The sequence below is a fragment of the Saccopteryx leptura genome, chromosome 3 (assembly GCF_036850995.1).
Source record: "Saccopteryx leptura isolate mSacLep1 chromosome 3, mSacLep1_pri_phased_curated, whole genome shotgun sequence".
NCBI classification, from domain to species: Eukaryota; Metazoa; Chordata; class Mammalia; order Chiroptera; family Emballonuridae; genus Saccopteryx; species Saccopteryx leptura.
The window spans coordinates 67,911,692-68,013,969 of record NC_089505.1 but is presented as its reverse complement, the minus strand read 5'-3'; the positions used below and the strand labels follow the sequence as shown (position 1 = coordinate 68,013,969).

The 102,278-nt window shown below is 47.0% G+C and overlaps 3 protein-coding genes, 1 long non-coding RNA gene, 1 other non-coding gene and 1 pseudogene across 11 annotated transcripts; 2 read left to right on the top strand and 4 right to left on the bottom strand.

The window, feature by feature from the left end:
- Nucleotides 1-8,732: 8,732 nt before the first annotated feature.
- On the bottom strand, nucleotides 8,733-8,896 carry LOC136401702 (U1 spliceosomal RNA). Its single transcript, XR_010750709.1, has one exon. It is a non-coding gene; the product is annotated as a U1 spliceosomal RNA (small nuclear RNA).
- Nucleotides 8,897-15,870: 6,974 nt separating this feature from the next.
- IZUMO2 (IZUMO family member 2) lies at nucleotides 15,871-35,006 on the top strand. Its single transcript, XM_066374079.1, is given in 8 exon segments — nucleotides 15,871-16,031; nucleotides 16,033-16,100; nucleotides 16,272-16,346; nucleotides 19,878-19,964; nucleotides 20,199-20,219; nucleotides 21,264-21,344; nucleotides 31,979-32,105; nucleotides 34,935-35,006. Coding segments are annotated over 8 exon segments (663 nt in total). The 3' UTR covers nucleotides 34,978-35,006.
- Nucleotides 35,007-37,365: 2,359 nt separating this feature from the next.
- Nucleotides 37,366-42,414, bottom strand: LOC136398189 (zinc finger protein 473-like; annotated as a pseudogene).
- On the bottom strand, nucleotides 42,412-53,570 carry ZNF473 (zinc finger protein 473). The gene is given in 6 exon segments (XM_066374078.1): nucleotides 42,412-42,529; nucleotides 42,532-42,920; nucleotides 42,922-43,663; nucleotides 44,825-44,914; nucleotides 47,019-47,145; nucleotides 53,417-53,570. Coding segments are annotated over 5 exon segments (1,425 nt in total). The 5' UTR covers nucleotides 47,119-47,145; nucleotides 53,417-53,570; the 3' UTR covers nucleotides 42,412-42,425.
- A 511-nt stretch (nucleotides 53,571-54,081) lies between these two features.
- VRK3 (VRK serine/threonine kinase 3) lies at nucleotides 54,082-98,419 on the top strand. Of its 7 annotated transcripts, none has more exons than XM_066374077.1 (15): nucleotides 54,086-54,206; nucleotides 56,723-56,783; nucleotides 62,126-62,300; nucleotides 64,972-65,121; nucleotides 67,648-67,923; nucleotides 73,306-73,364; nucleotides 74,876-74,942; nucleotides 76,307-76,391; nucleotides 76,667-76,772; nucleotides 78,712-78,804; nucleotides 82,718-82,850; nucleotides 83,991-84,111; nucleotides 92,902-92,960; nucleotides 95,628-95,776; nucleotides 98,295-98,419. In XM_066374077.1, the coding sequence occupies exons 3-14, from the start codon at nucleotides 62,162-62,164 to the stop codon at nucleotides 95,774-95,776; spliced, it is 1,437 nt and encodes a 478-aa protein (XP_066230174.1). In that variant the 5' UTR covers nucleotides 54,086-54,206; nucleotides 56,723-56,783; nucleotides 62,126-62,161; the 3' UTR covers nucleotides 98,295-98,419. The 7 variants fall into 7 exon arrangements, with proteins under 7 accessions (XP_066230173.1, XP_066230174.1, XP_066230168.1 ...); XM_066374071.1 differs by having other exon boundaries at nucleotides 74,876-74,969; nucleotides 98,298-98,419; XM_066374069.1 differs by having other exon boundaries at nucleotides 74,876-74,969.
- LOC136399156 (uncharacterized) lies at nucleotides 68,880-80,939 on the bottom strand. The gene is made up of 4 exons (XR_010750101.1): nucleotides 80,731-80,939; nucleotides 79,362-79,436; nucleotides 74,450-74,647; nucleotides 68,880-69,550 (listed from the first exon to the last, which is right to left on the bottom strand). It is a non-coding gene; the product is annotated as an uncharacterized lncRNA (long non-coding RNA).
- Nucleotides 98,420-102,278: the final 3,859 nt, after the last annotated feature.

Here is a 102,278-nt window from a genome sequence, read left to right as displayed (position 1 = left end):
AATCACTAGGACACATCAGGCTCATGTTTCTCATAAACACAAGAATGAAAAAACTTAACACATTCGTGCCGAGACCTGCCAAATTTGCTAAATCTTACTAAGAATATATCTATATATATAAAAACATAATTTTTTGTCATTTTTTAATTATTTAATGCCTCTTTTTTTACAAATTCTAAAAAGCATAACTCAAAAAATGTAACATAAAAATGTTTTTTAATGTCAGAATAAATTTAATTTTGTTATATTTATTTTGTTTAATTACCATAAAAGCACATTTGGATTTTATATTTTTTTCTTTAATATTTGACTTAATTATTATAACATATTTCTCAGAAATTTGTATATAGTGCGCCTACAATTATTTGTAGGATTTTAAATGTGCCCTGACTTCAAAAGGTTTGAGAGCCACTGAACTAAGGTGCTGCAACTATGAGTTGATGCTTCTCATCTCTGTCCCTTCTTGTCTGTCCGTCCCTGTCTGTCTGTCTCTCTCACAAAAAGGAGGGCTAGAGTGAGGAATTGAGTTTGACGATCTGGAAAGAGCTGAGACAGAAGGAGGATAAGGAGAGTGGGCAGCTTGTCATAGAGGAGGAAGCAGCTGTTTGTCCCCAGGGGCAGCCTCAAGCTGAGGTCAGAGCCGAGATGGGGGAGTGCCCTTAGGGCAGGTGACAGAGTCCAGGGGAAGCTGACAAGTGGGTGTGACAGCATTTGGAGCCCCACCCCATGGGTCTAAAAGTCACTGAACTAGGGGAGAAGTGCCCCAGGAGACAAGTCATGGGCCCAACCTCTGTCTTGGGGTAGACACCCAGGCACAGGCCAGGGTTGTGTCTTTGTGTGTGTGTGTGTGTGTGTGTGTGTGTGTGCACACATGCGCGCACACACCCAGAAAAGGACATAGCACATTATGTGCAAGCAACCAAAGCATCCATCAGTGAATGAACAGATAAATACAATGTGATCCATCCATCCAATGAAATATCACTCAGCTCTAAGAAGAAAGGAGGTTCTAGCATGTGCTACAATGTGGATAAACCTTGAGGACATTGTGCTGAGTGAAATCAGTCACTCACGATTTCACATATAAAAGGTACTTAGAGCCCTGGCTGGTTGGCTCAGTGGTAGAGTGTTGGCCTGGTGTGTGGAAGTCCTGGATTCAATTCTCAGCCAGAGCACACAAGAGAAGCGCCCATCTGCTTCTCTACCCCTCCCCCTCTCTTTTCTCTCTATCTCTCTCTACCCCTCCCACAGCCAAGGCTCCATTGGAGCAAAGCTGGCCCAGGTGCTGAGGATGGCTCCATGGCCTCCACCTCAGGTGCTAGAATGGCTCTGGTTGCAATGGAGCAATCCTCCAGGTGGACAGAGTATCACCCCCTAGTGCGTTTGCCGAGTGGATCCAATCGGATGCATGCAAGAGTCTGTCTCTCTGCCTCCCCGCTTTTTACTTCAGAAAAATACAAAAAATAAAAAAGGAAAAGAAAAGAGAAGGTACTTACAGAAGTTAAGTTCATAGCAACAGAAAGTAGAATATTGGCCTGACCAGGTGGTGGCTCAGTGGATAGAGCGTCTGACTGGGATGTGGACCCAGTTTTGAGACCCCGAGACCCGGGATCTTTTTTTTTTTTTTTTTAACAAATAGGTCGACTTGACATTATAATGTGCTGAGGTCGCCAGCTTGAGCACGAGCTCATCTGGTTTGAGCAAGGCTCACCAGCTTGAGCCCAAGGTCACTGGCTCAAGCAAGGGGTCACTTGGTCTGCTGTAGCCCCCCAGTCAAGGCACATATGAGAAATCAATCAATGAACAACTAAGGAACCACAACGAAGAATTGATATTTGTCATCTCTCTCCGTTCCTGTCTGTCTGTCCCTATCTGTCCCTCTCTCTGACTCTCATCTCTCCTACAAAAAAAAAAAAAAAAGAAAAAATATTGAATGCCAGGAGTTAAGGGAAGAGGGAATGGGGAGTTGGTGTTTAATAGGGACTGAGTTTTAGTTTTGCAAGGTGAAAACATTTTGGAGATGAATGCTAGTGTTGGTTGCACAACAGTGTGAATACACTTAATGCCACTGCACTGTACACTTAAAAATGGTCAAATGATAGCCTTGGCCAGGTAGTTCAGTTGGTTAGAGCATAGTCCCCATATGCCAAGGTTTTGAGTTCAATTCCTGGTCAGGGTACATAAATGAATCAACCAATGAATGCATGGATAAATAGAACAACCAACCGATGTTTCCCTGTCTCTCTTTCTCTCACTCTCCCTTCTTCTCTCTCTACAATCAATAATCTTCATTGTGGCATCTGAGTTATTCATTGATTGCTTTCTCATATGTGCCTTGACGGGGGCTATAGCAGAACGAGTGACCCCTTGCTCAAGCCAGCGACCTTGGGCTCAAGCCAGCGACCCCGTGCTCAAGCTGGTGAACCTGCGCTGCAAGCCAGCGACCTCAGGTTTGGAACCTGAGCTCTCCACCTCCCAGTCCTACTCCCTATCCACTGTGCCACCATCTGGTCAGGGTATAAATAATTTTTTTAAATTGTAGTTTGATGGCTATTTAATTGATGGCCAGGAAATAAAGCCCTTGTAGTTGCCTGGTACCAGGTCGGGACATTCGCTCAGCCCCTCCGTCACAACCCCTCCCCCTCACCATTCCATCATCACTTCCCCATTTTTTCATCTGTCTATCAGCTGAGCAGTCCGGCTGGACCCTGTTTGCTTGTGGCTCCTGTTTACTGTCCTGTACAAGAGATGCAGCCGGGTCAGTGTGTGCATCATGAGCTCATTTGGACCGAGGCTGTGTGCAATTCTGTCAGATGAATGTTCCATGCTGGGAGTTTGTTTGTTTTTTAATGATTCAAGGATTTATTAAGCTATACATATAACATGAAGTGCTAGTTGCATTAGCAAAAGATCAGTGTAAAAACACTCCATATTTCTGCACTGTCAATTTAAAAGAATTTTGTTCTGTCTTGGCCAGTGGTGCAGTGGGGTACAGCGTCATCCCTGAGCAGCAAGGTCGCCAGTTCGATCCCAAGGGCTCCGTCTCCACCCCACAATTGCCGGTTGGAACCCCCGTCAGGGTACGTATGAGAAACAATCAGTGGGTGTGCAACTAAGTGAAATAACAAGTTGAGGATTCTCTCTCTCCTATCTTCTCTCTCAAATCAATGGAAAAAAGAAAAAGAATTCTATTCTATTATTACAATTACTATGAACTTACTGGATACTTTAGGCTCCTGCTACTAAAGAAATATATCACATTTTCTTTTAATTTGCCTCACTTGTTTGCACATAGAAATAATTCAAAGGGTGATCATGGAAATTGTGGGGGGGAGGGACCCAGTCCTCAAATACAAGAGCTCTTCTTTGAAGACATCAATTGTGCTTCTTATCCAACTCTAAAGCCCAAGGGTTAGCTCAGACCCTGTCACAAAGAACTCGCCATCAAAGAGGGAAGCCAGACCCCGAAGTACATGCCGGAATCATCCAAGAGCAAAGTTTGCTGGGAAGATGGAAGTGATCTCTCCCTCCCCTTTGCTCCTGTGACATTGCATTTGACTGAAAGGACCAGTCAGGTTCCTTTCTGGACTCCAACCTTCTCATTTCATCCCAACAACCCTCAACTTGTCTGCACAGAGTATGCACCTACTGTTTGTTAAATATATTAATATTTGTCCACTAGTCTATTCAGTAAGCAAATAGAGGAATTAAATGGTCTTGAATGTTTAAATTTTTGTTGTTTGTTCGTTCTAGTGGTTGAAAGGTACAGACTTGTATTCTCGCCAACAGGTAAGAAGCACAGAGCGGCCTGACCTGTGGTGGCGCAGTGGATAAAACATCGACCTGGAAATGCTGAGGTCGCTGGTTCGAAACCCTGGGCTTGCCTGGTCAAGGCACATATGGGAGTTGATGCTTCCAGCTCCTCCCCCCTTCTCTCTCTCTCTCTCTGTCTCTCTCCCTCTCTCTGTCCTTTCTAAAAATGAATAAATAAATTTTAAAAAAATTAAAAAAAAAAAAAAAAAAAAAAAAAAAAGAAGCACGGAGCTCTGTTAGCTGGAAGGCGGGTTTACAGGATGTCCGGACCCCACGGAGCAGCATCCAGCGGAGCAAAGGCAGGAAGCGTGTGGTCCGGTGGGGGGCGTGAAAGGGGAGGTCAGCGTCTGTCCAGGTGCAGGGGGTGGGGGAGGGGGGCTGGCACCACAGTGATATTAAGAAAGGTGATCGTTTAAGCATATCTAAAATATATGCTTGCCTGACCAGGCAGTGGCACAGTGGATAGAGCCTCGACTGGGTCGTGGAGGACCCAGGTTTGAGACCCCAAAGTCACCAGCTTGAGTGTGGGCTCATCCGGTTTGAACAAGGCTCACCAGCTTGAGCCCAAGGTCGCTGGCTCAAGCAAGGGGTCAATCGGTCTGCTGTAGCCCCCTCCCCCCCAAGGCATATATGAGAAATCAATCAATGAACAACTAAGGAACCGCAACGAAGAATTGATGTTTCTCATCTCTCTCCCTTCCTGTCTATCTGTCCCTCTTTCTGACTCTCTCTGTCTCTGCCACAAAATAAATAAATAAAATAATATATATATATTTTTTTGTTTGTTTGTTTGTTTGTTTTTTTTAAAACTGTAAAGCTGGCGCCTGACCTGTGGTGACACAGTGGATCAAGCATTGACCTGGAATGCTGAGGTCACCGGTTCAAAACCCTGGGCTTGCCCAGTCAAGGCACATATGGGAGTTGATGCGTCCTGCTCCCTCCCCACTTCTCTCTCTCTCTCTCTCTCTCTCTCTCTTCTCTAAAATGAATAAATAAAAATAAAAAAATTTAAAAAAAAAACTGTAAAGCTGCAACACATAATTTTTACACCCAGTGACAATAAAATAATGAAAAGTGCCTACTAGCGTTCAGTAAAGAAGCAGCCCTGGCCAGGCAGCTCAGGTGGCTAGAGTCGTCCCCAAGCACCAAGGTTGTGGGTATGAGCTCTAGTCAGGACAAATACAAGAATCAACCAATGAATGCATGAATGGATGGAGCAACAAATGAACAAATGGATGTTTCTGTCTTTCCCCACACCGTCTCTAAAATCCATTTAAAAAAAATAAAGAAACATGAAAAGAGAAATGTGTTTTTACTAACCTTAAAACAAAACAAAACCCAGAGTCTATCTAATGGGTCGCCAATAGATGGGTGTTTGAATTGTTTCCAGCTGGGGCTCATTACAAGGAGCGCAGCAGTGAGCACTGGTCCCGCGTCCCCTGGCAAACGTGTGCACCCATTTCTGCTGGGCACAGAGAAGGGGGTGTGCACATGGCCATCTTTCTTAGATTCTGCCAACCGTTTCCCAAAGGGGTTGTCCCAGCATATCCTCCCACAACAGTGCAGGAGGACAGGTCGCTGTTTCTGCCCCACAAAGGGTGGCCTGGGGAGAGGGCTGGGCTGTGGGAAAACGCCTCCATCTGTCCCCACAGGGCCGGGGAACTGCCTCCTCCAACCCTGCCTCCTCCGCTGGGCTCAAAGCCAAATCTCTCCCATCGTTTCCCTGGCCTTCTTCCCACCTACGTCACACCAACGCCAACCGGCCAAATCCGGCCCATCGTGTCGCCCAGCAGGGCTCCTGGTGTGACCTCTTCCTAGCTGTCCGGCCAAGCCTCAGTTTCTGCATCTGTCAAATGGGGATAAAAAAGAAAAGAGGCCTTGGCTGATTGGCTCAGTGGTAGAGCGTCGACCCGGTGTGTGGAGGTCCAGGGTTTGATTCCTGGCCAGGGCACAAAGGAGAAGCACCCATCTGCTTCTCCACCCTTCCCCTCTCCTCTCTCACTCTCTCTTTCTTCTCCTCCCGCAGCCATGGCTCCATTGGAGCAAAGTTGGCCCAGGCGCTAGGATGGCTCAGTTGCAGCAGAGCAATGCCCCAGATGGCAGAGCATCACCCCTTAGTGGGCTTGCCGGGTGGATCCTAGTCAAGTGCATGCAGGAATCTGCCTCTCTGCTTACCTGCTTCTCACTTCAGAAAAATACAAAAAAAAGAAAAGAAAAAAGCTGTGTGCCCATTAAATGTGTTCAGGCATGCCTCCATTCAGGAGATGCATGTTTTTATGTCAATGACTTTGCAAGATTCATGGAGCCCAATGAACCCTCTAAAAATATTTCAGCAGCAGGCACACATTTTTACAGTCGTGATATGTGCATAAAGCATAACATCTTTTCTTTATAGCAGGGGTCGGGAACTCACGAGCCAGATGTGGCTCTTTTGTTGGCTGCATCTGGCTCACAGACAAACCTTTAATAAAAAAAATAATAATGTTAAAAATATAAAACATTCTCATGTATTACAGTCCATTCATTTCCTACTGCTCATGTTTATGGTTGTGGGTGGCTGGAACCAATCACAGCTGTCCTCTGAGACAACACCAGTTTTTATTGGATAATGCGTAATGTACACAGGTTGTTGTATGGCTCTCACGGAATTACATTTTAAAATATGTGGCATTCATGGCTCTCTCAGCCAAAAGGGTCCCGACCTCTCCTTTATAGCATAGGTCAAGAGCATGGACCCTGCAACCAGACTGCCTGGATTCAAATCCTAGCTCTCCAATTAACCAAATGTGCCACCTTTAAAAAATATTATTGAATGATTTTAGAGAGAAAGGGAGAAGTGAGAAACATTAATTTGTTGTTCTACTTATTTATGCATTCATTGGTTGATTCTCTTATGTGCCCCAACCAGGGATTGAACCCACAACCCTGGCACATTGGGATGAATCTCCAACCAGGGGCCAGTTGTGTCACCTTAGAGGTTACTTAACCTCTCTGGTCCAGTTTCCCCATTTATCAAAGTGGATCAAACAGTACCTGTCTCAATGAGTAGTGAGATTAAATGAGCTGATACATATAAAGCACTTATGATATGTCATAAGTGCTGAATAAATATTAGGTGTTGCTGTTTTATTATATTATGTGGTTGCCATAAGGTTTACTTGAATTCACACACATGAGTACCTAGAATAGTGTATGGAACTTAGTACATGTTGCAGGGAAGACAAGATCTTGGTGGCAACTGGCAGTCTCTACCATACTTCCCATAATGCCTCTGAGACATTTGTGGAGCCTTCTCACAGCCAAACACACATACCACCATTCCACCCTATGTATATGTCCACAAATTCTTTGACCATTCTCCCTTCGGGGGGGGGGTGTGATTAATTCTCCCATCCGTAGTGTGTGAGCCAGACTTCATGGATTGCTCCTAACACATAGAATATGGTTGGTGTGATGGTGTTTGACTTCTGAGGCTAGGTCAGAGGAGACATGGCTCCTCTCTCCCGGCTTTCTCTGGCATGTTTGCTCCAGGGGAAGCCAGCCACTGTATCTTTGAGAAGCCTGTGAAGAGACCCATATGGCAAGGACTTGGGGCTTTCCGCCGACAGCCACAGTCTTGCCTTTGGATGACGGTAGCCCCGCTGACGTCATGAGACTGAGCCAGGACTATCCAGCTAAGTCACTTTCTAATTCCTGACTGAAACGGAAATAACAAACACTTATTGTTATTTTGGGGCACAGTGTTGGAGCAACTCATTGTGCAGCAATAGACGAAAAGAGGAAACCTCTCTGACATCTTGTGTTCTCCCTGAGCTAGCCCCAGACTTGAGGGACAAATTGTCTCAGCTCTCAGGTCCCTACTTACAGCTGGCTTCGAGCTGGTCATTTCAGTTACAGATTTTCCAGCTTTCAGTCTTTCTGGGCACATGGAAAAGCATTCTTCCTCACTCTTTTTTTTTTTTTTTTAAGAGAGAGCAGCATCAATTCATAGTTGCTTCATTTCAGTTGTGCATTGATTGCTTCTCATACGTGCCTTGACTGGGGTTTGGGCCTTGGGCTCAATTCAAGACAGCAACCCCTTGCTCAAGCCAGCAACCTTGGGATCCTGTTGATCATCCTGTGTTCAGGCCAGAGACCCCCATGCTCCAGCTGGCGAGCATGTGCTTCAGTCGGTGACCTCGGGCTTTCAAGTCAGCAACCTCAGCGTTCTGGGTTGATGCACTGCACCACCAGTCATCAGGCTTCCTTACTCTCTTGAAGTCATGTGGCCACGTGACTCAATTTGGCCAATGAGACAGGTGTTCCATGTGGGTGGAATCGTTGGCGAATGATTGTGGGTTTTCTCCTTTCTTTTTCTTTTCCTCTTCTAGACTCCTGACAAGCCAACCATAAAAACACAAGTGAAAAAAAAGTTTTTGTTTTAGGCCACTGATATGTGAGGATTGTCTGCTACAGCAACATAACCCAGCTCACCCTGACTAATACAGGCATCTTTCCTGCCCCCTCCCCCCTGCCTGGCTCAGCAGGCCTCAGCTTCACAACCAAATCTATCATTTTCTTTCTTTCTTCAGTCTCTCTCCCTACCCCAGTTCAGAGGCCCTCCCTTTCCCTCCCGTTTTTAATAACCTCAGGTACAGAAGAGTAAATAAAACATAATTTTCACATATAAAAACAGCCAGCCCTTACTTACTTTTTTGCTATGTGCTATTCTAAATTTGTTAGACATTTTACATTATTTAATCATTGGGACAACTCTGTAATGTCAGAACTCTTGTTATCCCATTTTATGGATGAAACGGCTGTGGCACAGAGAAGTTACCTGATTTGCCTGAGGTCTCCCAATTAAGTGACAGAGCCTGTTATAAAGTACCGCACCCCAGATTCTTTTTTTTTTTTTTTTTTTCTTTTCTTTCTTTTACCGGGGGAGAGCGCGAACGCAGTCCCCCACTACCACAAATTATGCAGTCGAGTTTCCCACATTTGGGGAAATCGCAGGGGTCAGCACACTCGGAGTGCAATGAGTGAGCCTCACCCTGGGGAAACCACCTTCGTGATCATGGTATCTCCCCTGCCAGGTAAGTATGCACCCCAGATTCTGAAAGGCACTGTACCTCATTTCATCGAGTTCACATAGAAACATCCAGTCCAGATAAATTTTGAGGAGTTTTATTAGAGGAGAAAATTTATTAATATGCTGGCCACATATGGCTGACACGGGGCATCTGCAAGCCCAAATTGTGCAGTGCCAAAAATAGTTCAGAAGCTGCTTATATACCCTTGATCACACACGGGCGGGGGAGAGCATGACGTCAAGGTAAAAGCTGGCAACATTTGTTTAGGGCAGGGGTCGGGAACCTTTTTGGCTGAGAGAACCATGAACGCCACATATTTTAAAATGTAATTCCATGAGAGCCATACAACGACCCGTGTACATTACTCATTATCCAATAAAAATTTGGTGTTATCCCAGAGGACAGCTGTGATTGGCTCCACCCACCCGCAACCATGAATATGAGCGGTAGGAAATGAATGGATTGTAATACATGAGAATGTTTTATATTTTTAACATTATTGTTTTTTTATTAAAGATTTGTCTGCAGGAGCCAGATGCAGCCATCAAAAGAGCCACATCTGGCTCGCCACATAGGTTCCCAACCCCTGGTTTAGGGGATACACAGAAACATTAAGACTCTTAAAGTAACACAATCAAAGACATTCACAAATCTTTCAGGTTCCTCTTCCCTCACTAACCTAGAGGCATTTTATACTCAAGATTCAAGAAGGAAAGAACTACAATCAATGCAAGGTGGTAGGTAAATTCTGCCTCCTATTGAAAGAGAAAAAGTTTCTAGGTTAACCTTTATTTTAGATTTAAAACTGAATGACCTATTGTTCTTGCAAACATTGTTCTACATTCTTCTTCCTCCCCTCCCCAAAGGAAGGACGAGACAAGAAAGCCTGATAGGAAAGCTTGAACTTTCCTCCCAGAATATCAATATCAATTTTCAATTTTTTGGTACCTTACAACAAGCCTAATGATTAACTAAATTGAAATGCAGGCAGTCTGACCACCTCAGTACCCTTAACCATCTGATTCATGATAAATATATGAATTTACCAGAAATTCCAACTGCCCTTTTTTTGTCCCACCTGGCTGCCTGACCTCACCCTTACTTACTGGACAATCGCCCCTGAGGCAGAAGAGTTCCAGGAAGCTGGTCAACCTGCCCCAAGAAGGAAACCATAAAACGGTAAAAGGGAACATACCAGAACTTCTGACTCAGTACCCCCTCAGGCTCTCCCAAACACTATAAAAAATTCGCCCCTTAGTCTGTACCAGTGCCCTTCTCCCCGGAGAAGTGCCCGGCAGGGTTTCTTTCTTCATTTCAATAAAGGCTGTTACTCTGGTCTTTTCGGACTCCCACGGATTCCAACAGTTCACACCAAAGGTGGTGTTAGTATTATTTATTTCTTACTCATTCCATTTGCCCTCACCAATTATTTTTTCCTTCCCTGCCTCGTGTTTCTTGCATTATTTTCTTTGTAGGTGTTCTTACACGTTGTGTATTTTTGTTTGGGATGTAAGAATTTGAAATTTATGTCAACAGTAAATTTGGGTTGTAGGTCTCAGTCTGTTCATACTTTTTCACTCAGATCCACTTTTTTTAAAAAAATTTATTTTTCGATTATAGTTGATGTACACTATTATATGTTTTGAGTATACAACATAGTGATTAGACATTTACATAACTTATGAAGTGCTCCCCCAGTAAGACTAGTACCCATCTAACACATAGTTATTACAATATTACTGACTATACTCCCTATGCTGTGCTTTACATTCCTGAGACTGTTTTGTAACTACAAATTTATACTTCTTAATCTCCCCCCCTTTTTTTTTGAGAAGGAGAGAGAGGTAGGGAGAGAGAAAGAGACAGGAACATCGAGCTGCTCCTCTATGTGCCCTGAATGGGGAATGGAACCGGCAACTTCCGCGCTCTAGGACAAACGCTCCCACCAACTGAGCTACCCGGCCAGGACTATCCCTTCCCCTTTTTTACCCACCCCACAAACCTCCTTCTATCTGGCAATCATCAAAATGTTCTCTGTATCTACGACTTTGTTTCTGTTTTGTTATTTTGTTTATTTATTTATTTATTTATTTATAGATTCCACACATAAGTGAAATTATATGGTATTTGTCTTTCTCTGTCTTTTTCACTTAGCATAGTACCCTCTAGGTCCATTCATGTTGTTGCAGATTACAAGATTTTATTCTTTTTTATGGCTGAGTAAATTTCATTTCTTCTTTATCCATTCATTGGCTCCATTCTTCTAGTGTGCACAGCCTAGTCGGTTGCCTTCCACAGCTGCAGAATCCTCACCAGGGAACACCCCCGGGCACCTCCCCCCCCATGATGGACAGCAGGGTGCTTTGGATGCCCCACCAAGGTCATAATCATAAACGACATTGTGATGAACATCCTTGACCCTAGGGGGCGATTGTGACTTCTTCAGCCTCTTCAACAAAGTGAGGGGAATTGACAGTCTATGAAATCTGCAGATACTTAATTTAACTAAGTTTTACTAAATTGCACTTAAGTGCGGGTGCTCATCAAAGAAATAAAACCGGTTCTGCTTCCTGATTCTTCCTGCCTCACACCTGGCCCTGAGGCTTTGGAGCTTAGAAGTTGAGGAATTTACAGCCTTTGTTTTTCCACCTTGGTTTCCCTCCCATCTGACAACTTCTGCTTAGGTCACCGCATTAGCTACTATTGTAAATAGCTAATTCTGGGAAAGATAAGTGAGGGCAGCAGGAAGCCAATGGTGAGATTTTCTCAGTTGGGAGAAAGAGAATCTCACTCGGGTGTATGCGCCCCCTTGTGGTCTACCCGTTACATCTTTTTTTATTTTTTAAGTTTTGGTTTTTTTAAGACTATTCATTCAATTTTCAGAGAGGACGGTGTGGGGGGGGGGGAGCAGAAAGCATCAACTCCCCTATGTGCCTTGACCAGGCAAGCCCAGGGTTTCGAACCAGGGACCTCAGTGTTCCAGGTCGACACTTTATCCCACTGCGCCACCACAGGTCAGGCCATCCCATTACATCTTAAGTGAGTCTTGCCCAACCCCCACAACTATTAACTGCCAGTTGATTTATTCACATCTAAATTCAAATGATATTTATTGGGCACTATCTACATACTAGACCAGCAACATCCAACTGAAATATATGTGCAAGCCCCACATGTAATTTTAATCTTTCTGCTAGTCACATTAAAAAACTAAAGGAGACCCTGGCCGGTTGTCCAGTGGTTTAAGAGTATCCTGTGGCCTGACCTGTGGTGGCGCAGTAGATAAAGCATCGCCCTGGAATGCTGAGGTCACCAGTTCAAAACCCTGGGCTTACCTGGTCAAGGCACATATGGGAGTTGATGCTTCCTGTTCCTCCCTCCCCCTTCTCTCTCTCTCTCTCTCTCTCTCTCTCTCTCTCTCTCTCACTCTCTCTCCTCTCTAAAAATTAATAAAAGTAAAATTAAAAAAAAAAAAAGAGCATCCTGTGGGTTCGATCTCCACAGTCAGGGCACAGACGGAAGGCAGCCATGGAATGTAATACAGAGTAGAACAACAAATGCTTCCCTTGCTCCCCTCTCTCTCCCTTTATCTATCTGTCTTTCTTTCTATTTTTTAATTAATTTTTTTCTTTCTTTTTTGTATCTTTCCGAAGTGAGAAGCAGGGAGGCAGAGAGACAGACTCCCGCATGCAACTGACTGGGATCTACCCGGCATGCCCACTAGGGGGCGATGCTTGGCCCCTCTGGGGCATTGCTCCACTGAAACTGGAGCCATTCTAGCCCCTGAGGCAGAGGCCATGGAGCCATCCTCAGCACCCGGGCCAACTTTGCTCCATTGGAGCCTTGGCTGCCAGAGGGGAAGAGAAAGAAAGAGAGAAAGGAGAGGGGGAAGAGTGGAGAAGCAGATGGGCATTTCTCCTGTGTGCCCTGGATGGGAATCAAACCTGGGACTTCCACACGCCGGGCCAACGCTCTACAGTTGAGCCAATCGACCAGGGCTTTCTCTCTCTGTATTTAAAAAAAAATCAATAAAAATTAAGTTCTGGCCAGGTAGCTGGGTTGAGTGTCGTCCTGGAGTGCAGAGGTTGCCAGTTCAATTCCCCAGTCAGGGCACATACAGGAGCAGCTCAACGTTCCTGTCTCTCTCCCTGCCTCTCTCAAAATAAAAATAAAATAAATGAAAATAAATAATAAAAAAGTAAAAGAAATTAGTGACATTAATTATAATAATATATTTTATTAAGTCAATATACCCAAAAATTATCATTTCAATATACAACCAACTTAAAAACTATTGAGATATGTTACTTTCTTTTGTACTAAGCCTTCAAAATGTTCTCAGGACAGCACATGTTATTGAGGACACTAAATTTTTATTTAAAATAATTGATCTCGCCCTGGCTAGGTAGTTCACTTGGTTAGATGTCCTCCGGATACACTAAGGTTGCAAGTTTGATCTCCGGTCAGGGCACATACAAGAATCAACCAATGAATGCAGAAGTTAAGTGGAACAACAAATTGATGTTTCTCTCTTTCTTTCTAGAAAGTATTTTTTTAAAAATATTTGATATTTGTTTAGATTTTATAACATTTATAGTTGAAGTATGTTGTCCCAAACATGTTTAAAAGTTTCCCAATACAGGCCCTGGCCGGTTGGCTCAGCGGTAGAGCATCGGCCTAGCATGCGGAGGACCCAGGTTCGATTCCCGGCCAGGGCACATAGGAGAAGCGCCCATTTGCTTCTCTACCCCTCCGCCGCGCCTTCCTCTCTGTCTCTCTCTTCCCCTCCCGCAGCCAAGGCTCCACTGGAGCAAAGATGGCCCGGGCGCTGGGGATGGCTCTGTGGCCTCTGCCCCAGGCGCTAGAGTGGCTCTGGTCGCAACATGGCGACGCCCAGGATGGTCGCAACATGGTGATGCCCAGGATGGGCAGAGCATCGCCCCCTGGTGGGCAGAGCGTCGCTCCATGGTGGGCGTGCCGGGTGGATCCCGGTCGGGCGCATGCAGGAGTCTGTCTGACTGTCTCTCCCTGTTTCCAGCTTCAGAAAAATGCAAAAAAAAAAAAAAAAGTTTCCCAATACAGTAACTAAATAGATTTTTTTCTTCTAGATTTTACTGTTATTATCAAGGCCACTCCTTTTTCTTTTCTTTTTTTTTAGAGAGAGAGAGAGAAGGGAAGAAGGGGGTAGGTGAGAGATGAGACATATCAACTCATAGTTGCTTCACTTTAGTTTTTTTTACTGATAGCTTCTCATCTGTGCTTTAACCGGGGCAGGTGGCGGGGGGTGGGGGGGGGGTGGGGGGGAAGCTCAGGACCAGCTGGTGATCCCTTGCTTAAGCCAGCGACCTTGGGATCATGTTGAAGAGCCCGGACTCTAGCCAGCGACCTTGTGGTTTCCAACCTGGGCCTTCAGCCTCCAGGGTAGAGGCTCAATCCACTGCACCACCACCAGTCAGGTGAGGATCTCTCTCTCTCTCTCTCTCTCTCTCTCTTTTTTAATCTAAGTTTAAGTAAATTACAATGAAATAAAATTTAAAATTCCATTTCTCAGTCACACCATATTTCAAGTGCTCAATAGCCACACATGACCAGTGGCTTCCATATTGGACAGTGGAAACATGAGTTTACACCAGTTCAACCTGGAATAAGATAGGTATATTACAATATCATCCCCATTTTGCAAAGGAAGAAACTAAGGCTCAGAAAGGGAAACTGACTTTTTTTTTTATTATTCAACAAATACTTATTGAATACCTATTTGTATGCCGGGTTCCTTCCTAGGGGCTGGGGACATAATGGTGAACAAGATGCTCACAGTGCCTGTCCTCATGGTGTTTATTGGATGATATGAAAGACCAAAATAAAATAAGAATTTTAAGTTGTAATTAGTGCTATGACAGAAACCAACAAAGGTGAGTTAGAGTTATTGGCAGACTATGGCTCCACAAGCTAAGAATGGCTTTTATATTTTTAAATGGCTGAAAAAAGTGAAAACAATATTTTGTGACATATTAAAATTATATAAGATTCAAATTTCAGTATCCATAAATAAAGTTTTACGGGACACAGCCCATTTATTTTCATATTGTCCATGGCTGCTTTTCTCCTTAGGAGGTGATATTGAAGTGAAAAGAAGTTAGGAGGTATTTCGGGAAGTCTGAGTATGGTTCAATAGATCAAATCTATTTTATTTTTTTATTTTTTAGTGAGCAAGAGAGAAAGAGAGACAGACACAGACAGGAAGGGAGAGAGATGAGAAGCATCAATTCTTTGTTGTGGCACCTTAGTTGTTCATTGATTGCTTTCTCATATGTGCCTTGACTTGAGCGGGGGGCTACAGCAGAGCTAGTGACCCCTTGCTCAAGCCAGCGACCCTGGGCTTCAAGCCAGCGACCATGGGGTCATGTCTATGATCCCACGCTTAAGCCAGCGACCCCGTGCTCAAGCTGGTGAACTAGCGCTCAAGCTGGTGACCTTGGAGTTCCGAACCTGGGTCCTCAGTATTCCAGGTGGATGCTCTAACCACTTTGCAATCATCTGATGAGGCAGTCAAATCAATGTTAAATATACTGAGTATAAATGTGACTTTCATAGGTAGTCAAAATATCTCATATGCGTAGAATCATACAGATATATCTCTTCTTGACTGGCTTATTTCACTTAGCACAATGACCTCAACCTCCATCCATTTTGTCACTTATGTCAGAATTTCCTCCATTTTTGAGACTAAAGAGTATCCCATTGTAGAGATTATACCACACCTTGTTTGACCATTCATTAGTCATTAGGACTCTGTCCAGCACATAGCACATAGTGGGTGCTCCACTGACATCTGTTGAATGAATGTATAGAAATGATAAGCTTAGAACAGAGAGTAATTGCCAGCAAACACCTGCCTGCACTCGGGAGTATTTCTCCCAGAGCCACCCTTACCTAGGGGGCGGAGCTGGCTGTGGTCTCTCTGTGACGTCACAAACAGCCTGCCATGCCTCTGGCCTTGGCCCTTCTGCTGCTCGTGGGCTTGAGCACCCACGGAGGCTGGGGTTGCCTGCAGTGTGACGGGTCTGTACAGGAGGCCCTGAGCCAGTTGCGCTTGGCCATCATCCCCAGCCGCTTCCATCTAGAGCAGCTGCAGGCCCGCGCAGGCCCTGCTGCTGGGCATGGAGGGGCCTTTCTTCCGGGACTACGCATTGAACGCGTTTGTGGGGAAAGTGGGTGCGTGCTGGGGAGGGGACAGTGAGGTCCAAGCCAAAGGCTGGGGTAGGAAACACTTTGGGGACCACGCCCTCTAGAGAGGGAGAGAGGGTACTATCCTGGAGAAAGAGGGGGAGGGGTCACTTGGCATTCTGAGGGACCCACTGGAATTTCCTTCTTTTTTGTCCACAGAGACAGATCACCTGGACCTTGTGGCGTCCTTTATCAAGAATCAAACGAACAATTTAACGGTTAATTCTCTGAGAGGTAGGAACTAAGGGAAAGCCTTATCCCAGCCCCCATCTCCCTCCCATTTTTTTTCTTTCTTTTTCTTTTTCTTTTCTTCTAGGTTTCATTTTATAAAGGTTTTGTTTTAGAATGGTTTTTAGATTTACTGGAAATGCCACGCTTCCTTTTTTTTAATTCTTTTTTAAAATTTTTATTATTCTGGGTTTTTTTTGTATTTTTCTGAAGTTGGAAACGGGGAGGTAGTCAGACAGACTCCCGCATGCACCCAACCGGGATCCACCCGGCATGCACACCAGGGAGCGATGTCTGCCCATCTGAGGTGTTGCTCTGTTGCAACCAGAGCCATTCTAGCACCTGAGGCAGAGGCCACAGAGCCATCCTCAACGCCCAGGCCAACTTTGCTCCAATGGAGCCTCAGCTGCGGGAGGGGAAGAGAGAGACAGAGAGGAAGGAGAGGGGGAGGGGTGGAGAAGTAGATGGGCACTTCTCCTGTGTGCCCTGGCTGGGAATCGAACCTGGGACTCCTGCACGCCAGGCCGACGCTCTACCACTGAGCCAACCGGCCAGGGCCTTCCTTTTTATTTTTTAATTCAGTGATAGTAGGGGAGGCAGAGAGACAGGCTCCTGCATGCGCTCCATGGGGGATCCACCTGGCAAGCCCACTAGGGGACGTTGCTCCATTGCTCAGCAACTGAGATCTTCTTAGCACCTGAGGAGAGGCCATGGAGCCATCCTCACAGCCTGAGGCCAACTTACTCCAATCAAGCCATGGTCGTGGGAGGAGGAGGAGAGAAAGAGAGAGAGAGAGAGAAACGATAAGGGGAGGGGTGGAGAAGCAAATGGGCGCTTCTCCTGTGTGCCCTGACTGGGAATCAAACCCAGGACATCCACACGCCCAGCCAACACTCTACCCCTGAGCCAACCAGCCAGGATCACCACGTGTCCTTTTGATTTAAAAATAAAAGGAAAAGCATACATAGCCTTACTGTGTGTTCACTAGGGTTCTAAGTGCTTCACTTACAAAAGTCTACCAGTTTATCATGGTGGACACTGCCCTTTACAGAGGGGAAGACTGAGGCTCAGACATGGCCAAAGGAAGAGAGATAAGGATTTGAACCTGGGAAATCCTGGCTCAGACATTGTGTTCCTAACCACTACTTGGAAAAAGGGGGCACCATTCACAGTCATTGGAGATTCACCTGGTCTTTTATGGCAGTTCTCCAGCAGACGGTAGTAAAGGTCCCTGTGAACTTGGGGAAGTTGGGATTGGGGGGAGGGCTAAGCCCCAAATCCGTGCCCCACGTTAAGGGATGGAGCAAGGAGGAGAACACTATAGAAAAGCCCATCAGTGTTTTAAAAGATATGAAGTGTTCCTGGCCTGTGGTGGTGCAGTGGATAGAGCGTCAACCTGGAATGCTGAGGTTGCCAGTTCAATACCCTGGGTTTATCTGGTCAAGGCACTTATCATATGACAAGCAATGAACAACTAATGTAAAGCAACAATGAGTTGATACTTCTCAATCCCCCCACTCTTCTCTCTATAAAATCAATAAATATAATCTTTAAAAGATACAAAGTGTGTCTGTGTATACCATGACAGTGACACTTCAACCCGATCTTCAACACTAAATTTCTTCAGTGGGTGACCTCCTAAGAACAAGGGAGGACGTTCTAATTTTCTTTCAATCCTTGATCTGTTCTTGGATCGCACATTGCACTTAGTTGTCTTTTACGACACTGAGGTTTTCGAAGAGCCCTGCCATCAGTCACTTTGTTAGCATAGACAAAGTGGGGTGGCCCAAGGCTCCCAAGTAAAGGACACTTTTACAGGCAGGAGAGTTCGAGGACTCAGAAATTACCTACCAGGAGCTGGGTAAGAGCCAAACCATTTTTTGGACTGTGCACACACAGTTTAGATAACCCAGGCCTGCTGAGTTAAGCCTTTACTGCATAATAAGTCGAAAGGGGACAAATACTATGGAGAAAACAATAACGCAAAGACCAGGGGCTAAGCAGCACAGGGAATAGGGGCCTTACAGTTTAAGCCAGGACAGTCAAGAAGGATGACATTGAAACATCAGCACGTGGAAAAGAGAGGAGAGGGACAGTAGCCGTGAGAGGGTCTAGGGTCAAGGACTGTGTGCAGAAGTTACAGTTAGTGCAGCCCCTGAGGTGGGTCTGTGTTTGGTATATTCACAGAACCTCAGGAGGCAGGGAGGCTGGAGTGGAGAGAGTGAAAGGGAAGATGAGGTCATGGAAGTAAGGGGGAGAGGAGTTCCAGTGGCACCTTCTGGGACATGGTAAGGACTTCTGGCTTGTATTCTGAGTCACATGGGAGGGTTCTGAGCTGAAGTGAGCAAGCTGACTGAAGTTTTCATAGGATCCCTGTGACTGTGGGAAACAGACGTTACCATGGTGAGGGGGAAGGAAGGCTGCAGATGAGTGAGAAGATGTAGCAATGGCCCAGGCAAGAGATGACAATGGCCAGAAGCAGGGTGGTAGCAGGGAAGGGGGTGCAAAGTGTCAGGATTCCTGGATCTATCTTGACTATTGAACAAACAGAGTCTGCTGACATGCATGTTGACAAATTGCATGTGGGACATGAGAAAAAGGAGTCAATGACAGCACCAAGGATTTTGGCCCGAGCAAGTAGAATCCTGGCACCTGCATCTACTAAGATGAAGACTGGGGCTTGGGAACAGGTTTGGAGGAGAATATTGAGATTAAATTTTGAACCCACTGAGTTTAAGATGCTTACTAGACATCGAAGTGGAGTTACTGAGTAGATAATTGGATATACACATCTGGACATCAGTGAGTGGTCCAGGCTAGGATATATACGAATGAGGGAGGCATCAGTGGGGCTAGAACAGTGCTTTCCAATGGAAATTTGATGTCAGGCACAAATAGGAATCACATTTGTAATTTTCAACTTTCTCGTAGTCACAGTAGACATATGCAGGTGAAATTAATTTTAATATATTTTATTTAACTCCACACCTAAAAGTATTGCCATTTCACCATGCAATCAACAGAAAAATGATTTTGATAGTTTACGATTTTTTTTCACACCATGTCTTCAAAATCCATCATGGGTTTTATACAGACTGCACATCTCAGTGCAGACTAATGCATTTTAAGTGCTCAGCAGCCATGCATGCCTAGTGGCTTAAATATTGGACAGTGCAGGTCTAAGTAATTAATACATAAAAGCCATGAGGCTGGATGAAATCATGAAGGAGTGAATGTAAATAAAAAAGAAGAGAGGAGAACAAATCAGAGGAAAGGTGAGGAGAGGTGATTGAGCCTACCCTTCTACCACTGACCAAATGAGGAAACTGAGGCCTAAGAAAGGTGGTTTAGCCTGGGGCTCCTCAGTGAATCAGAAGGTAGATGCAGAACCTCCCAGACCAGAGATGTGCCCAGTGGACCCCAACTAATACCTGGTCTGGGTTACTCCTGGTGAAGGAGAGCAGGTTCCTCATCCCTTCTCTTTGAAGCTGCAGATGGGGTGTTGAGGGCCTCACAAGCATCTCATTCTCTCCTCAGATGAGCCTCTACTGGAAGAGCTGGTGACTCTTAGGGAGAATGTGATCAGGAAGCTCAAGAAAGTTTTAATATCATATGAATTAAAAGGTACAGCGTCTCTCTCCATCAAGCTCCCTCCTCATTATCACTCCATCCCCTTCTCTCACTTTTTCTCCCAGACTCCTTCCTCATCTCCCCTGTGACTCATCCTTCTCTGCACCTCCCCAACGTTCCTTTCTCCTCTTTCCCAGACTCTTTCTTCCCTCCTTCTCCTGGTCCCTGCTCATTAAATTCTCAAATTGTTATCCCAAACTAACTCACCTCAGCTCTTTTCTCTTGCAGCCTGTGATCGCAAAACTTGCCGTGAGTCCTGGACTTATTGTCTATTACTCTCTTTTCTACCATTCTATCCCTCTCTACTCTGTCTCTCACAAATCAAGCCCCACTAGTCCATCTAGTGGGTCCTCCACCCCAAAGCTCTAGTACCTAAGGATATCTAATTTTTGAGGGCTTATAAAAGTTGCAACCTACAGAAAAGTACTTTGGGGAAAATGTCAAGCAGGGTAGGAAGCCTATGTCTTAGTAACAAATACTGAATTTCAGTGGTTTAACAAAAGAAAGGTTTTTGGTCCTGGCCAGGTTGCTCAGCAGATAAAGCATTGGCCTGGAGTAGCAGAGGTCACGGGTTCGACCCTCTGTGCACATGCGAGAACCAATCAATGAGTACACAACTAAATGGAATAACTAAGTGAAATGAGTTAATGCTTCTCTCTCTCTTTCTCTCTCTCTCTCTCTTCCCCATTTCTCTTCTTCTCTCTCAAATCAATGAAAAAAAAAACCTTTTGTTTTAAGGTTTATTTCGCTCTCACCCAAATTCCATTGAGAGTTGAGCAGTTCTTCCAAGTGGTAACTCGGGGATCCAGGCTGCACCCATGTTGTAGCTTCTAAGCAAACTTCAGAAGGGAGAAAGAATAGGGAATTCCACAAGGACTTTTGCAGCTAAGATCTGCATCCCTCCACCCACTTTCCATTGGCCAGAACTCAGTCACATGGTTGCAACCTACTGCAAAGAATGGTGGGAAATGTAGTCTCCCTGTGTGGCAGGAAGGAAAGGAAACAGATGAGTGAGCATCCAGCCAGTCTATGCCACAGATTTCAGCAAAATAGGAAAAGATTTTTCTACAAACAGAATGTTGGGTTACCTGGACAGCTGCAACTTAATTCAGCTCTTCAATGATTGTATAAAAACTATTTTTAATGTGAATCGTCAGTGCTCTGCTACACATAGGACCTCTAAATTCACAGGGGCAAAGGCACTCTGTATCCTCTTTCCCCTTCTGCCTTCCCACCCCTTGACAGTCCTCTGATTGCTGCCCTTATTCCACTTTTCCCTTTCCCCTTGTCCAGACTTTCTAAAAGAAGAGGTCTTGGATTGTTTAAATTGCGTGAAGATCCGTTCCAAATGCGTACAAAAGAAATATTGTCTTGGTAAGTTCTTGTGGGTGGTGGAAGACATGGGAAAGGTACATGAGAGATGAAGTCAGCTATGTCCCTGTGGATATGGGTTTTGAGGCTCCCATATTCAGCCTTGAATCTTGCCCTGAATGCTTGCTTACAGTGTGGCCCAGCAGGTGCTTCCACATTCTGAAATGCATTGTTCCCTGCTGTTAAATGGGAAGACTTTTTGGTAACTTTACAGTGCATCTAATGCCAGAATGACAGGTGCTAGAAAAATATTTTTTAAAGCTAGTGCTGTGCCTGGTAAGTCTAGAAGAAAATGCTAAATTTATTCATTTATTCAGAGATTTTAAAAAATACATATCCTTAGAGCAGAGAAAATAGTACAATGAACCCCCATATATACATCAAGATTACATAGTAATGCTGGGACTTTTCATATGCTGTTCTCTTTTTCTGTCACACTGTTTCTCTAATTCCACCACTTCAAAAAAGTCTCTAAGTTTACTTCCTCAGAGAGGACTCCTTGATCACACTCTAAAGTAGTACTTTCCATCAAATTGTCTTGACAATGAATGTTCCTCCAATTTGGTTCACTTATTTTTTTTATTTATTTTTACTTTTATTCATTTATTTTATTTTAGTGAGAGGAGGGGAGGCAGAGACAGACTCCCATATGCACCCTGACCAGGATCCACCCAGAAAACCCATTAGGGAGGAATGCTCTGCCCATCTGGGGCTGCTACTCCGTTGCAACTGGAGCCATTTTTAGAGCCGAAGGCAGAGCCTTCCCCATGGAGCCATGCCCAGCGCCCAAGGCCAACTCGCTTGAGCCAATTGAGCCATGGCTGCAGTTGAGGGAGGGGAGGGGGGGGAGAGTGAGAGAGAAGAGGAGGGGTGGTGACTTCCTTTGTGAGCCCTGACCAGGAATCGAACTGGAGACATCCACACACATGGCTGACACTCTACCACTGAGCCAACTGGCCAGAGCTGGTTCACTTATTTTTTACCACAGTTTTAAAAGAAATCAGGCATTATGAGATTTCACCCATTAATAGTGTGTACCTCTAAGAATAAGGACCTTTTCTACATAACCACAATGCTATGCCCCTTGCTAGTATTCAACAAACCTAATAACAATTCTTCAATATCAAATAATTCCAAGTCCCTTTCCAATTTCCCTAATATCCCTAGAATACCTTTCTCAGCCGATTTATTCAAACAGAAGTCTAATGAAAGGACTTCTCAGATCATTCAGTGGTTAGGTTTTTCACTTCCTTTTTAAGTCTAGAAGTGTTTTCTTTTCTCTCTCTCTCTCTCTCTCTCTGTTTAAGTGAGAAGAAGGGAGATAGTGAAACAGACTCTTGAATGTGCCCTGACTGGGATCTACCCAGCAACCCCCAGCTGAGGCTGATGCTCAGCCCATCTAGGTCCAATGCTCTGCAACTGAGGCGTAGGCCCACAGAGCCATCCTCAGTGCCTGGAGGCCATTGCACTGGAATCAGTCTAGCCATGGCTGTGGGAGAAGAAGAGAGAGTGGAGGGAGGAAAGGGGAGGAAAAGCAGATAGTCACTTCTTCTATGTGCCCTGACCAGAAATTGAACCCAGGACTTCCACATACTTGGTGGACACTCTACCACTGAGCCAACTGGCCAGGGACTAGAAGTATTTTTCTTTTTAATTTTTTAAAATTAAATTGTTTACATAGATTCTAGGGTCACCCCGAATGCATCCTCCCTCCCCGCTATTCCCCTCAACATTTCCCTTGCTCCCTCCCTACAGCGCCCTCCCCCTTTCCCCTCAGGTTCATCCCATCCTATCATCCCCTTTCCCTCTGTTCTCTTTTCCTCTGGTCCCTTTGATCCCTCCTCTGTCTCAATTCCGTTCCTCAGTTCTCATTATTCCTTGGATTCCTCAAATGAGTGAGGTCATATGATATTTTTCTTTCTCTGCCTGACTTATTTCACTCGACATAATAGTTTCCCGGTCCTTCCATATTGTTGCAAAAAGTAATATTTCCTTCTTTTTCATAGCCCCATAGTATTCCATTGTATATATGTACACAGCTTTTTAATCCACTCGTCCACTGCCGGACGCATGGGCTGTTTCCAGATCTTCGCTATTGTGAACAATGCTGGCATAAACATGGGGGTGCATTTCTTTTTTTCAGTTGGTGATATGGTGTCCTTGGGATATATTCCTATAAGTGGGGTGGCTGGGTCAAAGGGCAGTTCCATTTCTAATTTTTTGAGGAATCTCCATAGTGTTTTCCACAGTGGCTGCACCAGTCTGCATTCCCACCAGCAGTACAGGAGGGTTACCCTTTTCTCCACATCCTCACCAGCACCTATCGTGTGTTGTTTTGTCAATGAGCACCATTCTGACTGATGTGAGGTGGTATCTCATTGTGGTTTTAATTTGCATTTCTCTAATGATTAGTGATGTTGAACATTTTTTCATTTGTCTATTGGCCATCTGTATGTCCTCTTTGGAGAAGTGTCTATTCATTTCTTGTGCCCATTTTTTGATTGGATTGTTTGTCTTCCTGATGTTGATTTTTTTTTTTTTTTTTCATTTTTCTGAAGCTGGAAACAGGGAGAGACAGTCAGACAGACTCCCGCATGCGCCCGACCGGGATCCACCCGGCATGCCCACCAGGGGCGACGCTCTGCCCACCAGGGGGCGATGCTCTGCCCATCCTGGGCGTCGCCATGTTGCGACCAGAGCCACTCTAGCGCCTGGGGCAGAGGCCACAGAGCCATCCCCAGCGCCCGGGCCATCTTTGCTCCAATGGAGCCTTGGCTGCGGGAGGGGAAGAGAGAGACAGAGAGGGAAAGTGCGGCGGAGGGGTGGAGAAGCAAATGGGCGCTTCTCCTGTGTGCCCTGGCCGGGAATCGAACCCAGGTCCTCCGCACGCTAGGCCGACGCTCTACCGCTGAGCCAACCGGCCAGGGCCCTGATGTTGATTTCTACAAGTTCTTTATAAATTTTGGTTATTAATCCCTTATCAGATGTATTGTCGAATATGTTTCCCCATTGTGTGGTTTGTCTTTTTATTCTGTTCATATTGTCTTTAGCTGTGCAAAAGCTTTTTAGTTTGATATAGTCCCATTTGTTTATCCTGTCTTTTATTTCATTTGCCTGTGGAGATAATTCAGCAAAGATATTGCTGGGATAGATGTCGGTGAGCTTACTGCCTAAGTTTTCTTCTAGGATACTTATGGTTTCACGATTTACATTTAAGTCCTTTATCCATTTTGAGTTTATTTTTGTGCATGGTGTAAGTTGGTAGTCTAGTTTCATTTTTTTGCAAGTAGCTGTCTAGTTTTCCCAACACCATTTGTTAAAGAGACTGTATTTACTCCACTGTATGCTCTTACCTCCTTTGTCAAATATCAATTTTCCATAAAGATGTGGGTTTATTTCTGGGTTCTCTGTTCTGTTCCATTGATCTATATGCCTGTTCTTATGCCAGTACCAAGCTGGTTTGTTTTTTTTTTGTTTTTTTTTATTTATTTATTTATTTTACAGAGACAGTGAGTCAGAGAGAGGGATAGACAGGGACAGACAGACAGGAACGGAGAGAGATGAGAAGCATCAATCATCAGCCTTTTGTTGCGTGTTGCAACACCTTAGTTGTTCATTGATTGCCCTCTCACATGTGCCCTGACCGCGGGCATTCAGCAGACCAAGTAACCCCTTGCTGGGGCCAGCGACCTTGGGTCCAAGCTGGTGGGCTCTCGCTCAAACCAGATGAGCCCACGCTCAAGCTGGGGACCTCGAGGTCTCGAACCTGGGTCCTCCGCATCCCAGTCCGACGCTCCATCCACTGCGCCACCACCTGGTCAGGCCCAAGCTGTTTTGAGTACAATGGCCTTGTAGTATAACTTGGTATCAGCAAGTGTGATACCTCCCACTTTATTCTTCTTTTTCAAGATTGCTGAGGCTATTCATGTTCTCTTTTGGTTCCATATAAATTTTTGAAATAAGTGTTCTATATCTTTGAAGTATGTCATTGGTATTTTAATTGGTATTGTATTGAATTTATAAAGTGCTTTGGGTAGTATAGACATTTTAATTATGTTTATTCTTCCTAACCATGAGCACAGTATATGCTTCCACTTGTTTGTGTCTTCCTTGATTTCTTTTATCAATGTTTTATAATTTTCTGAGTACAAGTCTTTAACCTCCTTTGTTAAATTTACTCCTAAGTACTTTATGTTTTTGTTGTTGCAATAGTGAAGGGGATTGTTTCCTTAATTTCTCTTTCTGACAGTTCATTGTTCGTGTATAAAAATGCCTCTGATTTCTGTGTATTACTTTTGTATCCTGCCACCTTGCTGAATTCATTTATTAGGTTCAGTAGTTTTTTGACTGAGACTTTAGGGTTTTCTATATACAATATCCTATCATCTGCAAATAATGAGTTTTACTTCTTTTCCAATTTGGATGCCTTTTATTTCTTCTTCTTGTCTGATTGCTGTAGCTAGGACTTCCAGTACTATGTTGAATAAAAGTAATGAAAGGGGGCACCCCTGCCTTGTTCCTGATTTTAGGGGAATTGCTTTTAATTTTTGTCCATTAATTATAATGTTGGCTGTGGGTTTGTCATAGATGGCCTTTATCATGTTGAGGTATGTTCCCTGTATTCCCACTATGCTAAGAGTTTTTATCATAAATGGGTGCTGGATTTTATCAAATGCTTTTTCTGCATCTATTGAAATTATCATGTGGTTTTTCTCCTTCCTTTTGTTTATGTGGTGAATCACATTAATTGATTTACAAATGTTGTACCATCCTTGCCTCCCCAGAATAAATCCCACTTGATCATGCTGTATGATTTTTTTCATGTATTGCTGGATCCGGTTTGCTAATACTTTGTTGAGGATTTTAGCATCTAAATTCATCAGGGATATTGGCCTATAATTTTCTTTCTTTGTGTTGTCTTTGCCTGGTTTTGGAATCAGATTTATGCTCACCTCATAAAAGGAACTTGGAAGTGTTCCTTCCTCCTGAATTTTTTGAAATAGCTTGAGAAGGATAGAAGTTAGTTCTTCTTTGAATATTTGGTAGAATTCACCAGTGAAGGCATCGGGCCCAGGAGTTTTGTTTTTTGGGAGATTTTTGATAACTGTTTTGATCTCTTTTGTTGGAATCAGTCTGTTTAGGTTTTCTGATTCTTCCAGATTGATTTTTGGAAGATTATATTGTTTCAAGGAATTTGTCCATTTCACCTAGGTTGTTTAATTTTTTGGCATACAATTCTTCATAGTATTTTCTTACAATATTTTGTATTTCTGTTGTGTCAGTTGTTATCTCTCCACTCTCCTTTCTAATTTTATTTATTTGAGTCCTCTCCTTTTTTTGGTGAGTCTTGTTAAAGGTTTATCCATCCTGTTTACCCTTTCAAAGAACCAGCTTCTGGTTTCATTGATCCTCCGTATTGTTTCTTTAGCTTCTATGTCATTTATTTCCACTCTGATCTTTATTATTTCCTTCCTTCTACTACCTCTGGGCCTTACTTGCTGTTCTTTTTCTAGTTCTTTTAGATGAAGGGTTAGGTTGTTTATTTGAGCTTTTTCAAGCTTCTTAAGGAATGCCTGTAGTGCTATGAACTTCCTCTCAGGACTGCTTTTGCTGTGTCCCATAAATTTTGAGTTGTTGTTTGCTCATTGTCATTTGTTTCTAGAAATTTTTTTATTTCTTCTTTGATTTCATTGTTAACCAATTCGTTGTCGGGAGCCGATCCACAACTGCTGGCTGACAAGGTCACAGCAGGAGAAGACCCACAACTGCTGGCTGACAAGGTCACAGCAGAAGAAGACCAAAAACTGCTGATTGACAAAGTCACAGCAGAGAAGACCAATGGCTGCGGAGTGACAAAGTCACTGCAGAGAAGACCAATGGCTGCGGGGGGACAAAGTCACCACAAAGGATAGGCACAATGATACCCCCCCTTTGACTTTTTAAATTAATCTGGCCTTATATCCCCCCTTTTCTGAGTGTGTGCTATTATTTGTGGCACAGGGATAATAGTACCGCGCTTTCCCTGTAGATTCGTAGTGATTTCTTTGGAAATGAGACAGAGGGTGTGAGTTCCACAGAAAACCCTGTAAGCCCCTTGAACTGGGCTCATAGACATAAGAGGCTGGCTATGATATCCCTCGTAAAGGGTTAAAGTTTGTAGGAGAATTCCTTCTTAATCATGTTAAAAAGAATAGATTGTGACTTGTGAATGGGTAGGAAGCAGTGGCTGTGCACAGAGCACCCTTAGGCCTTCACTTAACATTTTTCTTCCCTAGCCTTTTCATGTGATAAGTAGAGAAACATTCCTTTCTTCTTTGATCTGCAAATAGTGGTATATTCTGAGAATAGAGTCAGAACTTAACTAGTGTTTAAATATAATAAGTAATATTTGATTAGACAATAGTATCTTAGATAAGGTATAGTAGAATGGCCCATTGTGTGCCCTAGGATGAGAGCGTAGTCAGCAAGAAAAGAATGTTTTACTAAGAGAATTGTCTTTTGACTAAAGGCAATTGCTAGGCTTTCTCAATGAGATGTTCTCATGAGATTTAAAAATGTAGGGAAATCCATGGAATGTCTTGTGTTGCTTCTGGGCTATCTTGCAAGTGCACTCTGCATATCTTTGGGTGAAAGCTATTCTTGATGTTATGTTAATTTCTTTAGAGGCAAGCCTTTTAGAACTAATACTCTAAAAGCTTTTACTGATGTTGTTATCGCTATTCAAGTTATTTTGTATTTTGAATGATTTGCTACCTGACTTGTGACTCATAGATGTAAATTAACTGTTATCCGGAAACATGAAAACATAGTGAAACAAAAGTAATAATTAACACCATGTGATTGTAACTCGGTGTGCGTGTATAAAAAGGGAGCTATACTAGCATTTGGTAGAGATGCCTGGCAGTAAATGCTAACCGGAGAATAAAGAGAAAGAAAAGAATTCGGCTCTCTCACTCCATTTTCGCCGACGCCGTCTCCTCCTGTGGGACCCCTGGATCCCCCCTGGGGCTGGACCCCGGCAATTCGTTATTTAATAACATGTTATTTAGTTTCCATGTGTTTGAGTATTTTTCAGTTTTTCTGTTGTGGTTAATCTCTAGTTTCATGCCATTGTGATCAGAGAAAATGCTTGATATAATTTCAATCTTCTTAAATTTGTTGAGACTGCTTTTGTGTCCTAACATGTGGTCTATCTTAGAGAATGTACCATGAGCACTTGAAAAGAATGTGTATTCTGCTGCCTTAGGGTGAAAGGTTCTAAAGATATCTATTAAATCAAGTTGATCTAGTGTGTCCTTTAAGTCTGCTGTTTCTTTGTTAATGTTCTTTCTTGAGGATCTATCTAGTGATGTTAGTGAGGTATTGAAATCTCCTACTATTATAGTATTGCTGTTGATCTCACCCTTTATATACATCAAAGTCTGCTTTATATATTTAGGTGCTCCTATATTAGGTGCGTAGTTCTTTATGATGGTAATATCTTCCTGTTGGATTGCTCCCTTTATCATTATGTAGTGACCTTCTTTATCTCTTACTATAGTCTTTGTTTTAAAGTCCATTTTGTCTGATATAAGTATTGCTACCCCAGCTTTTTTTTTTCATTTCCATTTGCATAAAATAGTTTTTTCCATCCTTTTACCTTCAGTCTATGTGCATCTTTTGTTTTAAGGTGTGTCTCTTATAGACAGCATATGTACGGGTCCTGTTTTCTTATCCAAGCAGCTACCCTATGTCGTTTGATTGGATCATTTAATCCATTTACATTGAAGGTTATTATTGATATGTAGTTGTTTATTGCCATTTTATTCTTTAAAGCTGTATTCCTCTTTTGCTATATTCTTTTCCCACTTTGATCTGTTTACAACAGGCCCCTTAACATTTCCTGCAGCATTGGTTTGGTTGTAATGAATTTCTTGAGGATTTTGTTTTTTGTGTTTTTTTTTTTTTGTCTGGGAAGCTTTTTATTTCTCCTTCAATTTTAAATGATAGCCTTGCTGGATAAAGTAGTCTTGGTTGTAGGCTCTTGTTCTGAGAGCATCCGGTAGTTTGGTTATTTCCATATCACTCAGTTCCTTTTCTGGAGGAATATTCTTTGAATATTTCTTGCCATTTCCTTCTGGCCTCAAGTGTTTCTGTTGAGAAGTTGGATGTCATCCTTATGGGGGCTCCTTTGTAGGTGATAGCCTTCTTTTCTCTAGCAGCTTTTAATATTTTCTCTTTATTGCTTAGCTTTGGTATTTTAATTATGATGTGTCTTGGTGTAGGTCTTTTTGGGTTTCTCTTTAATGGAGTTCTCTGTGCTTCTTGAACTTGTGAGACCCTTCCTTGCATCAATTTAGGGAAGTTTTCAGCTATGATTTGATGAATCAAGTTTCTATCCCTTGTTCTTTTCTTCTTCAGGAACCCCTATGATGCGGATGTTATTTCTCTTTATGTTGTCACAGAGCTCTCTCAGAGTTTCCTTAGACTTTTTTAGTCTCTTTTCTTTTTTCTGCTCTGCTTTCGAGCCTTTGTTCATCTTGTCCTCCAACTCGCTGATTCAATCTTCAGCTTCATCCATCCTGCTTTTAATTCCTTCCATTGTGGTCTTCATTTCTGATATTGTATTTGTCACCTCCGACTGATTCTTTTTTAATATTTCAATATCCTTTTTTATACTTGCTATCTCTTTATTTAGGTGTTCATAATGACCATCCATTGTTGTTCTAAGATCCCTTAGCATCCTAACAATCATTATTCTAAACTCTGCATCCAGTAGTTTGGTTATTTCCATATCACTCAGTTCCTTTTCTGGAGATTTCTCTTGTGGTTTTATTTGGATTGCACTTCTCTGTCTTCTCATTATGTCTGTGTGTTTGGGTGTGTTGTATGTAGGGCTGGTTGAGTCTAGGTTTGGTGTCCTAGAAGTATTTTTCTTAACATATTTTTCTCCAAGACACTGACCAAGTGAAAGGAAGGAATTAGTCTATTCCTTCCTTAAGGTGGTGTTTAACTATAACATATATTTTGAGCACCATATAATGCCCCAAACTGATGATTGGTAGAATAAGAGACAAAAGTCTCATAGAGTCCACATTTTGATGGGGTGAAATGCTAGACTAAATTTTCTCAACCTTATACTTCTGACCTTTGGGGCTGGATAATTCTTTGCTGTAAGGCTGTTCTGTATATTGTATCTCCCCTAGCCTCTACATACCAGTAGCACCTCACACACAAAAGTCCCCATGCTCATTGCCAGCCTCCAGACATTTCCAAATATCCCCTGAAGGACAAAATTTTCCCTAGCTGAGACCCACTGTTAGATGATAGTTATACATGAACAAACATATGGACTAATCCCAGATGGCAATAGTGCTTTCAATGAAAACAAAACAGAACAGTTTGACAGCAAGTCCCTAAGGGGAGGACAGTGCTACTTGAGAAAGTGCAAGTAAGGGAACCTCTCTGAAGAAGTGCAGGCATGAGGAACAGTGTGAAAGACAGAGGGAATAGTAGGTGCAAAGATCCAATGTGGTGCCTGACCAGGCAGTGGCACAGTGGATAGAGCGTCGAACTGGGATGCAGAGGACCCAGGTTCAAGATCCCGAGGTCGCCAGCTTGAGCGTGGGCTCATCTGGTTTGAACAAAGCTCACCAGCCTGGACCCAAGGTCACTGGCTTGAGCAAGAGGTTACTTGGTCTGCTGTGGCCCCTTGGTCAAGGCACATATGAGAAAGCAATCAATGAACAACTAAAGTGCCACAACAAAAAAAATGATGATTGGTGCTTCTCATCTCTCTCTCTGTTCCTGTCTGTATGTCCCTATCTATCCCTCTCTCTGACTCTGTCTCTGAAAAAATAAATAAATAAAATAGGATGTTTTTTTATATATATTAAAAAAGATCCAACGTGGTTAAACAACAGGAAGGAGGCTAATGTGGCATTGCAGAGTGAATAAAGACTGATCGTGCAGTGCTAGTAGAACATGATGAGGACTTGGGCTTTTATTTTGAGTGAGAGAAGAGCCACAAGAGGGCTGTGAGCAGAAGAGGGAATTGAGCGGATTTAGGTGTTAACTGGCATCCCTGGCAGCTACATGGGGAACTGTAGTGAGGAGAAACTGGGATTCCTTGAGAAGAGTGAGAATAAGGCTGGACCAAGTCAGGAGCCGAGAAAGTGATTCAGATTCTGGATGCATTTTGAAGGTCAGCCTAAGAGGTTTAGCTTAGTTTGAGGGAGGAGGCAAGTGGAAGACGCAGAATGGGACTCCCAGGGCCACCTTCAGAGTCGCCAGAGAAGATGCAGGTCGATTTTCATCTTATTGTGAGATTGTCAGCATTTTGCAGCCCCCTCTCCTGTTCCTGAGCAGACAAATGAACCAAGTCCTCCTCTCCACCCGCACCCCCTTCCAATGAGATGCATTTAGCGCTGGGCTCTTCGCCGGCACTGTCATGTGCTGTTGGGGGACAGGGGTGGGTCACAGTGGAACCTGAGCACCTAAAACAGTGCCTGGGACACAGAATTAGAGGAATGGATGGAGAGTGAGACCCCAAGAGAGGTGAGGGCCAAGTAGTCTGAAGAAGGCCCAGGTTGCTGAGTGGGCATTGGGTGTGGTCAAGGCCCAGGAAGGGTAGTAACGGAGGTCGCCTACCTGCCCAGCTGACCGGCAGCCCCGCATGGCCCTGCAGTACAATGAAAAGAGTGGATCCCTGTGGAACCAGGCCATGCTTAGCATCATCGTGTCTGTGTTGCTGGCTGTTCTCGCCTTGGGGGTCATCGTGGCTTCGTAAGTCGTCCCTGCCCTCTCCTAAGGCCCCCAAAGCCCCCATTGAGCCTTTCAAAAATGACACTGCCCTGGATGGGCCACTGTGTCATTCGGGAGTCTCCTCCCCAGTCATTTTACGTCTCTGTCTCTGTGTCCATCTGCCTTTTTTTCTCTCTCCCTTTTTTTTCTGTCTCTCCTTAGCTCTCTCCATCTCTTCCCTCTTGCTTATTTCTCTCACCCTCTCCCCTCATGCTCCTCCTCCTCCTCTTCCTCCTCTCTCTGACCTACGCCCACCCCTGGACCACATTATGTCTTTCCTGCATCCTCAGCACTTTTGCTTTTGTGGGTTTCTTCCTCCATTAAAATATATATATATGTATATATATATACATATAGTAAATAAATATATAAAGATATATATTTAGTATATACAAATATATATGTGTATACTAAAAAGTAAATTTTGTGAATGTGCTGGCTTAAAGACATATATTCTAAGTTGGATTTATTATTATACTATTATTATTCATTGTTATATTATTTTCTTCTGCTTTAAAAAGTATTTGAAATAACAACATTTCCATAGGTCCCAAGCACAGACTACACAATGCAGAGGGGAGAGAGAGTTGCCCTCACCATCCTCTCTCCACCTCCAGTGTTTCTTCCTCTCTGTCTGCTGATCCCCAGTTTGGTTCCCTCTCCAGTCACTCTCTCCCTCTTCCACCTGCCCCTCACCCTCCTTTTTCTAATGCCTCAGCTTCTTCACACAGTATTTCATTTCAGACGACCCTAGTGCCTCCTTCTCAGGGGTGGTGGTGAGAGTTTAATCAGTACTTAGTAAAATGAATGTCAGCCCTCGTGTGAGCTCTGCTGGTTTGTCCCCTTCTCTCTTCCCCTCTGAGATGCTCTCCATCTCTCTGCCTCTTCCACTGGGCTTTTTCGTCCTCTCCTCTGTCCCAGTCACAAATCTGCCACTCCCTCCTTCCCTCCCTTGCCATCAGGTAGAATCTGTCTCAGTTTCTTTCTGCCTCTCGCTGAAGGTCTCTCCCTGTCTCTGGGTCTGTTTCCGGTTCCCATTCCACATGTCCAGCACAGTCTGCCAGTCGGTCAGCCCCTCTCGATGCTTTAAATCTGTCTCCCTGTTACCACCTCCTTTCAGTCTTTCACCTCCCCTCTCTTCATCTGGCACCTTTCACCAGCTCTCTCCTCCTCCATGTCTGAACCACTCTCCCTGTCTTCAACTGGTCTTCATCACTGTCTTCTCCTCTCCCATCTCTAGGTGTCCCGGTCTTGAATTCTGCTTTTCTCTCCCTCAGTCTCTTAACCAAGTTCTGTCTTGCCTCTCAGTCTCCATTACAGAACTCTCCCTGCTCTCTCCCCACTCTTTCTCTGTGTATTAGTTCCCTGCTGCTGCTTTAACAGATGACTGCAAACGGGGTGGCTTAAGGAAATAAGTGTATTCTTTTAGAATTCTGGAGGTCAGAAGTACAAAATCAAGGAGTTAGCAGGGTTGTTAGTTCCTTCTGAAAGTTCTGAGAGAATCCCTTCCATAACTGCCCCTACCTTCTGAAGGCTGTTGGCATTCTTGGCACTCCTTGGCTCGTGGCTTCCCCCCAATCTCTGCCTCAGTCCTCACATGGCTTTTTCCTCTGTTTCTGTGTCTCACATCTCACCCCTCCCCTGCCTGGCTGTATGGCCAGTAGCCACAGCACCATCACAGCCGCCTGGCCCGTGCAGGTTCACATTTGATTCGGACAGACGGTAATGAAACAACAGAGCCAAGAACTGGTGGGCCATTAGCTTTAATCCTAGCTTGCACCCGGCGGGCAAGAAATACACACAGTGGGAAAACACTTCCTTTTTCACTCAGGGCTCCCAAAGCCACTGACTTATCCGAGTTTCCTAGAATCAAAGGTTTCTACCTTACCAGCCTTATTCACCTGTTTCCCATCTCCTTCTCCCTGCACAAACTGGCTTCTCCTTCAGCACTCTGCCATCTTGGCTGCTTCTCCTCTCCTCCATATGGCCTTTCTCTGCTCTACTTTCTAATGCTAATCTCAGGAATGAGAGAGAGCAAGCTCCCGGTCTGCCCCATTTTATAGTGTAGAAATCAAAACCTTTAATCCAATATATAAACAGGGCAGTCTTTAATACAAAGTCACTTAGGGTGGGAAAGGCTTAGTCTTAAAACTAAGCCTTAGGGTATAACAACCCTGCCTGCTTACAGCCTGTCCCCCACACCCAATGCAAACTATAAGCGAGCAAACATATATATTATATTTACAAACTTATTTGACCAACACCGCCCCAATGAGGACACCAGCTATTGAATGTAGGGTCCAGCCTAAATCCAGCATGATTTCATTTGACCTTAATTTAATTACATCTGCAAAGACCCTGTTTCCAAATAAGGTCACATGCACGAGTACTGGGGATTGGGGCTTGGATATATCTTTTGGGGGACACAGTTTCACCTATTACACCTGCTTCTCTCTTTCCTTATTTTTCTTTTTCAGTCTTTGCTTTCTCTTTGAGTCTCTTTCCCTGTGTCTGTGCCTCTCACTGTCCCTTCCTGTCTTCTCCCACTCTTCATTTCCACATTTTACCCTCATTCCCAGTCCCAACTTTTCACTCCTCCCTCCACATGAGCCAACACCGATTGGCTGAGAACCCTGGAAGTCTGCCCAGAGACCCATGATGTCACTGGCTAAGCCAAATAAGGCCAATGATTGGAGGGAAGTTTGTTTTGTTTTGTTTTGTTTTTTGTTTTTCGGTGATTTTGTTGGTGGTGGTGCCATAAAGGGGCCTGAAGTTCTCTTTCTAACCTCCAGGCTTTCTCTTTCTGACCAGGGCTATTACTTATAGACAAAATCGGAAACTCGTGCTACAGTAGGGCCGCGGATTTGGGGTTTGTAAGGGGAAAGGAAAAGAAATTTAATAAAATCTGTAACAGTTTCTCAATGTCTCCATCAGTTACTGGAGGACCCTCCCCCTAATTGGTTTAGCTCTGGACACCCAAATATCAAGAGGGATGGAAAACCCACAGTGAGGGCTTGAAGAGACAGCCATTTCTGTTTTGGGGGAAATGCATCCAAAATAAGATGACATCATAGTGGGACCATAAAGGACAGTCAGGCAGAGGAACAGAAGTGGTCAGTGTGGAGAACACAGGTTTCACTTGTTTTCCTGAATAGATTCAGATGACTTTCATGTAAATCTATTGCTGTCTGAACTCTTGCTATTGGCTAACTCAAAGCAGAAAGCAAATAGATTTGGATTACATGGTATCCTTCTATTTCTGAAACTGCTAGCAGAACTGTTGCTATCTCAGTCAGGATTTGGATAATGAGGATGTTTGGTGGGGGGCGGGGGTTGATAAGAAAGGTGGAATTTAGCCTAGCACAATGCTTGGCCCAAAGCAGGCAGTCAGTAAATATTTGTTGAATAAATAAGACTAGTAGTGTTGAGCAGGGATGGGAAACCAACAAAGAGGTATTGACTCATACACCCAAAGGGCTTTGATTTTCAGGGAAAGGAGCTTGGAAGGTCTCCCTAGGGTCTGAAATTGAAACCTCAAATATCTTCTGGTCCAAATAGGTGAAGCGAACAACTACAGGTCTCATTCATAGAGAGTGGAAAATGCCCAGTTCCATCATATGGCTGTCGCAGGGAAATAACGGCACCAGTGTTTTCAGATCTTCAGACTTTTCAACAGAACCCAGAAATTCAGATTTTTTAAATGTGAAATCTCTCCATTAAATTAGTGTGGGCAACTAATTTTTCCAAATACTGAAAACCAACTTAAGGCACATTTCGCTATCATTCTGAGCTTACGTGGAAAGATATACGGCTGGGTGTTGTTATATACTTTATTTTAGATATTAGCAAAGGAAGATCTAAATGTTGCTGAATCCCACTGGACTCCCTAATTTACTACACCTCCCAGAAACCTCTGCCTCCTGCAATCAATTCGTTGCCGTAGATACTATATCCCAGTCTAGTTAAAGGTAGAAGGTGTGTGCAGTAGAGCTGGACTTCCGATTGGTCAAACCCTTGACTTCCTTTGTTCAGCCACCTGTTTGCCAAGGTACCAGTTTTGTTATGGGCGGGATAAAGCACGCTTTGTGTGGAGGGGCTTTCTTTTTTTTTCAATTACGGTTTACATTTAATATTACTTCATATTAGTTTCAGATGTACAGCATAATGGTTAGACAATAATATGCTTTTAAAAGTGTTGTCGTCTCCACCCCCCTCCGCCCAATAGCTCAATTGGTTAGAGCAGTGGTCCCCAACCCCCAGCCGCGGACCAGTACCGGTCCGTGGGCCATTTGGTACCGGTCCACAGAGAAAGAATAAATAACTTACATTATTTCAGTTTTAATTATATTTAAGTCTGAACAATGTTTTATTTTTTAAAAATGGCCAAATTCCGGCCCTGGCCAGTTGGCTCAGTGGTAGAGTGTCGGTCTGGCGTGCAGGAGTCCCAGGTTTGATTCCCGACCAGGGCACACAGGAGAAGTGCCCATCTGCTTCTCCACCCCTCCCCCTCTCCTTCCTCTCTGTCTCTCTCTTCCCCTCCTGCAGCCAAGGCTCCATTGGAGCAAAGTTGGCCTGGGCGCTGAGGATGGCTCTGTGGCCTCTGCCTCAGGCGCTAGAATGGCTCTGGTTGCAACAGAGCATCGCCCTGGTGGGCATGCTGAGTGGATCCCGGTCGGGCGCATGCAGGAGTCTGCCTGCCTCCCCATTTCCAACTTCAGAGAAAAAAAAAAAAGGCCAGATTCCCTCTGTTACATCCATCTAAGACTCACTCTTGACGCTTGTCTCGTAAGTTCAACAATTATATCTTAAAAATACCACAGTTTTTAAGCCGGTCACATAATTTTATTTTGTGCATTTATCTGTCCCACCCTAAAGGCTGGTCTGTGAAAATATTTTCTGACATTAAACCGGTCCGTGGCCCAAAAAAGGTTGGGGACCACTGGGTTACCCATACACATCGTACCCATACACAGAAGTTGCCTGTCAGATCCCCGGTCACACATACAGAAACAGATAGATGTTTCTGTCCCTCCCTTCGATAAATAAAAGTTAAAAAGTGTTCCCTCCATATTTCTAGTAGCCCCATACATAGTTATTACAAATTGAATGTAGAAGTTTTGAAGAAGTGCAGAAGAGGCTCAAACCTCTTAAATAAACCCAACTCCAACCAAGAGGATGAGAGTAGTTTCCCACCTCTCCATCGTCTCCTGCCCCACCCCCTTCCTTCCCACAAGCAGGCACACTTCCCTGGAATGGCAGACGTTAGTCGCCTTGGCAATGTCTCTCTGGGCGAATAGCATATGACTTAAGCACCGTTACAGACGCCTGGCTGTGGACGGGGCTACTACTGACGCGTCAATGATGCTCGACTTCACGCTCACTTAAATTGATTGCCAAAAAACAGAAAAGAAGAAAAAAAAAGAAAAAGTTGGCCACATCGTTGCTCGCTCCAGGAAAGTTTCTGACTTGGAGTTCGCAAGCTGCTAGTTGCAAAGTGGCTTTTTTTTGCTTGGGTAGCAGTGTCGTTTTGGATTTTAAAATGTCTCAACGCTCCTGGTCCAGCCATTCTAACTTCTTGGGAATTTCCTGAAAGCAATGCACAACGCAGTAAACGGATAATTAAATTATGCATCAATTAAAGTGTGATGAGAACTCCCAGAGAATGGAGCAGGAGACAGTCACCAAATAATTACAATTATTGAACTGTCAGCACTAGGACTCTGGCACATTCCTGTGGGAACCCTGGGAGAGTTGCCGCCTCCAGCTGGGCAGGGTGGGAATAGGAGAGTTTCCTACAGGAATGGGTGTAAGGGCTTGTTCTTACTATCTGGGGGAACCAGTGGTAAAGTATATGATTGTCTGCCACTATGCTGTATAACCTAAATTAACACAAAATATTGAGTGTAACTGTAATTGAAAAATAAAATTTAAAGACAAAGATCTTGTACTTGCAAGAAAAGTAGTTTCCAAAAGAAGTTCAAGTGAAAGAACTTTACAGACAGATGGAACCACAAATATGAATGCCAAGAGACGAGAACTATTAATAGCCTCTTTTTAACAATATTGACAGAAAACACTGTTTTCTGCTACCTACTGTATTATGGTTTTACTTTTATCAACCTATTAAAATCTCAAAACCCCCTGAAGAGGGTATTTGTTTTCTCCCGGTGTACAATGAAGAAATGGAGGAACTAAGAGTTTAATGACTTTCAGTTTCACACACGAATAAGCAGGATTAACCGTTGTGCTATGCGGCTTTTGGTACAGGTCCTAGAGTAATTGAACACTTACCACCTGCAAAACACTGTTTACTGACTTGTGTACAACATCAAATTTAAGCCTCATCAAAGCTTTGAAAGATGGCTGTGTCAGTCAGGTTAGTTATGCTACCATACAATCCCCCCCAACATCTCAATGGCATACAGCAATGAAGGTTTACTGCTCATTAGTATGACGTGCCTATCACAGGACAGCTGAGACTCTGCTTTGTGCCACCTTGACTCCAGGGTTCCAGCCAACAGAGTAGCTTCTGTTTGGGGCATTAAAAGTCATCATGATACAAGGAAAAGAGACAGGGTGAATTTGGCAGCAGTGAAACAGTGGTTACACATATGGGCTGGACCGGGATTCAAACCCTCCATCTGTCATTTTTATTTTTTGTGACAGAGACAGAAACAAATAGGAAGAGACAGACAGGAAGGGAGAGAGATGAGAAGCATCAATTCTTTCTTACAGCATCTGTGCCTTGATAGGGGGTGGGGCTACAGCCAAGCAAGTGACCCCTTTGCTCAAGCCAGCAACCTTGGGCTCCAACCAGCGACCCCATGCTAAAGCTGGTGAGCCCCATCAAGCCACAACCTTAGGGTTTTGAACGTGGGTCCTCTGCATCCCAGGCCGACACTCTATCCACTGTGCCACCACCTGGTCAGGCTTAACTGCCCTCTAAAGGGATGGTTTTCACCAATGCAATCCCTCCCCCACTAGAACATGAAAACCAGAAGGCAGGGACTCTGAAAGCCCACTATCTGGCCAGGTGTGTGGCACCAGGCTGAGAGAAGGAACCAACACTTTTGGACTCAAAACTTTAATCAGAAAACCAACATATGCACAGGGCATTTCTACCCTGGCTCACAGCAACATGCCATTAGTTACAGAAACTGCCCCCACCTCCCACCGTGGCTACTGATTTTCCACAGGGTCTCTGCCCTGTTTGGTATCAAAATTTCCTCATTGAACACACTTCTCAATTTGACTTCCCACCTCTGCCCTACCCAACTTTGTTCTCCCCTTTGGTCTGCTGCCCAGACTGGGCAGAGTTTCAAAGGCAGGGACCACATACCGGAAGTTGAACGTTTTGGCCATTAGAAAACCAATAAACACACAGACACAGGCAACAGGATGGCAAAATCCAGAGGAAAAGGAAGGGCAGGGGTAGGTAGAGCGGGGCAAAGTGGGGGAAATGGGGATGGAAAGAGACTGCTTGAGGCGGAGGGTGCATGATGCAGTGTACAGATGATGTTGAGTTGTACATTTGAAACCTGTAGGGTTTTGAGAACCAATGCTATCCCAATAAAAGAAAACCAGTATGCTCCCCACTGTGCAGTAGGTCGTGATCCACCTTAATTCCCCAGTGTCAACAACAAAATCAACCAGCATAACTCAAGGTACAAAGTTTAAAAAGCCCAAGAGCACAGGACACATACTCCTAAACTTTGAGTGCCAATAATATGAAAGATATTGTGTCCAATGTCTTCATAAGATTCTGTTTGCACTTCAGCAAACGTATGACTTGTTCCTTCAGTGGTAGGGCACAAGAGCCCAGAGATGAGGGGCCATGAAGAGGCAGCAGGCTGTGATTCCACGTGAGTCTCTACTGTAGAACAGGCCCGGCCAACGCGAGCTGTTGACTAGACAGCTCCAACAGGCAGGCTCATTTCCTCACTGGGCTCTCCAACAATCCTCAGCGACTCCAGAATTTGATGACGTGACAGCACGTGGCATTTTAAGATGTCACCGGTCAACAGCACTCCCTGTGAAAATGGAACCGTCCATTTTCCTTGGATTCCAGAAGCTTTGAAGCAGGGGTGTGCCTTACCATATGAACATTCCCTGTCCTGGTGCCTAGCAAATCTCCTGGCGAGTGGCTAGCTTGGACAGAAGGTGCATGAACATCCCAGCCAGTCATTCACAATTTTCACCACCAAGCTCGTTCTCTGTAGTGTTAACTGAAACAATACCCAGTGCAGCTTTCCTAACTGAATTCTGCTGTTAACTCCCATGACAAATTGAGTTTCATATTGTATAACCCATTGGTTTTCAATTGCTGGTCCACGGACCAATGCCGGTCCTCCAGAAATTCCGTCCTGGTCCGCCAGAGTTGACTGCTCTTATACAACATCAGAGAGGTTAGCTTTCAGACAGGCACAAAACTTCTGGCAGACCAGCAGTTGAAAAATACTAGTATAGCCAACAACTTTAAACACAGGAAGATTATGGGAAAACGTGGCATGTGAATGTGTTTTTTAAAAAAAGGGAAAAAAAAGACTAATGTGTTGGGTTTAGGGAACCAAATTAAGCCAAAGGCATTTTGGAGAAAAGCTTGAAAAATTAAAGCCAGATAGAATATTAATAAGAATGTTAACTATAAAAAGAGATAGAAGGTTGCTATACCTTGTATGTGATACGTATGTAAAACTCACACTTGGTATTTACTATGTGCTGGGCACTTAGTTCTAAGTGCTTCACATCTATTTATCCTCACCTCAGCCCTCTGAGGTTGGTAGCTATTTTACCTGTTTACAGATGAGGATACTGAGGCCCTGAGAGATTCCGACTCTCTTTAGGTCACTTAGGTAGCAATGGCAGAGGTGAGATTTAACTCAGCAGACTGGCTCGAGTCTACTTCTGAATTTGGATGCTACACAGCTTTTGTGTTTTCATTGTTTTAATTGAACGTGTGTGCAGATTTTCTAATTGGCCTTTATTAATAAAAATATGTATCTATTTTGCCGGGGGAGGATGGACTTACAATACGATGATCTCAACTTTAGGCTTTAGATGTCCAGTCTTGCTGCCACATAACGCCCACAGGTAGTATTGTTACTTGTTACTTTTGAGTGTGAACCTGATGTCTGCAGAGACCTAAGTAGCAACGAAAGGCTTCTGACAGTGTTAACACTGATAGGTTTCTCTTGGGTGTGAACTCTCTGGTGCTGACTGAGGTGGGTGCTGCCGCCAAAGGCTTTCCCACACACATCACAGATATAAGGCTGCTCGCCTGTGTGAGTTCTCATGCTGCCTCATATTTGCTTTTTGGGAAAAGGCTTTCCCACATTCAGTGCACTGGTAGGGCTTTTCCCCGGTGTGAACTCTCTGGTGAACAGAAAGATATGAGCTCTGGCTGAAAGCTTTCCCACAGTCCCGACAAAAGTAAGGCTTTTCTCCAGTGTGAACTCTCTGATGTCGGATGAGAAGAGCATTCTGTCTGAAAGTTTTCCCAGTCACTACATTTATAGACTTTCTCACTTGTGTGAACTCTCTGATGCTTAGAAAGGCGCCAGCTGTGTCTGAATGTTTTCCCACATTCATTACACTCAAAGGATGTCTTTTCGGCATGAGTTCTCTGGTGTTGAATAAGGTAGTTACTGTGAGAAAAGACTTTGTCACACTGATTACATTTAAAGGACTTCTCTGCAGTGTGAATTAACTGATGTTCTGAGAAACAAGCACTTTGGCTGAAGATCTTTCCACATCTACTGCACTTAAAGGGGTGCTCATTCTTGTGGATGCCCCGATGTTTGATGAGGGAGGTTCTGCGGATAAAGGCCTTCCCACAGTCCATTTATATGGCTTCACTCCAGAGTGGATCACCTGGTGGTGAATGAGCTGTGTACTTTGGACAAAGGCTTTCCCACACTAGTTACACTCAAAGGGTTTCTCCCCAATGTGAAGCCTTATGCCGAGTCAAGTATTTGCTGCAGCTGAAGGTTTTCTTGCATTTGTAACACTTCAAGCTCTTCTTGCCAATACTTGGATGCTCTTTCTGTTATAGGTTCTGATTCAAGAGCTTCCCACTCTCATCAAGTCCTTGTTTTTCTTGGTTGTGAACACTCTGGTGGCAAGTCAGGGTCGAGCTGCAAGTGAAGCGCTCACCACAATCCTGACACTCATAGCGGGTTTCCATCACATGGACTTTTTGGTGTTGAGCGAGGCGTTCATTATGGCTGAAGGTTTCCTTGCATTCGGCACAGCTGTAGGGCTCTTCTTTTTTTTTTTTCCCTTGGAATGACCATCACCCTTTATTCACCCCCTGTAGGGCTCTTCTGACGCATAAACCGACTGGTGTGGAATCAGGTGGGAAGTCCAGCTGAAACTCTTGACGCATTTATTACATTTTTGGGGCCTGTGCCCGTATGAATCCTCTGATGTTCATTCAGGTGACTGTTCCGGTAGAAGGCTTTCCCACATTCACTACATTTATAAGATTTTTCTGTATTGTGAATCCTCTGGTGGTTCTTTAGGGTCAAGATATGGCTGAAGGGTTTCCCACACTCATCACACTTCTAAGGCTTTTCTCCAGTGTGAAGAGACTGATGTCTGTTGAGGGATGAGTTCTGCCTGAAAGTCTTCCTGCATTCCTGACACTGAGAGGTAGTTTTTGCAGCATGAATTTTCTGATGTTGGAGGAGGTATTTGTTAAAGCTGAAGGTGGCTTTGCATTTGGCATATTCATAGCGTTCCTGAGAGTGGGTTTTCTGATGCCGAGTCAGATGAAAGGTTTGCCTGAAACACTTGCCACTCATTACACTTGTAGGATTTACCACCTCTGTGGGTTTTCTCCTGCTCAGCAAGCTGTAAGCCGTGACCTGATGGATGGTCACTGTCTTGGCTCTTACGTATTTTTTCTCTAGCATGAATTTTCTGATGCCACAGGAAGTGTGTGTTTTGACTAAAAGTCTTCCCGCATTTGTTGCACATATAGAATTTGTAGCCTGTGTGAGTTAGTGGATGTATAAAAAGGTGAGAACTCTGGTTGAAACCTATCTTATACTCTTGATTCCCAGTTGGTTTCTCCCCCGTATGAATAATCCAGTGCTGGATAAGATGGCAGCTCCGGCTGAAGCTCTTCCCACATTCACTGCATTTATATGGTTTCACTCCTTCCTGGATAGTATCCTGCTGATTCTGGTCTAAGTGGGAGTCCAAATCATTCCTACACTCCTGAGACTTAGCTGGCATCAGGCTCTTCTCAGAAAGATCATGAATCAGGGAATCCTCTCCCGTGAAAAGGAGGGACTCAGGAGTGAGGCTGCTCTCGAGTTCACGACTCTTGCACTCTGGGGGACTTTCCTTGTTGGTGATGTCAGAGCTCAGAAGACCTTCTGGATCTCCCAGAAAACTATCTAACTAGCTCTCACCTACGCGGGCTTCTCCCAAGTTGGAGTTCCCAAGGCTATCCTTAGAAAATGTCTCTGTAACCTCCTGAGAGAGTCCTTCCAAGAATTCCTATGGCCGAGGCAAGATCTTGGCCTCAGCAGTGTCTGAAAGAGAAAAAATATGTTTCTGTTCCCCAGGCTGAAAAGACAGGAGCTACAGGGTGAGGATACAGAGAAGAGAGAGAACAGGGGTTCAGCCCTGAGTCAAGCCTGTCCGTCAAGGGGATGAAGGAGAAGAGGCCAAATGGTGATCCAGCTGGAACCCGCATCACAGGAAACAGGGAACCCATGTCCAAGAGAGTCAAGACAGAAGCTAGGCAACCACAGGGCCTCCACAGGGCAGCTGGCAGGGACCTCTGAGCAGTACTCTCTACCATCACCCTCCTTGACTGAGGCCTACTTCCTAGAGAAGTAAGATCAAGGGTCAAGAGATATAAATAATAACAATGCCATACAATTGTTACCATGGAGGGTATGTTTACTCCACATGCTCAGATATGGCCTTATGTTGAAGTGGCAGAAACAGAAATCCAAGGCAGCAGAAATCTGTGCCTGGGCCACCTGTGTGAAAACACTGCAGGCAGCTGCAGGACTCACACTCACGAGCTCCTGAGGTGAGCCAAGAATGGAGCTGCATCCTGACCAAGCCGTGCAGCCACTACTCCACGGTTTCTGGTTCAGGGGCCCTTCTCCCGTTAACGAGCAAACCATGAGAAACGCCTCAAGCCCCAGGAAAGCCCTTGCCTCTTCTTTCTCCCACTAGGGATGTTGTGACCAGCATCACACCGGGGAATCTTCTCTGCTTAACCTGACTCCCCTGGGGGGACTGTGGCACGGGAGAGGGCAGAGCAAATGCCTAGGCTTGAGTTGTGCTCCGTGGGCCAGGAAGGAGGGCTGGGCCTGTGCAAACGGGTCAAAACAGGTAGACCAGGGTGTCTACAGGTATCAGGGGTCATGAGGCAGAAAAATGGAGACCAACTTGGGGAATGGAAGGTTTCCCCCTGCTGAGTTGGGAAGGATCAAAGAGGGAACTGAGGAAAAGCACTAGGACAGCCACATGCTGAATGCTGAGGTAGACAGACACAAGGTGGGCATGCAGAGTGAGGGTCCTGATCCCTGTTGGGACAAAGGGACAAGAAGCCCAGAAGCCTAGGGTCCCAATGACTGGATAGACACATACCACATGAGGACAAAAGGCACAGAGCCACGCCCTCGTACCCCACCACCCTCCCAGTAGGTGCTAGCGGCCCTTCCCCACCCACTCACCAGGGCCTGTGACTTCGGGACTTCCTCTCCCCAGGGGCTCTAGCTCTTCCCCGCCATCTGGATTGGAGGTCAGGTTGGGTCACAGGGGGTCTGCAGGGAGAGAACAGCATTGTCACTGAGCACGACGTGGAGGACCACCCAGCTGCTCAGCAGGAAACTTCTGGCTCTCCTGACTGTTCAGTGCTTTATCCAGCACACACTCCTGGGGGGCCAGATGCTGCACTGGGTGACTCCGGGGATGTCTACCCTGCAGAGTTCCTGGTCCAGTGGAAGAGAGGGACTCAGACATTCATAATCCAGGCTGATTGAAGCTATAACAGGAACTATGGAAACAAAACTTACAACAGCTCAAAGGATGAGCACAGCTAGCCCGGTTCACGATTCACTCATTCACCTGTAGACCACATATCACACAAGGTCTCGATGGGTTAGGCCCAGTGATAGATGATGTCGGAGTCCTAGAGCTTAGCCAGTCCTGCACACTGCCCTCCCCAAACTTCCTCAAGAAAGGGAGCAATCATAATCAAGGGACACACTATGGAGGAGGAAAGCTCACTGCTAGCTTTGAAGATGAAGGGGCCAAGCAAGGCAGAAGGCTTCTAGAAGCTGAAAAGGGGCAAGGAAACAGATTTTCCCCTGGAATCAGCCCTGCCAACACCTTGATTTTAGCCAAGTTTGGCCCATTTTAAACTTTTAACCTGAAGAACTGTAAAAATAAGTGGGTTTTTTTTTTTATTTGTATTTTCCGAAATGAGAAGCAGGGGTGGGCTGCGGGGGACGCAGAGAGGCAGACTCCCGCATGCCCCCGACTGGGATCCACTTGGCATGCCCACCAGGGGGCGATGCTCAGCCCCTCTGGAGCGTTGCTCTGCTTCAATCTGAGACATTCTAGCGCCTGAGGCAGAGGCCATGGAGCCATCCTCAATGTCTGGGCCAACTTTGCTCCAATGGAGGCTTGGCTGTGGGAGGGGAAGAGAAAAACAGAGAGAGGGGAAAGGGGAAGGGTGGAGAAGCAGATGGGTGCTTCTCCTTGTGCCCTGGCCGGGAATCAAACCTGGGACTTCCACATGCCGAGTTGACGCTCTACCGCTGAGCCAACCGGCCAGGGCCAAGAATAAGTGTTGTTTTAAGACATTACATTTGTGGCATTTGTAGGAGCAGCCAATGTAACTAATACCCTAATACCCTCCTCATAAACAGACTCAGATGTGCAGGCGAGTCAAAGGAAACATATTTCTACTGTGGACTAGAGTTTAGAAACTGAACAAGATAGCCTGACCAGGCGGTGGCGAAGTGGATAGAGCGTTGGACTGGGATGCAGAGGACCCAGGTTCGAGACCCCGAGGTCGCCAGCTTGAGCACAGGCTCATCTGATTTGAGCAAAAGCCCACCAGCTTGAACCAAAGGTCACTGGCTCCAGCAAGGGGTTACTCGGTCTGCTGAAGGCCCGCGGTCAAGACACATATGAGAAAGCAATCAATGAACAACTAGGGTGTTGCAACGCGCAACGAAAAACTAATGATTGATGCTTCTCATCTCTCTCCATTCCTGTCTGTCTGTCCCTGTCTATCCCTCTCTTTGACTCTCTCTGTCCCTGTAAAAATAAATAAATAAATAAAATTTGAATTAAAAAAAAAGAGCATTTCAAAAAAAAAAGAAAAAGAAAAAGAAAAGGGAGGAGCGGTGACAAGCTGAGCAGGAGACAGGGAGTGCTAATGGGGTTGTAATTTTAGTCTTAGGAAAGCCCCAAGGCATGGAAGGGGCAAGAGTCTTCTGGGCAGAGGGGAGAGCAAAGGTGAAGACCCCAAGGTCTTCATGAGGAATCACACTTTGATGACAAAGAGGAAAAGGCTGCTGAAGCCATGGTGACAGCAGGGGCTGGCTCAGCTCGTCGGCCACCTGCCACTGCTGGCATTTGGGGTCAGGTAATCCTTGGCTGTGGGGGCTGTCCTTGCATTCTCAGTGTGGCAGCTTCCCTGGACTCTACCCATAAGGTACAAGGAGCACCCCAACCCCTCCAGATGTGACAATCAAAAAGGTCACCAGGCATTGCCACTGTCCCCTAGGAGGTAGAATCGGCCAGCTGAGCACTGCTGAGCACAATCACGCTGGAGCGAGATGTTCAGGAGGTGGCAGTCTATCCTGTGGGTGACGGGGAGGCATTGGTGATCACCAGGCAGGGGTGCACACTCACTCAGCAAGAAGAGCTTCTGGTAGTTGTCCAGTGCCATGTCCCAGAACAGGTCCCCCTGGTCCAGCCCCAGCTGCTCCCAGTCCTCCAAAGTGAAGTCCATGGCCACATTCTTGAGGGTCACAAATTGCTGAAACACAACACGCTGTCAGTGACTCTGGGCCTGGGGTAAGGGTGGGGTCCAACAGCTCACTCAGCATGCCCCCCACCCTCTATGTGCTAGGCCCTTTTGCTAGGCAAAAATCATCTTGTGAGAAGCTTCAGACCTAAGAGATTAGGCATCCCCATACTGGGTAGCCCAGGACAGAGAGTCTTGGAGAAGGAACATAGGCAGGTCTTTACCCAAGTCTGCCTGATCCTAAAATCCATTAATTTCTGGCTTATGCTTTTCTTAGTGTTCAAGAATTTAATTTTTCATTATGGAAACTTCAAACATATACCCAGGAGGGACATGCATGCAACAGACCACCATATATCCATCACCAACTCAATCCCCATCCTACGAGCATGTCTGTTTTGTTCATTAAGCCTCTTCCCCCACTTTTACTTCATCTTTTCAGGGGGCGAAAATATTTCCAAGTTAATCCCAGGTGGCATCTGATCTCACCCGTGAATACCTTAGTGTTAACAGAAAAACACCTTACTCACTGCACACATACACCATATTCAAAGTTAGTATTCAGATATCTTATATCTCAGTGGGATTTTTTTCCAATTTTTTAATTGTGGTAAAATATATATACCATTTACCACCTTAACCGATGTTTAGTGTACAGTTCAGTGGCATTAAATATTCACACTGTTGAAAAACAATCACCATCATCCATCTCCAGCACTCTCTTCATCTTGCAAAACTAAAACTCTGACCCCATTAAACACTAACTTTCCATCACCCCTACCCCCAGGTCATCACCCATTCTGTTTTCTGTCCCTCTGATTTTGACTGGGTTCAATGATGTTTTTATAGTTGGCTTGTTTGAATCAGAATCCGATGAGACCTATGCCCTGTAAAGTGGCGATACGCTTCAGAAGGTTTTTGTTTTTAGAGAGAGAGACAGGGAAAGACAGGCAGGCAGGCAGGGAGAGAGATGAGAATCATCAATTCTTCGTTGCAGCTCCTTAGTTGTTCAGTGATTGCTTTCTCAGATGTGCCTTGACCAGGGGCTACAACATAACAAGTAACCCCCTGCACAAGCCAGGGACCTTGGGCTCAAGCCAATAACCATGGGGTCATGTCCATGATCCCATGCTCAAGCCCACAACCCGGCGCTCAAGCCGGTGACCTTGGGATTTGAACCTGGGTTCCTCTGCATCCCAGTTCAACACGCTATCCACTGCGCCACTACCTGGTTAGGCCAGAGGTTTTTAATCTATACCTGTACCTCTTTTTATTCCATGCTCCTGAATGAGGATGCCACATTCTGGATATGGTACTTCCTCCTAGTGTCATTTAGCTGCTCCGCTGCCTGATGCATTTCCTGGAAGCTAATCAGCACAGCAGCAGCCTGATTAGACTCAATACAACTTTGAGGTGGCAAGAGCCCTCACAGTTGTGCTGGGCTCACAGCCTAAAGCGCCTTTCCATCACTTACAGTGATGCCATCTTTCTTAATTTTAAAAGTTCCTAGTGAATAGGTGTTTAGTATAAAAGTTCACAGACTGGAGAAGTAATGACAATAAAAGGTGACAGGCCCTGGCCGGTTGGCTCAGCGGTAGAGCATTGGCCTGGCGTGCGGGGGACCTGGGTTCGATTCCCGGCCAGGGCACATAGGAAAAGCGCCCATTTGCTTCTCCACCCTCCCCCTCCTTCCTCTGTCTCTCTCTTCCCCTCCCGCAGCCAAGGCTCCATTGGAGCAAAGATGGCCCGGGCGCTGGGGATGGCTCCGTGGCCTCTGCCCCAGGCGCTAGAGTGGCTCTGGTTGCGGCAGAGCGACGCCCCGGAGGGGCAGAGCATCGCCCCCTGGTGGGCAGAGCTTCGCCCCTGGTGGGCGTGCCGGGTGGATCCCGGTCGGGCGCACGCGGGAGTCTGTCTGACTGTCTCTCCCCGTTTCCAGCTTCAGAAAAATACAAAAAAAAAAAAAAAAAAAAGGTGACAGCCTTCCCCCAGCACCCTCTCCCCAGGTAAACCCGTGGCTATCTGGTGTGTTCCTTCCAGACCGTCAACACACACACAGACGCATCTCAAGTAAGAATGAAACTTGAGTCTTTAGGCTGGGTCTGAGACGTGGCCCCACTACCTTCCTCTGTGGGTAACCATGGCAAGTAAGTCACATGCCCCCTTCAGGGCTCTGATTCCTGCCCCATCTCATAGGGCTGCTCTGCAAAGTGACTGAGCTGCTGCTGGGATGCTCCTGCACAGTTCCTGGCACACAGGCAGGACTTGACCAAAGGGCAGCTGTGTTGAGTCTGGTGGGGCTGACAGACAGGGGTGGGTCAACCACAGCCCGGTGGGTTTGTTCCACAGCGAAGGCAGCGGGCAGTGCTCTGGGGGACCAGGCAGGGAAGAGCTCTACGAAGGTGGGGGGGACTGAGCCCAGTCTTAAAGGCTGTGGAAGACTAACCAGCCAGAGCTGGGACGCAGGGTCTTCTGGCAGGGAAGACCCTGACAGAAGGCGTAATTACTCCAAGTCCAAGAAGGGAGTATGGCTTGTGTGAGTCAAGGGACGAGAAGATGCCATGGAGCGGGACAGAACCCCCATCATGCAGAAATAGGCTGAGAAACCTGGATTTTGTCTTATCAGCAATAAGGATTCCTGGAAGGGTGCGGAGCAGGAGAGCAAGAATGTGAGAGCTTTACCTTTAAGATTGCTTGCGGCTGCCATAGGACAGTGAGCCCGGAACAAAGGTAGACCACATGTGCAGCCTTTGGGGACAACCTGTTAGGATGGAGGGACCCTCGATTCACCTCAGTAATCGCCAACTAGGCCCAGCAGCCAGAGTCCTGGTTCAAGCTCCCCCTCCTTTCCCTCCATGTTTCCAGTGGGCAGTGCTGCAGGAAGGACAAGGAAACTGGGAGAAGGTCTTCCTTCCTTCTAGAGCTAAGTTCCTGGCCATGCTGGATGAGCCCCCAAAATGTCCAGAAGTAGGATGAGTCAGAACGTGTCTCCTGCAGGAATCACAACAATAAATTGTCATTTATTTCAACTACCCCAGGCCCAAGTTTCCACGGTGCTTCAGAGCCTACAGAGCAACTGCACAACCATTCTTAACACTTACCACAATCAGTCAATACAGGTTTGGGACCTTCTGTCCTACACACTGGTGTGTCCTAGCACACAGCACAGAATATCTGTTAACAGAACCCAAGTGTCTCTCTAATTCAACTCTTGGGACAGTGCTACTGAGATCTCAGATGATCTAGCATCTCTAGGACTTGAGTCCAAGTGAGTCGGCCTCTGAACTGTTGCTATTTCTTATCGCTTCTCAGCCTTTAGGCTAACATCAACTGCAAACTGTGCTATTCTACAGCAGCGAACCCCCTCCCCATTTTTAGAGAGAGAGGAAAAAGAGAGAAAGAGACAGAAAGAGAGAACGAGGGGAGCAGGAAGCATCAACTCCCACATGTGCCTTGACCAGGCAAGCCCAAGGCCTCAAACCCGGGGACCTCAGCATTTCAGGTCGACGCTTCATCCACTGCGCCACCACAGGTCTGGTGAGAGTTCAACTTTTTTCACCATGACCCACAGAAACAAAGACAGTATGTATCACAACTGCTCATTCACATACATGAGTAAACAAAAGTTTCATGTGCTAATCTTACAAAATAGGATGTATTAGGATGTTATTTTATTCTAGTCGCTTTTTACTCATTCTATTTTAATATTTAAGTGAGAGGAGGGGAGATAGTGAGACAAACTCCCGCATGCGCCCTGACTGGGATCCACCCAGGGGACACCCCACCCCCACCCCCACCCCCACCCCCACCCCCGCTCTCCGCATGGGGAGCACATGCGCAACAGAGATATTTTTATTTTTAGCCCTTAGGGGAGGCTCCAAGGAGCCATTTTCAGCTCTCTGCCAAGGCACTGGAATCAATGGAGCCATGGCAGCAGAGGGGAAGGGGGGGGGAGGAGAAAGGGAATGGGGGGGGGAGCAGATGGTCGCTTCTCCAGTGTGCCCTGACCAGGAATCAATCCTGGGACTTACACACACCTAGTAGACACTCTACCATTGAGCAAACTGACCAGGGCCGCTTTTATTCATTAAAAAAAAATAATTATGGTCACTGCCCACTGAGGTATTGTCATGACCCACAATATGAAAAACACTGTACCAGAGGGCCTTTTACACATTGGTAGCCACTGTTAATTTCCTAAGGCACATGTGTCTATGGAACATTGAAAACACTCCATGTCACGAAGCGGCAGGATGACTTAATGACACTGACCTACAATTCTTAAGACTGTGGGGCCAGCTGTGCTTGGAAATTCAGCAATTTTGGCCCTGGCCGGTTACCTCAGTCAGTTGGAGCATAGTCCTGAAACACCAAGGCTGCAGATGCGATCGACCAGTCAGGGAATATATGGGAAGTGACCAATGAATGCATTAACTAAGTGGAATAATAAATAAATGCTTCTCTCTCTGTTGTCTCTCTTCCTCCCTCTCTTTAAAATCAACCAATTTTTTAAAATTCAGAATTTTTCAGATTTTAAAAGGGTGATACACATTTACATAATATATTTCATTAAAATCCCAGTCCAGTGTAGGACAGGCAGCATCTTGTCACTGAACACTTCAACATTTCTAGAGTAAAGGGCATAAATATTCACTCTAGATAGGATAATTAAAGGTTATAAATCATAGCAGTTCTGGTCAGGTTTGGGCAAAAAAATTTATTTTTTAAAATGGTCTTCAGAATTTTCTAGATTTTGTGATTGCAGATAAGGCAATGTAGTATACCAGTCAAGTGCTAACATTTAAATGATTTTCCTCACATGACACAGGTAAGCCTGAATTTGTGAGTATAATTCAGCCCATAGATACTATATTTGGCCCACACGGTGTTGGGAAATAGGAAGTTATGAAAGAAAATTATTTTAAGTAGTAGTCTCAAACTTGAAAACTGGAAAATTTCATCTAAAAATTGATCTCCAGCTTCTGAAAAAAATCCAAGGATTTCACCATGTTGGGTCTGCATTCCCACAAGGCTAATTAATTAGAGCTCATTTAAATCTTACCCTTCCCCCCTTATTTGGTGCAACGACTCCCTGATGCCCCATAGCCCTAGCCAGGCAGGCTCTCTCCTTTACCTGAGTTTGAGATGTCTGTCTAGTTTCCAAATGAAGATCTGTCCACATCTCATACACCCTCAGCCCTGGGAAGGAAGAGACAGGAACCCTCAAGGCCACCCAGCCTGTCCAGTGACTTGAACCAAATCTTGGGCCCTGGAGTCTTGCTTTTTAGTGTGGGACGATGACCAGATCATTCACCGTCTCTGTGCCTTAGTCTCCACACGAATAAAATGGGGCAAATACAACAGATCTGCAGTCCCTTATCTGTAATTCTAAAAAAGCAAATAGCTCTGAAAACCAGAGCTTGACTCATAAATTAGCATAAAAACTTAACCAAAATTGTCACAGAAGCTATGTGTTTAATATATACTGTTCATAAAAATTAGGGGATATTTCAAAACGAATATGAAGCTATAAAATATCCCCTAATTTTTGTAAGCAGTGTATATATTAATATACAATATAATACTATAACTTATAATGTAATTAGTATAATTATTAATACTTATAGTCTTTGTTTCTACTTTATGCATATATATAGTCTTTACACACACACATATATAAAGTATAGTCTTCCTTTCAGTGTGAATACACCTTTCTTGGCAGAAATACTCGATTTCCGAGAACTGCTCCAGATCCCGCTGGGGGGGGGTGCCTAATTATGAAATATGCACCGTATTAACTTTGTCAAGTCTGATCCCCGAGATGATCCTGGTGCCACGGGTATCCGACAAGCCCGGGGAGCCAACCTCTCAGAGCCGACTGCGAAGGTTATAGGAGAACACGTGAGGACCGCACGGCGCCTGGCACACAGGAAGAACTCAGACAAATGTTCAATCCTTTGACTTTCTTAAAGAACTCCCATTCACTTATCCCGCAAGACTTCGGGCAACCCATCCCTTCCTGATTCGGTTTCCTCACCCCAAAATAAAATGAAAAGTGGAATCGCTCCTCTCAGGGCTGCCGACGAGGGCTGGAAACCACTTGAGCAAAAGAGTCTGACCCGTAAGAGGCTCCGAACGAGGGTTCAGGACGCTACCGAGACCCAGCGCCCAAAGCGACGCGCTCTCTGCGGTAGACGCCGCCGGAGCGTTTCATCCACCCTCGGGGATGACCGACCCCCTCAAACCTCCAGAGTTCTCAGCGATCCCAACCCTGGCGTCACCTCACCTCGAGATTGAGGGCCGCCGAGTTAACAGACGCGACCCCGGCGGAGGGGTAGACAGAGACCCGATTCCTCTCACACGCGCTTCCATACAGCCATGGCTTGAGTCGCGCGCCATCTGCACAGAACTTCTCACTCAGGTTCCTTCGCGCCGGCGCAGAAACGACGTTTCCCAGAGGGCTGTGTGGACACCTTCGCTTATCTTCCTAGCTCCACCCACTTCCCTGTCTTTAGAGGTCCGGAGAAACACTCCGTCAGGGTGGCGGGGGCGAAAATAGTAGGAGCAGAACCGGGCTCAGGAGGCAACTGGTTATTATAGTCCAGCTTTTTTCTGTTGAAGAATAACCTAATCAGCCTTCTGCCTTTTCTAGAAGGGAGACTTTTGATTTCTCAAGGAGACTGCCAGGGGTATGCTGTAGAAACACATTAAGGAAATGGGGTTTCTGAAAAGACACTCGAAGTTGAGGCGGGAAAAATGTGACCGTCCCTGATTGGCGGACAGATGCCCCGTGGTTTATTCTTCCTTACGATTGGCTCCACATTAGGACATGCGTAGTAGGGCCAGGCAGTGTTCCAAAGAGGATAAAATAGGGATGGACCGCCAGGGAATAATCCACCCCCAGCCGCGAAGGCGTCTGGGAAATGGAGTTCCATGGCCTGGACCTGCGGGGCTGGGGGAGGGGGTGCAGTCGGGAGGTAAGCAGCGCCTGCGCGAGCGCAGTACTGCCTCAGGGCAGAGAATGCGCGCGCAGCGCTTTCCTCCCCAGCGGAAGTTTCTGCGGGGCCCCCGAGAAGGTGAGTGACAGTCCCCGAGGTCCATCCGAGGGCCTAGACTCAGGTATTTGGTCTCCCCCATCCCCAGGCTCACCAAGTCCAGAAGTGAGGGGAAGGCAACGCTTAGCAGGTGGAAGTCTCCCGTTACTCTGTACGCAGTTCGGGCGTAGTGCCTGTGACGTCATGAGGACCCTCTGTAGGAGGCGGAGACCGCGACAGCGAGTTTTGTGATGAGAGAAGCTCCTGGTTGCCCAGAAAGTTGGCCTGTCTTTCCGGTCCCAGGCTCCTCTCGGCTCTTTTTTTCCGAGGGGCGGGGGGGGGGGTGTCTTGTGACCATTTGGCTCTATCAATCGCTTATTTCGGTAAAGGTTATTAATATGCCTAAATAGAATCTTAATTTTCAAAGTTAGCATGCTCTTAAAAATCCCATTCAACAATCACTTATCAAACAATGGCTATCAGCCAAGCACAGTTCTAGGTTTGGAAGATGCAAAGAAAAATAGAACAAGATTCCCATGCTAAAGGAGGAAATGGTCAAGAATAAAGAAACGGTGAGCAGAGGGTTGCATAGGATACTAAAGTGAGTCACCTAACTCTGCCTGGAGTAATTAAAGTTTTTGTGAGGGATTCTGTATGTGCTTTCTCATGGAGTGTGGGCAGGGGGATGGGACAAAAAGGAAGAAAGAGAGGCAGGCAGAGGCTTTTCTAGGGAAACAGCATGTGAAAGTCACAGAGCCATGTGAGCACGTGGCAAATACAGTGTGTCCGTAAAGTCATGGTGCACTTTGACCGATCACAGGAAAGCAACAAAAGATGATAGAAATGTGAAATCTGCACCAAATAAAAGGAAAACCCTCCCAGTTTCTGTAGGATGATGTAGCAGCATGTGCACATGCGCAGATGATGACATAACACCATGTATACAGCGAAGCAGCCCAGGGCCATGCCAGTCGACATGTGGACGGTACAGAGGAAAGTTCAGTGTGTTCTGTGGCTCGCTAAATTCGAATCCGTGACCAAAGTGCAACATGAATATTGGCGCGTTTATAACGAAGCGCCACCACATAGGAATAACATTACTCGATGGGATAAGCAGTTGAAGGTAACTGGCAGTTTGGTGGAGAAGCCCCGTTCTGGTAGGCCATCAGTCAGTGATGAGTCTGTAGAGGCTATATGGGATAGCTACCTAAGGAGCCCTAAAAAATCTGTGCGTGAGCTCACATCGAACTGCACTGAATAGGTATGAAACTGGGAGAATTTTCCTTTTATTTGGTGTAGATTTCACATTTCCATTGTCTTTTGTTGCTTTCCTGTGACCGGTCAAAAGTGCACCATGACTTGACGGACACACTGTATTTGGTATGGCTCCGTGTCATAGTAAAATGTTAATGATGTGGGGATCAAGCATTCCAGAGTTTGAATCTTATTCAGGCTCTTCCTTGCTGTGAGACCTGTTAAGCTCCTAAATGTCTGTTTTCTCATCTCAACGTGAGAAAATACCTCCATGGTAAGAAATTTGGAGAACAAGTACAATAACGTGTTCACAACACCAAGCTGAAAGATGTAGTGTGACTCTGTTGTTATCATTGTAACATTATCAAGGCTGGGATATTTCATGAGAGGAAGGAGAGACAAGGAAGGAGCAGTCAGCAAGGCTAGGTCAGGAGGAACACGCAGCAAGGTGTGGTCGATTGCAAAACACGGCCACCAACCTCTCATGGCCCTGGCATGACGCAGCGCTGCAATATGCTGCTGCTCTTCCTTCCATCAGAGGTGAAATCTAGTTCTCTACCCTCTCCAACTCAGGCGGTTCTGTGAATTATTTTAATCAATTGAATGTGGAAGGGGCAATCTTGCTCTCGGCTCTTAAGAGAGGGTGTGGCTACGACGGAGGCGAGGCCGGTAGAGCTAATAGCGAATCTGATAGACTCCCCGCCTTGGCACTAGGTCATCTTCGTTTCTGCGGGCCGAGGCGTGTCACTGTCCCTTCTACGCTAAGGTGTAGTCTAACCTTTAGCTCTCCTGTGCTAGTCTCAGAACCTTTCAGGAAGGAAACAATATTTAACGCATAGGAGATGTTCAGTAAATATTTGTTGAATAAATTAAATAAATGGGTAAATGGATGATAAAGGCCAGCAGCATTTGAGTGTTGGAGCCTCGGGCTTGAGTCCTTTTCTAGCCTTGTGACCTTCGGCATGTGACCTCAGCACTCTGAGACGCCCTTCTTTCTTTCTGTCATATTTACAGAACGTTTACCATAACACCATCTTCATCTGAACTGTTAAATAGTTACTTGCTCATTTGTTTATCTTGTTTCCTGCCACACCCAGAATGTGAGCTTTGTCAGGTGAAGAACTGCATTTGTTTCCTTTGCTGCTGTATCCCCAGCAATTGGCACATATTAAGGGCTCAGTGAATTGTTATAGAAATTAGCACATGCTGTCTACTTAGCCAGTGCACAGTAAACATTAACCATTATCTTTCCCTTTTGTGTGTAGTGATCCTGAGTCAGCCTCTCCACCTTTCTTCACTTACAGGACACTTAGGATGGAGATTTCAGCCCAGTGAATCTGAGGGCCAGACTGTGAACCCATAAAGGTACAACCTAGTTGGGTACATGCCCCTTAAGTCCTATTCCCCACCAACAGCCTGCGACCGCTCCATCTCTCCTGTGTTACTGCTCTTATACTTTAGTCCCAGGAGAACCATTGTGGGCATGACAGGGTCACTGGGTTAGGTGCTTGCCCCGTCCTGGAGGCCATCTTTATCCAAGGGCACTTGGCACCTAGAAAAATTCTACTTAAATCCACTTAAAACCACCACAGATTTTCAAGCTTTTGTTTACATAAGTAATCTAGCAGAGTCTCAGGATATTAGTCAGACTAGGTTATACTATGCTGCAATAACAACAGCCCCCTAACCTCAGTGGCTTAACCCAGACACAAATTTCTCACTATTACAAAGTCTAGAATAACTCTCCATGGCAGCCTTCCTTGGCAGTTTGGATCTGTGGCTCCATCATAAGGGCTTCAGGTTTGTTGTGACCTGAGGGAGGAGGGAGAAGTGGTGCAGACTCCTCTAGCTTAACAAAACTTCTCTTTGAAGAGGTAGAGCTATCCTTTCAGTGCTATTACCTGTAAAATAATTATTAAGTTAAATGACTTACATAAATCAAGTTAAATTACTTAAATAAATGACTTAAACTTAATAAAAATTATTAGGTTAAATCAGAAATACAGACTTCTTAGGAACTGAAGGATACCTAGTGGCAGTCTTTGCAGTCAGATGTCTTACACACCTCCTTTATGGGAAATAATAGAAAGGCAGTTTTTGCCTGATCAGGTGGTTGTGCGGAGGATAGAGCGTCGGACTGGGACATGGAGGACCCAGGTTTGAAACCTTGAGGTTGCCAGCTTGAGTGTAGGCTTATGCGGCTTGAGCATGGGATCATAGACATGACCCCATGGTCACTGGCTTGAGCCCATGGTCGCTGGCTTGAGCAAGGGTTCCCTCGGTCTGCTATAGCACCCAGTCAAGCACAAATGAGAAAGCAATCAATGAACAACTAAAGTGCCACAACGAAGAATTGATGCTTCTCATCTTTCTCCCTTCCTCTGTCTGTCCCTCTTTGTCACATAGACCCTGGTAACCACTATTCTACTCTGTTACTATGAACTCTCTCTGTCTCTCTCTGTCTCTGTCACATACACATGTACACACACACACAAAAGGCAGTTTTACGCCAGTGTGGTTTCTGCTCTTTTGCAGACCTCGAGGGAGAGGAAACCTATTCTCTAGCTGAGATTTCTTTCATTAGCTGTTTGGATGGCCTGTGTTTTTCAAGGGCAGGCACTGTAATTCCATAAGGCAGCACCAAGAGGAAACAGAGCCCTGAGAAGCTTAGAACTTCTAGTATTGAAAGAGAAAAGGGAAAAAAGAAGTATTAGCAAATAGAATATAATTAGTGAGATAACAGGGCATGATATGGTAATAACCACTAACATAAAGGGCTTTCCATGAGCTAGGCCCTGTTGTTAGCACTTGCTATAAATGTACTCATTTAGGCCTCAAAAATCACTCTATCAGAGAGATTAGAATCCCCGTTTTACTATTGGGCAGACTGAGGCACACAGAGGTGAAATTAGGTACCCGGCACATAGCAGATCTGGAGCTCCAGGTTGCCTGGGACTAGATTCAGTGATTTTAAAGAACTCTACTATTTTGCGATTGTGACAGACCAGTGTTTACAATGAATAAAAGATAAGGGTTTGATTAGACTAAGCCAGCCACAAAATATTGCATGATCTCTCTTATATGTGGAATCTTTTTTAAAAAGTCCAGTTCATAGTAACAGAGAGTAGAATAGTGGTTACCAGGGACTGTGAAGTGATGGATATATTAATTTGATTGTGGTAGTCGTTTCACAATTTTTTTTTTTTTTTTAGATTTGTAACTTTTTTTTTTTTAGATTTTATTTATTCATTATAGAGAGGGGAGAGAGAGAGAGAGAGAGAGAAGGGGGGAGGATCAACTCCCATATGTGCCTCGACCAGGCAAGCCCAGGGTTTTGAACCGGCAACCTCAGCGTTTCCAGGTTGACGCTTTATCCACTGTGCCAACACAGGTCAAGTTCGTTTCACAATTTACATATATATCAAAACATCACATATACCTTAAATATATACAATTTTTATTTGCCAAAAATAAATAAAGTAAAACGGGAAGAACTTTCTCTTACAAGGCGAGATCAAGCCACAGGTTTACTTTGATTTCAATTTTGATAGTCAAGCTTATGACTGATACTGTACACTAAGTTTTAGAATAAAGAACCAATAAGATAATTTTTTTCTTTTGCTATTTGAAATATGTTCATTTGAAATATCTGTTGCACTGTCATCCTTGTGGATTTTCTCTTCACTTATTAACTAGTTTAATCCTGCTTTTAGGAACTGAACTGTGTTCTGTAAAAATTTGTATTTGGAGCCTGACCAGGTGGTGGCATAGTGGATAGGGTGTCAGACTGGGATGCGGAAGGACCCAGGTTCGAGACCCCGAGGTTGCCAGCTTGAGCACGGGTTCATCTGGTTTGAGCAAAAGCTCACCAGCTTGGACCCAAGGTCACTGGCTCGAGCAAGGGGTTACTCGGTCTGCTGAAGGCCTACAGTCAAGGCACATATGAGAAAGCAATCAATGAACAACTAAGGTGTCGCAATGAAAAACTAATGATTGATGCTTCTCATCTCTCTCTGTTCCTGTCTGTCTGTCCCTATCTATCCCTCTCTCTGACTCTCTGTTAAAAAAAAAAGAGAGAGAGAAAGAAAGAAAGAACAGAATCAACCAATGAATGCATAAATAGTAAGTGGAACAAGGAATCGGTTTCTCTGTCTCCCCCTTCTTCTCTCTAAAATCAATCAATAAAATAAAATATATATTTTTAAAAAATTTGTATTTGGAAACCCTAAGCCCAAGTACTGTATTTCCCCATGTATAAGACGCACCTTAATTCTGGGGCCCAAAATTTGAAAAAAAAAAGTTTTACATAAAGTTATTGAACTCAAGTTTTAGTCATCATAAAATTTGTACAACACTGCCTGACTAGGCAGTGGCGCAGTGGATAGAGTGTTGGACTGGGATGCGGAAGGACCCAGGTTCGAGACCCCGAGGTCGACAGCTTGAGCACGGTCTCATCTGGCTTGAGAAAAAAAAAAAGCTCACCAGCTTGGACCCAAGGTCGCTGGCTCCAGCAAGGAGTTACTCAGTCTGCTGAGGCCCCCGGTCAAGGCACATATGAGAAAGCAATCAATGAACAACTAAGGTGTCGCAACGAAAAACTGATAATTGATGCTTCTCATCTCTCCATTCCTGTCTGTCTATCCCTATCTATCCCTCTCTCTGACTCTCTCTCTGTCCCTGTAAAAAAAAAAAAAAAAATTTGTACAACTCCTTATCACTGTCAAAACTCCCATCCATTAGCTTGTCCTCATTTGTGTCTGATGATGAATCACTGTCTTCAACAATGAGCACAAAAACAAGCACGAAAAAGCGGGGAATGCAAGTGAAAAAAAATCTACAACCACTGTGTAAGAGGCACCCAGTTTTTAGACCCCAAATTTTTTGGGGGAAAGTGCATCTTATACATGGGGAAATATGGTATGTCAGAATGTGACCATAGTTGGAGACGGGGGTCTTTAAAGAGATAATTAAGTTAAAATGGGGTTGTTAGGGTAGGCCTGCTATAGTCAGAATGTTTGGGTCTCTCCAAATTCATAGGTTAAAAATCCTAATGCCCTGTGAGATGGTATTAGGAGGTGGGGCCTTTGGGAGGAGTTAAGTCTTTAGGGTGGAGCCCTCATTGGTGAGAATAATGCTCTGTAAGTGAGGTCCCAGAGAGCTCCCTAGCCACTACCGCCACATGACACAGCAAGGAGCTGTCAGTCTGCAGCCCAAGCGAGGGCTTTCACCAGAACCCAGCCATGGTGGCACCTTGATCTTGGACTTCCTATTCTCCAGAACCGTGGGAAATAAGTTTCTCTTGTTTTTAAGCCACCCAGTCTGTGATATATTATTACAGCAGCCCAAACAGACTAAGACAGGTCCCTGGCCCAATATGACTCGTGTCCTTCCAAGAAGAGATCAGGACAGACAGAGGGATGGCCGTGTGAGCACACAGTGAGAATGCAGCCATCTGCTAGCCAAGCAGGGAGGTCTCAGAAGAAACCAAGCTCATTGATGCCTTGATCTCACACTTCTAGCCTCCAAAATTGTGAGAAAATAAATTGCTGTTGTTTAAGCCACCTCTCAGTGGTAATAAGTTATGGCAGCCTAGCAAATGTATAAACCTGCCACATCTTCATCTGTCATATGTGTGATTTTGGTTTTTATTTATTTTTATTTTTTAAGTGAGAGGAGGGGAGATAGTGAGACAGACTCTGTATGCCCCTGACCACGATCCACCCAGCAACCCCTGTCTGGGGCCAGTGCTCAAATCAGCTGAGCTATTTTTAGTGCTTGAGGCCAACAGTCAAACCATTCAAGCCACTGGCTGCAGGAGGGGAAGAGGGAGGGGGAGAAAAGCAGATGGCCACTTCTCTAGTGTGCCATGACCAGGAATCTCACCTGGGACATACATATGCTGGGCTTAAACTCTATCCACTGAACCAACCGGGCAGGGCTTGGTTTTGATTTTTAAATTTGGGAAATATTCCACAGATACACAAAGCTTAGAAAATAATTCAATGGATTCCTTTTGTCTCACTGCGTTTAGTCAGGATAAAGTAGGCTATGCTGCAGTAATAAATAAACCCTGAAGTCTTGGTGGCTCAATACAACATAAGTTTATTTGCTGATCATGAAATCCCAGTGTGGACCAGGCAGCCTTCCTTCATCTCGTGGCTGTGTCATTTGGAGTATGTGGCCTCCAGAGCCATTCCTGCAAGGCAGGAGAGGGTGGAGGAGCTACTACTCTGGCTCTTAACAGCCTCAGCTGGAAAGTGACTTCCACTCACACCCCATTGGCCAGAACTAGTTATGTGGTCCCAATTTAACTGGACGGGGCCCTAGGAAGTGTAGGGGAGCATGTGAGTATTTGAGCATTAGCTGTCTCTCTCATCCCCATCATGTGCTTTTGAATAAATGAACGTCACAAATGCAGTTGAAGATGCTCAGAGCTTCTGTGATTGCAGCAGTGCTGCCTCGTAATTTTCATTGACCTCAGGCACTCCCATATCAGTCGTGAGGTCTGCAGTTTCTGCTTTGTATCTTTGTTCGGCTTTGTACTTGCCCTGGGCCATTAGCAAGAGAGTAGTGGCTAGATGCTGGTCACAGTGGACAGGGACTCATTTTAGGAGTGGCCACTCCCTAAGGGAGTATATTCAGTGGGTGATCATTTTCTTTACAACGCGAGGAATTTGATGACTGCTCATGGGCAGTTTCTCTTTCAGCTTCCTGTTCCCTCCTGCACACTTCTGTTTTTTGGCATGAGCACCTTCTGTTCAGGCTGTGGCAAAAGTATCCAAACAGCATTCAAATTCTGCCCCTACTGTGGAAAGTCTTTGTCTACAGAGGAGCATGAGGAGTCCCAGACCTTTGTCAGACCGCTTTTGTCATCCTTCCGAGGTAAGGACTGGAGCTTTGAGCTTCCCTGGAGGACGGCTGAGGGGCTGTATGTGGGGTGTGAGGAGGGAGCACATACACCTTTGCAGTCTGTCTGAGCCTGCATTCAAACTGGAGAAGTCCGGAGCTCATCTCTCCCTGTACTCAGTTTCTTGGCATCTTATTAGTCCCATGGCTTTAAAGTTGACAACTCACACATCTCTGTCCTCAGCCTGGACCCCTCCCTGAAACCCAGAATTATTTAGTATATCAAACTATTACTTGTTTGACATCTGTTGGCTGTCACATAAACATGCCCAGAACTGAGTACCTGATGTGGCTGCCCCTTCCATAAACTTCTTTTTTTTTTTTTTTTAATATTTTTTAATTCATTGATTGATTTTTAGAGAGAGGAGAGAGAGAAAGAGGGGAGAAGCAGGAAGCATCAACTTGTAGTAGTTGCTTCCTGTACATGCCAGGCCGGGCAAGTCCAGGGCTTTGAACTGGCGACCTCAGCACTCCAGGTCTACCATAAACTTCAGCATCGTGGTAAATGGCAACTTCATTTATCCAGTTTCTCACAGCAGACCCTGGAGTCATCCTAAGTCCTGTTTCTCTCCCACCCACAGTTCAGCCCTCTATCAAATCTTGTCAGCTCTCTATTTAAAATCAGTGCCGCCTGACCAGGCGGTGGCGCAGTGGATAGAGCGTCGGACTGGGATGCAGAGGACCCAGGTTCGAGACCCCGACGTTGCTAGCTTGAGAGCGGGCTCATCTGGCTTGAGCAAAAAGCTCACCAGCTTGGACCCAAGGTCGCTGGCTTGAGCAAGGGGTCACTCCGTCTGCTGTAGCCCCACAGTCAAGGCATATATGAGAAAGCAATCAATAAACAACTAAGGTGTGACAACAAAAAACTGATGATTGATGCTTCTCATCTCTCTCCGTTCCTGTCTGTCTGTCCCTATCCATGCCTTTCTCTGACTCTCTTTCTGTCCTGGTAAAAAAAAAAAAAAAAAAAATCAGTGCCAAGGTCCTGGTCAGGTAACTCAGTGGCTAAAACGTGGCCCCCATGCACCAAGGTCGCAGATTTGATCGCTGGTCAGGGCACATACAGGAAGCAAGCAATGAGTACACAACTAAAAAATGAAACAGTGAATTGATGCTTCTCTCTCTCCCTTCCCTTGTCTCTCATTCTTTCTCTCTCCCTTCTCTCTTTCTCTCTCAAATCAAAGGAAAAATAAAAAATCAGTGCCAAATCAGATCACTTCCTGCCTCCTCCTCTGCCTGGTCCATCCCACCCTTACCTGTCACTGATATTGTTGCAGAAGCCTTCTTCCCCTGGTCCCCTGCTTGGCACATGCGGCTTGCGAGCCACATGCGGCTCTTTGGCCCCTTGAGTGTGACTCTTCCACAAAATACCACGTGCAGGCACTACCTCGATAAGGAATGTACCTACCTATATAGTTTTAAGTTTAAGAAATTTGTCTCTCAAAAGAAATTTCAATTGTTGTACTGTTGATATTTGGCTCTGCTGACTGAGTTTGCTGACCACTGCCCTAGTCTCCTTGTTTCTTTTCTTTCCCCTATGGTTTTCTATATGGTAGTCTGAGATCCTGTTGAGACAAAGTCAGACCCTGTCATTCCTCTGCTCACCATCTTCCCAGGTTAGGCCTGATATCGTCAGGTCCCCATTTTCGGTTAGAGCTCATCAATGAACCCTTTTGTCATGAGGTGTGGGTGCCTCTCTCCAAATGAGGCAAATCTTTTTGGGGAACACCCTTTAGAGACTGACCTTAGGGAATTAACCATGGGCACATGAGCTTCCCAATCAATTAACAAAGACACCAGGAAACAAGGCACTGTCAGGAAAAACAACAAACGACAGAATCAAACCTGCACTGACCAGATTCCAAGGATTTAACAGATGAGACTATGTACAAAACACCCGGGTTCAATTCCCGGCCAGGGCACACAGGAGAAGCACCCATCTGCTTCTCCACCCCTCCCCCTCTCCTTCCTCTCTGTCTCTTCCCCTCCCGCAGCCGAGGCTCCATTGGAGCAAAGATGGCCCGGGTGCTGAGGATGGCTCTGTGGCCTCTGCCTCAGGCGCTAGGATGCAACAGAGCGACGCCCCAGATGGGCAGAGCATCTCCCCCTGGTGGGCATGCCGGGTGGATCCCGGTTGTACACATGCGGGAGTCTGTCTGACTGCCTCCCCATTTCCAGCTTCAGAAAAATGCAAAAAAAAAAAAAACACCTTTAATATGTTTAAAGAAATGAAGGAAGAAATTAAAAATATAATAAAGGAAAAAAGTTAGTTAGAATTGACCTGGTAGACCTGAAAAAGAACCAAATAATACCTATGATGATAAAAGCTAATATGGCAATTAGAAACTCATTGGATTATTTAAACTGCAGATTAGACAAAGCAGAAGAGAGAATAGTGAACTAGAATAGAAGATAGATCTGCAGAAATCACCTAGAAGATAGAACAGAATGACAAAGTAATAGCAGATATAAGAGAGGCTAAGACCCCTGAAGAAGTGAGTCTTCGGTGTGAGGGCACCACACCAAAGGGAAGAGAGTGGTTGAAGGGACGAGAGTGCTTGAATAAGAACTTAGGGTGTCTGGTTTTGTGGTTCCTGTAAAGGGCCTTTGTAACCTTCAGTCTGCATTTGGCCTTCCTTTCTTCTAGGCTCAAGGAGAGGGAAGAACACTAGTTCTGAACTCTCTCCCAAGAAAGTGAAATGGTCCAGCTGTCTTGCTTCTTCTCCATCATCCGTCTTCTCAGACTATGACAGTTCTGGGTCTGAAGATACCTTAAGTCCCTGTGAGAAACCCAAAGGTAAGAGTGAGGATTCATCTGGTTAAAGGGTGGGTCATCGGACAATGTGTGGGGCATCATCCCCCTGCTCAGGTGCCACTTATACCTGCCTGGACCTTTATCCCAGCCTCCAGGATTTCCCTCCAGTTCATCTCTACAGGATCAGAGCTGACTCCACCCCTCCTTGCTCACTGTCACCTACTGTCCCCATTGCCTGACAGTCTGACCTCTTCAGCCAGACAACTGAAGACTCTGTGGTCTGGTTCCTGTTTTAGCTCTCACCGCAACCCTGTGCATGGAAAACTTACTTTTTGGAAATACTTTTCAGGGTCTTCAGCCACTGGTCTTACCTAAGTCTGTTCCCTCAGCGTGGGGCACTGTCACCTCCCTTCTTTTTTTTTTTTTTTGTATTTTTCTGAAGCTGGAAACAGGGAGAGACAGTCAGACAGACTCCCGCATGCGCTCGACCGAGATCCACCTGGCACGCCCACCAGGGGGCGACGCTCTGCCCCTCCGGGGCGTCGCTCTGCCGCGACCAGAGCCACTCTAGCGCCTGGGGCAGAGGCCAAGGAGCCATCCCCAGCGCCCGGGCCATCTTTGCTCCAATGGAGCCTTGGCTGCGGGAGGGGAAGAGAGAGACAGAGAGGAAGGAGGGGGGGGAGTAGAGAAGCAAATGGGCGCTTCTCCTATGTGCCCTGGCCGGGAATCGAACCCGGGTCCCCCGCATGCCAGGCCGACGCTCTACCGCTGAGCCAACCGGCCAGGGCCGTCACCTCCCTTCTTTGCCTGGCATGCTGCCACTTTCCAACACCCAAAGGGTCAGATCTCTGGGAAGCCTTTTAGGAGCACCCAAAGCTAGATCAAGGTAACGTGTCTCCCTCTGGAGCCTCTCTTCATCCTCTTTGTCTGGGCACCCACAGTGCCAGTGCCACTCATTTGAGCACATGTCCCCTCCAGGCTCCTTGTCCCTTTCTGCCTCACTGACCGGACTGAGAGTCTTTTGTGAGCAGGGACCAGATAGAGTCATCTGAGTGTGGCCCATGCTAGCCAGTGACCAAGGAAAGCTTAGGACTGTGTGCCTGTCTCCTTCCTACCAGTCCTCGGTGTCTCCTCTTTGTCCCTGGTTACCCTCCAGACCCCATTGCCTTTTGCCATTCTGTGCCTTGGGTGGAGGGTATGTGGGAAGAATGGAGTCATTTTTTTTTTCTTTTTTTTTTTTTTTTTTTTTTTTTTTTTTTTTTTTTTTTTTTTTTCTTTTTCATTTTTCTGAAGCTGGAAACAGGGAGTGACAGTCAGACAGACTCCCGCATGCGCCCGACCGGGATCCACCCGGCACGCCCACCAGGGGCGGTGCTCTGCCCCCCAGGGGGCGATGCTCTGCCCATCCTGGGCGTCGCCATATTGCGACCAGAGCCACTCTAGCGCCTGAGGCAGAGGCCACAGAGCCATGCCCAGCGCCCGGGCCATCTTTGCTCCAATGGAGCCTTGGCTGCGGGAGGGGAAGAGAGAGACAGAGAGGAAAGCGCGGCGGAGGGGTGGAGAAGCAAATGGGCGCTTCTCCTATGTGCCCTGGCCGGGAATCGAACCCGGGTCCTCCGCACGCTAGGCCGACGCTCTACCGCTGAGCCAACCGGCCAGGGCTTTTTTTCTTTTTTATAGGTGAAAGGAGGATAGATAGGCAGACTTCCACATGCTCCCCAATCAGGATCCACCCATCAACCTCATCTTAGGTTGATGCTTGAGTCCTGAGCTATTTTTAGCACCTTGAGGCTGATGAGCTCGGACCAACCGAGCTATCCTCAGTGCCCGGAGTCACACTGGAACCAATCGAGCCACTGGCTGTGGGAGGGAAAAAGGAGAGAAGGGGGAGAAGGATGGGGGGAGAAGCAGAAGGTCGCTTCTCCTGTGTGCCCTAACCTGGAATCGAACCCATGACGTCCATACACCGGGCCAACACTCTATCCACTGAGCCACCAGCCAGGATCAGGAATGGAGTAGTTAATAGTTTTTCCTGGGACCATGTCCAGTAGTTAGTATCTTTTCGTCCTCACCATGCCACCCCATTCTCTTGCCAGTCTGCTAGCCAGTCAAGGGCAGGGCCTCAGTCTAATAAATTTCTTTATATTTAGCACAAGGCCATGTCCTATCTCAGGATATTCTTGGTTGAATGTGGAGAGTCTTTTTGACCCCTGGAAAATTCTATTCATTCAAAAAGACTAAACTCACATGTCCTCCTCCTGGAAGCCTTCCCTGACTTCTCCAGGCACAGTCAGTCTCTTTCATATCTCTCCATACGGCCTTGTCTGACCGGCTGTGTCCAGGTCAGACTCCCTGACATAATTAGGATCCCGTGAGGGAGGAGCTGAGGTATGACTCGTACCTGTATCCCCAGCTTTGTCACACAGACCTGACCCATGAAAGGTTCTAGGAAGCCATTGTTTATTAAACAAATGAGTAAGTAAACAGTACTATGAGTACTATCTCATATCCATTTAACTTTTCTTTTCTGGCTGCCCCTTTTCCTTTATTTTGGCCATCTTGCTGTAGGATCCCAGGGCAGAACTCCAGCCCCCAAAAGCAGCCCACAGACAGCAAAGAGAAGCCCTCAGACAGCAAAGAGAAGCCCTCAGACAGCAAAGAGAAGCCCACGAACAACAACGAGGAGCCCGCAGTTGACGAGGAGCCCTCAGACACTGAAGCGGAGCCGTGTGACCACCTCCCTCGAGGCTTTGCCCATAGGGACGGTGCTGAAGGACAATAATGGACAATACTGGAAACTGGGATCCCTCCAGACCAGGGACGACCAGGGCATTCTCTATGAAGGTACACTCTGTTTACAGGTGGGCAGGTGATGGGGTGGGCCAGGCCACCTTGGAGCCAGGGTGAGGCGAGGGGAACCCCTTTCTGAGAATGAAAATGGAAGCCATATCCCAGCTGCAGACCTTCCTCTAGGCAAATTTCTCTTAGACCTGGGACTGCAAACTACCCACCTACAAGGTCAGGCAGGTAGAATAAATGAGTGCAGAAGGCTGGAAGTAAGGCATTTGGGAGTGGTGGCAAGTGTGGCCAACTGGAAAGCACTCTTCTCCAGCTCCACCTACTGTTGTCATGGGAATGCAGATCCAGTATGACCGAATGATAAGGACAATGATTAATTTCTACCCTACAGAGATAAGATGGACCTCCCCCCCAAAAAATTTGGTTTGAATGTTGAGAGTGATGTGAGACTGATCATGTCATATTCCAAGAGGATATGAAAGGTTTATTGCTTATATATCCTTATAGTTGTCTTTGGGAGAGCAAGTCTGAAATGTCTTGAGATCACAAGGAGAGGCACCTGGCCTGGGTTTTTATTGTGGTTAAGGGGTGGGGCCGGTGTGAGGGTTTCCACCCAGAGGCCAGGCCTCACACAGTTTCACTCTTCCTTGCACCAGCACCAAAGATGGGAACCCCAGGCTTTCCTATCAGCTCCTGCAGATGCGGGGGAGTGGGGACGCACAAGGCAGGACCAGACATAAAAGCTGTCAGTAGTCAAACAGCAAAAGATGGATACGTTGCCTGACCTGTGGTGGCGCAGTGGATAAAGCGTTGACCTGGAATGCTGAGGTTGCCGTCTCAAAACCCTGGGCTTGCCTGGTCAAGGCACATATGGGAGTTGAAGCTTCCTGCTCCTCCCCCCTTCTCTCACTCTCTCTCCTCTAAAATGAATAAATAAATAGAAATAATTTTAAAAAGAAAAGATGGATACTTTGTTACAATGAAGAGAATGACTATGCTGGAATTATTAGTAATAATCAACCTGACATTTACTGAGTACTTACTAACTCAAGGCCAGGCCCCATTCTTAGTGCTTTATGTGGTTTTCTGGGGGGTTTTATGCAATCTTTTAATTGGGATAAAATTCACATAACATAGAATTCACCATTTAAAAGTCTGCAATTCAGCAGATTTTAATATAGTCACAATGTTATGCACCATCACTACTAATTCCAGAACATTTTTTTCACCCCAAAAGGAAGCCCTGTACCTTTTAGTAGTCACTCATGCCCCCCTTTCCAGCCCAGGCCACCACTAATCTACTTCTGTCTCTGGATCTGCCTGTTCTGGACAGTCCAGGTAGATGGAATGATACAACACGTGGCCTTCTGTGTCTGACTTCTTTCCCCTAGCAGGATGTTTTCAAGGTCCATCTGTGTTGCGGCACGTGTGCCAGTACCTCATTCCGTTCTGTAGCTGAGTAATATTCCAGGGTGTATGTACGCTGCATTTGGTTTATCCGTTAGTGAACATTTGTGTCGTTTGCATTTCTTTCTGTGATGAATAATGCTGGTGTGACTATTAGTGTACAAGTTGTTTTTTTTTTTAAGTGAGAGGAGAGCAGATAGTGAAACAGACTCCCACATTCACCTCGACCAGGATCGGGCGTCGCTTGAACAAATCAGGGCACTGTCTGCAGGAGAAGAGGGAGAGAACGGAGAGAGAGTAGGGGAGAGAAGCAGATGGTCAATTCTCTTGTGTGCACTGACCGAGACTCAAACATGGGACTTCTTTTTCTTTTTAACAACTGTTTTTTTTTAGATTTTATTTATTCATTTTAGAGAGAGCAGACAGAGAGAAGGGGGGAGGACCAGGACGCATCAACTCCCATATGTGCCTTGACCAGGCAAGCCCAGGGTTTTGAACTGGCGACCTCAGCATTCCAGGTCGACGCTTTATCCATTGTGCCACTGCAGGTCAGGCAAACATGGGACTTCTATATGGAGGGCCTATGCTCTATTCCAGTGGTCGGCAAACCGTAGCTCGCAAGCCACATGCGACTCTTTGGCCCCTTGAGTGCGGCTCTTTGGCCAGCTTAGGAGTACCCTAATTAAGTTAATAACAATGTACCTACCTATATAGTTTAAAAAATTTGGCTCTCAAAAGAAATTTCAACCATTGTACTGTTGATATTTGGTTCTGTTGACTAATGAGCTTGCTGACCGCTGCTCTATTCACTGAGCCACTGGCCAGGGCCTAATGTACAAGTTTTTACATAAACATGTTTGCTTTATATAGATAGTCATTTCTCCATTTCTGTAGTTGGTTCCAGGATCCCCCACAGATACCCAAATCAGATGATGTTCAATCCTGTATATAAAATTGCATAGTTTTTATATATAACCTATGCACATTCTCCTGTAATCATCTTTAAATTACTTATAATGCCTAATACAATGTAAACACTGTGTAAATAACTGTTTTACTGTATTGTATAGGAAATAATGACAAGGGAAAAAGTCTGTACATGCTTAGTACAGACTCTACCATCAACGGCCTAACTATAGAACACACCTCAGCAACAATGTAACTTTTCCCCAAAAATATTTTCAGTCAGCAGTTGGTTGAATCCACAGGTGCAGAACCCACAAATATATATACAAGGACCAACTGTACTTCTTGACTTATCTAATTCTTACAACAGTCTTATGACATCAGCACTATCATTATCCCCTTTTCATAAATGAGGACAATTAATCCAGAGTTGTTAATAACCAGCCAGAGATCTGGCTCCAGAAATCTTACAGCCAGGATGATTAAGGAAAGAAGAGAGAAGGAGGGAGGACGCAGAGAGCCCTCCGGAACAGGCAGCGATGCTTCAGCTTGTGGACTCTGGGATGAGCTAGACCCAGGCCGGAGCAGCTCTGCTACTTACCAGGCGAGGACCCTCGTGCTTGTTACATTCTAAAGCCACCCGTGGGGGCCCTGGCCGGTTGGCTCAGCGGTAGAGCGTCCGCCTGGCGTGCGGGGGACCCGGTTTGATTCCCAGCCAGGGCACATAGGAGAAGCGTCCATTTGCTTCTCCACCCCCTCCCCTTCCTCTCTGTCTCTCTCTTCCCCTCCTGCAGCCGAGGCTCCATTGGAGCAAAGATGGCCCAGGCGCTGGGGATGGCTCCTTGGCCTCTGCCCCAGGCGCTAGAGTGGCTCTGGTCATGGCAGAGCAACGCCCCGGAGGGGCAGAGCATTGCCCCCTGGTGGGCAGAGCTTTGCCCCTGGTGGGCGTGCCTGGTGGATCCCAGTCGGGCGCATGCAGGAGTCTGTCTGACTGTCTCTCCCCGTTTCCAGCTTCAGAGAAATATAAATAAATAAATAAATAAATAAATGCCACCCGTGGGGCATTCCCAGGGCTGGGCACTGGGGTTGTGAGTGGACTCACTGAGTACCGCACATAAAAGATGAAGCTGGCTGTGATCTGTGCTCAGCTGGTCCCATTATTGTTTCTACTGGCCCCTCTGAATCCTTGCATCTCGTCTCAGAGGTGGACCTCACTGCCCCTGTTTTACAGGGACGGCAAGGAAGGCCCAGAGAGGTTTAGCTCCTCGAGCAGAGCTACACAGAGTTGATGGCGGGACGGGGCTCAAACCATGGTTGACCTGGCACAAAGCCTCCGTTGTGGTTTGGCCTCTCTAAGCTGCAGCTCTGTCATCTCATCCATCAGATGGCACTAACAACAGCAGTAATGGTAGTGTGTTAGTAGGCCTGCCTCCCTAGGGCTGTCCCAAGCACGCACGGAAGGGATGTGTATAAAGCCCATACTTAGCGCAGGGCTGGAGGTGTGCGGGGTATATAATGAAGCAGAATGAAGATGCAGGGTGTTTATGAGGAAGCGCCCCAGGGGTCAGAACCTGGGGAGGAGAGAGAAAGGAGGGGCGTGTTGCAGAGGCCTTGGTGCAGCCTGGGCTGGCCCTGGGGGGGCTCTGGAGTAGAGGTGGACTTTTGGCATGTTTCCATGTTGGACCAACAGGACAGTGCCTTTATCTCCCCCTTGATTAACCATTAGACCATTGGATACAGGCTGCCCTACATCTGCAGCCAAGGGGTCCCTGAGGGGCTGAAGGCTTCTTGGAGGGCAGGGGGGCTCTCATCCAGCACATGGCACTGACCCATCTATACGGGCTACTGGAAAGTTCTGTCCGTTTCTATCACAAGTTTCGACACATAAGCACGTTTGGCGCATGTGTGCCTCTCTATTTTTATCACTTAATGTATACATACTGACGTAGCAAATTAACTAAAACAAAGTTGATTCACGTTAGTCTTATGTGTGAAGTGATAGTGTACACATGGCTACTGATAAAGTTCATTTACGCCACTGTAATTTTTACGAATTTCAACAAGGAAGAAATGCTACAGAAGCATGTCTGTTGCATCCACCATATACCCCGGACTTAGCACCCTCCAACTATCACTTGTTTTTGTCCTTACAAAATTTTTTGAAGGGCAAAAAATTCAAAAATGAAGAAGATATCAAACAAGCACTGGTTCAATTTTTCGCATCAGAAGATAAAACATTTTTCAAAAATGGGATATACAAATTGCCCTCACGCTGGCAAGAAATCATTAGTAATAATGGCAATTATATTATTTAATAAAGTTTATTGACGGTAAGAAAAATTTGTATTTTGTTTTATTCCAAAAACGGACAGAACTTTCCGGTAGACCTTATATATAGACAAAGGCAGATAGGGTGTATCAGGGTTCCTAGGACCACCCCCAGGTTCAGGGGTACGCTAGGAGGACCAACAGGCCTCTCACACCGTGATCCATCACAGCGAAAGGACACAGCCGAGTCAGCAAAGGGGAGGCACATGGGGCAATGTGTCGGGGAGACCACCCAGCGCAGCTTCCAGAGCCCTCTCCCATTCTCCCATGGAGTCACTCCGGATGCAGACGAGGTGTGGCAGCACCTGCGAAGTGTTAACCGGGCCGCTTGTTAGACTCCACACCCAGGGTTTTTACTGGGGGCTGGTCGTATAGTCACCCTCTGCCAGGAACATAGCTACATTCCAGATTCCCAGGAGCAAAGCAGATGTTCAGCAGAACAGTTTGGGCACAAGAAGCCCCTCTAATTGGGTACGGAGACTGCTGGAACCCTCCCGAAATCCATGTTCCACCAGCCAAGGGCAACCTGTGAGCAGGCCTTTCCAAGGAGAGCATCTCAGGCCTACTGTGTTAATAATCCTTTTGCATAACTGGATATTAACAGAGAGAAAGAGGGAGAAAAAGGAACCTGTTGGAAAATACAGAGGAGCAGATCTTGAAAACCAAGAATGCGCTTGACCCCTTGGGAACTAAAGAACTGAAACTGCTGCTCGTTACTGGGAAGTTTGAGGACGACGTCGCTCACATTCCCTGTAGGTTATAACCTCTCATTATGTCCGTCCACAGCTGAACCTGTCTCCACCTGCGAGTCAAGTGCCCAGAAACAAAGATTCTCGCTTAAACTAGTGAGTGGCCCTGGGGGACACTGGGGGGGGGTGAAGGACGTGCTGGGTGGGGGGGGCTTGGGGCTTTGGCAGATGCACTGTTGATCTCCAAATCTCCAAGCCTCTCTGGCTGGGGCAGGCAGGAAAGCAGGGAGCAGGGGGACCTGGGGCAGGGTACGCCTCCTGCCGGGCCTCGGGTTGCTCCTCTCACAGGGCCTTCAGAGGCTGCAGCAGGTCCATCCGAGCCTTCCTCTGACACTTCCTGGCTGTGCGATCTGGGCTTGCGCCTCCCCTCTCTGAGCTGATTTCCCCCTCTGTGTGATGGAGCCAATCATGCCCACACCAAGGTGCCCATTCCCCGCTATCTGCCTGCCTCACAGCGTGCTGCTACTGAGCACCTACTATGATATGTAACTGTGCTCAGTGTTGGGGCTAAACAGAGAACCAGTCACGTGGGATCCCTGTGCTGAGAAGTCAACGAAATCAGACCTGACCTTAGAATACAGGAAGCATGTGCTCCTTGGGGGCCAAAAGGAAAAAATAAACTGACAAAGTGAGAACAACCTGGCAGTTGAGTCGCACCCTTCAGCACACAGGAAGTGTTTAATAAAGGGCCTGGTTGTGGTCAGTAGCCTCGCCATTATCCCTGAGTGCTGGAATTATGGGTGGCTTTTATTTATTCAGATTGTCTCACCCCCCACACCTCCCCTGAAGAACTGGGACAGTTGGGTGGGGTCCCAATTCTCCCTCTGCCCTAGATGGGGGCCACGTGAGTGGTTTAGAGCAAGGGCTCCGGAACCAGGCACACAGGTGACTAATAGCCCCTGTTTGTTGTGAGTCTGTTCTGTGCCCAACTCGGGGCTGAGGTTTCAGAAGCAAGCCTGTGCGGTAGTTACTGTGTTCCCCATTTAACAGGTGAGGAAGTGGGGACTCAGTCCCTTGCCCAGGGATACCAAGCATGTAAGTTTCTTTGTTCACAACTATATCTCCAGAACAATACTTAGCACATAGTAGGTGCTTTATGGAGATGCTGCAACATCCTCAACCCATGACCTTGCCATCTCATGGGCTGAAATGGCTGCTCTAGCTCCCACTGTCACACATACCTTCCAGCCAACAAGAGAGGAGGAAGGAGAGCGCCTATCAAGTCCTTTATCCTCCAACTCAGGAAGTTGTCTGCTTCTCTTCTGCTCTCATCCCCATTGGTCAGGACTTGTCATGTGGGTGGTCCTTCCTCACTTCAGGGGAGCCTGAGAAGTGTGGTTTTTAGCTGAAGGCCACATGTCCAGGGAGAACTTGTAGATCTGTCGTAAAAGAAAGAAAAAGAACCCCGGCAATGGGAAGGAAGTTGAAGTCTCTGATATGTGTTCACATGTAGTACCCTAGGGCATTTGGTTCTGATGTGCGGGACTTGATGGGGAACCTGGGTTGTTGCTGGTTTTACCCTGGGGTAACACATAGCCAGCAATTATCTGGGACCCTTTATCTGAGATTCCAGTGTGACAGCCTTCTCCCCCTTCATCCCATGCTAGGATGCCAAGGATGGGCGCTTGTTCAATGAGCAGAACTTCTTTCAGCGGGTTGCCAAGCCTTTGCAAGGTATTCCACAGAAAAGTGGGCAACAGGGTGAGACTTGGGTGGTACCAGCTTCACCACAGCAACTAGCTTCTCCTGGAACATATGGGAATGGTGGGGATTAAATAGAAGGCCCAAGACCTGGCTGGTTGGCTCAGCGGTAGAGCATCGGCCCAGCATGTGGAAGTCCCAGGTTCGATTCCTGACCAGAGCACACGGGAGAAGCGCCCATCTGCTTCTCCACCCTTCCCCCTCTCCTCTCGCTCTCTCTCCCTTCCCCTCCGGCAGCCAAGGCTCCATTGGAGCAAAGTTGGCCCGGGTGCTAAGGATGGCTCCATGGCCTCCACCTCAGGTGCTAAAATGACTGCAGTTGCAGCGGAGCAATGCCCCAGATGGGCAGAGCATCACCCCCTAGTGGGCATGCTGGTGGATCCTGGTTGAGTGTATTCAGGAGTCTGCCCTATGCCTCCCTGTTTCTCACTTCAGAAAAATACAAAAAAATAAAAGAAAATAAAAGATAAATAAATAAACAGAAGGCCCAGATTTGATTCTGTCACACATAAGTCCTCAGGCCTCACAGAACAGGCAGCCTGGGCAAAAGCCAGCTCATACCAGCTCTTCAAAGCCAAATATTAAAATTTCAAAACTAGCTTAAGCCAGTTGTTAATCATAGCCATTCTTTAAATTAATTACACCAGCTAGCAATCAAATAAATTAAGACCAAGGGTAATAAATACTCAAAACTTAGTACTTCCTAATTGTCTACATTTTTGTTATCTATACCCTTGAGATTGTTTATGTCATTGTATCTGGATGGTGAAAACACTGTATAACTGTGCTGCTACATGTCTCTTTCTGTCTTTATATCCTTTGATGTCTTATCAGTTACTAGAAATTGACCAGGGTGGCAGTATTTACACCACCGAAATTAGCAAACACTGCAAACCAGGGCTCTTTTCCCTGGACAGCACTTGTTAAACTTTTATCAGCACACCTCTGAATCTGTACCATCCAACTGAGATCCTGGAAGATGGGCTGACATCTAGTGACATCGTGCCAGTTTAGACATTTCCTGATACTATTACCTATATACATGTGATTTCAGAAGTTCTGTCATTCTTATCCCCTCCACTCCAGATTTGTATATTCTTCCTCCCATGTTCATCCCTCATCACCTACCAACATAGATGACAGACATTCAGGGTCAACAAGTCCCACCCTGTCAGCACCCCCATTGTCACCCACCCACAGGTGTGGTGTCTTCGACCAGGAGACTTAGGGTCTGGCCTGGCTTGGGCGCACTGTGCTTCTGGTCTGAGAGTGGGCTGTTGTCCCCATGGGCCTGGGACCAGGTGGGCTCTAACCTCTCAGGGCCCTGCCTCCCATAGTGAACAAGTGGAAGAAGCTGTACTCGATCCCCCTACTGGCCATCCCCACCTGTGTCGGTTTTGGCATTCACCAGGACAGGTACAGGTGAGTCCCCTAACTTGCCACCCACCTCTCTGGCCCCTTTCTCTCCCTGGCATGTGCTCGGGTATGGCTGGGACCCTGGGGCCACTGGCCAGTTGGTTGGTTGCTTTCTCCTGCTTTGTGCCAGGCTGATTTCCCACCAGTCAGAACCCTTAGTCTTGCCCGGGATCAGGGCCTCAGCAGCCACCAAGCCACAGTCCAGCCTTAATACATTTGCTTGGTTTCCCCTCCTCTCCCTGGTTATCTCTCCCACCTTCTGGGATACTCATCTCTTCCAGGTTCTTGGTGTTCCCCATGCTGGGGAGGAGCCTTCAGTCAGTCCTGGATGACACCCCGAAACACGTAATGCCCATGCAGTCTGTGTTCCAGATGGCCTGCCGGCTGGTATGTGCCTAAGCATTGCTGGTTCCCGTCCAGGGGGTGGCCACCAGGTTCTAGTTTATCAGTCTGTTCATTGACACCTCAGCCCGTGCCTCCCTCTGCTGGACACCGAGGACTAGCACGCTGACAGACAGGCAAACCCCAGGCCATTAGAACTAGGGGAGAAGCATTACTGTGAGGGGTGTCCAGAGGGCCAAGAGAGTTGCGGAAGGGGCCCAGTCTCAATTTGAGGGATTCGATCAGGCTTCCTGATGGAGGTCCTTTCTAAGCCGAGAGTGGGAAATAGCCAAGTGCTGGGGAAGGTGGGGGTGGAGGTGTGCATGGAGAATATCCCAGGCCCAGGGTACGGCTTGTGCAAAGGCTTGTGTGGAGAGAGCATAGCCATCGGTTCATTTTTTTGGTCTTTCATCCATCCTTTCACTGAGTACTTAGCAGGCCCCTGATGGGTGTCCGACACTGTCCCAGGGGCTGACTGTGCAGTAGGGAACAAGCAGCACAAGCATGGCTTTTCTGTCTAGTCAGAAAGGGCAGTATTAAATTTAACAGTTGCATAAATTGTGAAAAGTTCTCTGAACAGAAGTGTCCCCCTGCTGTGGAGGTGACTAAGAGGCCCCAGTTTAAATTTGGAGGGGGATGAAAGGGGCAAGGGAGTAATATACTAGGTGAACCCCAAAGGTCTTCATGCCCCGAGTGTCTTCAGTGTGGCATGTGGAGGAGGAAGGGTAAGAGATTGGTGTGGAGGGGCCAGCAGTGACCAGATCACGCAGGGCCTTGAATGCCAAGCTGAAGAGCTGGGACTCTGTCCTGAGGGCAATGGGGAGCCATGGGGGGATTGGAGGCAGGGGAGGGGCACAGTCAGCTCTGGATGCCAAAGAACCCTGTGGGCCTTGTGGGGAGGAACTGGAGGGGTGAGATGGAGGCCAGGGGAGGTCTGCATGAGAGAGGACGAGGCCTGAGGAGAGGGGCCAGGCTATGGGGAGGGAAAGCTTGTAGGACAAGCAGAAATTGGAGGACAGTTAAGCCTTGGGGTCAAGGGAGGCTTGGAGATGTCATTACGATGCAGGAAACAATGAGGCAATTTGATATATGAGTCTGGAGTTCAATGGAGAAGTCAGAGTGAGAGATAAAAATATAAACTGCTTAACTGAATTTATTTCTGCTCTCTAAAAGAAATAAGAAGGCCCTGGCCGGTTGGCTCAGCGGTAGAGCGTCGGCCTGGTGTGCGGGGGACCCGGGTTCGATTCCCAGCCAGGCACATAGGAGAAGCGCCCATTTGCTTCTCCACCCTGCCCCCCTCCTTCCTCTCTGTTTCTCTCTTCCCCTCCCGCAGCCAAGGCTCCATTGGAGCAAAGATGGCCCAGGCGCTGGGAATGGCTCCTTGGCCTCTGCCCCAGGCGCTGGAGTGGCTCTGGTTGCGGCAGAGCGATGCCCCAGAGGGGCAGAGCATCGCCCCCTGGTGGGCGTGCCGGGTGGATCCCGGTCGGGCGCATGCGGGAGTCTGTCTGACTGTCTCTCCCTGTTTCCAGCTTCAATAAAAATAAAAAAAAAAGAAATAAGAAGAACTCTGATATACATGGGCATTGGGTGTTTGTTTGTTTGTTTGTTTTGCATGAGGCAATAAGGAACCAACTCCTCCCTCCTCCTGAGTTTGTATTCAACTAAGAAATAGATACAAGACAAAGATAGAAAACCAAATGTCAGCTTTAATTGATGCTGAACTTTTTAAAGCCTACTTAGAAGATCTGCTAGGTGTGCTGTCAGAATGCACTTCCTAAGGCTTCCCCCAGAATTAGTCGGGCTTAGATCTGCCCCCATCCCAGTCATGAGCAGACCACGCCCCCTCAGGCCTACTGGTGGGGATTCATTCATTCACTGGGCTGTGCCTCAGAGGCTCTTTGTGTTAGTCCCGCTGCTCATGGAGATCCTTTTTTGCTTCCCCCAGCTGGATGCCCTGGAGTTCCTCCACGAGAATGAGTATGTTCATGGAAATGTGACAGCTGAGAATGTCTTTGTGAACCCAGAAGACCTGAGCCAGGTAGGAGCTCCACCTTCAGAGCTCTCTGGGCTCAGAATCTCATCTGTCTCAAAACTTCATTTATTTTTACAATGTATATTGCAGACAAAGAATTGCTGTTTGTCATATAAGAAGAGCTAATTTGAATAAGTAAGGAAAGATGAGGCCCTGGCTGGTTTGCTCAGTGGATAGAGCATTGGCCCGATGCGCAGACATACCGGTTTCGATCCCCAGTCAGGGCACACAGGAGAAGCGACCATCTGCTTCTCTCCCTCTTTCTCTCCTCCTCTCTCTCCTCCTCTCTCTCTTTCCCTCCCACAGCCAATGGCTCGATTGGTTCGAGCATCAGCCCCAGGTGCTGAGGATAGCTCAGTTGATTTGAGCATCGGCCCCAGATGAGGTTGCTGGTAGATCCCAGTCGGGCCACATACGGGAGTCTGTCTCTCTATCTCCCCTTCTCTCACTTAAAAAAAGAAAAAGAAAAAATGAGCAACTTAGAAAAATAGATAAAGGACAGTAAAAGCAGATCATAGAAAAAGAAATCCACAGATTAGGTAAATATATGAAAAGATGCTCACCTGACCTGTGGTGCCGCGGTGGATGGGGTGTTGACTTGGAATGCTGAGGTTGCCAGTTCGGGGCCCTGGGCTTGCCTGGTCAAGGCACATATAACAAGCAATCAATGAACAACTAAAGTAAAGCAACCATGACTTGATACTTCTTGTTCTCTCCTCTCCTCTCTCTTTAAAATCAATAAATAAAATTTTTTTAAAAATTTAAAAAAAAGAAAAGATGCTCAACCTCCCTAATAATCATAGAAATGGAAATTAGAACATACTGTTTTTATCCTTTAGGTGAACTACAGAATTGAAAAGAATGATAAAAGGATATTTAAAAAATAAAGATTTTTTTTTTTATATTCTGTTGGAAGTATAAATTGAGCAACCATTTTGGAAGGTAATTTGCATAAAGCAGTCAAAATTTTAAATGCATGTTTTTTGACCCACCAGTTCCTCTTTTAGGAATATATCTTATCCATATATTCATAGGACTATTCAAAGGTATATGTACAAATATGCAGTGTTCCTGACATTGATTTTAATAGTAAAATGGGAAAACTTTAAATATATACTCCCAGTAGGGTACTGATTAAATAGCGTTTTAAAGTAAATTCTAATTATTATTTTAGTTGCAAACAACAGAAACTTAATTTAACATAGATTAAGCAAAAAAAAAAAAGTTTAAAAGGGAGAGTGCAGTAGTATATTGGTCCAGGGAGTGGAAAAATGGAGGACTTCACTGGTTTCAGGCATAGCTGAACCTAGGAACTCAAGCCCTGTCATTGGGAAACGGGCTTTTCCATCTCTGGGCTCTTGTCTGCGCATTGGTCATTGCCAGGCCGATTGTCTTTCCTCATGGTGACAGAATCACCACCAGCAAAGCAGGCTAACTCCCCTCAGGTTAGCAACCCAGTGGAAATAGGTCAGGTGAGCCTCAGCCCAGTCACGTGGACTAAGAGTTGGGGAGTGGTGATCCCAGAGAAAAACTCTGTAGCTGTGTTAGTGCTATCCAGAGAAACAACCAGCAGAATGTACAGAAAGAGACTTTTTTTTTTCTTGTGGAAGGAACAGAGAGAGTCAGAGAGAGGGACAGATAGGGACAGACAGACAGAAAGGGAGAGAGATGAGAAACGTCAATTCTTTGTTGTGGCTCCTTAGTTGTTCATTGATAGATTTCTCATATGTGCCTTGACTGGGGGGCTCCAGCAGACCGAGTGACCCCTTGCTCAAGCCAGCAACCTTGGGCTCAAGCTGGTGAGCCTTGCTCAAACCAGATGAGCTTGCGCTCAAGCTGGCAACCTCGGGGTCTCGAACCTGTGTCCTCCACATTCCAGTCTGACACTCTATCCACTGTGCCACCGCCTGGTCAGGCCAGAAAGAGACTTACTATAAGGAATTGGCTCACACGATTCGGGAGGCTGAGGTCTCAAGATCTGCCGTTGGCCAGCTGACAATCAGGAAAAGCAGATGGTGTCATAGTCAGAGTCCAAAGGCCTGAGCACCAGGAGTGTTGACTGGGTGAGTTCTATTCTGAAAAGCTGGCAGGCTCAAGACCCAAGAGGAGTCAGTGTTTCAGTTCAAGTCCAAGGCTGGAAAGACCAGTGTTCCAGCTCTTGCGGTCAGGCAGGAGGTGTTCCCTCTCACTAAGCCCTTTTGTTCATGCAGGCCTTCAACCAATTGGATGAGGCCCACCCACATTGGGTAGAGCGATCTGCTTTACTTAGACTATGATTTAAATGTATTATTCAGAAACACCCTCATGGACACACCCAGAATAATTCTGGCCAAATGTCTGAGCACTTTGTGGGCCTGTGAGGTTGACATTTAAAATTAAATATCACAATCTGTGACCAGAAGAAAAGGATGTTAATCTCGCGTGGACAAAACCAATAATTGTCAACCGTCCAAAGGGCAGAATACAGTAAACCATTAAAACGCAGATGGGGGCCTGACCTGTGGTGGCACAGGGGATAAAGCGTCGACCTGGAAATGCTGAGGTTGCCAGTTCGAAACCCTGGGCTTGCCTGGTCAAGGCACATATGGGAGTTGATGCTTCTAGCTCCTCCCCCCTGTCTCTCTCTCCTCTCTCTCTCTCCCTCTCTCTCTCCTCTCTAAAATGAATAAATAAAATAAAAAAAAAAACAAACGCAGATGGGCTAACTCTGTGTCTGGCTGTCAGTACTTTACTTGCTGTTTTCAATTCACCTAAGCCTCATAACAACCCTGCAAGTTGGGGCCTGTCATCATCATTTTACAAAAGGAGAAATCAAAGCACAAAAAAAGTTACATAGCCCTGGCCGGTTGGCTCAGCGGTAGAGCGTCGGCCTAGCGTGCGGAGGACCCGGGTTCGATTCCCAGCCAGGGCACACAGGAGAAGCGCCCATTTGCTTCTCCACCCCTCCGCCGTGCCTTCCTCTCTGTCTCTCTCTTCCCCTCCCGCAGCCAAGGCTCCATTGGAGCAAAGATGGCCCGGGCGCTGGGGATGGCTCTGTGGCCTCTGCCTCAGGCGCTAGAGTGGCTCTGGTCGCAACATGGCGACACCCAGGATGGGCAGAGCATCGCCCCCTGGTGGGCAGAGCGTCGCCCCTGGTGGGCGTGCCGGGTGGATCCCGGTCGGGCTCATGCGGGAGTCTGTCTGACTGTCTCTCCCTGTTTCCAGCTTCAGAAAAATGAAAACAAACAAACAAACAAAAAAAGTTACATAATGCACTGGCCAGGTAGTTTAATTGGTTAAAATGTCATCCCAATACACCAAAGTTGCAGGCTCAGTCCCTGGTCAGGCCATGTACAAGAATCAATGAGTGCGTAAAGAAGTGGAACAACAAATCAGTGTTTCTGTCTCCTTCCTTCTTTCTCTCTCTGTCTCTCTCTCTCTATCTCCCCCCCTTTGCCTCTCTCTCTCTATCTCCCCCCCTTTGCTCTCTCTTTCTCTAAAATAAAAAAATTTTTTAAAGTGCTTAACTTGCGCAAGGTTATAAAGTCACTAAGGGCCAACATGACATCTGGATCCGATCTATCTGGTTCCAGAGTTAACACCTGAACCATTTAAACTGCAGAAAGCTGGCGGCCCAGTGGGAGGAGCAGTGTGATCCCTCTGTGGGAAACTAGGGCCCGCCCCGGCCACGTGTTTACCAATTATTTTTTAAAAAAAAGATTTGAAACATTAAGAAACTATTATTAATGGTTACTTCTAGGCAGTAGATTTAGGGAGCTGGGCTGCAATAGGATGGTTGGTTTGGGTTCTTTTCACTTCACATTTTTTTGTACTGTTGGGCATTTGATTGTTTCAAATTACACCCACAACTGAAATGTCTGATTCCAGAGTCTGAGCTCCCAGCGTCCAAACTGTATGGTGTCTCCCCATGCCCACACAGGTGACCCTGGCAGGCTATGGCTTCTCCTTCCGCTACTCTCCAGGTGGCAGACATGTGACCTACGTGGAAGGCAGCAAGAGCCTACATGAGGGGGACCTGGAGTTCATTAGCTTGGACCAGCACAGGGGATGTGGTAAGAGGCCAGAGAAAGGGTTCAGGACCACGGAGACGTACTTCTCCTACAAGGGCAGCTCTAGGATTTCACAGCCACAAACAACAGATGACCATGCGCTGGAGTCTCCTAAGGGAACGATAAGGATTCAGAATTAAGAATAGTGTCCCCGAGCATTAGGGAGTTGTGGCCAGTGGTTCAGTACCAAGGAAAGAGGGAAGCTGGGCCCCGGGAAGGGGGAAGCCCTGCACATCCAGAGGTTCAGGTTGAGGATCTGGTGTAGACTTAGAACTTGAGAGTTGCCCAGGAGTCATCCAGGAGGGGCTGTGGAGGAAGCGATTGGCTATCTGTGTCTGGGGCATCGGAGAGAACCCTGGACAGAGGCTCCGATGTCAACAGGATCTCAGGACTTAGCTGAAGCCCTGGGGAGTAATGAGAGTATCCAAGGGAAGTAGGGAAGTGTGCAGAGTGAGCAGAGAGTTTGGGGACAGTTCCTTGAGGTCTCAGCCCCTCTTTCCCTTGGTATCATGGCCATCCATGTGCCAGCCTGCGTCCTTCCACCAGATGGAGCTCTGAGCTCCCCCAGGAAAGGGATGATGCCTGTGCCTCTAGCAGCAGGTGACAGAGGGTCTGGTACTGTCAACTCTCAGTGTTGGTCAAATGCTTACACGAATGGTCTAAATCATGACATTTATAGGCAGCGTGAGAAAAATAAAACCCAGTGGTCATCTTTGCTCCCCTACTGAGGCTGTATTCAGGCTCCACCCTCCTGGGCCCCCTCATACTCTGTTCTGTGAAATCAAACAATGTAACCATCTTGTCACTAGACTGAAGGACTGGGACCCAAGCAAATCTTTGAGGACTCGAATGGGGCCTGATGCTCAGGGCTCTGAGGGCTCATTGAATGCATGAGCGCATGAATGAACGACAAGTAGATGAGGGAGTGAGCTAGTGAGCATGGGGATGAAGGGATGGCCAAGCGAGGGAATGATAATAACGGAGAGACTCGTGAGAGTAGGGGAAGGAAGAGTGAATGAACAGACAAGAGCTTGTATGCTTGGGTGGTTGAGTCGGTGAGAGGGAGGGAGGAAGGAAGGGGGTAGACGTGACAGTGAGTGGAGCATCCAGTCCGAGCTGCCAGCCCTTTCCCTCCCTCCCTAGGGCCGTCTCGCCGCAGCGACCTCCAGGCCCTGGGCTACTGTTTGCTCAAGTGGCTCTACGGGACCCTGCCGTGGACTGAGTGCCTTCCCAACACCGAGGATATCATGCAGCTGAAACAGAAGTGAGTCCAGGGCTCAACAGAGCCCAGCACTGGCCCAGCACCCGTGCAGGTGGGGCATAAGCTGCCCCAGCTGGGACAGAAAAGAGGGGGAGATGGTGTGCAGCAGAGCCAGTTCTCAGGGCTGTGCTCTACCATTTATTTCATCAGACGAGAGCGTAGCTCTGGAGTTACACTGTCTGGGCTCAGATTCCAGCCACGCCACTGCAGGGACTTGGGTGGGCAGCTTAACCTCCACAAGACTCAGTGTCCTCAGTGAGATGGGGTTCTATTAGCACCCATTGTAGGGGGCTATGGAAGGATTCCAGGGCATCAGATACACAGCACTCAGCACAGAGCCTGGCCTGTAGAAAATGCTCACCATGTACTGGACACTATGACTCACTCATGCGTTCCTTCACGGGGCACGTGGGCAACCTGAGCAGTTAGGTCTGGGCCCTGCCTCAGCACACGACAGCACCAGCCACCAGTGTTCATCCCTCACCCCCGCGTGTAAAACCGCCAGATCCTGCTAGTTTTAGACATTCAGCACCAAGACAGTGCATGCCCCCACCACCCGCCACTGCTCACATACACATACTGTGGAGCAGGGATCCCCAAACTTTTTACACTGGGGGCCAGTTCACTGTCCTTCAGACCGTTGGAGGGCCAGACTATAAAAAAAAACTATGAACAAATCCCTATGCACACTGCACATATCTTATTTTAAAGTAAAAAAACAAAAAGGGAACAAATACAATATTTAAAATAAAGAACAAGTAAATTTAAATCAACAAACTGACCAGTATTTCAATGGGAACTATGCTCCTCTCACTGACCACCAATGAAAGAGGTGCCCCTTCCGGAAGTGCGGCGGGGGCTGGATAAATGACCTCAGGGGGCCGCATGTGGCCCGCAGGCCCGTAGTTTGGGGACCCCTGCTGTGGAGAGAAGTGTCAAGGTTCAGAACCAAGGACAGAGCATCCGTTAGCAAAGGAAGGTGCTGAGTGTGCTGTTCAGCACCACGACAGAGGGCAGCCCCGCTCCCGTGGAATGTGCTGGGTGTGGGTTTCAGCACCACAAACGGAGGGCAGCTCCCTGCCGAGTGAGGCACTGCGTGTGGGTTTCAGTACCACGGACAGGAGCAGCTAGCTCCTGGGAAAAGTGCTGGGTGTGGGTTTCAGCACCGCTGACAGGACAAGCAGGGCGCAGAGGGGAGTGAGCATGGGGCTTTGGTTCTCATCACCAAGGACAGTCAGTGGACAGCTGGACACAGGGAAGCACTACACGTACGGAGGTTGGATTCACAATCTGATACAGACTTGGGGGCTGAGAGTTGCCCAGGAGTCATCCAGGAGGGGTCACCCACAGATGGTTGGCTGTCTACGTCTGAAGTGCAGAAACGAAGTCTAAGTGGAGACTCAGACGTCAGCGGTATCTCAGGAGCGGTCCACAGAGGCGCTGGGGAGGGTGAGATTGCCCGGGGACGCGTGCAGAGTGGGAAGAGGGCAAGCTCCAGTGAGCAGCGCTGGGTCCATCGTACTTCCAGTTCTCAGCGTGCTGTGTCACTGGTTTGTATTAAGCCTCCCCTTTTATTGTGTCTCTTTATATCCCTCATCTTCCTCCTCTCAACCACAGACAGCACTCAAACATCCTGAAATGTATTTTGTACCCTTAAACTTGCATGATGGTGGCAGTACTGTGTGTTTGACTTGCATAAATGGTATTCTCTAAACCTCGTCTGTTTCTGACGTTTTTCACTCAACAGTGTTCTGCAGCTTTAACCTTAATATTACATGTGCAAGTTTACTGCTTCTGATTACTACTTTTTTTTTTTACTACTGCTTTTAAATAAGTTTGTGTTGCGGTATCTGTGCCCCTGAACAATGTATGATGAGTGGACTTAATTTGCATAAATAATGCTCTGCTCTACATTTCACTGTTCTTTGCTTCCTTCTACTTAATGCTGTATTTTTTAATGTCCAGCTACATTGCTAGAGTTCACTACTCTGAATACTTCTCCTAAAGTTTTTGTTTAGAAGTATCTGTGTCCTTGAAACATAAGTGTAGTTGGGTGTGTTTTTGGCATACATGGTGCCATGCCCTGAATCTCACCGCCTTCATGTTTGACAGCCATCACTCCCCAGGGAGCTCTTCCCTACCCCCTCTGTGCAGGTCTTCTGCTTGTGTACGCTCGGAGGAAGGAACTTGCCTCTGCCCCGTTGGCCTGCTCGTAAATACCTATTAAAGGCTAACATTTCTCCTACCCTTGTCTGCACCAGGCACTGTGCCCAGCGCTTCCCTGTGTCCTCATCAGCACAGTCCTGAAGTGCGTGCAGTAATGATCTGAGGCACAGAAAGCTAAGGAAATCAGCCCAGTTCACACAGCTGCTAAGTAGAGGCACTCAGACGCACACCCAGGTCTGTCGACTCCAGAGGAGGCCCTTTTTCCTCAAAGCCAGGGTTTCCCAGATGTGGGAGGCTGGGTGGTGATTGGAGGCAGACTTCCTCCACTGAACAAATAGGTATTGTGCACCTGCTCTGCTCCAGGCTCCATTTTAGGCCCTAGGGCATGGGAATAACTAAAACCCACATCCCTGCCCTCAGGGAACTCACACCTATTGGGGGAAACAGTAAAGAGAGAGTGTTGCCTAACCAAGCAGTGGCGCAGTGGATAGAGCGTCAGACTGGGGCGAGGAGGACCCAGGTTCAAAACCCCGAGGTCACCAGCTTGAGTGTGGGCTCATCTGGTTTGAGCAAGGCTCACCAGCTTGAGCCCAAGGTCACTGGCTTGAGTAAGGGGTTACTCGGTCTGCTGTAGCTCCCCAGTCAAGGCACATATGAGAAAGCAATCAGTGAACAACTAAGGTGCCACAATGAAGAATTGATGCTTGTCATCTCTCTCCCTTCCTGTCTGTCCCTATTTGTTCCTCTCTCTGTCTCTGTGTCTGTCACAAAAAATAAAATTTAAAAAAAAATAAGAGAGAGTGAGATAGTGTGTCAGATGTCAGACTGGTGGGGCGGTCAGCTCAGAGGCCTGGGGTGACTGCCAGGGTGTGGACATGTGTGGCTCTTTTAGGTTTAATGGCCAGGGTGAGTCTCATGGCAAGGCCATGCGAGGCGAGGAGGAGGACATGCCCACATCTCTGCAGAGGGGAGGAGAGACAGAGAGGCCTTCAGTTCCCAGGCTTCTGCACGCAACCTCTATGTCAGAAGCCAGCCTTGGAACCTGCCAGAATGTGAGCCATTGACTTGTTTTCTTTGAATTTTTTGTTGCACTTATTTTCTAGTTTCCCAGTTGTTTTCCATTTTTGAAATGAAGGCAACAAGTGAAAACAACAAGTCACAGTTAGTTACACAGGCAGGAGGAGTGCAGCTCAGTTGCTAACATGTCAGGTGTGTCTGAAGTTTGTGACCTGCTCCTTCACGCGTGCATCCTGTGTTAGTTCGGGATAAGGCTCTGCAGCTCTTACAGATAGACCCCAAACACTGGCTCAAATGAGGGGGACATTTACTCCCCTCTCACTAACAGTCCTGAGGCAGGAGACCAAGGGTGGTGGGTGGGTGCCTCAATGCCCTTCAGCACGCGTACGGCCTTCTCTGGGTGCAAGCTCTGTTGCCACTGTTTCCCGCGGCCCCCCCGCCCCCATTACTTTTAAAGGGCAGGACCAGAAGTGCCATATGTCTCTTAGTCACGTAGCCACCCTGAGCTGCAGTGGGCTTAGGAAATGTCTCCAGCTTGTAACTGCTGACCCTTGGGGTTCTACCATTAAAGAAGAATGGTGACACCGGGCGGCAGGTAGCAGATCCTCCACAGTGCCACCTCACATCAAGTTTCTGTGTGAACTGGGGCTGTGTCGGCTCTCTTCATCACCGTGTTGCTCACGGCACAGTGCTTGGTGGCCTAGAGTGCTCATGAAGTACGGGATAAATGCGTGAGCCTTCCTTCCCAGGCCTGGGCTTCTGTGTAGATGCAGGTCAGGCAGGTATGCCCCAGCCTTGGGGGGTTCCTAGGCTGGGAGGAGACACATGGGCTGGAAGCAGACAGTGCATGTGAGGATGGAGGCACCCCCTACCCCCGGCATTGGGGTGAGCAGAAGGAAGGCATGTGACCTGGCCTTGGGCCACTGAGAGCCTTTACCCAAAAGATACCTGACCCAGTGTATAGAGAGCAAAGTTATTTTCCAGGAAGACAAGGGGGAAGCCAGATTTCCAGGTAGAGCCTTGACTGGGTAGCTCAGTTGGTTAGAGCATCATCCCAATACACCAAGATTGCATGTTCAATCCCTTTGTCAGGGCACATACAAGAATCAACAACTGAATGCATAAATAAGTAGCATAACAAATCAACGTTTCTCTCTCTCCCTTGCTCTCTCTTTCCCTCTAATCAAAAAATAAAAAAGTATTTCCAGGCAGACAGGATAGCACATATGTAAACCATTCATTCACTCATTCATTTAGAACCAGTTTTCCAAGGACATCTATGTGCCCACCCCTGATGCTAGGAAATGCTGGGAATCAGTGGAGGACACCTCTTGTCATCAGTGAAACCACCTTCTGAGGCTCTGCTGGGTTGAACCCTCTCTCCCTGTACTTCCCCCACCTCCTTTTTTTTAAGTTAACTTTTTTTCATTTATTGATTTGAGAGAGAAACATCAATTTGTTGTTTCATTCATTTATGCATTTATTGGTTGATTTTTTTTTTCTTTTTTTTTTCTAAAGCTGGAAACAGGGAGAGACAGACTCCCGCATGCGCCCGACCGGGATCCACCCGGCACGCCCACCATGGGGCGACGCTCTGCCCACCAGGGGGCGATGCTCTGCCCATCCTGGGTGTCGCCATGTTGCGACCAGAGCCACTCTAGAGCCTGAGGCAGAGGCCACAGAGCCATCCCCAGCGCCTGGGCCATCTTTGCTCCAATGGAGCCTTGGCTGCGGGAGGGGAAGAGAGAGACAGAGAGGAAGGCGCAGCGGAGGGGTGGAGAAGCAAATGGGCGCTTCTCCTGTGTGCCCTGGCCAGGAATCGAACCCGGGTCCTCTGCACGCTAGGCCGATGCTCTACCGCTGAGCCAACCGGCCAGGGCATTGGTTGATTTTTTTTAAGTGAGAGGAGGGGAGATAGTGAGACAGACTCCCACATACACCCCAACCGAGATCCACCCAGCAAACCCATCTGGAGCCGATGCTCAAGTCAGCCAAGCTATTTTTAGCACCTGAGGCTAATGCACTCAGACCACCGAGCTATCCACAGCACCTGGGGTCAATGCTCAAACCAATGGAGCCACTGGCTGTGGGAGGGAAGAGGGAAAGAAGGAGGAGAAGAAGGACAAAAGCAGATGGTCACTTCTCCTGTGTGCCCTGACCTGGAATCAAAGCCTGGAGGTCCATACACCAGGCCAGCACTCTATCCACTGAGCCAACTGGCCAGGGCCCATTGATTGATTCTTGGATATACCCTGACCAGGGATCAAATGCAGAACCTTATCATATCAAGATTAACTGAGCTACCCAGCCAGGGCCTCCCCCTAACTCCTAAGAATAGTTATATCTCCCTTGCACACTTATCTTGCCTTCCCCTTTACAAGTGATGATAATGACGTCAAGTGCTTCCCTAAGAGGCTCTACAATCAGTAAGCTGGTACAGAGTAAATAAAATAAGTCCTAGTAATCATTTTATTTAATTTATATTTTTAGAGAGAGAGGAAAAGACACAGGAAGGGAGAGAGATGAAAGGCATCAACTCATAGTTGCATCACTTTAGATGTTCATTGATTGCTTCTCATTCCAATTTTAGTATATGTGCTGCTGAAGTGAGCACCATTGATTGCCTTTCTTACGTGCCTTGGCCAGGGGCTGGGGGGAGGGGTGCAGCTCAAGCCAGCAACCACGGGGTCATGTCTATGATCCCACGCTCAAGCCTGGTACCCTGCGCTCAAGCTGGCAAGCCTGGGCTCAAGCAAGAGCCCTCGGGGTTTCAAACCTGGGACCGTAGTGTCTCAGGTCAATGCTTTGTCCACTGCACCACCACTAATCAAGCTCCCAGTAACCATTTTAATATTGATTATTTCAGTATGAGTAATAGTTCATTCCAGAGACCCAGATCACAACCACAAGCACAGGGTGGGGGTGGGGGTAGGGGTGAGAGCTGGGCGAGTAAAGGTACTCCAGGAGGAGATGTGGGCAGTCATAGAACTGTCATTCTGGACCCGGCAGCCCAGGCTTGAGGCAGTAACCAAAATAACCACGAGGGGGAGATGTTGGCACATGAAGGTTTTCTGGAACCCTAACTTGTTCTCTAGGTCATCTTAACTGGTGTATGTGGCCTTTTCCATTTGTTCAACAAATATTCACTCATTTTCTTGTACATCCTGGTTCATGAGAAAATGGATGGCTAAAGAAACAGAAAAAAAGTCCTGGCTGAGTAGCTCAGTTGGTTAGAGTGTCGTCTGATATACCAAAGTTGTGGGTTCAACCTGATCAGGGCACAGAAGGACCAACCAGTGAATGCATAAATAATTGGAACAACAAATCAATATTTCTCAGCCTGACCTGTGGTGGTGCAGTGGATAAAGCATCGACCTGGAAATGCTGAGGTCACCAGTTCGAAACCCTGGGCTTGCCTGGTCAAGGCACATATGGGAGTTGATGCTTCCAGCTCCTCCCCCCCCCCTTCTATCTCTCTGTCTCTCCTCTCTCTCTCTCTGTCTCTTCCTCTCCTCTCTAAAATGAATAAATAAATTTAAAAAATTTTCTTTAATCAATATTTCTCTCTCTTCCTCTCTCTCCCTTCCCCTCTCTCTAAAATCAATCCATAAATTAATTTTTAAAAAGAAACAAGAGCCTGAGGAGGTAGCGCAGTGGATGGAGCGTCAGACTGGAATGCAGAGGACCCAGGTTCAAGACCCGGAGGTCACCGGCTTGAGTGTGGGCTCATCTGGTTTGAGCAAAAAGCTCACCAGCTTGGGCCCAAGGTCCCTGGCTCGACCAAGGGGTTACTCGGTCTGCTGAAGGCCCATGGTCAAGGCACATATGAGAAAGCAATCAATGAACAACTAAGGTGTCACAATGAAAAACTGATGATTGATGCTTCTCATCTCTTTCCATTCCTGTCTGTCTGTCCCTATCTATCCCTCTCTCTGACTCTCTCTCTGTCCCTGTAAAAAAAAAAAGAGAGAAAGAAACAAGAGAGAGCATGATGCCCCGAGGTTTGCTGGTGTGCAAGGCTCCCGGCTGGGAAAGCAGAGACATGACTCAGATTTGGACCCTGCTCTTCCAGCTGCCAGCAGGGCAGGAGAGTCCCAGGGACACTGACCATGATGGCCTGTGGGGGAAGGATTGCTCTCCTGGGCTGTCACTCATTCATTCATTCATTCATTCATTCACTGTACCCATCCTGAGGCTTCAGGAAGGGGGTCAGACCCAGCCCTTCCCATACACAGGTCTTGCCAGTTGTAGGGCGTCCGTGGGCCTCTGCACGGGGTGCACAGGCACTCAGGAGGGCCTCTTCCTCTGCCTGGAGGGGTGGGGGGAGCTCCACAGGGTCAGGATGGGGAAATGCCGTCCAGGGCAGAGGGAGCATTATGGGCAGAGGCCAAAGATGCAGGTGGATGTTTGACCTGCTTTGACTAGAAAACGTTTGGTGTGGCTGGAGCATGAGATGAGAGGGAGGAAGTCTGGGAGACAAGGCCAGAGGGGCTGGCATGCGTGCAGGGGCACTCCCCCAGGGCCCTGGGGAGCCCAGCAGCACCATGAGCAGGGAGCGGGAGTGGCAGAGACAGCTCTGGGTTTAGAAGGGCTTTCTGGGGCCAGGCTCCGGAGCCTTGGGGGAGGCTGGGGTCCAGGGAGCAGATGTGGCCTGAACTGGGCCCAGAGCCTTGCACAGAGGAACGATGGGGCAGAGCGGGTTGGGGAGCAGGAGGGTGGGGCTTGGGGACTTCTGGGCTGTGGGGGAAGGAAAAGACAGTGCTCAGGGGCTAGGTGGACAGAGGGGAGCCAGCCCAGTTGCCCTACAGTGGGCTGGGGCTCTAAGGATGGAGCAAAAAAGCAGATAAGTTTCTGTTTTTCTAGGAGTGGGCACGCGCACGCGTGCATGTCTGTACAGATATTTGTGTGTAGATAGTCAGTCTTCGCTATTCACAAATTTCGTATTTGTGAACGTGCCTAGTCATTAAATGTGTTTATAGGCCCGAAGTCAGTGCTCACAGTGCTCGCATGGTCGTTCTCAGATGCTCAGAGTAGGGACGGTTTTGGTTCACCTGATGCCGCGATCCCAGCTTCCCCGCTGAGGGGATGCTCGGCCGTCCAGGCTCAGCCCTCACCCTGTGAACCACTGTCTCCTGTGTGGTCTGTTTAGTGCCACATTCCACAGTTCCGTGCTTAGTCTGTGATTTTGCTGTTTACAGTGGCCCCATACCTCGTGCTGAAGTGCTGTCTCCTGTTCCTAAGTGCAAGGAGGCAGTGATGTGCTTTGCAGGCACAAGTGCTTCATTCATGCACAAGTGAGAGTGCTTTTGGCCATGAGCTCAGTGTGAATAAGTCCACATTATATTAAATAAGGTGTCTTGAAACACAGGCACATAAAACAAGGTTATTAGGTATTGATCAGTTGATAAAAATGTAACCAGAGGCTCGGAGGAACCTAATGCTTTGTTTCTGCTAAAAGCAGGTTCAGAATTTGCTAATTCAGTGTTCCAGGCAACTCTAGGGTGTAACTACCGCGAACAGCAAGAATGTACTGTACGGCTCTGAGACATTTTGTTTGAAAGGTGTTCTCCCTTCCCAAAGAGATGTCCGCATGTACCTCTGTCCTGTCAGGTTCCTTGACAACCCGGAGGCCCTCGTGGGACACTACAGTCGCTGCATGAGGCCCTCAGGTATGTCCTGAAGGGCAGGGACAGGCGGGGGCTGTGGCGGGATCAGCGGGCTTGGATCCAGGCGGGGCCACCTCTCTTTACCAGCCTTTTATTGTCTTTGAGCTTTTTGAATTGCATGGGTATATGTGCCTACTGTAGGAAAACAATGATCTTCCTAAAAATTTCAGAAGTGCCTCTGAACACTAGTAACAACACACACATGGGCCCTGGCTGGTTAGTTCAGTTGGTTAGAGCATCGTCCTGTTATGCCAAGGTTGCAGGTTTGATCCCCAGGGCACATACAAGAATCAACCAGTGAGCCTGGCCTGTGGGGGCACAGTGGATAAACCATTGACCTGGAACACTGAGGTTACCATTACCAGTTCGAAACCCTGAGCTTGTCTGGTCAAGACACATGGGGAGCCTGACCAGGTGGTGGCGCAGTGGATAGAGCGTCGGACAGGGATGCGGAAGACCCAGATTTGAGACCCCGAGGTCGCCAGCTTGAGCGCAGGCTCATCCGGCTTGAGCAAAGCTCACCAGCTTGGACCCAAGGTCGCTGGCTAGAGCAAGGGGTTACTCAGTCTGCTGAAAGCCCACGGTCAAGGCACATATGAGAAAGCAATCAATGAACAACTAAGGTGTCACAACGAAAAACTAATGATTGATGCTTCTCATTCTCTCCGTTCCTGTCTGTCTGTCCCTATCTCTGTCTCTGTAAAAACAACACACACACACAAAAAAACCTAAAATAAAAGAAAGAATGTAGCTGGGCGGTGGCGAGGTTTGGGTGATGGACTTAAGGGTGAGGGCGGGGCTGGCCGCCCTCCAGAGGAAGTCACGGCCTCTTGTTCCACAGTCGACAGACCAGCAGATACCAGCCAGGGGACCTTCAGTGGGTAAATGTACCTCTCTGAGCCTCTGCCTCAGAGGGGGCCAGTAGAATGGGGCCAATAATAGCCCCCCTTCTGGGGTTGCCCAGAGAATTCAGCACAGAACCCTGTGCACAGAGCTGGCCCAGGGGCACTGACCGAATTAAGTGAGCTTTTTAGTTCCCGCCTAGGCCTCTGATAGGCCCCAAACCGGGACTATTATGATGCTATTGGTGTCGTAATTGACACTTAAAATTTTGTTTTATTACTTACTGATTTTTTTGGAGAGTGGAAGGGTGGGGAGAGATCAATTTGTTGTTCCATTTATTTATGCATTCACCAGTTGGTTCTTGTATGTGCCCTGACCTGGGATGGAACCTGCAGCTTTGATGTATTGGGAGGTCACTGTAACCAAGTGAGCTACCTGGCCAGGGCATAATTGGCACTTTAAAAAAAAAATTATGTATTGATTTTAGCGAGAGAGGCAGGGAGAGATAGAGCGAGACATCAAGTTGTTCCTGTATGTGCCCTGATTAGAAATCAAACCGGCAACCTCTGCACTTTGGGACAATGCTCTATTCAACCCAGCTAGCCAGCCAGGGTATAATTGGCACTTTTTAAAAGTGATCATGATATTGTGCTTATTTAGGGGGAAGAAGACAACAAAAACAAGCCCTTGTATTATTTAAACTATGTCCCTGGAGTCCGTGTCTAAAGCCAGTGAACTGAGAATTGTTTTACATTTCAAAATGGTTGGGGGTGAGGGGTGCAGATCCCCAACATCAAAAGATGACTGTGAAACTTACTTAAAATTTGAGGTGTAGCATCCATAAGTGAAGTTGTCCTGGCTGTTTTTGTGTGAGAACTGAGATGAATCCATTTGCACACAGACCAGTGCTCAAAGTCAAAAATATTTATTCTCTGGACTTTACAGTGTAAGTTTACAGGTCTCCGTTTTAGAGGTGCACTAAATATATTTACAGGTAAAATGACAGTCAGATGAAATCTGCTTTAAAACAAACAATACAGGAAGGGGAAGCGTAGGGTTTAGATGAGACAAGATCGTCTGTGAGTTGACCGTTGTTGAGACTAGGTGATGGGTGTGTGGGTGTTCATGACACTGCCCCTCTGTTGCATAGGTTTGACCTTTTCCCAAGATTTTTCTTTTTAAGTCCGCTCTGACAGGGTAGCTCAGTTAGTTAGAGCATCATCCTGACACACCAAGGTTGGGAGTTAGATCCCAAGTCAGGCCACATCTAAGACTCAGCCATTGAATGCATGAGTGGAACAACAAACCAATGTTTTTCTCTCTCTAAAATAATTTTTTTTTTTTTTACAGGGACAGAGAGAGAGAGAGAGAGAGGGATAGATAGGGACAGACAGGAACGGAGAGAGATAAGAAGCATCAATCATCAGTTTTTCGTTGCGACACCTTAGTTGTTCATTGATTGCTTTCTCATGTGCCTTGACCGTGGGGCTACAGCAGACCGAGTAACCCCTTGCTCAAGCCAGCGACCTTGGGTCCAAGCTGGTGAGCTTTTGCTCAAACCAGATGAGCCCGCGCTCAAGCTGGCGACCTCAGGGTCTCAAACCTGGGTCCTACGCATCCCAGTCCGATGCTCTACCCACTGCACCACCACTTGGTCAGGCTAAAATCAATTTTAAGAAACAATCTAAGCGCCATGGCAGTGCCAGGCACAGAGGCAACAGCAAGCTACTGGGCACCATGGATGAGACCCTGTGGGCGCAGCCCCCTGGGCTCTGGGTTGGGGGCTCCTCTCAGGCCTGTCCCATGGTGGGGGTGTTTTGGTCACAGAGACCCTTCAGAAGTACCTGAACGTGGTGATGGCCCTCAAGTACGACGAGAAGCCACCCTACATCATGCTGAGGATCAATCTGGAAACCCAGCTACAGAGTTTGCAGGCATCGGTCTATGACCCCATAGACCTCCAGATGGCACCATAGGTGGGTTCCAGCAGGAAGAGTTTGTGAGTCTCAACCAAGCTCCGTCCTCCTACCTCCCTTAGCCCTGCTTCTCAGGTGTCATTTGATATTTATTCCAGGGCCAGCTTCCCAGTTAGACCCTGGACTTTTCCACAGGGTTCTTGAACTTTCTATCCCCTCAGGAATCACAGGTAGCAGAAACCCAATTCAAGTTGGCTTTTAGGAAGAAGGGGGTTGATTGGCTCTCGTAGCTAGAAAATTCCATGGGGAAGTTCCAGGCATAACTTGGATTCAGAGCCTGGAAAGCAGCATGGTGAGGTCATCTGTCCTTCCCTCCCTCCGTGCCTCCAGCCACCCGGCAGCTTCTGCTTTCCTTTGGGAGGGCTCCCTTGTCCCCCACACACAGGCCTCGCTGACTGTGCTCCTGCTCTTTCCACCTCACGGGTGATCTTGCAGCCCTTCCTGCAAGCACAGGATGCCCTTGTTTACGGCAGTGCCGTGGTCCATTGTGTGGATGTGTTGCTCAGCCCCAGGGTTTTGTTTTACAGCCAAGGTTGCCTTGCACATCCTGGTGTGTGCCTGTGTCTGTGGAGATCAGATTGCCCTCCGTCAGGACTGTACCTCTTTACACCCCCGTTTGTACCGTAGGAGAGTGTAGAGGGATTTCTGGGAGGTCAGATGGACTCTACAGCCAGTTTTGGCAAGGCCGCGTGGATGTGCTGAAGGAGAGCTTCCCCAGTGTCCTCCCCAGGCAGTGGGGCTGTGATTTCTCTCCTTGGGGCTGGCTGGAGTCAGAGCTTAGTGTGTGTCTTAACTCAGCACTTCTCCAAGGGAGGCGAGAACAGATGGGGACGTTGTCACTGTCTGCAGACATTCTTGGCTGTCACCGCTGGGGAGAGGGAGCTACTGCCATCTAGAGGGTGGAGGCCAGGGATGCCTCAACATCCCGCAGCACACAGGCCAGCCCTACCCGCCTTGATGCCAGTCGCGCCAAGGCTGAGGGAGCCAGGTCCAAGTGTGTCCCAGGTGGCAGCCTGTCTCCTTCAGCCATGTCCTCTTCCTGTTGGCATTTGGTTACACAGCTTCTCCATTCCTGCACCCTTTACTCACACCCCCAGTGCCGGCAACGTGAGCCAGCACGCTCATGTGTGAAGGTGTGTGAAGCTCTTCACACAGGCTGATAACCGAGGACTCAGCAAATGGGGGGGGGGGGTGGCTTCTTCCACAAGGTCCTAAGCTCTCAGTCGTCACCACAGACACTCTCTAACAGGGAAGGCGTGACTTCTCCACCCATTCGCCCTGGTCCCCCAGTCTCTCCAGCTCGGCAAATGGTTCCTCTGTCCCCCAGGTGTCCAGAAGACCTCTGAGCCCTCACCACACACCTCCCCACTCCAGCTGCCCCTCTGGGCAGTTGCCAAGTCCCTCCTACTCCACTTTCTCCAGGTCTCAGGCTCTGCCCTCTCCTGGGGACCCCCACCAGGAGGTGGTGAGCTGTGTATTCACTTGTCATAGTCCCCCACTGGCAGTGAGCTCTGTGAGGATGGGCTTCTGTCTTTCTCTGGCATCTCTGTCTTTCTTGCACGTCGCTGGCCTGGCACACAGCCAGCCATGTTTATTGAGTGGGCCACTCTGGTCTTCCGGTCGGCACTGGCCGGTCTTACATGCCTTCCAGTCTGTGCCCAGCACAAGGGAAATATTAAAATTCAAACCTAACAGGGTCATTATAGTGTTGGATCTGCTTGTTCTCTGGGGCCCTCTTACTCGGCACCAGGTCTGTGCCTGGGTTAGGAACTTAATGGGGAGATGCTAGGTTAGGAGCCCAGCGACCTGGGAGTCACGTGGCCTGCGTGCCAGACATCCATCCTCCAGGCCACTCCGTGCCATGCCGGCTCACCCTCCCCTCAGATTCCAGATGAGGCCGTGCTGAGGCCCTCAGGACCCATACACTTGCCATTTCCATGGTCAAGAATGCTTTTCCCCTTCCATTTTTGTGCGGCTGCTGCTTCTTGTTATAGGCTTTCAGATTCTGGGGACTCCTAATCACCCCCCCTTAAGGTGTCTCCCTGCCTCCTCTCCCCACATCGCCCATTTTCTCACAGCCCTTCCCCCTCTAGAAGAAAGTATGTGTTTAATTTGTAGTGTCTCCACCCTCCTCCCAATTGTAAGTCTAGCAAAGGTTTCTTGATCCCCTTGTTCACAGTGCTGTCACCCCCTCCCCATCCCTGGAAAGTGCCTGTCACACATCTGGAGCATAAAGGGAGCTCCTGGAATGCAGAAGACACTCACAGCCACTTTATTGTCTTCCAGAACGTTCCACTCCCAGTTTGAAATAGAAAAAAGAAATTGAGAAGAAGAAATGTGAATCGAGGCCTGCTGTAGATAAACATCTAGAAAGATCTCTTGAATGTGCATTCCTGCCGCTTCTTTAGGTGAAATACTTGTCAGTCTCAATTAGCGACAGGGAACCCGTCAGTTAGGCTCCAGGTAATGTGAATGACCCCCTCTTAACTGTCGCTTCCTTTCAACTGTTGTCTCCCAGCAGCCGCTGGGGATTGAACAGAGAAGACCCCACAATTCAAGAACATTATTTGAGCGGCCCCCTCAGCAGAACCCTTCACCCCAATTGCCAACCACTATGCTTTGGTAATAAATTGTTTCATTGGAGCTTGGAGAGTCGAGTGTCTGCAAAAGAAGTTTTGGGGAAAATTTCTCTCTCTTTTTATTTCCCACCCACCCATCCCTTCAACTTTTTATCCATCTACCTTTTCATTCATCTATCCAGACTTCATGAAGCCACCCACCCACCCACCCATCCAGTCATCCATCCATCCATCCACCCATCCATCCACCCATCCATCCATCCATCCATCCACCCATCCACCCATCCATCCACCCATCCACCCATCCACCCCATCCACCCATCCATCCATCCACCCATCCATCCATCTATCCATCCGCCCACCCACCTACGCATCCATCCATCCACACACCCATTTATCCACACATCCATCCATCCATCCATCCATCCACCCATCCATCCATCCACCCATCCATCCATCTATCCATCCGCCCACCCACCTACGCATCCATCCATCCACACACCCATTTATCCACACATCCATCCATCCATCCACCCATCCACCCATCCATCCACCCATCCATCCATCCACCCATCCACCCATCCACCCCATCCATCCATCCACCCATCCATCCATCTATCCATCCGCCCACCCACCTACGCATCCATCCATCCACACACCCATTTATCCACACATCCATCCATCCATCCACCCATCCATCCATCCATCCACCCATCCATCCATCTATCCATCCGCCCACCCACCTACGCATCCATCCATCCACACACCCATCCATCCATCCATCCACCCACCCATCCATTCATCCATCCACCCACCCACCCATCCATTCATCCATCCACCCATCCAACCATCCATCCATCCATACACCCATTTATCCACACATCCACCCATCCATCCACACACCCATTTATCCAAACATCCATCCATCCACACACCCATTCATCCATCCATTCATCCATCCACCCACCCATCCATCCATCCATCCACACACCCACACACCCATTTATCCACACATCCACCCACCCACCCATCCATTCATCCACCCACCCACCCATCCATCCATCCACCCATCCATCCATATATCCATATGCAAATGCTCCCTAATTTACAGTGGAGTTGGATCCCAATAAACTCATTATAAGTTGAAAATACATTCAGTGAACCCAGACACCTACTACACCTTCCATAAAAATTAACTCAAATGCAAAACTGAAATTTACAGAAGAAAAGATAGGAGAAAATCTATATCACCTTGGGTTTGGCAAAAAGTAAAAATAAAGAAAAGCCTGACCAGCTTGGCCAGGAGGTGGTGCAATGGATAGAGCGTCGGACTGGGATGTGGAGGACCCAGATTTGAGACCCTGAGATCGCCAGCTTGAGTGCGGGCTCATCTGGTTTGAGCAAAGCTCACCAGCTTGGACCCAAGGTCACTGGCTAGAGCAAGGGGTTACTCGGTCTGCTGAAGGCCCACAGTCAAGGCACATATGAGAAAGCAATCAATGAACAACTAAGGTGTCGCAACAAAAAATTAATGATTGATGCTTCTCATCTCTCTCCGTTCCTGTCTGTCCCTATCTATCCCTCTCTCTGACTCTCTCTCTGTCTCTGAAAAAAAAGAAAGAAAAGCCTGACCAGGCAGCCACGCAGTGGATAGAGCATCAGACTGGGATACGGAAGACACAGGTTCGAAACCCCAAGGTCACCGGCTTGAGCATGGGATCATAGACATGACCCCATGATCGCTGGCTTGAGCCCAAACGTCCCTGGCTTGAACAAGGGGGTCACTCACTCTGCTGTGGCCCCCTGTCAAGGTACGTATGAGAAAGCAATCAATGAACAACAACTAAGAGCTGGAAGGAAGAATTGATGCTTCTTATCTCTCTCCCTTTCTGTCTGTCTCTATCTGCCCCTCTCTTGTCAGAAAAAAAAAAAGAAGAGAGGAAACTGCGTTTAACACTACACTGCGGAGTGCCAGTTAACTCTCGTGATGGCACGCTGACTGAGCCGTGCTCACCTCCACTGTCCAGCATCACAAGCGAGCGTCCTGCCACATCTCACCAGCCCAGGAAAAGCTCAAAATTCAGAGTACAATTTCTACTGAATGTGTATCACTTTCACAACATTATGAAGTCAAAAAACTGTACATCGATTCATCATAAGTCTGGGACTGTCTGCCCATCTGCCCATCCCTCCCTCCAGTTCTTCATCCTTTCACCCAGCCCTTTCTTTTTTTTTTTTCTTTTTTTTTTTTTTTTTTTTTTAAAGAGAGAAAGAGGGATAGACAGGAATGGAGAGAGATGAGAAGCATCAATCATTAGTTTTTCATTGCGCGTTGCAACACCTTAGTTGTTCATTGACTGCTTTCTCATATGTGCCTTGACCGCGGGCCTTCAGCAGACCAAGTAACCCCTTGCTGGAGCCAGCAACCTTGGGTTCAAGCTGGTGGGCTTTTTGCTCAAACCAGATGAGCCCGCACTCAAGCTGGCAACCTCGGGGTTTCGAACCTGGGTCCTCTGCATCCCAGTCCAATGCTCTATCCACTGCGCCACCGCCTGGTCAGGCTCACCCAGCCCTTTCTTTCCCACTCATTCTCCCATCAGCTTACCCCTCCTCTCTGCCACACAGTCACCCTTCATTTTATTCAACAGATACACAGCAGGCACTGGCAGCGCGCTGCACAGAGGATCCCAGTGAAAAAGACCGCTCCTGTGGCTGGAGCCCGTTCTCTGCCCCACACCCCGCCTCTGTCCCAAAATGAAACCCTGGCTCAAAGTTCATCAGGCATTCTGGTACTGGTGCTGGTGGTGGGTTCTAACAACTTCCCACAGGGTCTCGGAGCTCTCAGTGAACACAGGTGTGGTGTGTCCAGGGCCGGCCCCGCAGGCTGTGGGAAGGGCAAGTCATTTCCCTTGGCTTGTGAAATATTTTCCTTTGAAAAGGGCTGGCTTCTAAGGCAATTACAAGTGAAATCCTTGCCAGAGAAGACCTCAGAAACAATAGCAAATGTTTGCAGAGACTCTCTTATTGGTGTTAAAAAAAAAAACCAAGTTCAACTGAGGAAATGTTAGAAATCTTACTGGCTTTATTCAGTGAGTCATGAGTCAGGCAGCATCCCATAAGGCAGACAGTAGCTCTGAGAAGCCGTATAGAAAGGCAGAAAGGAGTGGGAACAAGGAAGTTGGAGCAAAAAAGCAGGTTGGCTATAGCAAAGTCCCTTTGGGGACACACACAGGTGTCTTGTTAGGCACATGACCCTTGTAGTGCTCACCAGGGGATTCCTCATTGACCAGATCAGGATTCCACTTCTGGGAAACTCTCATAAGCCTTGGTTTGCTGACATGAGGCTTAGCATAAGGGACTCCATTTTGGGCCTGTTGTCTTATTTTTTTTTTTTTTTTTTCATTTTTCCGAAGCTGGAAACGGGGAGGCAGTCAGACAGACTTCCACATGCACCCGACTGGGATCCACCCGGCATGCCCACCAGGGAGCGATGCTCTGCTCATCTGGGGCATCGCTCTGCCGCAACCAGAACCATTCTAGTGCCTGAGGCAGAGGCCACAGAGCCATCCTTAGCGCCCGGGCCATCTTTGCTCCAATGGAGCCTTGGCTGCAGGAGGGGAAGAGAGAGACAGAGAGGAAGGAGAGGGGGAGGGGTGGAGAAGCAGACGGGCACCTCTCCTGTGTGCCCTGGCCAGGAATCGAACCCGGGACTTTTGCACGCCAGGCCGACGCTCTACCGCTGAGCCAACTGGCCAGGGCTGTTGTCTTATTTTAACTGAGCTAGAAGTTGATGGGATAAAGTTTACTGCCTTTTTTTTTTTTTTTTTTTTTTTTTTTTTTTTTCGTATTTTTCTGAAGCTGGAAACAGGGAGAGACAGTCAGACAGACTCCCGCATGCGCCCGACCAGGATCCACCCAGCACG

What these genes read in the sequence shown, in the direction of transcription:
- VRK3 (XM_066374076.1), top strand. Translation starts at nt 62,162, where the DNA reads ATGAGCACCTTCTGTTCAGGCTGTGGCAAAAGTATCCAAACAGCATTC. An exon ending in ACCCAGAAGACCTGAGCCAG is followed by an intron (nt 78,805 to 82,717) that starts GTAGGAGCTCCA and finishes ATGCCCACACAG; the next exon opens with GTGACCCTGGCAGGCTATGG. An exon ending in GGACCAGCACAGGGGATGTG is followed by an intron (nt 82,851 to 83,990) that starts GTAAGAGGCCAG and finishes CTCCCTCCCTAG; the next exon opens with GGCCGTCTCGCCGCAGCGAC.